The sequence below is a fragment of the Epinephelus fuscoguttatus genome, linkage group LG1, assembly GCF_011397635.1.
Source record: "Epinephelus fuscoguttatus linkage group LG1, E.fuscoguttatus.final_Chr_v1".
Taxonomy (NCBI): domain Eukaryota; kingdom Metazoa; phylum Chordata; class Actinopteri; order Perciformes; family Serranidae; genus Epinephelus; species Epinephelus fuscoguttatus.
Window position 1 is genome coordinate 28,413,162 of NC_064752.1, and position 138,788 is coordinate 28,551,949.

At 40.3% G+C, this 138,788-nt stretch overlaps 10 protein-coding genes and 1 long non-coding RNA gene across 15 annotated transcripts; 3 read left to right on the top strand and 8 right to left on the bottom strand.

Annotated features, from left to right (window-relative positions):
- Positions 1–4,731: 4,731 nt before the first annotated feature.
- Positions 4,732–9,700, bottom strand: ccdc174 (coiled-coil domain containing 174). The gene is made up of 11 exons (XM_049588111.1): positions 9,447–9,700; positions 9,127–9,237; positions 8,928–9,028; positions 8,780–8,838; positions 8,537–8,690; positions 8,186–8,281; positions 7,953–8,083; positions 7,752–7,846; positions 7,329–7,476; positions 7,082–7,234; positions 4,732–5,495 (listed from the first exon to the last, which is right to left on the bottom strand). The coding sequence occupies exons 1-11, from the start codon at positions 9,486–9,488 to the stop codon at positions 4,867–4,869; spliced, it is 1,719 nt and encodes a 572-aa protein (XP_049444068.1). The 5' UTR covers positions 9,489–9,700; the 3' UTR covers positions 4,732–4,866.
- Positions 9,701–11,493: 1,793 nt separating this feature from the next.
- ghrl (ghrelin/obestatin prepropeptide) lies at positions 11,494–14,545 on the top strand. The gene is made up of 4 exons (XM_049579274.1): positions 11,494–11,831; positions 13,103–13,168; positions 13,252–13,366; positions 13,484–14,545. Exons 1-4 carry the CDS (start codon positions 11,718–11,720, stop codon positions 13,495–13,497), a joined length of 309 nt encoding a protein of 102 aa, XP_049435231.1. The 5' UTR covers positions 11,494–11,717; the 3' UTR covers positions 13,498–14,545.
- Positions 14,546–16,742: 2,197 nt separating this feature from the next.
- tatdn2 (TatD DNase domain containing 2) lies at positions 16,743–23,936 on the bottom strand. 2 transcript variants are annotated; one of them, XM_049579218.1, is made up of 8 exons: positions 23,693–23,936; positions 20,947–21,258; positions 20,199–20,777; positions 18,895–19,908; positions 18,599–18,726; positions 17,436–17,619; positions 17,149–17,301; positions 16,743–17,054 (listed from the first exon to the last, which is right to left on the bottom strand). In XM_049579218.1, the coding sequence occupies exons 2-7, from the start codon at positions 21,244–21,246 to the stop codon at positions 17,161–17,163; spliced, it is 2,346 nt and encodes a 781-aa protein (XP_049435175.1). In that variant the 5' UTR covers positions 21,247–21,258; positions 23,693–23,936; the 3' UTR covers positions 16,743–17,054; positions 17,149–17,160. The 2 variants fall into 2 exon arrangements, with proteins under 2 accessions (XP_049435175.1, XP_049435165.1); XM_049579208.1 differs by having other exon boundaries at positions 16,744–17,301.
- A 5,316-nt stretch (positions 23,937–29,252) lies between these two features.
- Positions 29,253–34,268, bottom strand: vhl (von Hippel-Lindau tumor suppressor). 2 transcript variants are annotated; one of them, XM_049584392.1, is made up of 3 exons: positions 33,809–34,268; positions 31,878–32,000; positions 29,253–31,235 (listed from the first exon to the last, which is right to left on the bottom strand). In XM_049584392.1, exons 1-3 carry the CDS (start codon positions 33,993–33,995, stop codon positions 31,042–31,044), a joined length of 504 nt encoding a protein of 167 aa, XP_049440349.1. In that variant the 5' UTR covers positions 33,996–34,268; the 3' UTR covers positions 29,253–31,041. The 2 variants fall into 2 exon arrangements, with proteins under 2 accessions (XP_049440349.1, XP_049440340.1); XM_049584383.1 differs by having other exon boundaries at positions 29,253–31,269.
- A 2,734-nt stretch (positions 34,269–37,002) lies between these two features.
- Positions 37,003–40,034, top strand: LOC125889563 (vasopressin V2 receptor-like). Its single transcript, XM_049577658.1, has 3 exons — positions 37,003–37,076; positions 37,266–38,139; positions 38,632–40,034. Exons 2-3 carry the CDS (start codon positions 37,296–37,298, stop codon positions 38,838–38,840), a joined length of 1,053 nt encoding a protein of 350 aa, XP_049433615.1. The 5' UTR covers positions 37,003–37,076; positions 37,266–37,295; the 3' UTR covers positions 38,841–40,034.
- Positions 40,035–42,301: 2,267 nt separating this feature from the next.
- On the bottom strand, positions 42,302–63,435 carry crbn (cereblon). Its single transcript, XM_049579241.1, has 11 exons — positions 63,304–63,435; positions 62,900–63,012; positions 62,550–62,752; positions 61,819–61,968; positions 59,244–59,406; positions 57,940–58,002; positions 57,746–57,830; positions 57,489–57,604; positions 55,872–55,936; positions 48,637–48,768; positions 42,302–47,734 (listed from the first exon to the last, which is right to left on the bottom strand). The coding sequence occupies exons 1-11, from the start codon at positions 63,374–63,376 to the stop codon at positions 47,551–47,553; spliced, it is 1,347 nt and encodes a 448-aa protein (XP_049435198.1). The 5' UTR covers positions 63,377–63,435; the 3' UTR covers positions 42,302–47,550.
- Positions 63,436–65,160: 1,725 nt separating this feature from the next.
- Positions 65,161–67,200, bottom strand: LOC125894590 (uncharacterized). Its single transcript, XR_007450080.1, has 4 exons — positions 67,143–67,200; positions 67,017–67,042; positions 66,346–66,368; positions 65,161–65,491 (listed from the first exon to the last, which is right to left on the bottom strand). It is a non-coding gene; the product is annotated as an uncharacterized LOC125894590 (long non-coding RNA).
- Positions 67,201–69,111: 1,911 nt separating this feature from the next.
- pa2g4a (proliferation-associated 2G4, a) lies at positions 69,112–79,868 on the bottom strand. The gene is made up of 13 exons (XM_049582818.1): positions 79,683–79,868; positions 77,905–78,033; positions 77,520–77,625; positions 76,661–76,730; positions 76,469–76,561; positions 76,136–76,199; positions 73,741–73,819; positions 73,318–73,396; positions 71,245–71,378; positions 71,016–71,110; positions 70,793–70,920; positions 70,639–70,692; positions 69,112–70,546 (listed from the first exon to the last, which is right to left on the bottom strand). The coding sequence occupies exons 1-13, from the start codon at positions 79,762–79,764 to the stop codon at positions 70,484–70,486; spliced, it is 1,176 nt and encodes a 391-aa protein (XP_049438775.1). The 5' UTR covers positions 79,765–79,868; the 3' UTR covers positions 69,112–70,483.
- Positions 79,869–82,360: 2,492 nt separating this feature from the next.
- erbb3a (erb-b2 receptor tyrosine kinase 3a) lies at positions 82,361–109,022 on the bottom strand. 2 transcript variants are annotated; one of them, XM_049573829.1, is made up of 29 exons: positions 108,637–109,022; positions 99,222–99,373; positions 98,354–98,540; positions 97,899–98,024; positions 96,582–96,647; positions 95,969–96,087; positions 95,487–95,628; positions 94,932–95,045; positions 94,231–94,348; positions 94,017–94,090; positions 93,845–93,935; positions 93,651–93,668; positions 91,388–91,605; positions 91,159–91,291; positions 90,919–91,012; positions 88,302–88,456; positions 88,155–88,211; positions 87,917–88,058; positions 87,716–87,835; positions 87,515–87,613; positions 86,874–87,059; positions 86,610–86,765; positions 86,381–86,456; positions 86,098–86,244; positions 85,660–85,757; positions 84,799–84,990; positions 84,628–84,693; positions 83,733–83,994; positions 82,361–83,520 (listed from the first exon to the last, which is right to left on the bottom strand). In XM_049573829.1, the coding sequence occupies exons 1-29, from the start codon at positions 108,731–108,733 to the stop codon at positions 82,745–82,747; spliced, it is 4,281 nt and encodes a 1,426-aa protein (XP_049429786.1). In that variant the 5' UTR covers positions 108,734–109,022; the 3' UTR covers positions 82,361–82,744. The 2 variants fall into 2 exon arrangements, with proteins under 2 accessions (XP_049429786.1, XP_049429794.1); XM_049573837.1 differs by lacking the exon at positions 93,651–93,668.
- Positions 109,023–117,713: 8,691 nt separating this feature from the next.
- On the bottom strand, positions 117,714–123,904 carry LOC125893105 (ADP-ribosylation factor 3). 2 transcript variants are annotated; one of them, XM_049583610.1, is made up of 5 exons: positions 123,806–123,904; positions 121,817–122,069; positions 121,601–121,711; positions 121,382–121,506; positions 117,714–118,353 (listed from the first exon to the last, which is right to left on the bottom strand). In XM_049583610.1, exons 2-5 carry the CDS (start codon positions 121,962–121,964, stop codon positions 118,192–118,194), a joined length of 546 nt encoding a protein of 181 aa, XP_049439567.1. In that variant the 5' UTR covers positions 121,965–122,069; positions 123,806–123,904; the 3' UTR covers positions 117,714–118,191. The 2 variants fall into 2 exon arrangements, with proteins under 2 accessions (XP_049439567.1, XP_049439573.1); XM_049583616.1 differs by having other exon boundaries at positions 123,734–123,866.
- A 7,566-nt stretch (positions 123,905–131,470) lies between these two features.
- Positions 131,471–137,365, top strand: fkbp11 (FKBP prolyl isomerase 11). The gene is made up of 6 exons (XM_049588240.1): positions 131,471–131,901; positions 132,014–132,076; positions 134,617–134,704; positions 134,848–134,881; positions 135,045–135,115; positions 137,115–137,365. Exons 1-6 carry the CDS (start codon positions 131,770–131,772, stop codon positions 137,321–137,323), a joined length of 597 nt encoding a protein of 198 aa, XP_049444197.1. The 5' UTR covers positions 131,471–131,769; the 3' UTR covers positions 137,324–137,365.
- The last annotated feature ends 1,423 nt before the right edge of the window (positions 137,366–138,788 follow it).

The following is a 138,788-nucleotide window of genomic DNA, read 5'->3' on the forward strand; positions in this document are numbered from 1 at the left end:
ATGTATAATGTTGACCATTTTCACCATTTTAGCTTAGCATTTAGCACTGCAATTTTTTGACCCTTTAACACAAACTTTATAAAAGAAGTGGGCATAGCCTCCGTGTCTGAAAAGCGAGGCCAATGTGGAAGTACCTTAAACCTGCATTCTTTAGCCAGAAGAAGCCAGCTGGGGGCGACTCCACTGGTTTCCAGCTTATACTGTATAAAAGAAGTGGCCGTAGCCACTTTGACCTCACCCGCTGGTTTGTGGACTACCATTTTGAAGCCTTGAGTTTGATGTTTTGGCCGTCGCCATCTTGGATTTTTGGAACAAGAAGTGACCATATTTAGACAAGACGGTGAAGCTTACCCTAACTTGAGAGTCCAGCTTGGTAGCACAGTAAATTTACAGCTAGGGTTCACTGTGATGATGCCAATTCCAATTTTTGCTGACAAAAACCAGGCTGACTTAAAACCATTAAAACAAAAAGGTTGCAAAAAAGTCTGATTGCTAAAATTACCTTACTTCTCACTTAATTTATTACCTGAAGTAGTAGACAGTAAAGCAGGGTATACTTTAGGGCATGGCTACCTTGTGATTGACAAGTCGCTACCATAACGTGCTCTGGGGTTCTCAGTCAGATCCACCCTCTCGTCCAAATATGGTGACTTTGGCTCCAAAAAAAATCCAACATGGTGAAAGATAAAATGTCTGGCTCGAGGCTTTAAAATGGCAGTCCACAAACCAATGGGTGACATCACAGTGGCTATGTCCACTTCTTTTAATACAGTCTGTGGTCCTGACATATTCATGAATGTGTGTGACATTTAACCCAAAACCACAAATGTCAACCTCATGGTGCTGCTATAGGAACAGTTAAGAAATTACCAAAGTCATACGAAGTTGTCCTCTCAAAAAGATAAATAAATGGAAGACCTAACCACCTCTGTGTGCTCTTATTGATGCTGAATTATTTTGTTGTAAACCTCACTAAACATGGCTTTTTTTTTATCATTATGAATATTTCAGTCTGTGCTGCATTATGTATGCATGTAGGAGCATCTTCAAATCCCTGTTCGACTGTCACTTACAGAGATCTTGTCACTGTATCAGCATCATCTCACCTCCTAGGCAGCAAATTTACCCAGGCAGCAAATTGGCTTCAACAAATCAAACAAACACGTGTCAGTTCACAGATAGAAATACTGTATGAACACACACACAGACTCACCAGGGGGACAGTGCTGAAGCTGTCTGAGTGTGTACTTCCCACTCTGCTTGGACCAGTCCAACTTGAGCCTGCAGGAACAAACAGGGGGAAAAAACACAGTATGTAAGGTCACAGTGGGGTCAACAATCCACCACACCAGGAAGAGAACCACCTCCTCATACAAGGGATCCACACAGGGCCAAACTACCTCTTCAGGGGAGGCAGAGATCAAGCCAAATATCTAATTAGGAGGGTAATAGGGGGATATGGTCTCTGATCTGTGGTCAAGTTTTAGTTCCAGCTCTTATGAATCAAACTACTGTCAAATATCTTCTCCAGAGTGTTTCCCCCTTGTTTTCCAATGTGTTTCAGGTCCAACATGGTTCCTGTGGACCAAAGCAGGGGCGGACCTTGGAGTCTTACAATTAATGCAAAGTAACATGATTCACCTGTAGAGAAGTTATCCTCTGTAATTTCAGACTACATGTCTGAATTTTACTTATTGGTGTAATTCACTAGATCCCAACCTTCCCAACTAGAGGTCGCCAGAGTTTTACTTCATTCATTCTATATTTCACTCATTTCTATGAATAATAAAATAATTGTTATTTTTAAAGTTACGATTGTTCAAGATATAAACTAAAAAAATCTCACAGGATAAGGCGACAGTAAAGACAGTAAAGGCAAACTACTGAAACATAATTCCAGTTAGCTAGCACACATGAAGGGAGAGACAGAACACAGGGAGAAAATGCGGAAACATACATGATGGTAAACAAAACATTGTCAAACATTGGCACATATTTAAGCTACAAGACGGCAGTAGCTCAGTCCACAGGGACTTGGGTTGGGTCACCGGCTCAAGTCCCCCGTCTGGACCAAATATGGAGTGTGAACAGGGAGCTTGAGAGGTGCCAGTTGGCCTCCTGGGCACCCTGAGCAGGGTACAAAAGACCCAACTGGTCGCGGCGCCGATCCATGGTTAGCCCCCTTGCTCTTACATCTCTTCATTTAATGCATGTTGTCTTCTTCTTCTTCATGTTTGTCTTATTTGTGTTCATCTTCAACTTCTTTGTCTTCTTCGTCCTCTTTTTCGTGTTCGTCTTCTTTGTCTTTGTCTTCTTCTCATTCTTCTTCGTGTTCGTCTTCTTCATGTTTGTCTTCTTCTTTGTCTCATTCGTCTTTGTCTTATTCTTCTTCATCGTCGTCTTTTTCAGTTACAGAAAATACATTTGTTGAAGGTTGTCCACAGAAGATTATTCAAGACTTAGTGTCATTACAAAAATTCCATGACTTTTCCAAAACTTTCAAGAATATTATGAATTCCATGACATTCCCAGGCTTTCCATGACCGTGGGAACCCTGTGTATTAAAAAAGTATGCAACTAAAACCAAAGAGCTAGAACAATGGCCGAGCCTCAGGGAGAAGGAAACACTGACTTTGTCATAAAAGAAGCCTTTTAAGTAAACAAAACTATCAGTGAACATAATACACACTAAGAATTGTATTTGAAGTTCCTACAAGTATCGAGACAACTCACCTCTGGTGCAATATTTACAGGAAATAATCAAAATTCATTCAAATAGCTTGTTGTACACAAACATCCTGCAGTTATTGTGTTCACTGTTTGGGTTAATTGTACAGTTCATCTGTTGCTCTGTACGGATATTGTTAAGCTTTAAATAAAATATGAATTATATATGAAATGTGTCACTTAATCAGGGGCCATTAGTTACTTGATGGATACGGGGTCCTATAATGAAAAAGGTTGAGAACCACTGGTGTAATTGATGCTGCTATAAGGCACAATATGTTCTGCCAGTAGGAGCTCCTTTTCTGTCAGCATTAATTAAAACCTGTGACATTCAGAATCACATCGCATAGTTAAAGGCATTTCTAAAGTCACTCTAATTGCTATGATATGCTATGAGGTTACACTGGTAACAGTACAGGACTATGAGAAGTTATTAAATCATCTTCCTCTGTTATATATTCCCTCTGCACATTACACACAGTGCTCTTTACAGAGACACTCACCAGCCGCATGGTAATATATCACCACAGAAGACCTTGGCCTTTGAGTTTGTGGCATGTTGCTGAGGATAAATGTGTTCCTCTCCAGCATTAATTATCCCTCTTACATTGTTTAATTGCCACTTTGATTACACTGTGAGGAGCATGTTAGAAGGATCTGAAATCATTTGAACTGTATTAAAAATATCCATCTCTTAGGAACTGAAATTGTTTCAGTTTGAGACTCACCAGCTTGCGTGTACACAGGGAATGGAACTGGTACAGATGTGTCGAAGGACAGAGGGGAGGTGATGGAGAACACTGGGATGTGTCCAGGTGAGCATCATGGAGCAGCAGTGAAGATGTTTAGCTCAGGTTACAGATGGCTTTAAATTTCAGCAGTACAGCGAAACTCTCTTGTACTCATTAAACAGAAAAAAGACATTTCTGAAAATAAATGCAGACACTCACAACTTTACCTGCTCCTTTTCTCAGCTGCCACTTAAACACAGTTTGAGAAATGAGAAGTGATACAGATTTGTCCACAAAAGTGGGAAAATCACTAAAGCATGTTATTCAAACACTGGTACACTGGATTATTTAGAGCAAAAACAATTTGTCAGAAGAAAAATAATAAGCATGTTTTTGGACAGTCAGTAAATGGTTTCACTTAGTTCTTCTGCAAAAATGCCAAACATCCCAGCTTTCTCAGTTGTGAAGATTTGATGCATTTCTTAATCTAATGTGATAAAAACTGAACATCATTTGCTTCTGGACTGATGTTTGGACAAATGCAAACATTTGAAGACATCATCTTGGACTCTGGAAAACTGTGAGGAACATTTCTTACTATTTTATGACATTTTACAGACAAAATAATAACTCATTTAATGGAGAAAACAATCAACAGAATAATCAATAATGAAATTAACTGCAGCTCTAACATGATGTCTTCAACAGTCAAGACAGGTTACTGCAGTACACAACCAGTCTGGTCACTTGCAGATATTTTGTCAACATGGAAGTATACAGTACCATCTAGTGGACATTTTCATACTGCAGTGCAACATCCAAACAGGTATAACCATCTCATTTAATGCCCTCATGCTAATACACAAATGTTTCATGAGGCGGATGCTTTAAATGTAATATTTAACACTTTTAAACTAAAATTAAAGGTCCAGTGTGTAGGATTTACTGGCATCTGAGGTTGCAGCTGCGGTGGCTGATGCAAAAACACTCATGGCCCTGTCTTGAGCATGTGATTTGGTTTGTCCATTCTGGGATGCGGTAGAAACAACATGATGTACTCTGTGGAGGAGGACTCGCTCCATATGCAGATATAAACAGCTCAGTATAAGGTCACATAAACACAACACGTCTTAGTTTGAGGTGATTATGAACAAATTAAAACATAGTTATGACTAGTATATTCAATTCCTGCCAATATATCCCCCTAAATCCTACACACTGAACCTTTCACAGTGTTTTTCATGATGAAAAAAAAAAAGGTCAGAACAATGTCATATTAAATTCCTGATATTTATTAAATTCTAAAACTGTTCTGTTGTTTCTGTAATTTTCTCAACAAAAAAAAGAAACATCCGTATTTACACTCTTCAAATGAACCAAATACACAGTTTAGGTGATATTTTAGAGATCAGCTAGTGTTCCTGTAGAAGGACAGCATGTCGTCCAGACTCTGTTCAGGCTGCTGGGCCTGGCTGGGGTCTACAGACTGGGGGGTCTGCTGAGGCTGAGACTGGCTCTGCAGCTGAGGTGGATGCTGAGGTGGATACTGGGAAGGATACTGGGGTGGGTACTGGGGAGGATACTGGGGTGGGTACTGGGGAGGATACTGAGGTGGGTACTGTGGGGGAAATGGAGGACGCAAGTGAGGTGGTCCAGCAAACTGAGGAGGAGGAAATGGAGGATAAAATGGAGGAGGGGCATACTGGGGGTTAAAAGGAGGAGCAGACACGGGCGCTGAATCTGCTGGGTGATCTAAAGGTGATGACTGCGATGAGGCCTGTGGTTGTGAAGGAGGTGGAGGATTTTGTTGAGGTTGGGGAGGTGGAGGAGCAGTCTTAGGTTGAGATTGTGGCTCCTCTTTGCTCTCAGAGATTCCTCCTGGGCCTTTGGTCCACTTGAAGGACATCTCAGATTTACTCTGAAAGTTAGTCTTCCCTGGCCTTTGACTCTTCTCCTTAGTAAAGTAGGCAGAGGGAGGTGCAAATTCTGAATCTCGCTCATCACGAAGCCGAGTTTTCCACTCACTAAACATAAACTCTGCAAAAAACAGTAAGGTGGTGGTGTTAAGGAAGTCAAATGTTTGACAGCTTACAGAAAGAGTAACATCAGTCTGAAAAATTCTTAATCACACGTACAAGTATCTATAGCATACACAACTCATAATTCATTTTGAATTTGTCTCATCTGCAACATATTCTATTACAGATATCTAAACAGCTTGCAACAAGAGGCACACAAAAAGGGCAGAGAGAGATTATGATCTATTCCTCTAACTATACAACCCATAACTTTACATTACACCTGAAAATCTATTAGATGTTAACTTAAAGAGAGTGAAGAATTACTGCAAAATGATGCATGGCACCTAAACAGCACTACAGCCTGTAGCAGAGAGGGATCTGATTTTGTATGTGACATCAAGCAGGTTTCTAGTTAAGTTGTCTCGCAAAGCCAGACCTATTGCACGCTGTACCAGCTTGAGATAGCCAGCACGAGAGAAAGGTCTGGCTGAACCCATTAACTCTGCACTTAGGGAAGAAAACGCCTGAGGTTCACTTTATTTCTTTAAATCAATCACAACTGTCTGGGGCAGCACTCAGCCAAGGATGCAGTGATAGTGCTCCTGTAAAATAGTGTCAGGAGGGAACTTGTTTTGGTGGAACATGTGCACGTGGGTAGGTGAGTCCTGGCATTTAAATGGCTAAAAGGCCTTTACACAACACATTTTTTGCATGTGATTACCAAGGTCAATTCTTCTTAGCTCTCACACCATGAATACAGTTCACACCATGAATACAGTTATCAACCAATCACGTGTGAAACGTACGTCACATCACAGCGTCTCTGGTGGTCCTCTTGTGGAGGACCTGTTGCAAATTTGCTTTGATGTGAGTATGAATGGTTTTGGTGTAAAATACGACTTCACATTTCATGTTGTTTGTTCATCACACCTCTAGTGTGAAAAGGTGCCTGCAAAAGATATATGCCACATAAAAAAAATAAAAATTAAAGAAGGTTGTAGCCATAGGGTGTATAATATAATGGATGGCGCTACGACTTCACCCACTGGATTGTGGATTCCATCTGAAATAGGCAGCCAATGACAGGCTTATACCCACAGTTTACATCCTGTGAGTCAGACTACTATCAAAGTAATACAATTCATACTACACTTAAAATCCCTTTCATAAGAAAATCTTGTCAGCTTTCCAAAGACACTAGTAAAAGGACACTTGAAAGTACTTTAGGTGCTTTACTTCATTTGTGCAATAGATCTTTTTTACAGCAGACATTTTGATGTGTTATTGTAGGAAAGGTACAGATGTTACTCATAACATTATGATAAATCTCTTCAGTTCATTTGTCCCAGTAGGCCCTGACAGACTGACAGTGAGCCAGCATGCAAAATGACAGCACGCTGAAAATTAATTATTGTTTAATTTTCTGTTGTCTATTTCACTCAAATAGACTTCTGCTTTCCCATCCTGGAAAACAGCAGATAAGTACATGTCCTACTTGTACTGGATACTCACTCATTTTCTTCCAACATGCTTTCATCGTAGTCAGGCTGTAAGAAGATAACTTTTAAATGTTTATGTGGACCTTTCAGTAATAAGGCTTACCTTTGCCTCTGTCCCATTCTCTGACATGAGGAACTCCTGGTCTGGTGTCCTTCCTTTCCTGGATCTCCACTACCACCTTCTTCAGTGTGCTGACCTCCGGGGAGTCCTCTGGCGGAGGTGGGGGTCCTATTAATTCACTTTCATCCTCCTCCCCTGGACAAACAATTCACAACAGTCCCTTATTAACATTCATTTGATTATTGAATCAATAAATTGCTGTTGTTGAGAGGTGGTTGTGGATTCCAACCTTTGTTCTCCTCCTCTTTCTGCTCCTCCTCAGTGCCATCAAGCTTGGCCTTTTTCATCTTCCTCTGCCTCACCTTGGCCAGTCGGGCCTGCAGGATGGCCTGCCTCTTTTCCTTCAGCTGTTCTCTTTTAGTGCGCTGATCTGTGGTCTGAAGGACAGGACAGATGTAAAATAAAAAACAAAAACTGAGCAAAAACTGAAAGTGCATTAATCATTGGGTAAGACTCAACTTAAATCTTATTCATCTAATACATCAAGTGCACAAGGACTTGTAGAAAGAAAAACCCCGGATATGGTAGTGGATGTGTTTTTAATGTACATACATAGGTATGACTATAGTGTGGAGTGACTGTTAATCAAGGAAACTTTAAACGACACTCAAGAAAATATTTCTGTACATCCTTCCTGTGATCAGCAGCTCACCTGGTCTCTGAGCATGTCCAGTGTTTCTCTCTGCTTTCTGCGCTGCTCTTCATCTTGAGCGAACGCAAAGTAACCCACACCGAGATCCCGAGCCTCTGTGATGAACACGCACACAATATGCATTTTACAGCACAACACTAACAAACCAATACCCTTCATTTCACGTGTGCAGAAACGTTGTAGAGATGTTTTAACAGTAACCTTGTCCCCTGATATCCTCATAGTGGATGGGTCCCACAGGCCTCTTCATAGCCTCCTCTTCCTCCCTTTCCCACTCCTGCCTCTGCAGCTCTCGACGCATGTCCTCGGAGAGTAAGTCGGCTGAGGGTTTCCTACATGGAATAGTCATATCCAAAAAAGTTGCAGTTCCCACCATGAACATACAGAAACCATCACTTGCTCCTTGATATAGTTTTTATTTGTAGAATATTCACCCTTTTCCTTTAAGGTCTAGGTCCATTTTCTGAAAACCTGGCAGGTCTTTCTTCATGCATCTGCGAGATCGGCCTAAAGAGTCCACATAATCCACCCTACAGACAAACAACACAGCAGAACAACATTTCACAAATGGGTTTTGTTTGTTTAATACTTCAATTTGAACTGTTGTTATTATACACAGTGCTTTTGAAGATGGTAGTGGTGGAGGTATTGGGCTAAAATAAATTACTGGGATTAGTCACTGTTTCTTATTTATTTAGTAAATGCATGTATTTTTTAACCAACATACTAACTAAACTGCATATTTCCTGAATCAAATCCTTCAAAATGAATCAATCAGATTTTACCATTCTTCATCTGGGGTTTGAGGAGGAGGGACAGGAGACAAGTTGTCTCTTTCCTCATCATCTTGTTCTCTTTCCTTTTGTGCAAGTGTTTCTCTCTTCTTGTCAATGATCTTCTGGGTGAAATCGACCAGGAACAGCCCCTCTGCCTCTTCATCTGAGGTATTACAGGACAAGTTTAATTCAAAGTGATTACATTTTCACACACAACTGAATGTCGAAAGATAAAATTTACACTCCACCGACCTGGAAAGTCTCCTTTTGTCATTTGCTCGTAGAGTTTGGCTTTTTCTTCCAACTTGCGCCTATTGTAAGACGATAAGTGAGGAGTCAGAGGTTTTGTTCTCCATTGTATTATGTCATTATACCCCCTGTGTAATGTGTTAAAACTGACCTTGATGTATCCAGGTTGACCTGCTCCTCAGCCAGCTGCTCTGCATCTTTCTCAGCTCTTGCTGAAACACCAGCATTTTGTTTGCTCCAGACATTAGGTTTCTACACAGCAGCATGAAGACACCCTGGTTAGTGATCTCACTCTGTAGTTACACAAGCAGGTACAAATAAGCCCCCCAACATAACACATATTACTGTACCTTGACTTTGGATTTTGATGCAACTCCAGCAGCACCAGCATTTTCATGCCCAAGTTTATCCTGCTTGAACTGCTCCTGCTTTCGGTACAGTTCAGCTTTAAGATCCACCAGCTGTAAGAAACATGTTAGAGAAACAGAGGTAAAGAATGAACTACAAAAAAATATTTTGGCTACTAAAATAACTGTGTATATGCTCCCAATGTATCCTGACAGCAAGTTAGCTAACGCTAGCTAGCTGTTGTTAGCACTTAATTAAACGTCTCACGGCCACATAGGGTGTCAATAAAATGTGTGTAAAGCTGCTTCTCAGTGTAACTCACCGATGAAGCGGTCACATCGAAGGGTTTCTTCTTTTTATCCATGTTTACCACTTCTTTTCCATAGTATCCAGGCTTCTGCTGTAGTGTTGGCGGTGCCTGTCTTCTTCGTTGGTGGATCTCTTGCTAATAGAATGTCGCTTTACCGCCGACTAGTGGCGCTTTGATTGCTACTCTGTTGCTAGGGCAACAGCTTTGCCTCTGTCAGTTACTCATATGAGGGGAAGAAGTGATGCAAAAAGGGGGAGGCATGTCAATAATTTTTTAATTACTGGGGAGGGATTTGTATTTTTATTTTGGCTTAGGGGAGAGCATACAAATTTAAATTATTTTGCATTTATTTTGCTGTCAATATTTAAAGAAAACATGTTTTCCAAACCCGAGTTTGGAAGGTATATATAACATTTCAGTCACAAGTTAGGAGCTGAAATCGTAAAACTGCATTTCATGGGTTGCAGGCCTATTGTGGCTTTAAAGATATTTTAACTGATAAAAAAAAGAAAAAGAAAAAAGAGAGAATTGGTTATATTCCAAGGCACAGAGCAGGTTGAAAAGGGAGTCATAGATAATTGCAAGAGAGTAGGCTACTCCTTTATTTTATAACCCATCTGTAAATCAAGTTAATTAAAGTCTTGTTTCCAAATATAAATAAGGATATAAGCATCAGAAACAATACATTATAGCCTATAATGAGGTAAATATCATGCAAACTGCAAACACTTCTTTGGCCTAAACAGACCTTTTTTACAGCAGACATTCTGACATATCATGGTAGGAAAATCATAGATGAAATTGACAACATTAACCATGTTTAGTTTAGTTCCATTACATGCCCCAGTAAGCTATTCCACTGAGCCAGCATGCCAGGACCTCCTCTAAGTGAAATGCAGTCATCATTAATGTTATTAAATACACCTATACTGCTCCTATCATGACAAGTTAAATTGTTTGCTGTGCAAAATGTGTATTGTGATTATTTGGTTACAAGAAGCCTTAAAGTTCCATGAAGACATACCTTTGTTATTACCACAGACATAAAGTTATGTGTATTCACACTTTATGGCTGTTTGATCCAGATAAAAGCAGCTGTAGACATAAATAAACTGAGCGACACAGCTTTAACAGGCTGCACACTGTCCTGCAGACAGCAGTCAGTTTCTGGCAGAGGATCACTTTTTGGCACGACAGCCTAATGTCCTCACAGTGGATCACCCAGCATTAATCTCCTCAGAGTGTTTTCTTAGTCTGTCTTCCACTCCTGCCTCTGCAACTCTTAATACAAATGTTAAATTCTCTCCAGCAGAGGTGCAGCTCTGTGCATTAGGAAGAAGTTACGTAAGTTCTAAAATCTTTTTCATAAAAACACAATATACACCGTTAAAGATTTTCTCTTGTTTCCGAGTAACTGTATCACACTCCTCACAGCCTGTTGTAGTTCTGCTTTAGTTACACTCATAAGCCTGTAATTTAAAATCCATCTGATTTAACTGTGTGAGCTTTTCATCTTCCAGATTGACACAGACAACCCATTAAGGTTTTTGTACTTTAAGATTCTACAAGGCCCATTTAATGAAGTTATAAAACATCACAACTTCACAGATATGACAAATTCTGAAAAATTACTTACAAAGGGCTTTTATTCCCAGAATGCTCTTTTGGTTTGGTTTTGAAAGTTGGTAGCATGATCTGTTGAAAGGTTTCACCACATAATCTTATCAAATATACATGACAACAGATTTCTCAATTTGATGCACTGAAGACACATTAAAAAGGTTCTCAGTGTGATTGTTACCTGTGTTGATATAAAGCTCTTCTTGAGTAAACACTATTTGTAATCATTTCCATGTGTATTGCATTTGTCCCAGTGATGATAGCTCAATATTGGCATGTTTCTGTGGGCACACCTAATAGAATTAATCAGCCCCATTTATCTGTATCTCTATGACAGCGACAATATTACCTACATCACCCTAGCGAACAGATAAGATGATGAACAGGTCTATCAGGCTATAACAGAGAAATGCCCACTTTGTTATCAATTTAAACATTTGAACAGTCCAATGCTACCAAGATATGAAGCACAAATACCTGTTGCTATTATATCTAATGAATTTAAAACCAACATGAAAGCAGATCAATGGTATAAAAAGGTGTGAAGACATTAGGTCCCAAACATTTTGAGGGAAAGAGAACTAAAGTCGTTGTCTGTATCACATTAAGATTAGCAGATTTACACATCAGATTGCTTCATCATATTGAGATTTTTATTCCATCATGTTTTTAAAAAGAAGTACTTGTTTGCTGTTCTTCCTGTTGTGTTCTCTGACCTTGTGGTGTAAGTCAACCAGCGCGGGCTCCAGCTTCCTCAGCCCTTCACAAAAACCTCAGGTAAGATGCTTTTTTTCTGACAGCCGTTAAAGATATTTGGATTAATTCTTTGCCTGGTTATGTGCATATTGAAAAAATAATGTAAACCAAGAAAAGTTAATTCTCCCTTTATCTAAACCTGTAGATGTAAATGTGCATCTGTTTTGCCACTCAGAAAAACTAACAAAGCAGTTTCCTTTACACGGTTATGTAAAGTATATTTACTCAAGTGCAGTTCTTAAGTACAAATTCAAGGTACTTGTACTTTGAGCATTTCCCTTTTATGCAACTTTATACTTCACATCTACTACTTCTCACAGGCAAATGTACTTTTTACTGCACTACATTTGTCTGACAGATTTAGTTGCCTTTAAGATTACCATTTTTATACCTTTCCTACCCAGTGTTCCTTTATTGATGAGAAAATTCTCCTCCTTCTTAAACTAAATAAACTCTTTAAAATCCCTCTTGGATCAGCTGGAAAAGACATCGTCACAAAGCTGAAAACTGGGCTGCTTTTCCGACACCATAAAAAGCCGACTCTCTAGAGATATGTAGTTCATAGGGAAGCGACACTATGAACATATAATGATCTTATAGAATATGACTCATTGCTCCATATTTAACTACCCAAAATAAATACATTGCAGCTAACACATCTATTCTTACACACTTCTTTGTCTATTTTCTTATAATATCTCTATGCAAATATAAAGTATATGAGCAACTGTAAGTAACACATCCTATTTTCCCCCCGAGGATCAAAAGTATACTTCTTCGACCTTCTTCCACCACCGCCTTTACACCCTGCTGTTCTTAACATGACGTCATCATGACTTTCAGCATAACGTAGTGTTTGTTTTCCTTGTGTTGTCAAATCATGTATCAATATTTTACAAGTAATCTCTCTCTGTCTCGATCCTTGGAAGACAAGGTTTTCTAAACTCCTGCAATCCCACTGAGCACCATGTTCAATATCTAAATTTAAGCAGTGTTAGTTATGATGGTTGTGCTGATGATGGCCCTGTGTGGATCCCCTTTGGCATCTGAATGTAAGTGGTCAGTCTGCAGACATTTTTCCAATCGTCATGGAAATTTCAAAAATTGACAGATCACAAGAGATGAATTACGGGCTGTGTGGATACTGCGATCATAGTTAGCACAGCAGTGACTTCATATATCCGTACTTTATGTGGGTTGATCTCTTTGACTGCATTTGAACTTATATATACACTAATATATAACTGGACTGGTTACTATCGTAAGATTTCTCTGTTCTGGATCAACCACAGAACAAAGGGAAGCCTTCCAGAGTCGGCCGCCAAGTCATGGAGGAGCCTGAGGACAACCACATCACAGTGAGTGGAAATCACACTCATGACTCCACCACAGCAACAGAAATCATCTCTCTGACTTTATCATCTTCCTCTCCTCTAAGCAGATTAGTGCCCCCTTTGAAATCGGCTTCACCCTGAGAGAGGAGGACTTTGAGGAGTACGGTGCAGCGCTGCAGGAGATCATTCAGCGCCTGCTGGGAAACACAGAGCCTGCAGCAGGTGTGCCTAATTCCTCTGGTTTATACATTAACACATTTTTTTTCCTATGGTGAAATAACGTAACTTAGTGGGGGTTTTTTAGGTTATTTTTAAAGATAATGTTTCATCTTGTTTCAGAGAGACCATCATAACTATGAAGATCATGGACAAGAAGTTCAAATTTGCCATCTCAGTGCCTTCCTGTTTGAACTTTATTAGATAGTGATCATTAACCAGTTCACCTGTAGACATGCTAATCTCATTTATTTTAAAGCATAATGTATTTCTTTTAGCTCTAACATTGCTATTTGAATAGTCTGTACCACTAAATCTTAGAGAAATGTCGGATGTAAGAGTCATTACAAGTCGGCTGTCACCACATGACCTTAATATGGAGCCTAGCTGGTGAAAATATGGTTGAAAATTGAGTTTAACAAAACATAAATGGGGATAGAAGATGACTGTGGTTATATATGGAGCCTGAGTTATTAACCTACTGTTCTTAAAAGGGAACATCACCTACATTATTTTCATGGCCTAGGAAAGTTCAATCAATATTGAACATGAGTTATTGTCTCTCAGAGCCAGAAACCAGAGAGGTAAGTCTCAAACTTGTGATGTCATTAAGTATAAAGTCTGGAGCAGCTCCACAGATAATGAATGAAAGACTGATTTTATGGCCCACAGAATATTTCTTTCCTTTTTTTATACCTATATGAGCTTTATTCTATTGTAGTGTCTCAGTAATCAAATGTACCCATATCCTCAGAACATTCCTCTGAGTGGTCTCACTGTTATCTAAAACATCTTTTGCAATTCATTGTTGATGGAGTAGCTCCAGACTTAATATTACACATCACAAATCTGAGTTTTAGCACTCTGGATTTTAGATTTGGGAGAGAGCTGATCATGTTTACTTATATTACTGGATTGTCTTAAACCACAAGAATATGTATATGTATTTTGAAAACAGGCGTAGTTTCCCTTTAAGGTTAATATTGAACCTCCTCTCTCAAAAGGGTAAAACTGTAGTCACATGAACGCCTCTCGTCAAATGACACTCAGAAGTCTGACAGTTTTAATCTGTTCGTTTTTAAAACTGTCAGCAGATGAGTCACTTATATGCGTACCTGTGTAATGATCTAATGTTATTCGGCAGTAAACAGCTATTCTCTATTGTTCTTATTCATATTCGTAGACCCACACGTTTGTAGAAATAAAGCATCAACTAATCTTCTCTGTCATTGTCTCATCTTTATTAAGTATTAAAAAAGAAAAAATGAAGGTCAGATTTGTGGGTGAAATTGAGGAATAGACAAGGGGTGGGGAAATTGGCAGGGCTATGTTATTTCCTCCTTTAATTAGTGTTGTGATACACCTCCGTATTCTGCTTACCAATGAAAAAAAAAATAGTGTGAACACTTTGCAGTTGTATTCCTCCACCAACTGGTCAAATTGCAGTTTACACTCATGTCAGGTCCAGACTCGTATAATATATGAAGTAATTACTTTAATAAAAGGTATTATGTGTATTGTTTGGTGAAATGGATGTTATCACTATACTGACATGTCTGATTCCAATGAATAATTTCCAGAGAAACATGCTGTCTTCGTTTAGAGTTATGGCGCTGAATAATGGTGAACTAGAATTACTGTATGTGTTTGTGTATGAATTCTTGTGATTTGGCCAAAGACGTGTAGAAGATTATCCCTTGACCCTACTTGACCTTTGACCCACAACCACCAAACTCTAATCAGTTTATCGTTGAGTACAGGACAGTTTTGCTGGACTGGCATAAATCCCCTCGAGCCATTTCTGAAATATCAAGTTCGCAAGAATGCGAATGACACGGACAACCTGAAATAATAATGACACCAAGTGTTTTTGCAGAACATTGTGATGTCACAATAGCCAATCAGAGCAAAAAACAAGGTGACGTATTCACTGCACTAAGCCCCATTTGTTTGCCGAACAGTGGGGCTAACTGACATATTATGCTTTTGCCGCATCCCGTTGGCAAAACAGCAAAGACGTCCTTCCTGGAAACAAAGGCTTCTAGGGCAGCCTTCTGTTCCTCTCTCAAGGAAAAAGATAAGTTTAGTTGGCTTAGCATTTCTTCCAAAGCGAAACTGAATGGATGCGATCCTTCGGCAGCTGCCATCTTGGCTGTTTACTTTGACGCCTACAGCGCAGCACTATCTTCATCATGTTACGCCTGCCCAGAGCCCGCCTCTGTCAGATAGACTAACAAAAAAAAAAAAAAAATCATGTTTTATGTTACAATAAAGATTTAGGCAAAAATTGTCCCTAACCCTAAGTTAATGGTTTCAGTTCACGTTTTGTTTTTAAGTTGTTTTTTAATTTTGGTCATTGTAAAATTGATCTTAAATATTATTCCCAGTGGCATTTAAAAGTCTTAGAGCTACTGTAGGAACCACTAAATTAGCATATGAATTCTTGACCTTCATGCCAAATTTGAAGAAATTCCCTCAACTTGTTTCTGGGATATCGCGTTAACAAGAATGGGACGTACGGACAACCCGAAAACATAATGCTCCAGTCTCAGCACTCGCCAGCGTTGAGGCTTAAAATCTGCAGGGACCACTCATTCACATCCTAAATAATTTGCACCACTGCGTAGAAATGGACGTGAAAATACAAATAACTCTGCCCATAACAAAAGGTCCAGTCTCGAATTTTGCTTAGTGCTGGTTTGACAGCTTCTAAGTTTTTTAGGGTCACTAACTTCATACAAGCCTAAATGTCTTTGTTCTATTCAAATTACCCACTCCCAGAACAAGGTTGAAAACTTCCTGTTCAATCTGAAGAACTGGGTCAAACACAGCAAAGCACACACTGCTCTAGTGCTCGTGCGAGTCCTGCTTTCCACCTTGTAGCTTTCAATAAACACAGAAACGCAACTGTGGACATGATGTGCTCTGACCTACATTCTGGAGAGAATCTGAAACTCCTGGAAATGAGGCTGTCATTAGGAACTTGGCTGAGAGGGAAATGTATGTATCTTAACACATCCCTCTTGTCAAACTTTGATATACAAGAGACACATCTATTCAGCTACCATTAATCTTGGCCTTGGCTGGGATTGTTGGGAGACCAGGAAATGTAACAAGTGGGCCAGGCTGATGATTCACAAAACAAAAAGCACTCAAGCAAACGTGTGTGACAAACATGGTGTTATCAAAGAAAGCTAATGGACTACTCTGGCAGCCACTTTGTTTCTTCAATCAGCTTTGCTCATTTACTCTGTATTACAGACAACATTTTACTCTATTTTTCATCATAATATGCTCTTATGTGCACTGATGAACAAAAACAAAACCATACCTGTAGAAGAAAAAAGTAGGATTAAAGATTTTTAATACATCTCCACTGTGTTAAACCAAACTAAATTCCACAGTGGCTGGACAAGACGGACATCCAAACAAATTATAACAAACAAGGGATGTCAAATTATGTCAACACAGCAAAAACAACAAGAACTTAAAACCAAAAATGCTCAGGAATTAATTTCTTTGATGAACAATGAAATGAAATATGATCAGATAAACAATAATGCAGAGTATCTCTATCAGACGGGCCATTTTACTTTCGGTCATTGCTTTATTTTGCCTTTTATTTCTGAGTCTTTCAGATAAAACAAGACCACTCCTCCATATTCCTACAGCTCTACATGGAGGACTGATAAATCTAAAACAAAAAGCCACATAAAATGTTAAAGTCACAAACCAGCTCCAAAACCTTTGATTCTGTCACCTCTTTTTTTTTTGCGATTTTTACCCACCATCTCTGAAGATCATATACCGTAGAGTTGACTGGTGTTGTTTCGGATGGCGGTGAGCACTGTGGCCATGTCTTTCCCCTTCAGCAGGCTCAGCTCACGCAGCGTGTGGATGCCCATTCCAGGGTGTGAAAACTGGCAGACATCTTTCTTCACCTGAGTGAGACACACTTATCATGAGCATGTATCAACTGTAAGTACAATACACTTAGCTGTGTAATTTGTTATACTTAAAGTTATTCATGAGATTAGAGCAGTGCTCGTGTTCTTAGGCCTCAATTTAAACGTACCTGTCTTGGCAGGAAATATGGTGCATCTGTCTCCAACACAATGCGATCGAGAGGGATGCGGCGGACAGCATCTCGGGCCTCGGTGGCCTTGTGGTAGGTGATGAGGGCTGTGAAACCCACATACAAGTTGGGGAACTCTGTCAGGAAGGGCTCAATCACTGGATAACTGTTTGTGAAACAGTGCCTGGAAACCATATGCGTATAAAGAAAGAATACACACAGATTAAATGCAATTAACTCTTTGAAACTCCTTAAAGTTATATTCTTCAATATTTTTAGATTAGTTGATTTGGCCACAATGAGAAAACATAAAATAATCCACTGACAAATATTTTTTTGATGACTGAACGATCGTGGTCAGCGCTAACCACAGAGACATTTTGTTTTCTGTGAAACTGCTTCAGTGTGTAATAGCCTCCCATATTTCGGCAGTTGAAAGGGATATTTTGGATTTTTTGATGTGGGGTTGTATGAGGTACTTACCCATAGTCAGTGTTTTATCCACAGTAAATCATGCCCCCAGTTTGAGAAACAGGCAAAAGTATGCAATTTACTGCTGGGGACGAGGGCAGCAGCCAAACATACTCTAACTGAAGGTGTACATCCATATAACCTCTCTTCATAGCCACCAGCCTCTTTTGACAAAAACAGTCATTTCACCTTGCAGAACACAATAACACAAACAAATTAACCGATCGACGCAGCTGAAGACCATCAATCTTGTGTTCTCCGGGGTAAAATTATTGTTTTTGTCAAAAGGAGTCCGGTGGCTTTAAAGAGACCATATATAACAGCTTCAGTTCCCTGTCGGAAGGGGCTGTCTGACGGCAAGGTAAAGCTGTGAAAATATTCTAAATATAGCATGCACATAGGCTGATATTGATTCTGTCAATCCCTCATGCATAAATAGGCAATCTGAATTAAGTGAAGGAACAGTGAACTCTTCCACCAACAATGAAAACTACTATACAGAAAGATAATTACTGAATCTGAATATATTAGACAGCTACTGCAGAAAAACACCAACCTTCAACAGCATCAAAAATGGGTTTGATTTCATAAGTATCTTAAGGATTATAAACCAGTCAGAAGGGAGGTAACATTTCCTTGTGTTAATATTTCATAGTGATGTAAAATGAGAATAATCATTCATAGGATCACACCTGTGAATTTTGTAATCCCTTGGGATACACTTCTTCATGATTTCTAGCAGGTCATCATCTGCATCCCTACAGTGGATCACCAGAGGCTTCTTCATGCCCACAGCCAAACGCAGCTGACGCTCCAACACCTTCAAGCAGGGAAAAAAATGCAGACCACACCATACATTATTATTTTACAATATTATCACTCCACTCCATGCGATATATTTAACAATAAAGGCCTCTCTAGTTTAAGATATACAGTTACTGGACTACAAAGTTACAGCTGACGCAGACCACATCGACGTAGACCGTACCTCTTTTTGCTTGGGGGTGTCAGTGGAGTTTTTGTGGGAGTAGTCCAGGCCAATCTCGCCAAATGCCACAGCTTTTGGATGCTGCATGGCCATCAGTATATTGCGTTCATGGACACTTGTGTAGTACTTGGCAAAGTGGGGGTGGCAGCCAAATGCCCCCCACACCATGTCTTCAGCCAGCAAACCTTCCCACAGGGCCTCCTTCATCATGAGCCTCGGGTTGCAAAAGTTGGCGATACAGCCTCTGAACTCTGGAGGGAAGCTGCTTTGGTACTTCCTTTGAAAGCTTTTGAACGTCCCGCAGAAGCCAAGCTTGCCATAGAGCATGTCTATGTGGCAGTGGGAGTCTATGAAGCCAACCTGACTGTCCTGTTTGGGATAACTGGTCCACATAGGCTCTGCCCCCTGGGATAATCTTCTTTTAGGAGTGCCACCGTGAGTAAAGGGGTGGGAGGGGTGACGCATGGAGGAGACAACATCTGACCGCCTGCTTGATGTTCTGGAGTTCATGTGAGGGTTCAGTGCTTTTCTGTTTGAGTGTAGTGGCAGAGCAAAGGGATCCGTTAAATGCGCCCTAATGTTGGGCGAGTGGAAACTTCCAGTCTCAGCCCTGGATGCCTTTGAAGGGGCCGTGTTTGATGGGTGGGGTTGCTTGGCTGAGACAAAAACTGTCCTCTGTGGCAGTGAGAAAGACATCTCCAGGTCCTCAGCAGCTGCCTGGGCAGACCCAGTGGTTTCAGTAGTGTATAAAAAGGTAGAAGAGGAAGTTGTAGCTTCCTGCGTACTCACTGAAGGACTCCTCCATTGTTGGCTGTCAAAAGAGCCACTCTGAGGAGTCATGAAACAAGATGGAGACTCTGGGATATACTCCAGTTCAGGGAAAGACAAGTCACAGTCCTTGGCTTCTGGTCCATTTTCTGTAGCAAATAACTTGTCTTGAGAGGTTGTTTCTACAAACACGGGGTCTGGAGCTATAAAACTCTTGGGCGAATCTTCTCCTTTTAGCACAACACACTGAAAAAAAAAAAAGATAAACATATAGTAAAAAAATATAAAAATAACATCTCCCAGTAGCTTTTGATACTCAGTGGCTTGATGATTATTTTATGGTCTCAATTAGGGCTGCACAATTTAAAAAAAAATCATATCATCATTTTTTTGTATTTTTTTTCCCCAGTAAAAACGAAATGCAGAAATTACAATTTCTACGAAAATTGTAACTCGGCAACTAAAACATTTGAAATTATATATAAGTAAACAAGCCTACAAGAAAAGATAAGCTTTTTGGGGGTTAGTTAACTTACTCTTCTGTCTGTTTTGAGCCTCGAGTCCTCAACTTGGCCTTCAGTGTCCTCAAACATCTGGAGGGAGGACTGCTGGTCTTCCCGAATAGTGCTGTTGTCCCAGTGTTCTTCCCGGGCAGTGCTGTTGTCCCACCGTTCCTCCTGGACTGTGCTGTTGTCCCACTGTTCCTCCTGGACAGTGCGGTTGTCCCACTGTCCTTCCTGGACCATGCGGTTGTCCCACTGTCCTTCCTGAACTGTGCTGTTGTCCCACTGTTCTTCCTGGGCAGTGCTGTTATCTTCAGATTTATTCTCAGGTTTGATTGAGGAACATTTGAAATTTGTGACCGCTCTGTCAAGTGCCACTGGACTAGGTGCTTCAGTCCTCACTGGTGAAGACAAAGACAGGCTAGTCCTGTGGATATCTGTAGTGCTTGTGCTACCAATGGCTGCGATCAGTGCCCTCCTGCAGATAGCCTTTGATACCTCTTCAGGTGTCCTCTCTTTTTTTTTCATGCCGAAAGTTTGAGGTGAAGGTGAGGACACTTGCTGGCTCTCTGTAGATTCCAGCTGCCTGGGTGATTCGTCCATATGTTTCTCCTGATAGTTATGGTGCAAACAGACAAATAAATCAGCTTTTTTTTTTAAACAAGAACTTAACATAATGAATGAAATAGCACATTTGAGACTCTAACTTTCATTTAAAAAAGGAACATTATATTTAGACCATTAAAAGATGGGTAGAGCAAGACTTATAGTAAAGACTTACTTCTGAAGTCTTGAAATGTTCATTATTTCTCCTGGAAAGCTTTCTCAGCTTACGTTTGCCTGAAGAGGGCATGCTTTCACCGAGTTCCACTGCTTTTCTCTTGGGAGTGTCCAGACTCAGTGCTCCAAGACCGTCAGGTCCTGGAGAGTCACTGAGAGGCACAGAATCTGAATCTTCATATGGCGACATATTCCAGCGAGAGGATGTGCCTGACCCAGCATCCCTCTCCTGAGGATGTGCAGGTGGGGTAGCTGCAGTTCGTATCCACTTAAACACAAACTTCTTTCTGTTGCTGTCCATGTCGGAAGATTTCTAATCCAATGCACAGGTAGAGAAGGAATGATCTGTTTGAGTGACCATCTAGTACATCATGCGGGCAACAAAGTGAAAACATGAAGGCATCACTGTTCGAAAAGTCAAGTAAATACAAGAGTATTCATTTTTCCTACAATAAGAAGATATGCCAATGTCTTGTGATCAATTTAACAATGGCCATGCTCATTAAATAAACCATGTAGCGTGCTGTGTGAAAAATACATTTCTCCCTGTAAGTTATTTTTCTAATTCTTGAATTAAATATTTTCTTGTGAAAATCTGCTAAAAACAGACATTGTAAAACTGGCTTTAACTGACTGGGATTATTTTTTATTATTTTATTTATCTGGTTTTCATTTTTACCATATACTTTTATTATCATCTCTCATGTCCTTTAATAAAGCATTTTTTCACTATGTCTATAAAAGTGCTATTCAAATAAAGTTAATGTCATTATTATATCCATGAGGGTGTATCAGTTTTTTAGGATGCTGGGAGAGGTGGTTTTTGTTTCAGGTGAGGAGGCCTCAAGGCTGGGCTACCACCTCGGCAAAGCAAGTGACTGAGCTAGGGACGGCTTTGTCTGGTAAAATATATCACTAGAGCACAATATCAGCTGCCTTGATTTTTCGTTATAACCTGATCTTGAGACCCTGCCTTGAAGAGGAGCCTTGTGTCAAATTATAGTTTCCAGATATACATAATATGACTAAAAGATCATGCTTATCCTTGCCCCAAGCAAGATAATCTGGCCAGGGTGGCCTACCTCCACTTCAAATAAAGTACTACAGCAGCCAGTACAGAATGCTGCGGCTTGTATTTTTACTGGGAGAAATCCTAGGTCACATATCACTCTAATTCTCGCCTCCCCCACTGGTTGCCAGTTTACTTCTGAATTGGTTTTAGAATTCTTTTAATAACTTTTAAAGCTCAACAGGGTTTTGCCCTCAGTTATATAGCTGAGCTTCTTACTGCCTATGATCCTAGTTGTGACATGAGATCCTCAAGCCTACCCTCATTAGTCATCCCTAGATCAAGTCTGGTAACTAAAGGCAAATGGGCTTTTGCCATCAGGGCCCCGAAGATCTGGAATTCTCTGCTTGAGGGGATTAGGCTGGCTAACACATAATTGCTTAAAACAGTTTTTTAAAAGGAAAGCTTTCCCTTTTAATGACTACTTGTATCTTTTGTGTTTTATCTCCTTTGTTCTGTGATTGCCACACTATGTACACACACTATTTTCCCGACCTCTTACATCAATATTGTATTGTTTTGTTGTCTCATTTTTATGCACTTTGTAACCTTGTTTAGATAAGTGCTATACAAATAAATATAATTATCATTATTATTAATCAATTTATGGTATTTGGCCCCGGTAGAATGTTGGGTGGCCAGCCAACCATTTTCTAATTCACAATGACAATAAACTGAATTATTTTTTATTTTTTGTGCTGTGAGTGTAATTGAGGTGCCAGAGTACATAAAAAAATAAAATAGAGGTTGTTTATTTAAGAAAAGTGCCTGGATTACTAAATCCTAAAAACGCCCCTGCGCACACCTGACCTATGCTGGGCTGCTGCAACTACATTTGCCTCATGTCAAAGATGAGTGTGGGCAGCAAGCACAGGTTTTATAGTAGGTACTGAAAAATATTATAAATGTTTGTTTATTAACAGGCCTCTGACATCCTATTACTTTGCAAAAGGGCCCCCTGGGCAAGGCAAGTTTAGTATATACATGTATGTACTACAAGAAACCCTCAACACTGTGCCATGCGTAGCAGCAGCCATTCTTCTTCATTGGTCTTCGATCTATTAACATTACCACCTTCAGAGGTGCATGCCGCCACCCACTGTACCAGAGTTTGTTACACCATGATTTTAACCAACAAAAACAAACAAAACCATTAAAATACACATTTTAAAAGAAGTTTTAAAAACTTTTTTTATAAACTCGTGAAATACCAATACTTAAACTCCTAAAACTTCCCTTTAAATGATCTGGCTGTGCCACACATTACAACCACCACTTTATGACATAGCTAACAAGTTAGCTAACATAAACCTGTAGCTGTGTCAGATGAATTTTAGGTGCTAATGTTTTTGCCGAGTTTAACAGTAACAAAAGTGGTTTGGTTATTGTGCAGCTTTATATTATAGTCAAACCTGACCGCGGTAGAGAAGACGCCAAAACTTCGAGTTAGCTAGCACACTCACTTTAGCCAATTAACAGTTAGATAACTAGCATTTACAGTTAGCTAACTGTTTTCACTCGCTGAATTCAAACTGCGGCTCAAATGCGCACAAAAGCCACTGCCATTTTTGTTATGATCTTACACTTCTTTATCATACATATAGGCAGTTAGCTACACTGCTAGCTAAATTCATTTAATGAGGTTAAGGTTAAGTTGAAAAGTTGCTAGGTAAATTACCTTCTCAGGCTCGGCAAAGTAGAAATGGCAGGGACAGAGCAGGAAGTCAAAATAAGATGTCACTTTATCCGCCACTCGGTAGCTTAACGTTACACGTTTTCTTGCCGACTTTTGTGAGCAAAAACAAAATATGACAACGTTTCATTGACATATTGGATTGAATTAAAAAGTTGTGTTTAAATGAACCGCTCGATGGTGTCAAAGTTCTGTTTGGCGCCGTTTGTCGGCCATAACGTTTAACGAGAACAAGCGACCGCATTTGCGTACATCTCGCGAGATCAGTGAGATTTGACCAATGAGCGGGAAGCACCATGACAACAGGTGGGTGTCTCTGCTGGGAAGTTTAGGTGCTCAGAATAGTGTCTGCAGACATCCATGCCCACTTAAGGTTCGACAAGGCAGATGTATTCATTTATATAGCAATTTATTCAATGTTTTTCATACATTTAACCTTCAACAGGAAAAAATAATTCAAATAGTGAATAAATTAAAATATATTGTGCAGCCCATACAGATTTTGAGACAATCCTGATTATAAAAAAAAATCAAAATAAAGACATTAAGCCTGCTTTTAAAGGTAAGTAATAAAGTATTTAATGCTGAACAGTTATAGTAGGCTATAGCCAACAAAAGAGGTGTACTCAACACAAAGTAGTAATTATATGCTGCTAAACATGCCTCAACTCAACCTCCTCCCTACTTCACCCCAATGTATTGACAAAAATATAATAAAAAATAAATAAATGTAACAAGTTGCCATTATTATCATTATTAGTCTGACAGTGTACTGCAGTTCTGCATGAGGTTTTTGTCGCCGTGCCCCAGTACAACAGTACAACAGCTCACAGGCATATTTAACTAACATTAATGCCTTTACAACATTATATAGGTGTGTCAGATACCACCCCATGTGAAGTCTGAGTAAAGTGTCAGTCGTTTATGTTGCGCTGCATGTGTAGCTTATATAGACAGCAGTAGCTTTCATTTATTGCATATGCTATATAGCTCTAGCCTACTTGCTTATGATAAATACTATAATAGAGTAGGAAATTTGTTTTTAAATTGTGAAATCTTTTCTGGAGGGAGACCCCTAGACCTGACGGCAGATTTGGTCCCCCCAGTGTTGACTCCATGGCTATGGCCTTGGCTCAGTACATTTAAATTTCCTTAATAGATATGCACAAATTGTATTAAAACAGTGATCATCATGCCCCTGTGCCAAAACCTGCACTTTATTTTAGCATAGTTTTTTTTTTTTTTTAATTTAACAAACAATATTCAGGTGAAGTAATTAAACACACTACCTGAAGCTGAAACATTATTCCAGTCACAGCAGTTTTTTTATGCCCAAGTTTAATACTTAAAATTAACAGCATTTCCACTGAAAGGCAAATAATTCTTCAGGTGAATAGGGCATCTTAACAGCTTTAAAAGTGTGGACACACTCTGGTAAAATGATAGAGGATTAACTATATCTTCTGAGTGAAATCATATAGTTGGAAGTGAGTTCAACCAATTATAACAGTTACAGTTACGAAACTCCTAAACAGTAACACATTTTGTTAGACTTTGGGTAATCCCAGAGACGTCTTGTAGGCACCAATGCCGTATCCTTTACCTGTTAGGGAGGAATGGAAATGCATCAGTAATGTAAACTGACATCAGTATGTTAGCTCATATAAATATTTAGGTTTCTGTCTTGATGAATGTATGACTTATGAGGTCTCGTTTGGGCTTCTTGTTCACTTGTCTGCTGAGAGAGCTTTAGGATCAATTATTTTACATATACCCAACTCTATGATGCATGTGTCTCCCTATACTGAATCATGTTGCAGGGTTATGGGGCTTAAAATAATCTAAACCTGCTTAAACTTTACAGAATAGAGCTGTACAATGTTTTCTGTGGGTTCGTAGATTTGCTCCTATTCCAGCAGTTCAAGGAGACATGGGCTGGGTACAATTATGTGTGATGTTGCTTTGCTCTATTTTCTTCCTTCTAAATATGCATGTTTGACTCTGGTCCTGGCTTGTTTTGTTTTTCTGGTGTCCTATAAGCCCGTGTAGGCTGGGAATAACTGTTACCTGGACACATTAATAAAAAAAATCATTCATCTGTTTAGTTATTCTAAAATACAAGATACCTTCTTAGAAATGCTGCTTGTGTCAGGCATTTAGAAGTGTTTACATTCCATCTATGAAATACAGATAATATTGATTATCGGTTCACTAAATCCACTTTAATATAATACACCAACATAAAACATAAAAGTTTGACCTGCTGCACACAAACATTCACCAAAGACAATAAAAGCTACTTGGTTGTCTTTGAATAAAAACTGTAAAGGTGTGAGCAGTGGGAAGTCTGAACAGCGGGATTAGTAAAGAAAGATTTATAGGGATGTTGCATGTGCATGTAAATGTCACACCAAGCTGATACTTCATGTATAGGTGACATCTGGATCAGTGCTCACATGCTGGGGCCTTCTTTTCGATGACCCAGTAGCAGAAGCCCCTCCTGGCACGGTCATTGAACTCATTCCTGAACTGGGGCATGTTTTGAGGTGACGTCTTTGGTGTGTTTTGATGCACACCTACAGAAAAAAAGATATTTAAATTAAAAGTGAAACATCAGGGAAACAATTAATAAAAAGAATGATATTTAAAGGTCCAGTGTGTAGGATTTAGGGTATATATTGGCAGAAATGGAATATAATGTAAAATGTTTTCTTAAAGTGTATAATCAACTGAAATAAGAATTGTGTTTTCATTATAGAATGAGCCATTTATATCCACATATGGAGCAGATCCTCATCCACATAGATTGCCATGTTGCGCCCCCCCTGTCAGTAGCCCAGAATAAACAAACCGAACACTAATTCTAAATAGGGCCATTGGTGTTTTCGGCCATCATAGTTAGTAGCCCTTTTGTGATGAGCAGAGTCGAAAAACACAGATTGTTTAACCTGAAGCTACTTTATTCAGTGTTTATGATAGTTTAAATCACTGGGTCCATTTGTTTTGGAGAGGAGGAGACCTCTGCCTCTCTGAACATCTGGATCTTAAATTATCAGAGAAAAAAGGTGAGCACAGATTAACAGGTGCTGGGCTAGCAGCCATCTCTGGCATGCCAAACAGCATCGGAGAAGCACTGATTTTTAATGTGAAACTGCTTTATTCTGTATTTTTACCAGTTTAAATCCACCGGCCCATTTGTTTAAGAGAGAAAGAGATAATTCAGCTCCCAGTAAAAACCTTCTCAACAACGAATACTAATGGAATTGTAACCCGGAGAAGGTTCAGCGGGATGCAATCTGCAATCCTCGCTGCTGGATGCCACTAAATCTCTTTAAATCTTGCACACTGTTCCTTAAAACAGCTGTCCTTAACGTGAGACCTACTGTATGCTTGCACCATGGAGGGAACAGGATCATTAACTGCAGTTTCTTCCAGTGTAAGATGAGGTAACAGGCTGCTGCTGGCAGTAGTATTCAGGGCGCCTTCATGTGATTCACACACTAGGACATGTAATAAAGCCAAATTAGGCACATTTTCCTTTGTAAAATACACAAGGAGTCTCTGCTCCTTCTGTACTGTGCAAAGTGCTCTCCTTATTACTTTCCATGGTCATTTTTACAAACCTGTGTCCTTCAACAAGGCAGCTGGGACTGATGCAAAATAAACTGGAACCTAGGTGGGAATAACTGTGCATAGTATCACAAGAATACAAAGTAGATGTATGCTTTTGTTTTTAATCATTCTGTTAGTAGAGGGTGTTTTGTTTCTGTTGTTCTTACCATTGTTTTCATTTTGCTCCAGTGGTCTGTCTGGAGATGTGGGAACACAACTGGGTGACTCCTTGTCCAAAATGTCATGCTGGTGAAGAAAATTGAAGGATGATGAATATTAGTTACCATCTATTCCCGCTATCCAACAAAGTGACGTCACGCACAACACTGCTGCAAAACAAATACTGCACATGTGTGAGAGACACAGAGAGAGCTCTCGACAGTGATCAAGGTACTTACTTCTCTCTCCTGAAACGGCTCGAGTCCCATGATTTTTTCTTTTCCCCTGCCTGCATGTTCCTGATATAACCGCGGCCAGCTCACCACCACTCACACACACACAAAGATGGGTTGTGTTACTTTGTTGCTTAGCAACATGTTTGGCAACAGTACCCCCGCTGTGCTAAACTGGAGCAGGTTATAATTCCAGATTTTGACATGTGACTTGGACTGGACATCCTCGTGTGAGTCTGTGAGTTTATACAGTCAGGTTAAACAAGTGTCAGTTGTGTGAAGTTATTCAGCTCTTACCAGACTTGATATATTGCAGGTGAAACCTTTTTCCACCACTGACATAATTAAGAATAATGACATTTCATTAAAGGAACACTTAACCTCAAAATAAGAAATACCTAATTTCCCTCTTGTCTGTAGTGCTATTTATCAGTCTGAATTGTTTTGGTGTGAGTTGCCAAGTGTTGGAAATAGTGGCTGTAGAGATGTCTGCCTTCTCTCGAATATAATGGAACTAGATGGCACTCGGCCTGTGGTGCTCAAAGTGCAAAAAACAAATAAATACATACATAAAAATAAAAATAAATAAATTAAAAACATCTGATAAACTCAACAACATCTCTTTCCAGAAATCATGACCCGATTACTCAAGATAATCCACAGACCTTGTTGTGAGCAGTTTCATGTCGAACTATTTCCTTTATCGAACTACCCCGTCAACTGAATCACCACGCAGAAGGAAGCGTGCATCTACTGCCAGCTCACCTAGCACCACTGAGCTAGCTAACGTCACAGCTCAGCCAAGGAGGAAGCCATTGTTTATATCTTGGGCTTTCACGAGTCTCTCATCCATCACTTCCTTCTGTGTGGTGATACAGTTGGTGGATGCAGTTCCATAGAAAGAAAAGTTCCTACATGAAACTGCTCACAACAAGGTCTGTGGATTATCTTGTGTGACTGGGTCATGATTTCTGGAAAGAGACATCGTTGTTGAGTTTTTCAAATGTATTTTTTGGCGCTTTGAGCACCACAAGCTGAGTGCCATCTAGTTCCATTATATTGGAGAGAAGGCAGACATCTCTACAGCTGATATCTCCAACACTCTGCAGCTCACACCAAAACAATCTAGACTGATAAACAGCACTACAGGTAAGAGGAAAAATATGTATTTTTGATTCTGGAGTGAACTGTTCCTTTAAAATCAGTTTATGCTTGACAGCACTGAATATTCCTACATCATAAATCAGCAGTCCCATTCATTAAATACACTTGTAAACTGTACAATTGTAATTAATAGTGTCTTGTATGTTGTCAAAAAGACACTATTGGATATGTACTTTGTATTCAACACGCAAAATAAGTGGTTTTGTAATTTCGTCAGACTTGCAAAATAAACAGCAGCAAATTTTTACAGCTTTTCAATATTCACCCCTGTATGCTCTGAATAATGAGTTCTCAATTTATGATTTCTGTATTTGTGACCTCGTGTTATAGATTAATAGTTCATAATCAATCGCTGAGGAATTAACTGAAATAGTAACTTTCAGTGAGTACGAAATATATATTTTATTTATGTATCACACAAATAAACAATGACAGTTGATACAGTAGCGATGTATGAATTCAAAACATAATGACAGAATTACAAAGTAGGCAAAACAAAAGTATTAACTCTTCAGTCACAGTGTTTCACAGCCTGGTCTTAAACAATGTTAAGACAATGTTAATCATTTTGTTTTCTCTGTAAGAGATCAGCTGCAAGACATTTTAGAAGAGACTCTGCCCATTTATTTACCAGAATAGGCCAACTTGGAAAATATACCCATAATCACTCTGTCTTTGTCCAGATTTGAAGTTTGAAAGCAAAAGCTTTATGATGATTGCTGAACACTTCAGTCTTGGTTCAATCTCAGAACAATCGGCTGTTATCTCAGGATGGCGAAGGCGTTACCCGCCCCTCTTACTCTGCCTCTGACTGGCTTATCCTGATAATCTTACCCTCACCCAAACCAATGTCACCCCTCATGTTTAAACCTAACCAACAAAAGCAATAAGTACTAGCCAGAGGAAGACTAAGTCAGGTCATGACTTTGCCTTCCTTGGAGAAAAAAATTGACCAATGGAGCAAGAGCCAATATTTTGGGGATCCCAGTGTAGTCAGTAGATATCCAGGCTAAGACTTCCTCTGCTGTGCGCTGGTCAGCACATGGAGGCAGTCTGCCTAAAGTTTCTGGCAGCAATCTATTAATTTAACCCCAACCATGATTTTTCTCCAAACATTACACAAGAAATCCCCTTCTGACAGAAAGCCCCTGAGGAAATCTCCCAACAGCATCTGATCATTGTTTATAGTTGGGTTAGGAACTTTAGACAGGTCCAGACAACATTTCGGCTAATGTCTATATAAACAGACATTTGCATGTGATCACGATCATCATCAGACGATTGTCGATGGATTCCAAAATTGCAGCCAATGTGTTCTGCCTCTTTTGTTCTCCACACAAACAGTTAACCTGCATGCAACCAAAGCTGCTCAAATGTGATTGGTCAATACTACCTGCACTACAAACAGAAACCACAACGCTTCTGACACCAAGATCTTGTCCTACTGCCTACAACTCTGCACACATATGCAGATATCTGTTTATGAAGATTAGTCTTGGTTAAACTGTTGAGTTTAACAGATAGTATAACAGAGATGTGCAGTAAACTGGATAGTTAAGATCGCCTTACCTCAGGAACTCCCGATAACAATATTAACAACGTATACAGTGTCTCTCTTTCTTTCTAATGTAACTATACACATTTTATTTAGTGTCCTTTATAAATTGTGAAATTTAGGACATAAGATCAGCTTTAATACCGTATGCTTGACAAAACATTCTTAAACTGTAAATTCTGTCTTGAAAAAATAATCAAAGTGTGCTTTTTTATGACAGAACTTGGTTATATGGCAAAATAAAGCATAAAGTAGCAGAATCAGATAGACATCACAGGCTAAAATGTCCCCATTTCTCTAGTGGCCTTTTAGGATTAAATATTAAAATCTTTAAATACCATTTTAGAGGACAAACAATGCTATTTGAATGAAGATGCTGCCACCACATATTTTTCTGCTGAGGAAGACCTTTGCCAAAGCCAGACAGTGAATATAAAGGCAGAAGATCAAACTCTTCTGCAGCAAAGTCTTTACAACAGCTGTTGATTCATCACAGAAGTGACTCCAATGTTTTATCTCATATTGCATGAATTCTGGCTTCTTTGCTTTCTAATAGTGTGCAATACCATATTGCCGCCCATACGCGACCATTGTCCATCCAGTTACGCGCCTCATTCCTCCTGGCTTTGGATCCTCTCAAGCAGATGCTGCTCCACTCGCTGGTTCATGCGTCGGAGATCTTTCGCTACACTGGGCTGATCTTCCAGTTCCTCGTGGAGACACCATGCTATTTCCAGTCTCCTGTAGTCTTCTGCTCGAACCAGACGCCGAATCACTTGGAGAGCGCGATCCTTGAGGCTGTAAACTGTAAACCAAACGAGTGTTTTCACGTGGAGAAACTGTTGAGAAGAGACAGTCTTTCTCAAATTACAACAACAAATTGATGCCTGTGTAAATATAGATCTGTCTTACTGCTGCATTTACAAATATTTCTGATGTTAAAAAAATATTCAATTGAATATAAAATTATTAATAATGTAGTCCCTGAATTAAAACACCAGTCAATCAATGTTTTTTGGCATTAAAAGCTTTATTAAACTAGAAAATCACTGCACGGGGACTCTCAGTGAAAACCTCTCGCAGCAAGATCTGTAGATTATCGCTGTAATCGCTGCATGTCTCTGAAAATGACTTCTGAAGGATTTTTTGGTTTGATTTTCAAATGTAACTTTGCAAAGCTTTGAGCACCACAAGCCAAATGTCATTCACCCACACTTTTTCTGCAGTGTGGTAGAAGCATGCGTAAAAGAGACCTATAAACCCTGCTTTATTGACTTTTTACCAACTAGAATTTACTGTCAGGCTAAGCGTGCTCAGAACACAGTCAACAGTGAAATGGGCTTCTTACACGGTGCATAATGAATGAACTCTTGATTGTATGTCTGTGAGTAATAATGAATTAAATATGATGATAATGGCTAATATTTTAAGTCGTAGATAATCTCACCTGGTAGAGTGATATCAGCAAATGTGGCATTTCCACCCTCTACTGGTTTAGGAACAAACAGTTCTTTGCTGTTCACCTTCAGAGGCTCATCAGTCTCTGCATCTCTGAACATCCATGGGTGACCTGGGAACACCACAAATCAAAAACATTATCTAAAATAAAGTGATACCATTGTTGCACAGGCAACTAAACTGCAAATCACAGCAAGCCTTGAACTAAATGTCATCACTTCCTGTTGGTTGGTCCACTGACTCTAAATGGTGACCAACTTTGTGGTTCATAATGCTTTTATTGGAGATGCACCATTCCACAATCAGAAGATGTCCCTATGTCTCAGTGAAATCACAGTGGCTGCCGTCACAGCATCCTGGATGGAAGTCTGAGTAGCTGCTCCTCTGCTGTCTCTGTTGTTCATCTTAGCAAGAAACTTTTTCATATCTGCTGCTTTTGCTTTTTAGCCGATACCAACAGCGTGCTGCATCTGGATGTTACTGGATGTCTTCTCCTTATGGGAATTGTGCAACAGAGGAAAGTAACGAAATATATTTACTCAAGAACTGTACTTAAAGGGGAGCTAAAGCCCTGATCACATAGAAAGTGTTTTAGCAGCTGAAGGTGCCTTTTTGTAACTACTTTTAATGAAAATTAAGCTTTTTGTTCCCGGCTTATGCGTTGTGACACGCCTCAAGTTTCCACACTCTAGGCGCCTGGTGTTTTTGCAGCAGCACTCTGAATTCCTTGAATTGAAAAAACTTAGCAGAAAAACGCCTAACGTCAACTCTTTTTTCGTATAATATGGAGCGTGGACTAGTAGCTCCTACTGGGCACTACCAAGGTGCCCTTGAGCAAGGCACCAAACCCCCAACTGCTAGGGGCGCCTGTCCAGGGCAAACTAGTGGTAGCAGTTGCTGGATACCTAGAGCAATACAGCCTGACAATAGACAGCAGGATGTCAAATTGCCCACTAGTCATCCCCAAATATGCCTGGAAATGGCCATCATTAGTAACTAGCTACTAATTACTGTGAAAAAAACAAACAAACAAACAAACAAACAAACAAAAATGGTAGACTGATTACACGGGAAGGTGTAGAGACGTGATGGGATGCTGACCTGGCAACAATATAAACATATTTTTTTACTCGTGACATTCAATTTTCAAAAAAAAAAGGCAGTGCGGTCACGGTGTGACTTGCCTTTTGCAACCTGCAAAAAGTTTTCTGTGTGATCGGGGGCCTAAAGCCATTTCAAAATTCATAAATCTCATTCCTATGGTCTAGGACAGTCCAAAAATATTAGTGAACATGGGCAACTCTTCCAAATGCTAAAACTAGAATGCTTAAACTTTAATTTGTGATATCATAGGGTATAAGGTCTCGAGCTGCTCCGCCAATAATGACTTGGGGAACAAGTTATAGATGACACTGACAGCAGCCAGGGGAATGTTCTGAGTATATGGATACATTTTCTGTGTCACAACTGAGAACACTAGGGTAGAATAAAACTTGTGTCAGAAAGAAAACAGACATTCTGTGGATCCACAAAATCAGTCTCCCATTAATTGTCTATGGAGCAGCTCCAGACCTATACCCCGTGACATCACAAGACTTCCTTCTCTGGCTGCTGGCTTTGAGAGAGAGTAGCTCATGTTAGGTCACTCAAATATGTTATCATACTGGAATTCTTGATTTAGGTGGTGTTCCCATTTAAGTACATTTTTTAGGTACTTTTCCTAAGTTAATGCTACTCAGTTCAGAGAGAACACTTAGTTTTTACTCCACTACATTTATTTGACAACTTTAGTTACTCAGTTTAAGAGTGAAGGAAGTGATCTGAGTACTTCTTCCACCACTGTAAACGTGACACAAAGCAGGTACACTCGCTCAACACATCATGCACGAGCTTCCTGTAACATTGGCAAAGCTGCCTTACCGACGAAAGTGTCGATATGTCGTCCCGTTCCTGGCTGTAAATCCACGTATGCTCGGGGTTCACCACGGTAATCTATCCATAGTGGTCGCACGACACGGGGACTGAGGTTACGAAACACAGCTTGAATGGGTATTCGACTGTTGAGGGAGCGAACCAGAGGAAGAGGCTGCTCTCCTTCCTGAGGCATTGGTGCTGCAAGCTAATTACTGTTAGCGCACTGGGATTAGCCGTTTAGCTAACGCTAGCTAACAGCAAGCTAGCGAGATATTAATGTTAAGTTGCCTGCTGTCGACACGCGGACATCGTAGAATCAATTATCAGTGCTTCACTTAGTCTGTCTAATTATATTATATCGTTATAAAAAGGACTACGAGTAAGTATTAAAGTCAGAGTGCCGCGGGAAGATCATCTGCTGTCACTTCTCAGTCGCAACTACTTTGTTTACATTCTTACTTCCGGTTAAAAGTCCTGGGACGTCAAACTATTCTGCGCTGTGATTGGTCGAGGGGGATGACGACACCTCGGGCCCACAGAGGACGTGTTTCATGTTATCCTGTTTTGACTAACAGACTGAGAAGCAAGAAAAGTAATTACAACGGTTTATTAATATAGATACATTACAAAATAAATATATAATAATATATGAGCTCTTGACAAACAAACAAAGAGCAGGTTTTGCAGCAAGACATTTAATATCACTGGATGACAGCGGTCCTACAATTAATTAGCCTAAGTGTTGTATGATGTAAGGTAGCCGTACTCTATTGGAGTTTTTCCATTTTTTGCTACTTAATACTTTTACTCCACTAGTCCATATTTCAGAAGCATATACTCAGTGGAGGATTGTAACAAAGGAGCCTACTGTAGGTCTACTTAAATACAATTTGGACACACTTTTACTTTATTTAAGTATTTCTATTTTATGCAACTCTGATTCCACTCCACTACATTTGAGAGACAAATTTTGAACTCTTCACTCTTCAACAGTCACCTGACAGCTTTTGGTAGTATTTTTTTTATATATATAAAGTTGTATACTTGTATAGGTATATGAATCTAAAATTGACTCCACATTGACCAACTACAACTGTAGTAAAGATTCCTATTTTCTTTATCTTGACACCTCTTTTCCTCACTTAGCTCACTTCTTTTACATCACTTCCCTTCCATGCCTCTCCTCAGTACCAATTAGTTCCTTTTACTTTTTGTTCACTCATTAACCTCACTGAGTTTATCTTCTCAGTCCTGTTTAAACCTTGAACACCATCTCACTTATTCTTTCTTCACTGTCACATTGGGTAGCAGTGCTGGTAAGCAGTTTATTTATCTTTAGTTTATATGTTACTAGTTTAATTTAGAGCATTATTTATCCTTATTAAGATGGACATTTAATTTGACTGAAGTTTTAATCTTGTATTTGTTTCTTGCAGATACAAACCCATGTGTGTTTGCTCTCCTCTTTGTTTAACTGCAATTTGAGTTTTGGAAAAAAGCCTTTATGTGCAAAGAGTTTCAGTGACTGATACATTGTGACTAACAACATTAAAATACTCTTGTGTTTGTTGGTCATAAAAACAGAATAATATAATTTTCTATCATAATAAAACACTGTGACCCATTCTGCATAATGAGTACTTTTTCTTTTGATGCTTTGAGTATATTTTGATGCTGACACTTTTGTGCTTTTACTTCAGCCACACTTTGAATTCAGGACCTTTACTTGCAATGAAGTATTTTCAGGCTGTATTTACTTCTTAAAGAGTATAAACACTTCTCCCAGTCCTGCATATACTGCATTTTCACTCCTGTAGAAGCGAAAATTGGTGCCTGGAAGTGGGCCAGATGGCTCCCGACCTCGTCTTCTACTTCCCCTTGCAGATCGTTCTCTGAGTTGACTTAGTATCTTAGGTTCAGTTGGCTGACACTTAGAGAAACACTGGAGTCAAATAGAATCTGGTGCAATCGAGTTTAATGTGTTCACAGGCTTCAACACATACAACTCATTGAGTCAGGCTCCGGAGCAAGACTGAAGTTTCACTTTCTGCGCTCTCCCTTTTATGCTGGTGAAGAGTCGAGAGAATCTCCACCCTTTTCCTTTAATCCATCCTACCTGCATTCGAATCTATTGGTGGCAGGTCTTTTTCTTTTTAGCCCTTTTCCATCTGGTCCAAATCTATTGGTGGCAGGCCCCTTGGGCCCTTATCCACACGACCTAATGGTGAAATCCCTGGGCCTGGAAATCCCCAAATTCTCCCACCATTAGATTTGAGCCTGGTTTCACTTTATTTTTTAAAAACATATGAAACCTGGGGATTTTCTCTATACAGTCCTCTGTGCCTTCATGCAATGTGTCTTAGAGTGTGCGTCATGCAATACAAACGTTAAAGTGTGTGTGTGTGTTATTATTAAACAGTACATGGTATATGTGTGCTCTTCAATGTGAACCTTGTGTTATGAATAACAGTGTTTTATCACACATAGATGCATAACAAGCAGTTTTATAGGAACTTATACATAAAACATTGTTATATGAACTTTTACTCTTAATAAACTTATGCAGTATAACACCTTTACCTGATTAAAGATTAAATCTTACACTACACTCCACTACATTTACTTCTCTACAGTCAATGATTGTACATATGATTTGGATTTTTAAATATGAATGAAAATAAGATTAATCTCAACAGTACATAAAGTGTTTAAAATGTCTCCACCTCTTTCAGCTACAACATTAAAATGCTGCTTACACATGTATGCATCCCTAATATTAACCCAATATACTAATACAATGTGTAAGAATAAACCACTGACTCATTGAGTACTTTTACATTTGTATCTTTTGCTGATAACACCTCTGTTCTTTTTATGTTCACCACTGATAGGACAAGTGATTATATTCTTATTGTATTTAACTGTATCAAGCAAACGTGGCTATAAGTAACGGTATATGGAATCACCTCAGCGTCTATCAATTAGCTGTTCCGGAGCTTTCAGTCACCTCTATAAGAACTCTTATGAGCACAAACACAATGAGCACAATTACAGGCTTTAATATCATTATTTTTTCCACCTGTGAAGAATAATAAGACTTATTTGCCTGGTAATCACAGTGCTGTACGAGTCTGAGCTCCACCCAGTTTCATCCTCACATAAAACACAAGGGCACAGCTGTGTACGACCTCCTCCTCCCAGGAGATTATTCCCAACCTGATCTCCACAGCAGCACCAATTCACCTCCGGCAATATTTGAAAAACATCTAAAAAGGTAGGTAGAAATACTTGCTTTTACAAACCTTGCTGGCTACTGTACTAGCAAACTAAACTTTTCTTTAGAATAAAAAGTGTTAAAATTCACAGTTATTATGTGAGAGACACTGCTACATTTTTCAGAATAATTTGTTGTTGGAAAAAAATACGATTCAACTGCACTATCTGTTCTTTTATTCCCCAACAGCCTGTTTCTCGGCCAGTTGACCCAAACACAATGTGTGTTAACGACAGTAACTCATTGGTGGATGCGGAGGATGTGTCGAGGGATGAGAGTCTGGCCAAGCTGGAGATCGCGCTGCTCAGTGCCATCTTCATCAGCGCTGCCATCCTCAACACCTCCCTGCTGCTCGTCCTCTGGAGACAGCGCAAACAGATGTCCAGGATGCGCGTCTTCGTCTTCCACTTGTGCCTGGCGGATCTGGTGGTCGCCTTCTTCCAGGTGTGTCCGCAGCTCATGTGGGACATCACAGACAGATTCGTGGGACCGGACCTGGTGTGCCGCCTGGTGAAGTACCTCCAAGTTCTCGGCATGTTCTCATCCACATACATGATCGTGGTGATGACAGTGGACAGGTACCAAGCTGTCTGCAACCCGATGGTGAAGTTCCAGCGGACGAGCACAAGGCTCAACATCCCCGTGTGCGTGGCGTGGGGGATTTCTCTGTTGGGCAGCTTGCCACAGATTTTTATTTTCTCACAGGTTGAGGTGGCGCCAGGTGTGTTTGACTGCTGGGCCAACTTTATCCAACCGTGGGGGCTGCAGACCTACGTCACCTGGACCACTCTGGTCATTTTTGTTTTACCCGTCATTGTGGTTGCTTTTTGTCAAATGCGCATTTGCCGAGCCATCCAGATCAACCTGTACCAGAAGACCAAACAGCAGAGCAACGCTGGTCTCCCTGTGCCATCCAGAGCCAGCGGTGTGGCCGGGATGTCCAAAGCCAGGGTGAAGACGCTGAAGATGACGGTGGTTATCGTGTTGGCATATATCGTCTGCTGGGCGCCCTTCTTCACTGTCCAGCTTTGGTCCGCCTGGGACACAAACGCGCCAAAAGAAAGTAAGTAGTTCAGTATTTTTGACTGATGCTTATAACTATTTTTATTATTGTGCATCTAATTTGGATTTCCTTTCTAAATACGTGATCAGTAAGTACATAAAGCCCTGAGAAGTGCGCATTTACGCACAAAGCCAGATGATAGTCAGAGGTGGCAAAGGACACTTCTTTGCAAACACAGAAGGGCGTAGGTTTTGTTTTAACATTTTAATATTATTTTTATTGTTTGTTTGCTAAGTTGTTTATTTGTGTTGATTTCTCCTTGTTCTTGTTAGAATAAATTAGTTTTTTACGCACCCACCTGTGCCTTATCTGCATCACTTTATAGTGTAAATGTCTTTATTATTGTCAGAAAAATCACGTTCATGCTTTCATATTCTTATTTGAGGGACACAAATGCACATGTTCCAAATATTGATGGGGATGTGTCCCTGTGCCCCTGCAATCTACACCTATGCAAACACATGACGCTTTGCTCTTCTCCTGTCTTTCCAGCTGCGACCTTCACCATCCTGATGTTGCTGGCCAGTCTGAACAGCTGCGCAAATCCCTGCATCTACCTCCTGTTCAGCGGCCAGTTTCCCAAGAGGCTGGTGACGCTCCTGTGCCGTCGGCTGTCTGACGGGAAGGATTCAATCCACGAAGAGGCAACGCTGGTCAGCACTTTGTACATGAGCTTCAAAAATGTCTCTGAGTCCAAATGAGGGCAACGCCTCACAATGTGGAAACGTGAAAAGGCTGTGGGTGCGCCTGGCGCAGCAGCCTGTGAGCGCTCTGTGCATGTGAACGACTGTTTGTTCTGAACAGGAGACATGGAGATAAGACGTACTGTAACATGTGAAAATATGGTATGCCATGGAAGCGTTAAAAGAAATCCTGACATGGGTGAACATGAGGCAGAGCTGCGCTCCAGATGTTATCAGATGTTGACGGATGACAGACGCAGGTGGTGCTTTGTTGGACTGTAGGGCCAGTGCTTTTTGGGAAAGAGAAGAATCAGTGTATGGACTCTGTACAGAACTGATCATGTTATGACTGTGACAGCTTTGATGATACATAAAAAAAAATATTTCATTTAATGAGCCTAGAAGCTGCTGCCTTCAAGAACACTTTTCAGACAGATTCATGGATTGAAAATCATGCTATTGAGGATGAAGAGGAACATAAGAACCCACAATACAACTGCAGCTGCATAGTAGATTTGAGGTGGGACAAAGGGGACATGTCCCCCTGCAACAGAACCTGTTGATTTGTTGTACTTTTATTTCTAACAAAATTAATTTACACCATGAACTGATGCAGAAAATGAACAAACTGGGGCAGAAAATCACTAGAATGCAACAAATTCAGTGTTTGGTGCTCAAAATTTTCTGATGGACGACCCCAAAACACCCTCTCACAAATGGGTCCTCCAAATGTTGAAATAAAACCTGCCCCCTAGTGCAGTTGTATTGCTATTTTGTGAAGCGGAAAACTGCAAAATTCACAAAAATATTCAACAATATTATACTACAATCCCTTGAGTTGAGCTCAGAGATCTTACATGATGATATATATACTATTTTCCAAAGAGTAAGCTATCACATGGAGCAAAGGCAAGAACAATTGTGTTTTCATGAAGATACAAACACGTTGTTTAAATCATGAAATGCAATTTGTGCCTGCCTCCAAAAATCAAAACAAATCAAAAACTGTTGTAACATAAATGTATAAAAGATTGTGAAACAAATCTGTCACGTCTATAAATGTTCTGTGTGGTGAATAACTGTTGTAAAATCACACACTGACTGTGTTTGTAAAATATTGTTCAGGCTGTAACCAACTACAGACAACTCATGTATAATAAAGTCATATTCTCACAACTGTTTTGACTTTTTGCTTGTGTGCAAGTACACATCATGTACAATATGTATTTTAAAATCCACTTTAAACAAAATCAGAGCATTATTACAATCAAAAGAGAACATTAAATTAAAAGGGAGTTTGCAGGGAGCCACTTGAGATTAACTTGACCCATTTAGATGAATCCTCACTTACACAAGTGTCACAATATCTTTTTTTGCAAAAATACTCTGTTACAAATGTATGCATCCATACACTGAAAATGATACTAAAGTAAAAGTATATCAGAATAATCAGGAAAGAAAGGTACCTTAGTAATAAAAATGCTCAGTAGAGAAAAATTTGATTAAATAAATAAAATTATCTATCTATCTATCTATCTATCTATCTATCTATCTATCTATCTATCTATCTATAACTGCAGTGGAGTAAAAAGCAGTGACGTACACATACCTCACATTTGTACTCACACAATAAGCCATTATTTCCTTTCACCAATAGAAACCAACTGCCCCATCATTAGATCAGACTGACTGCAGGTCATTAGTGTCCATTGCCTGAGAGCTATTATTTGTGTGGCAGTGCAATCTGTTAAAAGGTTTTTGTCACTGTCTCTGTAGCATTCTTACTGTCATGTGTCACCGGACTTGTTTTCTGAAAGGATTCTGCAGCATCTTTATGATTATCAGTGACAACATGGAACTGAGTTGCTTGAGGACACGTCAGGGACGAGGTTTGCCAATGAGAGGGCTTTAATCAATATTCTCCTGTTAAAGAGAAAACTACATTACCCATCATTTGGTCTCACTGCCAACATCATGGTGAATGGACTTGCATTTGTATAGTCCCTTTCTAGCCCTCCATTCACTCAGTGAGCTTTCACACTACATCTCACATTCACCCTTCACACGCACATTCATATACCGGTGGCCAAGGCCACCATACAAGGTGCCATCTGCTACTCAATCAAACATTCCCAGTGTTGTATTGACACAATACAATTTGAATTATGCTGTCATCACAAGCAAGGATACCTCTACATGCAGACTGGAGCCGCCATGAATAAAACTCCTGATATTTAATAAATAATGTGCTCTCCTGAGCCAGAGCTGTCCAACTCACTGCCATCATGTGCCTCCTGTTGCAGTATCACTGAAGTGCTGTACTCTTATAATAAAATGAAGTCATGCTCTAGCAAAGACACTTCTTACAGTAAGTGTAAGGAAATACAGTATGAGAACTTTATAACCATTGAGAGCTACTCCATGTCTGATGATCTGAGTGGTTTAACATGGCTGTGGTAAAAATGTCGGATAAGAACCATACAGGTGGAATGCATGTTGTTTTGACAATATATCAATTATATGTTTATAATTAGGACCATAGTTAAAGGTCCTCATTATAACATAGCATAACAAAAGAAGACTTTATGGCAGAGCAGATGGGTTGCATTAGACTGCAAAGTAGATGGAGTTATATTAAAGGTATGCGCTACAAGTCACTCCACTTATCAAACAGAAATCACTGGATGCAGCTTGCGACGTGAACATTGCGACGTGCTGCTTTTCTGTGATTTCTAGTGACAACACAAGAAAAGCACTTTGAGGCGCTCACCTTGGGCTCTGGGAAATTGTATTGAGCATCATTTTCCTGACAGAATGCATCAAAAACACATTACAGAAACAGCTCCTTCCTAAAGCAAGGAAGTTTCCTAAAGAGAAGCAGGGAGACAGAACAACTGCTAAAGCCACAAAATAAGTCAGGAGTATTTTAGGGATGAGGCTGAAGTGGTGGTGAGGTACGAGGAGTCACATGTTGCATGTCCTAATGGTGCCCAGATCATTATTACTACTAACGCTCCTCTCTGAGGGACCCTCACGTGGACGACATGGCTCCTCTCCCACTCAGACTCATTAGATCCTCACTGTGCTGGCATACAAATGATCCTCGGTCCACGTGTATCTGCACGTTGGAATAATACACTGCTAACTAAAGAAATTAATAAACTCATTATATGCAGAAACATGAAAGTACACACACACACACACACACACACACACACACACACAGAGCGAGGACACATGTCCATCTGACTGTAGACGTGAAGATTCATTAACTTTGGCAGGACATCATACGGCCTTCTACCTGTTTGTTTGGGCTCAATTCATCATCTCAGCAGGGTCTGTGGCTTTACACACCCACACATCCACACACATACAGACACACAAACACACGTGTTGTCTTAACTGTCAAACTGATGCCTCCCGATCATCTTCCTGCTTTGGATTTCCTGGTGAAACGCGGAAATGAGGAAACAGTCACATGATAACTGCATGTTTATTTGACTCTGTGGTACACCAATTGTCATGGAAAAAAAGCAAAAGCCTTCTTTGGAAACAGGCCATTGATTTGTTCATTGAAGCATCCATTTTATTGTCGAGGGTGAAAAAAAAAAGAGTCTGACAGCCTGGCGAACACTGAATCAGTGATATGACAGATAATTTTAAGGATCTTAGATATGACCTGTTTTCTTCCCTGGGTGAAAACCTTTCCTTTATCAAACAAAGTGATATGAAACTCTTGAAGGGTCTGACAGAGAATTCTAAATAAGATTTAAAATGAGAATGTAGTTAAAAAAAATAAATTAAAAAAAGGGCACATTTTTGAGAAACTTTACCTTTTCTGATTCTTAAAGGGGAACTCCACTGATTTTACACATTAACGTCTGTTAACAAGTCTTGCGGACCATAACTGCAAGTGTGAAACTAGAATTACCAACTCAAGGGTTGTATGGCAGTCAAGTTGCTGTTACAGTTTATATGCATGCTTTACACTGATTATAGTCACTAATTCAGTATCTGTCCAAATGTCTCTGCTTCTGTTTCTGAGTTAAGGTGATGAGTAATGGCCAGAAAAGAGTTTTTGCAGAACATAATGATGTCAGAGTAAAGACGACCCTTGAGGTTTTGGATATAAAATGTCATCACTTAATTATTTTCTTCTATTAAATGCGTGAAACTGAATTGAATAATTGATGAATTCTTGAGTTATAGCAAAAACCATGTTCTGTCCAAGTAGATATTACTGCCAAATTTGGAGAAGTTCCCTCAAGGCGTTCTTGAGTTATTGCCTTCAGGAGAATGAGATACACGTATGTACAGGCGACCACGGCTATCGCTGGTGCAGAGGCATAAAAAGATCTTAGGGTGTGGAGTTCTATAAAGTGAGCTTACCAGACCTCTGTAGCCTGCACCTCATCTCTGCTTGAGGCTAGCAGCTTGAGGCAACATTAGCCGCTACTAACATAACACACCTGAATCTCAGACCAAATTGTCAGCGATTGAGTTGCATTGTGGGTAATCTAGGTAGCAGGTTTTCACAAGAAAGACGATTGCATCGACTGAAAAGGACAATATCTTTACTTGTGCTGCATCGATTTTCACTTTTAAAAATGTTAAAGGTATACTACGCAAGATAGTCGACTACTTTTGTAAACACACTGGCTAGAGAAAGTAAAAGCCGACCCCAGATTGACTTTTGTTTGGCATTTCACCTCGCTATATACGTTGTTGTGCGATGGTGCTTTGTCTCTTGGATGCCTGCTGCTTACGATCTGGCATCTGGTTGCTACTTCTTTCTAAAGCCCCGACCTCACCTGAGCACTGTGGAGGTACACACCCATAAACATCCTGGACAAAGAAAATAATAAAAGCCAGGCAGAGGGCAGAGTCTCTGCAGAAAAATGCGCCCCCACACATTTCTACTGGTTGATGATTGAGAGGGATTACTTCTCTATGAGTCTATACACTGTTTTAGGGAAATCCTACATAACATATCTTTAACTGTCCATCTTGAGTCCAACAGTGCTATAGGAACGCAATGTTAAATCTGTGGAGTTCTCCTTTAAGGGAAGACTAAAAGAATATTAAAAGATTCATTCAAACAAACTCTGCATGAAACCACAAAGTCAAGTTATTCTCCCACTGACTGTCGACACAACTCAGAACTGTACGTCCATTAAGACATCATGCTCAGGATGTAAAAACAAGATGTACTTAAATTGAAAGCCATCGCCCTTTAAAGAGTAGTTATGACATTTTGATAATTATGCCAACTTGCTTTAAAGGGGAACACCACCTACATTAAGAATTCCAATATGTCATTTCCATGGCCTGGGAAAGATCAATCGATATTTGTGAACATGAGCTGCTCTCGCTCAAAGCCAGAAATATCAGAAGTCTCAAACTTGTGATGTCATTAAGTATGAAGTCTGGAGCTGCTCCACAGACAGTAAGTACATTGAGATTCACTATATTGCAATATCCAATTTCTGCCCTTATTCCAAAACAGACAATGTTCGCTCTAACGGCTAATGAAAATGAATATTCCACTAATATTCCTGTTTACATGCAGCCTTGTAGACTCAAGATTAAGATGCTCTGTCATGTCATTGGTCATGTCAAAATATAGAAAAGTGGAACCCATGGAGCCTCTTGAGCCATTTGGCTTCTTTGCATCAACATTGGATTTTGAATTGGACTGGATTGTCGACCAGTGGTGGACTTGAGGGACTGTGTAACACCTTCTTCTTTCATTCCATCGGCAAACTTCTTCAAAAGATTGCAATGACAATATTGGCGAATACCCAAAAACCTATTGTTATCTAAGTCTTTCATAATATTTAAAGACAGGTGTGCTTCTCCTTACGATCAGAAACTTTCTGTCATGCATCTTCACCAAACAGCTTTTCAAACTGTTGGCAAGTTGTGTACAACACATCCATGACAATGCACAGAACTGACCGTACACAGGCAGCAAGGCTGTGTGTCACAAACCGTGGTTAAGACCCCAACTGAGATACATATTCTGAATGTGTTGTATACATGTTCAAAGAATGCTCCTTAAAGCCAAATAATATTGACATATCCCACTTGTCTTTTGAGAAGAATGCTTCATTTGGAATAAGGCCTTTTCAGAATATCCAAAAGAGAATATGCTGTTTGCATGAGCCCTATCAAATTCAGAATACTGTCATATTTGAGATAATAGGGGAATACTAGTGAGCATGTAAATGTATCCAATGAATGGGAGCCTGATTTTGTGGACCTGCAGAATCTTTGTTTTCATTTTTGTACCCAAACGAGCTTTACTGTATTGTTGTGTTCTAAGTACTGAATCAGAACATGTGCCCATATACTCAGAACATTCCCCAGACTGCTCTCAGTGTCACCTCGAACATATGTCCCAATATACTGTCCATGAAGCAGCTCCAGACTTTGCACTTGATTAAGTTTTAGTACTGTAGTTTTTGAATTTGGTAGAGTTGTTCATGATCACTAATATTTTTGGACTGTCTTAGACTTTAGGAACAACGTGAGTTTTTATTATTACTATTATCATTTTTGGGGCATTTTGCCTTCACTTGGACAGCAAAGGTGGGAGAGAGAATGGGGATGACATTCAGCAAAGGGCTGTGAGTCTGAATCGAACCCCGGTCACTGCAAAGGACCCAGCCCACATGAGGCAAACACTCCACCAGGTGAGCCAGAGGTCCTTTCACATGAGTGAATTTTGAAAATGGCTGTTGTTGTTCTTTAATGTTAACAACTATATGACAAAATCTGGATGCCAGTCTGTACAGAATATATGAAGCTACAGCAGCAGCTACCAGCACCTCCAAAGCTCACTGATGAACACGCAATATCTCATTGGCTCAATCTGTAAAAATAATAATAAATGAATAAATGAAGGGTAAAAAACTGGGATAAGTCAAGTCATCTCTGCATCCAGGAAACAGCCATAACCTCCGTGAAACCATAAACTGTCATTCTTACACTTCAGTTTATGAAACAAAAGAATAATGTGTTAATTAGTTAAACGTAGGGGTGCTGGTAGGTAAGTTATGTCAACTCTGGACAAAGCAAGGCAGCTGTTTGCCTGTGTTTCCAGTCTATATGCTTAGCTAAGTTAACCAGCTGCTGCTAGTAGTTTAGTATTTATACTACAGACATGGCAGTGGTATGAATCTTCTCCTGTAAATCTCTGCAAAAAAAGCAAAATTTCAATCTATTCCTTTATGAAATTATCCAAAAACATAAAATTTGACTGACCAACATCTTCACAATCTAGATGATTCCTTATTGTGATCAATGACTTTGTGACTGATGAAAGATCAATTCCTAACAACTCTTTGTGACATGAAGAGAAATGCGAAATAAGAGTCAGATTCTACCAGCAGCAGAACACCAGTTATATGTGACAACAAATGCTTTAACTGCCTCTTATTTACAGCTACATTTATACAAACGTGAGCCAGCACCTTGCAACAAAATCGCAAGAAGTAAAATCCCGAAAACTGCGACACTACAAACCAAAAAAAAAGAAAGAAAAAATCTAACTAAAAACTAAAAACAAATTTTAATTAAATCTTTATCTGTTCATCACTTTCACCATTTAAAGTCTTTCATTCACGCCTGTGGTTCACCGGTTCATCAAACTTATCAAAAGACACTGAGCTGGGGCGTAGGCACACCATTTTAACACGCCACACAACATGAACAAACTAAATGAAGACAGTAAATGCTCCTCTCACTCTCTGGGATAATTAGCTTTAACCTTTTTAAATAACAGTCCTCCGTTAGGCACTGAGACATCTCTAATTTCCACTTGCTTGTTTTTCTGAAGCACGTCGTCTGACAGGACAATGAGCCTCGGTCGAGAACAAAACAGACACTGATTATATCATGTATATTACACATTATTATTATCGTCACCTCAGTTTTTTGTTTATTGCATAAAAAACTGGTGTGATAATAAAAAGCACACATGGATGAGTCTGTTAAATTACTTTCCAATCTTCTTCTCCCATACAAAAATACATCCAATTTAATCCCAAGATTCAAAACATCCCCTTTAGTGACGGATCTACACGTCCAACATGAGTGCACTCTCGTTCCCTCCACTGACCTACAGCATCTTAACGACATGACTGATAATAAACATATCTGAGAAACCCACAAAGGATCTGAATGCAAGTTGAATTTATATGAACTGGTTGGTTTTACAACAGATTAAAGTAGGTGACTCTGCCTGCTTCTCAACTGCATGCAGTCAGACTCTCTGTCACACTGAGGAGAGGAGCTGAAGGGAAGCATTAAGCTTTTTGTGTCTGTGTGTGTCTGCAGGTACCAAGGAATCAGCTGGACAGGGGTGCGGATCAGCCTGCTGCATGCTAGGATGCTACAACGTGTCATGGACTCAATCTGTAAGATCTGTTGTTTCTCAATTTATGCCGATGCTCCGAGTCGTCGCCCTGCTGCCTTCACTTCTCAACAACCTTTAAGAACAATCAACACCTCCATCCTGCTGTATATGCTCTTTGAGTGCCATTTAAAGGCCGACTGACCTTTCCGCTAATATGATGGATTTACAGCCAAGGGTGACAGCTGGAGTGTGATGCGTTGATTACTAAATGTAATCGCAGCAAGAGAGTGCATGAAGATCCAGGCTTGGGGGGTTCGCAGGTTGCTGTTTTTTTTTGTTTTTTTTTTAACAATAAATGATGGTCTGACATCACAGGCAGAACAGGCGAGAGCCCTCTCTTCCCTCCTCCCCCTCGCCCCGGGGGATACGGGGGAGCATAGCTGAACGGGTCAGACCCCAGAAACGAGGTGGAGACAAGTCCTTCTTGGTGGCTGTGAACTTCCAACCCATGTGAGACCCGCAGGTTCGGCACTGAGCAATTGTCCAGGCGTACCTGAGAGCGAAGGGAGAGGACAACATTTTATTAAAGGAATATTTCATCCCCCAAATAACCATCTGTATATCAACTACTCATCCTGTTTAATACTGAATTTATGATCTTTTTTTGCATTCCTCTTGATGAATTAAAGACATAGAGGACCACGTTTAACAACAGCAAAACTGTGAAGCAAAACATCTGTTGACAAACTCTCACACAACTCATGCAGTATAATCCAAGTCTCATTTATCGAGACGTGTTTGAAACTTATCTCCACTCTCTTCAACTCCACTGACAAAAACAGTAATTTTACCTTGCTGAACACAGGTCTGTTGTTGGTCTACAGCTGCCTCCATCAGTCAGCTTGTGTTAATGTGTGACTTTGGTGAATCAGAACTAATCCTTTAAACACCAAATTCATACAGTGTTAGACCAGGAGCTCCCGTGTTCAGCAAGGTAACGTTAGAGTTTTTGTCAATGGAGTCTGGCTTCGAAGAGAGCAAAGATATGTTTCACTTTCAGTTTAGTTTTAAATAGTGCTGAGAATGCATATGTTTGTGAAGCACTGAGCAAATGACTGGATAAAAGAGACTTAAACTGCACCAGTTGTAACTCATGTAAACACGGACCCTTGTGACTTAAATTAATCAAGAATTTAATCTGTTTTTGAATTCTTAGCTCCTCATGGAGCGTTGAGCTCTTCTTCACAAATTCAATGTAACACAGGATGAGTAGCTGTCATACAAATGATCATTTCGGGGGTTTATATCTTGAAGACACCTAGTATAATGGGTTAGAGGCATGTCTCACATTTATGACAACACTGAGAGGCCCAGACGGCTCTGAGTCAATCTACTGTGTGTATCATGTGCTGTATCATTCACTTGTCTGAGGGAGGAGTGTGAGCTCAAAGTTACCCTGGAAACCAGCTGTGCAGTGTAGATGGCCTGCCGACCAGGTTGAGGTTGTTGGCTTTGTAGACAGTCAGGGTTTCATGGACGTAGCCATGAGGGTTGACGTATGCAGCCATGGGGCCATACAGAGACAAGCTGCAGGGAGAGCAGAGGAGAGGCAGAGGAAATGCGTCATCAGCAGCAGCGATTATGATCAAATGGTTCATCCAAATAACAAAACGTCAGAATTGTCCTTCTAAAGAAAGAATAAAACAGGAAGAGAACTGATTTGAAACTCAATACGAGATACAAACAGGGTCAAACTGTCTAAAAGGGGCTTAAATTTTTTTCCACCTGGACCCTTTTTTGTTGGACCCATGGTTTGGTATCTAAGGGGGCATTCACACCAGGATAGTCCGGGGGATTTGGTTGGCTTGGAGAGAATGCCAAAAAATTTCACACCTTCATTTGGTACGGTTCACTTTCACACAGCACTTTTTAAAGCAGACCAAACTACCTGGACAATTATCGAGCTACATTAGGGTCAAATGTTTTGTACTTGAAAAAATAAAATTTGAAACTGAAAATTCATGTGTTGATCTTGAATTTTGAAAAATACAACAATGTATTCAAAATAAAAAGTGTATGAAATGTTTTTTCAGGTTAAATATAATTTTGATTCACTTTGGTAATTCTTTTGAATGAATAATTTATTTTCACTTTTCACTTCCATATATATTTTAACATTTGAGGTCGATCGGGTCAATCTGCTGGAGCCCATACATCCAGCACACAGGCGAGAAATGTTAACTAAGCTTTGGGAAATCATAACAAATATTAAGGGGTCGTTTTTGTGACAACATACTTTTTTTTGGGATGTCTTTTAAGTGCCGAAATTGTCAGAGCTGGAAAGTGTGATTGTCCACAACTCCATCATCACGGCCCTGTTGATGCTTCGTCATCCAGTAAACGTGTCCCCTGGATGAAACCTTTGAGCTTGGGGAAAAGGAAACAATCCTAAAACACCTCCCTACTCACCTGACCTGGCTCCAGGTGATTTTTGTGGCACTAGGTGAGTAGGGAGGTGTTTTAGGATTGTTTCCTTTTCCCCAAGCTCAAAGGTTTCATCCAGGGGACACGTTTACTGGATGACGAAGCATCAACAGGGCCGTGATGATGGAGCTGTGAAAATGTATGTTGTCACAAAAAGGACCCCTTAATATTTGTTATGATTTCCCAAAGCTTAGTTAACATTTCTCACTTGTGTGCTGGATGTATGGGCTCCAGCAGATTGACCCGACCGACCGGACGCCATCATCGCAAACAAAGTGGATCAGCACTTAAAATGTGGCTGTTGATCTGCAAAATCTGGCATAATTTATCGCTCTTATACCGCAATTGGTGCTCAGTACTGTCTAAAACAGATTTCTAAATGGAAGTTTGTCACTGGCATCAATTTTTACACTGCCAGTCACATGAATATGGTGTATATAAGTGTTGAGTCAGAATTTTTTTAGTTCCTACGTTCCCTGAAGGCACTGTCACTCATGATTCTACACCCCTCTCAGTTGATGCCACGCCCCCCACACCACATCAGGGTCAAAAGTCTGAAACTCAAAAACCAGATTTGAAACTGAGGAAAAAAAAAAAAAAAAGATCTGAAAGTGAAAAAAAGATTTGAAAGTGAAAAAATAAGATCTGAATCTGAAAAGACAAAACATGCAACTGAAAAAAAACAAGAACTCAAATGTTAAAATATATATGGAAGTGAAAAGTGAAAATAAATTATTCATTCAAAAGAATTACCAAAGTGAATCAAAATTATATTTAACCTGAAAAAACATTTCATATACTTATTTTTATTTTGAATACATTGTTGTATTTTTCAAAATTCAAGATCAACACATGAATTTTCAGTTTCAAATTTTATTTTTTCAAGTACAAAACATTTGATCCTAATGTAGCTCCACAGCCAATGTCACGCGGTAACAACAGCTGCTCATTTGGGGGCAGTACTGCCCGAAACAACCACTGACCAGGAAGAAAGAAAGCATGAGGAAGAAAAAAACTCGGCTCATCAATTGGCCAGGACCGAAAATGGAAACCCATCCCTTTCAGCATGCTTGGTCACAACAAAAACACAAAACACCAAAATGCACTGCGCTCTATGTCGCTTCCTCTCTTTGGTTCGCTGGGTAGCCTGTTTGCATTTCCCACTGTAAGCGAACCGAGACCCCCAGCTTTCAAGCAGACCAGGGTTCGCTCATTTGGTCAGCACCAGAGTGTGAATGAGCGGTCACACCACTCCCAACAAACCGAACTATCCATGGAAGCAGACCAGGGTTCATTCAAAGCGGACAAAATAGCCACAGTGTGAATGTGTCCTGTCCTAAGAGACTAATGGGAGCAGCAACTTTAGAAATTGGTCCTGTATTGAGTGAGAGAGGTGTAGCTAGCAGCTGTGAAATAAGTTTCAATGTAACTGTGCGCACAGTCAGTTTACATCCCCTTTAAGTGCTTGTTTTCAATCACTGACAGGCTCAGATTATTGTTTTAATTGTCTGACAATTAGAGAGAGGATTTTTTTTTTTTTAAACTTTTTGAATAAGTGTAAGACCTTTTTTGTTTAGACCAGACTCCACTGAAATTAACAATACAGTAAACATCATTTTAATGTTTACAGAGCCAGCATATTTTCACATCTAACTGGGTGAATTAAGTGTTTATTTCAATCAAACCAGAGTTGTGATTGGTGGAACAGTGGAAAGTCGAACCAAGACGGATTTTTGCGAGTTTTGTTTGGTTTTTGAAATGTGTTTTACGGTGATGAAATGATTGTTTCTTTAACTGGAGTCTGGTTACTTTGGCGATAGCAACTTTGGGGCAGTTTCTGGTTGACTCTTTAACAAAAGGATCCTTTCCATAATATTGTCAGACACTTAGAATAATAATCTGAGCAAATAAGCCCTTTTAGTGGACGTAAATTGGCGGTGGTAAATGCCCTGAGTGGTTACATTGCAGCCTGTTTCTCAGCTGCTGGCTGCAGAGCTCTCGCCCAATACAGGAACTGTTTCATACATTACTGTTCCCATCAGTCACTCAGACACAAATACATGGGAAAGTAGGTCCCAGGTTGAAAACTAACCCAACAGTGAGTCCATCACAACAAACTCACATCAAACTCAAATCCAGAAACCTTAAAGATACCACGTACTGCGCATCAAGGTGGATTCTCTGCACAAAATGTGTATAATGTAAACTAAGTGTAAAAAATGTTCTAACAGTACAGTGATGGCCACTCTGGATGGGAACTCTATATTTCAGAAAGAGTGTAGAATTTATTGAAAATCAGCACAGTGTGGAAATGCTTTTTGAGGTGGTGAGCTTGTTGAGGGGTCTCTGATTCACCATATTTTTTTTTATTTAGTTTTAAACAACTTGAGGCTCCACACATCATAGCGTAATTTCATCAGCAGCTTGAAACGAGTCTGGTGCTTTCTTGGTGCGGCCATTATGGAAATACAATACAGAATATACAAAGCTACGACCTGAGGATGGAAAATGTTGTTTCCAATCTTCAGTTCTACAAGATAATTATTTTTCTCCACAGGTCCTTGCAGACAATAAAAGAGAGAGACACATTTTGAGGCAATTTATCAAGTAGAAATTTACTGTACTCCTGTTCTGCTTTAGCTCTCTGATTGAAAATGCATTACGTATGTAGCGTTGTTAGCTGAGGAAGTGTGTAACCTTAAAAAAAAAACCATATTAAAACACATCTTTCATTTGCCATTTATCTGGATGAGCACTTTTCTTATAAACGCAGAGTGAGGATCTGGACAGTTACATTTGTGTTAGAGGCTCTGTGTGTGACTTCTGGAAAAATACATTAGCCATCACACATCATAGTTAGTTATAAAAGTACATTACATAACAGTGTGTGTGTGTGCTTTCAGACTGCGAGTCTGCAGACGAAGTGCAGGGATATTAGGTCCATGATGTAACCTCAGATTTTATGCAACTTCTACGCAGACATATAAATCAGTGTCGACTTTGACGTGTTAATAATTGCAGTGATTACAGAGATGACGGTGAATACAAAAGAAAAAAGAAGAAGAAAGAAAAAACAATCATGAACAGGAGCAGACTGGTTCCTGGTAAAGTATTCCCATCAGACTGTTTTAATGCGTTTTTTATATTAAGTCCAAATGCTGCAGGAGAGGCCTCAATGAAAAGAAAAACTAAAAAGTAAAAGGCAGCCTAAAATGTAATATTACTGTTTTTCAGTATATTAAAAAGATGAGCAGCCTCTTCATGGCATTAACTGTAAAAGTAGGACCAACAAATAGCGGAATTTGTGCATCTAGATGTTTACAAATCCAGGAATCGTCACCTTAACGTGGTAGCACAGTTTGCACGTCCCTGTGACCCTGGGACCTGTGTTGTCCAAGGCAAATAGCTTCTGGTAGGGTCTACCAAAGCAAAGTGTCCCCAGGGGAGGGGGCAGACTGAGAGTGATTCAAGTAATCCTGATGAGACAGCATAAAAGGAACTCCAGTACCTCACATGGTATGGGGAAACTAGGGCCCCCTTCTGGAGCTGGACCTGAAGGTGGGGTGTGTGTGGGTGTGGGGGTACTCATGAGCCCAAGGCCAAGTGCTGCTGACTGGTGTTTGTGCTTATGCACCAAACAGCAGTTCAGTTTCTGGGGGGTGTCCTGGAAAGGGTACTAACTGAAGACTCTATAGTTCTGCTGGGAGACTTCAACGCTTACATAGGTGAAAATGTAGAAACCTGGAGGGAGGATGATTGGGAGAAACGGCCTGCCTGATCTGAACCTGAAGGGTGTTCTGTTATTTGACTTCTGTGCTTGTCATGGATTGGCCATTGAGTGGTTCTTAAGTGTACCTAGTACCAGAACACCCAAGGCCAACGATCGATGATCAACTTTGTGGTCGTACTATCAAATCTACAACTGTATGTCTTAAACACTCAGGTAGAGAGAGAGGCAGAGCTGTCAACTGATCACCACCTGGTAGGGAGGTGGATCAGATGGTAGGAGAGGCTGCCAGACAGACCTGGCAAACCCCTATGTGCGGTAAGGGTAAGCTGAGAATGTCTGGCTGACGCCCCTGTCCACGGGATCTTCGACTCCCACCTCTGGGAGAATTTCTTGTCCTTCCCAGGTGAGGTTGGGGACATGGAATTCGAGTGAGCCATGTTCAAAACCTACATTGAAGAGATGGCTGCTAAAAGTTGTACTCTGAAGGTCGTTGGTGCCTGTCGTGGCGGCAACCTAAGAATCCACTGGTGGAGATCAGTGGTTATGGAAGCTTTTTTGGGCTTCATTGGCCCAGGGCTCTCCTGAAGCAGCAGATGGGTATTGGCTGACCAGAAGGGCTGCAGCTGTGAGCTGTGCCAAATCAAAAACCAGGGTGTGGGAGAAGTTCAAGGAAGCTACAGAGAGGGACTTTCTGTTGGCCTCAAGGAAGTTCTGGCAAACAATTAGACGCCTTAAGAAAGAAAGCAGGGATAGCTGAGGAGGAGAACAACTGACCCAGATTGAGCGGTGGAAAGAACACTATGAGTAACTCCTGAACTTGGCCATCATGTCCTTTGTGTAGGAGGCAGAGTCTGAAGACTCAGGGGAAGCATCATCCATATCCCTGGCAGTGGTTGTTGCAGTAGTAAAAAAGCCAGAAAAGCTCTCATTTTACCTGTTCATTTACCAGTTTATCTATGCTCTAACCCTCACCTATAGTAATGAGCCTTGGGTAGTGACCAAAAGAATGATCGCGGATACAACTGGCTGAAATGTGTTTCCTCCATAGGGTGGCTGGGTGAGAGACTGAGACATCCGGAGGAAGCTCGGAGTAGAGCCACTGGTCCTTCACATGTAAAGGGGCCAGTTGAGGTGGTTCAGGCATCTGATCAGGATGCCTCCTGTGCACCTCCTGTTAGAGGTTTTCCAGGCATGTCCAACTGGTAGCAGGCTCTGCAGGAGACCCAAAACATTCTGGAGAGATTATATATCTCATCTGGCCTGGGAATGCCTCTGGATCCCCTAAGGGGAGCTGGAAAGCTTTGTTTAGGAGAGGGATGTCTGGATTAACTTGCTCAGCCTGCTGCCCCCGTGACCCAAACCCCGCATAAGTAGGTGAAAGTGGATGGGTGTTTAAAAATTGTAATGCTCCATTAAAAAATATTTCATTGCTGGAAAGATGGTCTTTTCATAAAACTAGGCTGTCTTTGCAGTAGAGAGCTGTAAATGGTTTTAAAATTTGTGCTAAATGACCAAAGAAAGCAGAGGAAAAGACCTGCGGCATTTACTTTTGCTCAAGATGTAGAAAACCTACAACTACCAGAACGCAGTGTGCACACCAGACAATTAAATGTCCCAGCTGATGGGTGACATAATGCGAGCTTGGCCATTGCGACATAGGAAACAATACGGCAGCCAGCTGGTAACAAACAATCTCGAATTACAGTTAAACAGAGAGCTAAATCATGTTTCTGAAAACCTTTTAGCCAAAAAATAGGGAACACAGTAACAGAATTTTGGTTCATGTTTGATCAGTGCTGCCTGGTTTTACTGATTGATTTCAGTTTTTTCAGCCTCCCTATTTATAATACAGGTTCATGTCCTGTTAGCACATTTTCATATTACAGCCAAACAGTGCACTAAAATACGTTTCTGAGGACATTTTAGGGAAGATATAGGCAATACAGTGACATAAATCTTGGTTTTTATTTGATCAGCACTGCCTAATTTTACTGTTTGATCTGAGTTTGAGACAGAGAGAGGCAAAGGGGTGGGTCTCTCGCTCAATCCCCTCCCAGACTCTAGGACATACGAAAATGCGGATGTACAATCTGTAGTTTGAGCAAAGGCCCTGGAGCCAGTGAAAATTTGAGCAGATTTTTGCTGGGAGATGAGCAAAGAGATCTGGATGCTGGCAAGATGGAGTGAAGTTTACTACAATTCATTTACATATAATAGCCACACTGTTATGATACAAAGCTGGTTGAAAATCAGCAAAGTATCCCTTTAAATTATATTTTTACTCCTAAATCAAATGAGTTAAGACTATATGAAGCTTTCATGCATTTTAAGATCTTTGTTTTGGTTACCTGCCAGGCAGGTGAAGGAATTATATTCACAGTGATGAATTATCTCTTCTTAAAGTGTGTACAAACACTGAGATGAAAAGCATTTGTAATAACCAAGCTAAAACATGCACAAGCACTGATGTTCTCACCTGAAGATCTCATTTTTTGTGGTGATTTCTGTGTCCTGGCACTGCTTACAGCACAGTGATGTGCACTGCGGAGGAGAGACAATAAAGAGATAAAAGGACATACTAATTCTCAGTGCAAAGTGCTCTCACTGTTGAGGCCTTTATGCTTCCACATGAGCCACAAGCTGGGTGACACAGGTTCAGGTAGGCAGTGTGTGACCGAGACACTCTCTACATTCAGGAGGATTATCATCCTCAGTTAGACAGGAGGGAAAGAGCAGATAATAGGAGGGCACATTAAATAAGCACTTAACACATCTGGTAATAGCTGAACACTTTCTGGTGATGCAGCTGATTGTGTGTGTGTGCTCACCGAGGAACATACTTCTGTCGTTATAACATATACAAACAAAGCAGTGAGGTAAGCCAGGAGGACAGAGCCAAAACTGCTTTGCTTATATCAACATGTGGATGTTAGTGTAGGGGTGAAGCAGACAAGATAACGTAGAGAGCAGCTTCAACACCCTCTTGTCTGTGTCCAACCTCCCCCTCAGATCAAATATACTCTTTCAGACAATTCATGAACATCATCACTGAACACAACAATAAGCCTAAATATATCTATTACAAACAAATTTCTGCTGTGTGAATAAAAGATGCAAGCAAATATTCACCAAACATGCCTCTTACGGATCAAATGTGATAAACAGCTAATGGCTACTCTGTATTTACTACAGATCTCCCAAAATCCACTCTTACCAGGAATAAAATCAAACTGTCCATTGCTTACACTAAATTACACCAAACCAAAATATAAATGAAACACTTTTGTTTTTGCTTTTGCCGAATGATCCAAGACCTGTTTATGGACATAGACTACTTCTTTTTCTTTCTCAGATTCTGGTTACAAATTTGTTAAAATCAATGTTAATGAGCATTTTATAAACATAATCCAATCACCTGACAGATGTGGCATATCAAGATGCTGACTGAACAGCATGATTACAACACAGGTGTGCCTTAGGATGGTCACAATAGAAGGCCACTCTGTAAAGTGCCAAATTCACAGAAACAACATTGGAGACTTCTTATCATAGTAAAATGAACATTCAATTTATGGACAACAGCTCTGGTGGACACACCTGCAGTCGGCATACCAATGACACACTCTCTCAAAACTTGTGACATCTGTGGCATTGTGTTGTGTGATCAAACTGCACCTTTTAGAGTGGACAGGAACGCTTGTGTAGTAATGATGCTGTAACGCCTGCTGGGTGCAATTAAGCCTTTTGTACGCATAGAAAAAAAAGTAGATTTGTATTTCAGCTCGTAAAACATGGGAGCATAAACATAAGTGTTGCTTTCATATTTCTGTTCGAGTGTATTTCGTAACGGTTTTGTTGTGCAGGCCAACTTTGGGCTGAAATATTGCAGAAACAACACATCTATCAGCCCCTACAGGAATGATTAAATATACCAGAGAACATCAGAGGAGAAACAGACAAAGACTGTGCAGTGTGACGCAAGTAGAAACACCAGATCTGATGACGCCATGCGGGAGGTGACGGCTGTAGGGACAGAGGAGAAAGACTAAGGGGGTTGAGCAGGAATGAGGGGTTAGTGGTGACCTCAACTTACTCGGTCCATGATGTCCAGCTCACAGCGAAGTCTCTGGATGGCACTGCCAATCTTCAGCAGCTGGAGCCGCAGAGCGTCGTCTATGGGCAGACAGGCCGCCACTCTGTAGGAGAAATCTGACAGAAACCAGACAGAAGGGACAAGACAGGGATGAAAGGAAGGAAGGAAAGAAAGCACAAAGAACACAAACAAAGACGTACGTGTGCATGTGTGTACGCATCTGCTATCCATCTGTAACACACTGAACAGAGGCTGACCTACGGCGTTCGTAGGGAGAGAGTCGTCCTTCAGATTCTCGTCCCATTCATGGAGCTGTTTCTTCACTCTGTTCATGAGCGACTCCTGTGAGGTGACACACATGAAGCAGTGGAAACGTGGTTTACATTCAGTCTTACATGATGTTTATCTATGGAGGAAATACCAAGTGGTGTACCCGGGCTGCAGTACTCACAGAGTCGTAGAGAGCGTACACCCAGGGCGGCCATGGTGTCAGACTGGCACAGTGAAACTTCCTCTGTGATGAACAACAGACGCACCATTAACTAATTATATCTTCCTACAGTGATTACTCAAGTGCTCAGAGTTCTCTTCTCTTCGCACGTTACTATCAATAACACACACGTCATGGCCAAAAATATCTAGACACTGAAACAACATACTTACTGTTGAAATTTCCATGTAATTCAATATTAAATATCATTATATAATGCAGCATTAAGCTTCATAGTTGATAACCTTGTCTGATATAATGATGAACTAATGATGAACTGAATATATTCAGGTTTTAGACTGTTGGTCTGACAAAAACAGACATGTGAGGAGGTCACCTTGGGCCCTGGGTAACTAGGATGGACATTTTCTACTATTTTCTGATGTTTTATAGACCAAACAATTAATCATTTAATTGAGAAAATCAATAATGGAATTAATGCTTATAGTTGCATTCTTGCTTCTTTTGCTGTCTAGCATGTAAGGCACCTCGAACGTCTCCTTCAGTGAGACTTGATCAGACACAAAACAAACAGACTGGATTAGGAGAGAGGAAAAGAAAAACATTCAATTTCTTTGTCAGACACTATTAACAATCTGAGACTGTCGGTAGCAAAAAAATGCTCTTTTAGTGGACGTAAATTGACAGCGCTGTCATTTCACAGGACCAATTTCAAAATTGTTGTCTCCATTTTGTCACGTTCCCACAAAAACGTGGGAAACTAGGCTACAGGTTGAAAAATACCAAACCTTCCCCTTAAGTCCCCATAAAACACAAGTTAGAACTCCCAGTGAAATAAAATAATTGAGTGGTGTATGATTAGAGGGATTTAAATCCTTCGCATTTGATTGGACTGCTGGCTCCACACACACACCTCCCTCACTGTTAGATCAGGAGGATGAGGGAGAGATGAATCAATTACATTGTTTGGGAAATGAAAACAAAGGTTTTGCCTACTGATATCCAAACACACATCTCTTCCTTTTGCTCCTCATATTGCTCTGTTAGCTTCTACAACATACATATGGTGTGGGTTTATATGACTGATGCGGATAACTAGTTGCCCAAAGTCTACTTTGATTGTACGAACTTTTGTAAACCCCTTGAGAGCAGGATGAGTCATCAAACATTTAAAACACAAGGGACACAAGATTAAAACTGCGAAAATGTATCTTTCATTTCATGGAGACTTTAACAGCAAAGGCTGTCACATGTTACTGCTGCACATGTGAACTACATGTGCTGTGAGCGCTCATGTATCTGACCTGTTGGTAGTTATTCCACCAGTGTTGAGCCTGTTTGCAGCTTTGAGTCGGGGGTTTGGAGGAGGGGTGCATGTGGAGTCTGGAGAGGGGTGTGAGCTGCACGGCAGAGAGGGGATCTGGAAGGATGCGTTCTGGAAGGATCTGTACTTTGGCTTGTCTGATCCTGAGGGGATAAACAAAGGGAGACAATAACACAGGTCGTGAAAAAAACAGAGAGGCAAGGCGGGAAATGTGGAGGAGAGCAAGAGAAGCTGAGTGAAACTGAGTGGATGAATAACAGACTAAACAAATGGTGTGCTGGCTGAATGCTATCAGGTGTGTGACAGGATGTTTGTTAATCTGAGAGGATAATAAAAAAAGGTGCATTCTGTACATTTTCTCTGTCAGCAGTGAGAAATATTGGAGCCCCTGGAGCTCAGACCAACAAACATTCACTAAGCAACACCACATGAGCGGTAAAGAGCACCTTCAGGTGTAACCATGAATCAGAACACACACCAAAAATAGCATTCAATTCAATCCTGCCAAAAGACAATATGTTATGTTTAATATCTATCTATTTAATGCACAAACAGCAACAAAAATTCACAAAACAGCTGCCATAATATGGTGGCAGTGACGCTGAATTTCCAAATGTTTGTTTCAGCAATCCAAAAGACCTTACAGAGAGAAAGAGAAGTGTATCGAAATACACACACAGAAAACGCTCTATCAGTATTCAGTGCACATCACCAAAGACGGCATGACAGCGGATCCCACTTAAGCGGGCGCTAACTTCAATTCTCTGCTCGCTGGCATCACTTGCAGTACAACAAAAGGTCAACAGGATTATGGCAACCAATTTATGTACATTACACAACGGCGACTACAGAATGGCGGAAATAAGTCTTTATGAAGACCCAGTCTTATGGACGGTTAAACTCAATGACTTCCTGAACAGTGGAGGATGTAAGGAGGCATGAGCTCAAGTAGGGCGGCAGCAGTTACGGCACAAAGAATGCACTTTGCATTTTCTTGTTATCTACACCAATTATAAAAAATAAACTAGACCAGACGAGCCTTCGACGGAAAATGAACGCGACAAATGGTCTGAAATTATGGCCGGTTGTGTCAAATACGTGGACGAAGCTGGGGGAGAGCTCACATTATATAAGATACTGCACAGATACTGTAACACAATATACAGGCTCCATATAATGACATTGGAAATGTAAATTGGAAATGTAAATAGGATATAGGAACACAGTATATGGGAAGGTAGTTAGGTCAGACCACTTTCGATCCAGCCGGGTATTAACAGTCTTAAATACCGGTAGTAGGTTTGGTTTAGAAATTCCTTAAAGTCCAATGTTGTGTTTAGTGGGAGACCAGACCAAATACCAAACATATCTAAGTGTGTGTTTTGAGTAATGTTAAGACCCTAGTCAGAAACAAGGCCCCAGAACTGAAAGAATAGGTGAGTGTAACAGTGGAAATAACATCTTTAGAATGTATGTGCTAAGATAAGATATACAGATATAAAATAAGTGTAGGAAGGTTGTCGCACTGGGACCAGTTCTGTGCTTATATTAAAATAGAAAATAGGTCAGATATCAGTCTCCTGTGTGACTATGTGACACTATGTATGACATGTTTTCCCTCTGTTGTTGTTTTATTTTTTTATTTTTCTTCTGGATTTATTCATTTGTTCTCTTTTTTTTTAAACTGGATATATGAACTAAAGTCTGTCTCCATAATGTCAAAAATATGCCATGTGCTCTCGTACAGTGTAAAAAATAATACATGTATGTTATGTACCAAGCGTTTTAAAAAACTAATAATTAAAAATAAATAAATAAATAATCCAAACCCTCTCAAGAGTATGTAAAAGAAAACCATGTACGCATCATTTCACAACAAATACATCTTGAATAAATACTTGAAAGTGTATATTTACTGTAGTAACTCCATGAATACAAACATCATAAGTTGACTATGATGCTCTCAGTTTACCTTTGAAGCCAACTATGAATAGTTAGTCTGCCCTCTAGCTGTGAACTACTGGAGCATCACTCGACTGCAAGAAATGACTGGTCAAAAACTGATATCTGATGTGATGTCATTTTCAATATGCATCATGTACGATGTATATAAAGGCTGACACTTCATAGTTTGATTAAATGTTTTATATTGACTAAAAACATCTCAGGGAATTGAATATTTCCAATAAGTCATGCTTATACTCAAAGTTAATGTGAATAAAAATGAACACAGAGGCTGTTCAGCACACACTGCATGTAAGTGATCCACTGATCTGCAGTCCTCATCCAGAGTGCTGCTTGTTTTCTATCTTATCAGGTGGTTAAAACCAGATTATTACATTCATCTTACATTCCCATTTGAATCAGTCCCTGCCGAGATGATTACCATGAAACCCTGCAGGGCTCTGATTCCTGCACACAACCACGGGCTCACAGTGTGAGGACAACAACACAACATTTATGTCTTTATTCATAGAGTCCAGCCCTCATTCAAATGTGCACATGCATTTATCGCTGACCTTTGGTTTAATGATTTATGATGCAGTTAAACTTACCCGTCTGCTTGGGTTCTTATCTCATGGACCTTGAATCTCTGCCTCCCCACAGCTTTCACTTTGACAGTTTCAATTCCATATTCCTGCTCTTCTCTGTATGCATAGATTTCAGCTGTTGTCCCAAACTCTGCCTCTGGGTCACCTGTATCACTGTGGAAACATGCCAGATAACATCATTGCAATTAATTGCAAGTAATTCAAAAATGTATTTAAAGTTGTAATTCTGTGAGGCTGGGGGACTCACAGGAGACACAAAAGCAATGGTGCAAATTGAAGCAGCAGAGACATCCTGACTTTTAATCCCTTATTTGGGTCAAGCTCCAACAACACTGGCTCCTACGTTTCCCATCATCATGCAACTTAATGGCATTTTTTAAAAGAGCCTCAAACCAAGTCTAATGGATGCCCAGATCTTTCAAACTCAATGCACCCTGTTTGTAACACAGGCTTTCTGTTTTATACTGTATGTTAAGTCTCCTAGCTCAAGCCACGATAACCCGTGTGATGTAATCTGGATTATTTTCTCAGACTTGTGTCACTGTTGAGGATTTAAGGTTCTAACTGGAGCCACAAACCACCAGGACACAACTGCTGCAACTGTTTTTATAGGCTGACTCGAACTCATCATGGCTAGTAAAGCCTTTAACTCCTATACCAAACAAAGAAATACTCTCTCTGTCCAGTCTGTGATGATTGCCAGTGGCTACAGAGCCTTTTGCTTTGCTGCTGACCTGTGAGCGAGCACAGCAAAGGTGCGGTCCCTCTGGATGACGCTCCGCATCATGCTGACTTCCTGTGGCCTGAAGAGCTGCAGAGGCAGCGTCTGACCTGGCACCAGCATCACAGCTGTGTGTGGCAGCACAGGGATGGTCTGACAGCTGTCGTCATCGTGGACTGTGCGGCCGTGAAACTCTTCCATGTCTGCTCCCAGGTACTGCCAACAGAGGGGTCAGAGTCAACACAACACAGTAGCTGCAGAACACTAACTCTGCAGCAGCTCTCTGATGGAGTGACAAACACTAAGGAGGTAGGATTACACATGTGTGGTAGTAAACATGTAGAGAAGGAAAGCATCACTCACAGCATGTGATGTGGGCAGGCTGGGGTCAAAGGTGATAATGGTGGGCTTCTCTGCCTCCTCATTGTCTCGGTCCTCTGTCTCCATGTCATCTTCCTCCTCCTCTTCCTCATTGTCTGTCATGGCACAGCAGAGACACAAGCTCACAGTGAGGCCAGTTAGCTCTTTAAGTGTCTTTTAACCAACCTACAGGTGCAGCTTTATCATTCTAATGAGTCACCGTGATGGCAGAAATGAAATGAAAGTGAGAGCAGCTCTAATGTGTCAGTCAGGGTGTGATGTCTGACAGTGGCCTGTGGTGGAGAAATGTTAGCTAGCAGTTAGCTGTTAGCAGGGCGAAGAGATAAACGCAGTTCCGGTGAAACACCGAGCGGACCGACCGGCAGCTCGGTGAGTTTGACTGTTACCTGGTAAAAGCTGTAACTGGTTCCCCATGTTGTCGTTAATGTTGTCTTCACCTCCTCCCCTCTCGTCAGCCATATCCTTGTGTTTACAATACTAACTCTTCTTCTACGGCGTCTTCAGTGTGCAGCCTCCAGGAGGACTCCGAGCGCCCCCTGGCGATGCGTCACGATTTAACCTGGGTTAAATTATGCAGATTAAAATAATCCACTGACATGTCTGTAGTTCCCATTTTTTTCTGTCATGCTCTCATTTGAAAGCCCCAATTAAAAAAAGTCAACAGTTATATAAAAACATATTCATAATACCATCTCAACCTTCAGTCTGGTAACCAGTGCTCCTTTTATGACAAAATAACCATTCTCACGGAGACACCTGAATAATTTTAAAGACTAAATCCACAAAAATTGAAAGTCAACAAATATATTTACACAAGCACTGTGCTTTAAGTACGATTTTGAGATAGCTGTACTTCGCTTGAGTGTTTCAATTTATGTTTCTTCTCCTTCTGTGTCAACACATCGCATAGGAACATATTTTAGGGTACTTTTTATTCCACTACATTTATCTGAGAGCTACTAGTTAGAGCTACTTACTCTGCAGATTAAAGAGTTCATTCTGCCTGTATAATTGGTACCTTTACTTTTTCCTACTTTACGTTTATTTGCTGATAAAAGGAACATTTTTAATGCAGGACCTCAGAAAACACTGGCGAGATATTGTGTTTCTTTTTTATATCCTTTGTCCACTTTGCATCTTTGTTTACTCAAATTAAGTTCACGCAGCAGTTTGAGCCTTTGAGCCACACTAAGACGAATTTAACTGGATCCCATCTCTGCTCATCACACGCAGAGGTTGAGTTTATTCGTAAAACATTACCACAACAAAACTAGCCATGATGTTTCAGGTTTGGCATGACAAATCCAAACTATGGAAATAATTGAATAATTAAAAAAGAACCAGGTCAAGCTAAATTGGAAAGCAAGTAAACTGAAATTGACAAAAGATCAGCAAATTAATTGCTGTGCTCTTCTGCTTCACTTGAGCAGCAATCTACAGTTACAACCAAAGTTATCATAAACATCCAGAAGGACCCCGTTTCATTTTGAATAAGTAATTTTGCCTCTGATGGACAGTGATGTCAAATACTGAGATTCCCCCAATCCCAAATGGATCCCTTACAGACTCGTTGACTCAAGCCCTAAACCCTTACAGACCTAGGACCAATTCCATTTCTTCCCCTTGGGTTGCGCATAATCTATAAAGGCATCTATTTGGGATGGGGGGGGACTGTGTAATTTTAGATGTCAGCTGCAGGGTGGTGTTATCAGCATTTAGGAGTTCAAATATCTTCATGCCCATGTATAGATCTGCTTGTACATGTGCGTGATATGGGAAAATCGATCACCTGTAATACCAACATCTTATTTTGTCTTAAGTGCACAAACATGTTTCCAATGTAACCCTGTGCTGTCCAGTAATTATGTGGTACTGGTCTGATACCTGAGGACTAACTTCTTCAGTTATGCAAGTTATGTACCGACTTTCCAGATTTTGACACTTACTAATTTTAGAAGACCAGGGGTGACTGGATTATATTAAACCCAAATCACTTGCAGTCAGCAGCCATCTGTGGTCCAAATACAACCTTTGACAAGTAAATTTCCACATTCTCCATTTTAAGTTTGTCACACATTTGAAGTTACTATACACCCAAGTTACATGACTGACAAAAGCAGAGCTTTGATACACAGGACTGACATTGCTCCTGCCGTGATGTTCAATTAATGTTTAAGTAAATGTAAATACAGAACAATTTAATCCTATTATGGTGAAATTAATAAAGAAGCTGAAGCTTGTGGTAAATTTTTAACAGTGTTCATTTATTGTTCAATACACCACCACATCAGTTGTTGCTGAACAAAATGTATTATGGTCCATGAACAAGACAGCTGTAGTTCTGATGTTCAGAGTTGGTCCAGCATCTTTGCCTCTTCCCGTCAGACGTTCACAGCAGGCTCCATGAGATGCGCTGTCATCTGAAGTCAGGGCTTTAGGCCTTCGTTCCAGTGATGGAGGCTCCACTTCAGCCACATGCGTCAGTCATCTGGAGAGGCTCCGACAGGATCACAGCTGGCGGGGATGAGGGCTTACTTTGACCTCTGCCTCATCTTTCTCCTTTTACGCTTCAGCCTGTGATTTAAAAAAAAAAAAACCAAACACAACAGCTGTCAGGAAAATGTTCAGGAGTTTGCTGCTCAATAGCCCTTCAGCAGTACAGAAATCTGGACTGATCACAACCCCAACAAGTCGTTTTTTGGTCCATGAAGCATACATTTTTTGGCTTTTTAAATGCATTAGACCTTTTACCATCCCATGTTTCACCTTTAAAGGCAACATCAGAATTTGGAATCATATTAGAGACTCTGTATTTAAAAGGGAGTTAAACTGCAAAGACACTTCCTAAGCTTTAAGACAGACTCAATACTGATGAATGGTTGCATTTCAAAACTGCGGAGGAAACATGCTCAATATAATTTAATGAATTTCAGCCATTTTAAAATCATGGGTTGCAACCTGGAGCCATTATTCAAAAGATTTTAAGTTGTAAGTGATGTTCACATGGACAAATATTTAGAACATGAATCCATGGACATGTCTAGAGCAATGTGCACATTTGTGACAGGCTCCAGTCCTGCCTTTACTGCTGGACACACTTGAGTTGACTATGGATGAGCCTTTAAAAATGGACATCAGCGGGTATTCTATTCCAAAGTGGAAAAGACAAGTTCACACTAGACAGCAGACACAAATACTGGGTATAACCGTCATTTGATCAAGTGCTAGTGTTGAACTGGATTGGGATTTGAGTGCACTGTGATTAAATACATGATAGATTACAAATAATCTCAGGTAGCTCTGTCACTACTGAAGTGGTAAAATAGTTTTCCTGTTATGCACACTCAATTTTTCAACATCTATGTATCAAAATCCTTAAACGACTGGGAATTAGGAATTTGCGTAAAGGAAAGATCAATAAGGCTTACCTGCGCATACGCTTCTTCCTCCACTAGAAAAGAAGAGGGATATTTATTAGTGTACAGTAAATTCAGGTCAGTGGCACATGTGGGCCATCCCTCTTACTATGTGACAGCATGCTTGTTGTGAAGCAAAGAAAACTACACCACACTACACTGGTACTGAAGACAGTAAACAGTAATGTCTATCTCCCACCAGAACTAGACATTTAACCAATAAAGACAAATCCCAAGAGGTTCACCATTGCTAACATTAAGAGTATGAACCAGAGCGGGCCTTTCTGCAACATTAACACTTGCATTACATTCCCACTGTATGGTATAAAATGTCTGAGTTACTAGCACAGTAGGAGTTACTGGAGAATAAATACACTGAGAACTGTTTTCAGCAGCACAGACATTTAGCATTGTTAACATCTGAGCATGCAGCAAAGCGGCCCTCCTGCAACTTAACATTTACACCATTTCCTCTTGCACTGTCTTCAGGCGAGAGGTTTAGTTTACATTATTATCATAGTTATAGTGTGTGGAAAACAAACACATAGCTACAGAATCGTTTTCGTCCAACAAACAGGATAAAGCAGCGCTGCGGTTGCTATCCAGATGCTAGCTAGCAGCATTGACTGGAACAGGAAGAGAATATAAGACATTAAATTACTGACACAGGCTGGTCAACTCACCTTGGCTCTCATCGTGTGGAGAGATTCTGTGAAAACAACACAAATGAAATTATTAGTAACTGCGGATGATTTGTAAAACTTGAAGATTTATTTGGATTCAGTGAGCAGCGAAACAAACTCCCGTACCTCTGAGCGAGGAGAGCAACGGAAAGAGGATGTGACGAAGGTAGAGGGCGGAACTTATACAGGCGTTTACGTCACGTTCGAGCGCCAAGTTTTTTTTACTTTGCTCACTGGGAAATGTAGTCTTAATGGTCAGGACTGCGTTTTTCAGGCATGAAAGTTATCAAAGTGAGATATGGCGCTTTAAAACTTTCTCAAATGATTTATATCGAGAATGTAGAAAACATATTTGGCATTCATTAGGTACAGGATGGTGTGAAGAAACTGCTAAAGCGAAAAGTAGTGCAAAAAATAAATGTTATTATTATTATTATTATTATTATTATTATTATTATTATTATTATATATCTATTATTACAAGATTGAAAATGATTTCAAAGGGAGTGCCTTAACTGCAAGTTGAAATTAATAAAGGGAGGCAAAAAAAGTACAAAAATGAATCAAATTAAAAAAAGTAGTTAACATAAAATAAAATTAATTATTTACAAGGGCAAATGTATTTTTTCTTAGTTATCTGACATGATAGGAAAATGTTTTTTTAGGATCACATAATTGTGCTTTTCTTCCTTTAATCAGTTTTAAACACTTTATGTACAGTATAAATTAATTCAAGAAAAAATAAAAGTTGGGGGAGGATTTCAGGATTTTGATCTTATGTATAAAAAAATTGCCAAACACATGATTATATTACAACGGAGTTTGTCACTTTTGTTTTTCAAGGTTGTGCCAAATATTGTCTCTAGATTTCGAAGCTGGAAATGATGAGATATTTAGGTTCATGCATTTGTGAATGTCAAGCCAAAATATATGTATTACACTCCTTGGGAAAAATATATGGACTGTGAATTCAATATCACTTTCACAAAATCAATATTAAATTGTAGTTTTAGTAATTCTTTAGAAGGATGAATGCATAAATTCATCATTTTGAAATGTGTTTCATTTGTTTGGGAGGTAAAGGTAAAGTCAGATACATAGATCTTAGTTTATTAATTTCATTTTTATCAAATTTGTGTAAAACGTAATTTTTCTTTTATCTTCCAGAGAATCATTTTCAGCAAGACAGTTTCTTATTAAGTATTTATGGCATTTCTCGTCCAAAATAAGAATCCCTTGAATTGCTAGTGGGGCCAGTTGACGCTGTGATACTCTAAAACTGAGCCAGGCTTTCAGGGCTGCAAATAAAAACTAGCCTGAAAACAAAGAGACCTAATGAATGATTGTTTCAAAAGGTTGGCTTTTGTACATTGTACAGCCTACAACTGCAGCTCTAACCACTGAATTAACCTAAAAAATATAGAATTATCTTACAGACATCAATTACTTAAATGGCCATTTGGTTAATTTTATTTCCACATCATAACATAAAAAATAATTGTAATATTAATTTTAAAAGACAAGATTCATCCTTGACCTTGCAACTAGCACCTCAAGGTCTCCTTAGTCGTTTATCTGGAGATATCAATTAATGAAACAGTCTTCATTCACAAAGTCTAAAGCTCTAGTAACTACCTTGACATTAGAGTTTTTGTTAAAGCTCTATATCTATTTTTCTTCCAAACTGCAAAAACGACGTAAGCATGAAACCATCCTGCTTCTCAGCAGAGGGCGATACAGATAAAACCCTATTAAAAAGGTATTTGTAATTTAATAGTGTTATTAATACCTACCGTGATATGGTAAATTCGTTTGTAAATCAATCAAATTATCTTTTTTTTTTTTGTTAAATCCAGCCTATTGAAAAATATATCACCATGAAGAAGTTCAGGTCATTGTTTTCCAACAATTCCCAAATTGGCCTAATACACCCAGAGGTAACAAAGGACTAGCAAATTCCAGCTTTATCATGTCTCCTTCAACACTACCACAACCCCTGAATTTAAAACCTCACGATTGTAGAATCACAATAATCCTCTGCAGGCATCTCCAGTATTGAACTTTGAGAAAACGCCCAAAAGAAAACAAAGAGAAATGTATGAAAATGTTTTATTTCATTAGATGTAAAGTTCCATTGCCCACTGACTGAGCTACAAAGCAGGATTTTACTTTTCTCAACATGTTCAACTGTTGACAAATCTGACCCAACACTGACCCAGACTCAAAATAATCTCCGACTGGTCCAATTCCACTGAAGACACCCGTAAAACCTTTTGTTAAAGTGTGGTCAGCTTCAGTTTTCATGCTTCACCAGACCAATGATGTCATAAAGCAAGTAACAGGCGTCACTGATAGAAAAGTTCTTCAAAACTGGAACGTAGAGATTTTCCGTCGTTTCATAAAATTCAAGGGGAATGGCAGTAAATGTAGCGGTTTTGTTCCCAAAAGTCAAACTGATTACAACTGATTTTTGCTCGTATACTTGAAAATACTCCAGTCTTCTGCTCAGGTTATTGCTTTAAAGGAATCTAGTGTGGTTAAATCTGGCCTGTACGATGGAAGAGTAACCATAAACCCTCACTACATTAACTCTGATGCAAAAGCCTTCGTTCATATCACAATCCTTGTCATTACTTCACTGTCAATTTTGTTACCTTTTTTAGTTTGTCATTTCACAAGTGAGACAAATTTATAATTTAACCCTTTACTGCACAGTTAAGAAAAAATATGTATGATGACATGATTTTAAATGTTAAAGGTCCATTTTTTATAAAGCGCTGAATGAATAAACTCGTCTTCTCTCATCATTAAGACACGAAAGAGGTGACAAAGTGCTTGTAAACTTTTCAATAAAATATCTGAATATTCATTTTTACTACAAATTCTAATTTAGATATAAACAAGTTTAGATAACTTGTTGTAGCTTTGTTGCCAAAGGGAAACATCATGTGACTGCGCAGTCGGACCATCCTATTCAAACAGGAGAATCCATGAAGTGCTTAGAGAAAGAAACATTGAGTTCATGAATATGAGCCACGTTTCTGTTGATACTATCCAATATTTCTTCACCTGCAGCTGAATTACAAAAATACAGACTGATCCAATCCCAATAATGCCCACTGTAAGCTTCAGTTTTACTTGAAAAGGAAAAAAAACACAAACATTATGAGGACCAAAGGATTTGGCACTAGTCGCACGCGCACCATTTGGCAACAAGTCTTCTCAAAGATGTAAAACTACTTGCAAATATTCTTTATTTCCTACTGAAGTCAGGGAGGAAAGAGCAACATGGTACTTTTAATGAATGCAGTAAAGGGTTAAGCCTCCGTGTAGGATCCAAAAATCATTGGTTTAATTAGTGAAAACAGCTCTGTTAGATGTACACTGGGCAGAGAGTGTGGGGCAATTTGTCATGTGTTCTCTTGCTTCTCTTTGGGGTCTTGCATGTGTGGAAAGGCAGTGCTCGTTTATTCTGCAGCTTCTGTGTCCTCGGTCGGCTGTCCAGTTGCATTTTCTGCTGTCTTTGAGGCCTGTAGGATGTGAAAAAAGCAGGTTCAGATCAGTGAGGTAACAAGGAGGTGATGGGAGGACAGCATTTGGGTTTGTTAGAATCATAATTTACCTTCTTTTTCTTTTTCTTCTGTGTTTTACGGCTTGCAGAGCTTTGTAGTAAAGTCTGGGGGAGAGCAGAGATGTTTCAGTATAAAAGGGAACGAGATGTTCAATGGGTATGACAAAGACACTTGACACAGAGTGAAGTGAATTCATGATCTTACCCGTAGCTCTGCATCCTGAACTTCATGCTCTGACTTGTAGAGCTCTGGATCGAAGGGTCCATTGGTGATTCTGTGAGGCCCGTTGGCCATCAGCAGCACCGTGAACTTAAACTGAGCTACACACTCTCCTGAGGACAAAGACACAGGAGGAGGGGGGGCGTTGAATAAACAGGGAGAGCTGTTAAAAGCAAAAACGATATGAAGTGGAGAGGTAAACACTCACCCTCTTTCTCGTGTAGCACGCTGAAGGGCTGTACCAGTTCATGTTTGGCACACTCCACCAAACCCAGACGGGCTTTGGCCTCATCCTCAAACGCCCTGATGGAAAATGGATGGCAGTATTGGGTAACTGCTTGAGCCAGAGTTTATCAATATTCAACAATGTATTTAAAATTTCAGCAGGTAGCAGACTATGCATATTAGTTGTTCCACACAAATTGTGGTGTTCATACCGTAGAGTAAAGGGCATGGCATCAAAGCGTCGTTCCACTTCACTGAAGAATGTACGGGAAGTTTTCATCTTCAAGCCGTACTGCTTACTGGGGTCCCTCTTATAGATGGTGGTCCTCAGACCTCCATCTCTAGCCTGATTGAAAAAAAGATAGTTAAAAATGGCTTATTTCTGCTGCATGGTTTGGCTCGACTTGACTGACTTTCAGTACCAGTTTCTTTTCTCTATTTCCTTTACCATTCTGAATAGTACCCCCTCAGTGCACTGAATACTTTTTTTCAGCAACCAAAGAGAGGAATAACTGCACTTTGTAAATTGTGCAGGGTGGTGTGTGTGGTGTTCACCATTTGTTTGCAGGCTGCAATTTTCTAAAATCTTGGGGCGAATAAATGGAAAAAAAATGTGGTAGCTATTGACAGTAGCTAGACTATTTAAAAATGGTGGGATTATGCAGCATGTCCTGGGTAACACTAACAACAAGTTCTCTCTGACCACAATCAGTGGTTACCAGTAGAGCTCTGATTCTCCTCCTGAGCCTGAATGGACCTGACCCATCCCTGTCTAGCTCTGGCTGGGCCGGGCTGTAATTTTTCCATATTCCCTGGGGCTTGAATCTGACAGATGTCATTGACTATGGCTATGAGTTTTAATTGACACTAAACACACGAAGTGGCGCAGCTCTCCCTGCAAAAGCATAAAATGACAGACTCATGAATTAACAGATGGAAGAGAAGAAGTGGTGTGAGGAAACATGTCAGTCCCTGGCTTCTAATAAATGTTTCAATATATAAAAAAATATTATTGTTTCATATAATACATTTTTTTACAGCAGGAATTCAGGTGATCAATCAGGATCGGGCAGAAAACTGTTGCCTGTGGCTTGGACAGAAACCATGTAGGTTCATGTGGGGTTTGACCTGATTTTTTGGGCCCGATCGGAGTTCTGGTTTTTGGTGATTTAGCCCCACCTCCTAGCATTGGCTCAGCTAGGTTGGAACCTTGACCTAGGTGCTACCATTAAATGTAGGGATGCACCGAATATATTCGGCTGAATATTGCAAAAAAACACACACATTCGGTATTTGGTGGAATAAGTTAAAAGCAAGGCCGAATAATAGCGGCGTTTTGATAACACAATCAAACGGCGTGCCATGGCGGGCGGAATAAAATGTCGGTAGTGTGGCGATCTGTCCGTCACGGCACTCGCATTTGCGACTAAAAATAGTTTTGAGCGGGCAAAATAGGCTTAAATAGGCTTACTGGGCGACGGAGAAGTCGGTTCCAATAATATCCTCTTCTTGGTGTCACGACTGCCCAGAAGTACCTGAACAGCCGAGCCAGCCAAACACAGGTATGTGATGTGTCAGAGGAGAAACGAGCCTTTCACATTTCTCTCTTTCTGGCATTAACGGCCCACAAACCTCACCGCACTTTAGGGACTGTTCATTACTTATGAAGGGACTGTCAGGGGAGGAGGGTGGCTGGTTGATTTTTATTTTATTTATTTATTTTATTTTGACCCCCCCCCTATGTTAATCACTTATTGATGCTGTTTTTGAAGTATGAATAAGTCAGTAAGTAATTTATTCCATTGAAATATCATTGATGTATTATAAAAAAGTGATTTATCTTTTCATAAATGACAAAAGGCACATCTGCCTCATTTTCGCTCTGGTATCGTGATACTACTCAGAACCATGATATTTTCATTGGTATTGCACAGTGGGTCCCAATTTTGGTACTGTGACAACACTAATCTGGAGGGGGTTCATCTGCAAAAACTAATGAAAAACTAAACAATGATATTCAGTATTCGGTACTCAGTATTCGGCCAAGTGTTTAATAATATTTGGCTTCGGCCGCAAATTTTCATTTCAGTGCATCCCTAATTAAATGTACCAGGTACTATCCACAACTTTTGCAGAAAACAGCAAACCACAAAAGAGCAAGTCGAGTTGAGTAGAGCTGTGCTGCACCATGTAGTGGAACTGTTTGTCTGTTCTTTACACAAACAAGTTTATTAGCTACACTTTTAGTAATGACAGCTAATGAATAAAGATGAGAGGACACTGACCTTCCCTTCTCCAGTGCTAATCAAGACATCCACAGCATAGACTTCATGTACCTCAAACTCTGCTTTCTCATGGTCCTTTCTGAAAATGAGAGTTGACAGCAGCCACTGAAAAAAAGTGACTTATTTTGCACTTGATTTGTCGATGCAATACATCAGTTCTTCTGATAAATCACAAATCTCACTGTGAACACCTCAATATGACTACTGGTGCTTTCATAATATATTTACGCAATAAGATTTTTGATACATAATCACCAGTAATGTGGCTATAATGACTAAGTGCGTAAAGACAAATAGAACAGCTAGAACAGGCTGATAAGTTCAGGAAATTACATCACACTTAGGATATAATGCTGACCTGAGACCCACAGATCGTCTCAGGTCCCTCCCCCCTCCTCCTGTGTAAAAAGTAACTAAAGGTACCTTTGCTGGTCTGTCGGGTTCTGAATGATGGTCTTCTCTCCATCTATGACATGCTGCTTTAGCTGATGAGACAGCATACCTTTAAAACACAGAGCAAGGCAGGAAAGGTGATATTAAGACAGGGAAAGTGAGCCTTTTTCACAAAAACATCCACTTCAATGTTATGAATCTGTAAAAATCATCGTCAACATAATATATATATATATATATATATATATATATATATATATATATATATATATATATATACATACACACACACACACACACACACACACACATACACAGTACAGGCCAAAAGTTTGGACACACCTTCTCATTCAATGCGTTTTCTTTATTTTCATGACTATTTACATTGTAGATTCTCACTGAAGGAATCAAAACTATGAATGAACACATGTGGAGTTATGTACTTAACAAAAAAAGGTGAAATAACTGAAAACATGTTTTATATTCTAGTTTCTTCAAAATAGCCACCCTTTGCTCTGATTACTGCTTTGCACACTCTTGGCATTCTCTCCATGAGCTTCAAGAGGTAGTCACCTGAAATGGTTTCCACTTCACAGGTGTGCCTTATCAGGGTTAATTAGTGGAATTTCTTGCTTTATCAATGGGGTTGGGACCATCAGTTGTGTTGTGCAGAAGTCAGGTTAATACACAGCCGACAGCCCTATTGGACAACTGTTAAAATTCATATTATGGCAAGAACCAATCAGCTAACTAAAGAAAAATCAGTGGCCATCATTACTTTAAGAAATGAAGGTCAGTCAGTCCGGAAAATTGCAAAAACTTTAAATGTGTCCCCAAGTGGAGTCGCAAAAACCAACAAGCGCTACAACGAAACTGGCACACATGAGGACCGAGCCAGGAAAGGAAGACCAAGAGTCACCTCTGCTTCTGAGGATAAGTTCATCCGAGTCACCAGCCTCAGAAATCGCAAGTTAACAGCAGCTCAGATCAGAGACCAGATGAATGCCACACAGAGTTCTAGCAGCAGACCCATCTCTAGAACAACTGTTAAGAGGAGACTGCGAATCAGGCCTTCATGGTCAAATAGCTGCTAGGAAACCACTGCTAAGGAGAGGCAACAAGCAGAAGAGATTTGTTTGGGCCAAGAAACACAAGGAATGGACATTAGACCAGTGGAAATCTGTGCTTTGGTCTGATGAGTCCAAATTTGAGATCTTTGGTTCCAACCGCCATGTCTTTGTGAGGCAGAAAAGGTGAGCGGATGGATTCCACATGCCTGGTTCCCACTGTGAAGCATGGAGGAGGAGGTGTGATGGTGTGGGGGTGTTTTGCTGGTGACACTGTTGGGGATTTATTCAAAATTGAAGGCACACTGAACCAGCATGGCTACCACAGCATCCTGCAGCGACATGCCATCCCATCCGGTTTGCGTTTAGTTGGACGATCATTTATTTTTCAACAGGACAATGACCCCAAACACACCTCCAGGCTGTGTAAGGGCTATTTGACCAAGAAGGAGAGTGATGGAGTGCTGCGGCAGATGACCTGGCCTCCACAGTCACTGGACCTGAACCCAATCGAGATGGTTTGGGGTGAGCTGGACCGCAGAGTGAAGGCAAAGGGGCCAACAAGTGCTAAACACCTCTGGGAACTCCTTCAAGACTGTTGGAAAACCATTTCAGGTGAACTACCTCTTGAAGCTCATGGAGAGAATGCCAAGAGTGTGCAAAGCAGTAATCAGAGCAAAGGGTGGCTATTTTGAAGAAACTAGAATATAAAACATGTTTTCAGTTATTTCACCTTTTTTTCTTAAGTACATAACTCCACATGTGTTCATTCATAGTTTTGATGCCTTCAGTGAGAATCTACAATGTAAATAGTCATGAAAATAAAGAAAACGCATTGAATGTTTGGGTCTCATCAGCCTTGATGCGTCAAGCCAAAATGGTATGGTTAGGTTTACATAGCTTTTGTGATTTTTTCCGTCTTGTGTGTGCACCCCTTTCCCATTGCCAATGCTTCCTCTGCTGATTGATAATGATCTGCTCTAATAAGTCGCCATATATGACTCCCAATCTGTTTTCTGCTGCTTTGACCGTACTACTCGTATTACTTTCAGTAACAGTTCAACCTCACCGTCAGTCAAGAGAAATCCAAGGTCTCACTTTCCACTATTTTCGTAGTATTTTCTGATACTAAGCAACCAACCACAGAGTAAACAATCTGCTTCCTGTTTACACTGGCACACATGTGACTAGTGTACATAAATGGTAGCTTAATATGCGTTTTAAGACGTGTTGATGGAAGACATTTTTTTCTGAAACCATGATAAAACGTTTGTGTGTGGAAATAATTTTCATTTTAAAATGAAAACACATTAGTATGGATGTGGCATCAGAAGCACAAACTTTGACCAGACACTCACCCTCAATTGGTGAGCATTTGAACGACTGAGCAATCTTGTTCCAGGCTTCTGTCACTTGGGTGTTCTGAGAAACAGAAAAATGCATTTCTTTACTTTCACATGCCAAATACAGTTTTGCACTCACCGGCCAATTAAAATGAGGGAAGAGCAGCAGAGAAAAAACTGTTGGAGGAGATGCAGTAAATTTCACACACTTACACAAGCCAGTTTTAATGCTTAAGAATCATTTTAAGGGCCATCTAAATCTAGTATTGAGCCAGAGCCAGCTATGGTAAAGAAAGTAACTCAGCATTATGGCTGACATAGAGGACAGTGAGGAAGTGGTTCCTGTACCTGGTTACCAGGTTTAACAAGGCGGAGAGCTGCTTCTGCACACAGATGGGCCGCTTTGATTACATCAGCTTTCCTTCCAGTGATAGGGTTCTCCTGCAGAAATAAGACACAGCGAGAAGAGGACTTAAATAAGTGCTCCAGCAAGAGGACACAAACTGAAGACTGAAGCAGCATTTTAAAAAAGGCCCTCACCTTACTGGCTCCCACCACAAAGCTATGGGCAACATTGGCGATGAAGCCGTCAACGTGAACTCCTAGATCTCTACACAAAGTCAGAGGAAAAGAAGAGATGAGAGTATGAAATAATGATAAAACAAATTAAACTGATCCTGTGTCAGATTCATTGCAAGTTTAACTGCCACCCATCTGTCAAGATTAATATAATGATACCAATCAATCAAATCAAGTCTGGAAGGGCAAAATGTCAACTATCTTCCACTTTGGAAAGTTAGACTAATAAAGACTAAAGAATAAAAGAAGGTCAGACAAAAAATAAAACAATTTAATCTGTTATGGCCATTAAACGGAAGATATACTCCAAGGTGAATTTATTTTTGGCTGTACATCAGCTGGAATACAGTGAAGGACTTATTGTGAATTCAAGGGGGCACCACTACTGGCTGTAATAAATTGAACAGACAGAAGGTTAGGCTATGAGTGCGTGAAACGTGAGAAACATACAAACCTAGTGTGAAACCACATCACCACAAAATACAATGAACATTTTTAAAATATCCCAAATTCACACGCAGCACAAAAGACGACAGAGGAACATACAGACAGAAACATACGTGGCAACACAACAACTAAGATGAGCTGACTTCCTGTTTCAAAGCACATTAGAAAAATGTGATAAGTATAATAACCTTACTTGTCGTTTGCCACACAGGACAGACAGGAAGACAAGACCTTACTGATGAAGCAGACAGTCAACAGCCAAGAAAAAAACCCTCACAGACAAGCCGAGATGTCACATAGAAAAAAGGGAGGACAACACTGAGACACTGAAGACACACGGGGGGGTGACATTATTACAAAGCGTGGTGCCTACATTTTGACCAGATCCCCATCTTTAAGTGTGTAGTCAGGGTCACTCTTCAGGGGAGAGAAGTGGCAAACACAGTTATTGACTGAGACGCTGGTGGGAAAGGCAATTCCTAGAAGAGGGAAAAGAAAACCACCAAGTCTTCATTTGGACATCATCCACAAGTTTAGCAAAAAAACTATACAAGGATGGAGGGAGTGACAGAGATCACCAAAAAATCATACACTGTCATACTCTACTGCCATATTTTGGAATCCCTGTCGTCATTAAAGCTATTGAAGGTTGTGTGGACAAACACACCAACAATTTGCATGACTGCATCTAGATTCTTCTTGAGGGGTTCACCTCAGATCACCCAAGTAACAACGACTCACTATCATCTTTGGCTCACCTTTCTTCATTTCCTTTTCCTTCTTGAAGACCTTTCCAGTCTCAGCCATGATGTAGGCATCTCCCTTCTCACAGAGGCTGAGCACTGACACCCCGGGCTTGGCTGTTTCCACAACCAGACGGAGAGCCTCTGGGTGACACAAACCACAAATGATTAACTGCAGTAGAACAATAAGCATGTAGAGCAGGTAGACAACATAATGTAGTATTAATATGTCAGAAACCAGAGATCACATTTGGCATTTTCTCTGACTGTTAACACTGAGTGAAATGAGCGCTAAATGCCAAACACATGACATGATAATATTTTTTCAGGGCTCACATCAACCAACCCTAGTTTAACACCATAAGCTGTCAGGGAACTGACTCAAAAATGGGTTTTTGATAGCTTGATTACGTCAATATTACTGAACTCAAGGTGATAGTGTGAAGGAACGGGTATTGTTTAAAAAAAATACCAGTACCCTTAAAGTGATTACGATACCATCTGAGAACTTCATTTGATACCTTTTTCTACTTCATTCGATAGCCATTGTATCAATGGCTATCGAATCAATCAAGGCATCTGGGTTGTAGCTGCTGCGGTAGTGGGCCAATCAGACCGTATTAAATTGAAGAGCGCTTACAATGATTGGCTGCAAGCAAAACCATACAAATAGCAATTGTTGTCTAGATCTTGGTACAAAAAGAAGTGCAGGTATCACTTGACGGGAGAAGTTTCAATGGTACTAGGTAATTTTGGTTTCTACTTTAAAAAGGTATTGAGTACTGATACTCAGTCCTCATAGTGTGTGAATTAAGGCAAGGTTTTAAACAGGGTTGGGTGGTATGACAACTAACAATATGGGATGATATAGATTTGTCAGTCATCCATGATTTTGCAGCACCATATCAGCCAACATTAATGCAAATCAAGAACTGCTTTATAATACATGTAAATGCCACTTTGATCAATGTAATGACATAACTTAATGTTGCAATTATTTAATACACTAGGTTTGCTAAAAACACATGTTACTGTCTGGTTATTTTATCTTGAAACAGTTCCTGAAAATGAAATTATAATATTATAATCCATAACCACTAAGACAGTGGATGTTTTTCCATATCTCCCACTCCTAATTTCAAATAATAAGTAATCCTTTATTTGCAATGAATTATCAAGTATTTATTATCTGTATTTTCGACACATTACCCAGAGAAGTCAAACTGTCTGGGAGTGAGAATGCACAGACAATGATGTCATACAAGCTGTGACTTAAATCTCATTTTGTGACATACCATACCATTTATAAATTTGACAAATAAACATCAAAAGTTTATAATAAACTAACAGAGTTTAGATATGTAAGGAGGAGAGCCGTGAACATGTAGCTAACATTAAAGTGGCTCCACATTGAGAGCTACCTGCTTATCTGTTAACGTCCACTTATCATGTTTAGCTGACTGTAACGTTAGTGGGCAACAGGCTGAGCTAGCATGTTAGCTAGCTAGCACCCCACGTTAGTTAATCAGACAGACAGCTCCCTCCCGTACAGCCCTAAAACGTCAACGTTCATCAGCAGTAACAGAGGAGCTAGCATTAGCTAACACCGGCCCCGCAGTGGCTGTTAGCTATGAAGCCAGTTAGTATAGCATATGTGTGCCTCGCATGTAAACCACATGGCTGCTGCAGCTGCTGCTGTGTGGGGGAACTAACGTTAGCTGGCTGCACGACAGGCCAGATAGAGCTGGTCATCTCACCGCGTCACCAACGGCTGCTCGTTTAAATTCACTTACGGTTGGCGATGTCACCACCCATCTTGTACTTGGTGACCACCAGGTCCTCGGCTATGGTCTGCTCTTGCTCCTCGTCGGACATCTTGGCAGTGAAGTTTCAGTCACTAGTTAGCCCTGAACAGCGACAGCTCCCCGCGGCTCAGCTCGGCTCTGACGGCCGCTGCTAACACCGGCCTCCCGCTGCCCTTCAAGTCCCTCCCACTTTACCGTGACGCCGACGACGTCACATCGACCCCGACCCGCCAAAACGCAGGGCTGTTCAGATGTTCCCTGAAATATCTTGTGGCAGTGGCTGCAGTATTGTGTCAAGTCGTTGTTTAACTATTACAATGTTGTTGTTTCAGTGTTTTATGTTTTTCTGTCATGTGCCCATATGAACATTTAAACAGGGATAATTAGGGATACACAATAATATCAGCATGTCATTGGTTTTGGCTGATATTGGCTGTAAAATGAAGTATTGAAATTAGCCAACCTGCTTTTTCTTAATTAGCACAATAAATGAATATTACAAAGATTGAAAAGAACTGTATTTCTTGTATGGCGGCATGGTGGTCCAGTGATTAGCCTTGTCACATCACAGCAAGTGGGTTCCTGGGTTTGAACCCCAGGGTGGGGGAGCCCTTCTGTGTGGAGTTTGCATGTTCTCCCCATATCAGCGTGAGTTTTCTCTGGGTACTCCAGCTTCCTCCTACAGTCCAAAGACATGCAGGTTAATTTGTGACTCTAAATTGGCTGTAGGTGTGAATGTGAGCATGAATGTGTTAGCCCTGTGATAGTCTGTCCAAGGTGCCAGCTGGGATAGGCTCCAGTCCCCCATGTGGCCCTTAACAGGATAAGCAGTTACGGAAAATGAATGAAATGGCTGTATTTCATGTCTCCATCTGCTAAGGGTATGTGTAATATAATGTTAATTCCACAACAGAACCACAACTTGATGACTAAAATTAAGTTGGGAAAAAATTGTATATATCGATATTGGTATTGGTCATCGGTCAAATCAGATGTTATTTATTGGCATATTGGATATAGGCAAAAAATCCAATATTGTGCATCCTTAGGAATAATTCCTCCTCTCGCTACTGGCCATTAAAGGCCCTGACACACCAAGCTGACAGTCAGCTGTAGGTCAATGCTGGGCCATCGGTGAGCATCTGTATTGTGGTGTGTCCCACACCGTTACCCCTTGTCAGCATCCATTGGCTTTTTTTGGCTGATTCAGCATGTTGAATCAGTGACAGCAGAGCCCATCTGAGAGTGAGATCACTCTGATAGGCAGTTCAACTCAGTTCAGAGGTGAGGAGAGTAAACAAACAGCTAAAGGCGAGACAAAATCTTGTTAAAGTAAGATTTTTTTTCTTCAGCCATAGAGTTCTTTAGCAGAAACATTTCCTGATGGTTTGTGTTATTGTTCACTGGCACATGGTAAATGTTTTGTTCGTTCAGCACTGGATTGTGTTGTTAATGTGCTAACTGGCTGACTAGTGTCAAGGCGGTCTATTGGTTTCCCTTTTTGAATGACAGATATAGACTAACGCTGACTGCTGGTGTGGACAGTTATTTCCTCTCACACAGGCGCAGTACATACCTGCTGGTTTGCTGTCGGCTGTAGTCTTTGCGGTATGTGCAACTTTTTTTTACCAAGACACAGGCAGCGTGAGGCAAAGTAAAGTTTGGCCTTCAGTGCTGCTAGTTCTCTGAAGTTGGTTTGGTGTGTCTGGGCCAAGACATCTACTGTTAATGCACTTACCTTGTAAGTGGTGGGGGGAAAAATCCACAAAAATACATTTAAAAGTTTATCTGAAGCGTATTTAATGATAACCCATGCCAGACCCACGGATGGCGACTGTTCAGTCCGATGGAATTGCTCACCTGACACATATGCCAAATAAAGTTTCTAGCTTCCAGGTTTACTTCCATGATAATCAGCCAAAAATGACACAGAAATAAACAGCTCTTATGGCCACAGGGGATTTTTTTTTTTTTTTTGCTGTAAATCCTACAAGTGGCCACAGGAAAAAAAAATAGAAGCAAGGCTGAGCAAAACATCGGCCATTTGAGCATTTCAATGATGGTAACATAGTCTATTAACTCTAAATTAGCATATCAACATTATTAATATTACTAGGTGGGTATAATAGAGCCACATGCAGCTCATTAGCTGCACGTTGTCTACCTCTGCCCCAGACAGTGTTTTCCTGTTGAGCTGCAGTGGAGGGACAGGATTAGATTTCTGTCTTCATCAGAGCACTTGCCTGGTTTTTTGAACCAAACTTTAACCTTTTTTTTTTTTACCTATCTGCTATAAACCTTAATATGTGAAAGTAAAGATAAACTGGAGGAACCTCACAGGAAACCACAGAATCATGTATTGCATTATTTTGGGATACCACCAGTGACAAAGCAAACATGATCCACCTGAAAACCCCATTAGATCCAAAAAGATAGCCTACTCCTTGAGGCTGTATTGTATTGCTGACCAGGCAAAGTTTGCAACTCCCTGGGAACCATTAAGCTTGACATGCCCAAAAAAACCCTGGTTCACTGTGTGTCAGAAGGTGAATTTACAGAATTTGTTTAGGAATGTTCACCACTAATTCACAATATATTTATTGCCTTTACAATTTATACATTGCAACTTGATAAGTGAGTTCAAATAAAAAGTTGGTGTCTCACAATAGCTATTCAAAATATTTTATTGAGTAGAAAATTTGTTTCATATATCATCAATAAAAAGAGGTCTCAGAACATAATAGTCTAAACTCCAAACAAACACATTTGTTCTTAAAGAAAGCTTTGTTCATTTCAAAATGTAAACAGAAAAATATATCTTGTAATCTGATCGTTTTTGTTAGTGTTCTCAGTGCTATTATTTCTGGAAATGCCCAAAATCATAGGCCTGCATAAGACATAACAAGCGCCTGTAACAGACGACAAAGCTGTAAAAGTCACATGTTGGGTTTTTTGAAACTGTGTCATTGGCTACATTATAAACATGGCTTTTGATTGCATTTCCTGCTTTGGGTCCTTCATGAATACGTCTCAGAGGTTTAAAATGTTCTTCATGTGGGCACTGCTTTGGGCTTCAGGAACATCCTGCTGTGCCAGTAGTCTGGATTGTCAAAAGATCTGTCGCCAGCTGGAGGCTCCCCGACGCCGACTCCCGCTCGTACTTTTACATAGGGCTCAAACCCAGATCGATGTGCATCTGTGGCCCCGACCGCTCCCTCCCCCTCCCTCTTCAAGTTCTGGTACACCACAGCATCTCTTGGCTGCTGGGCAGCAAAGGAGTCCATGTCCTCATACTCATATGCCTCACCCTCATCCCTTCCCTCTATCTTCAGCTCCTTCTTGTCTCGAAGAGCTTGACGCAGCTTTGGCTGTCTGTTTGTGTAATGATAGTTACTGTCCTCCACATATTCATCCTCCTCTTCCTCATCGTCATCCTCCACCTCTCTGCCCATCCTTGCTGGTGTTGGAGGAGGAGGAGGGTCAGGCACTGGAGGGCTGTCATCTCTGTCGCTACCCCTGATGTCCATGTATTCATACTGAACTTCATTAGACCCCTGCTGCTCTGAATCGGAGTTGTAATTGCTCCTCCTGACCTCCACAGATGGGATGGTGTCAACTGAGCATGCCGTGGCTTGAGATGATACAGAGGCGGTGCGCGTCTTGTTGGGCTTTAGCCAGTGGCTGCTGTGTCTTGGTGAGACAGGTGTTACACACAACTGCCGGTTCATATACTCGTATTCTTCTTCATCTGGGTTGTCAAGGAGGCCCGATGAATGAGACTTGTTGATCCTGCCAGGAGTGGCTCGAGATGAGGAAAGGAGGGTATCTGAAGAAAAAGAAAAACAGATTAAGTGAGGTTTACATTAGAATAATTCGTTATGTAGGAGAAAGTAAAGAAAATAGTATTAACCTGGCAGCTTTGTATTAAAAATGGTGGTTATGACACAACAACATTAACCCAGACACCTAGACCTATTTTCCAGGAAACATCTTGACGTTATCATTTCAATAGGCTAAAATTATGCATGATGCTCTCACCTCTCTCTGGGCTGTCTCCAGGAAGCACGTATCCATTCTGGTCCTCTTCCTCCATCTCTGGTGATGGAGTCTCTGTTGGCCCGCCGGACAAGCTGTCCCTCTGCGACATGTAAGCGCTGTCCTCACGTTGACGTCGTCTCTTCAGACTCCCTGCCAGAGAAAAGTCCTCGCTCATCTCCAGCTCCACTGCCGTGCCGCAGCCCTCTGAGCTCTCAGACACAGTGCGGGCTGAGTTCAGTCGAGAGCGCGACTGCCACACGGCCTGCACAAGACAACACAAACAGACCTGCATTAGTAAAATGGCAAGAGGAGGAATGTGCAGTAGGACAATGTTGATGATATCTTTAAAGGTCCCATGTTGTAAGAAGTTAGATGTCGCGGTGAAATGTAAGGTGTGCTGATGGATTCACGTTGTCAACTTGTACAGCTTAACAGTCTACCTTAAAGTCGGCAGTCGGTCCAGTGAATTATTATTCTCAGACTACAGCTGCTGTGAGAGGCAGCAAAACATAATTCCATTTTATAGATACAGTCTACTAATAAAACTCTCCATGGTATGAACAGTGGTTACATGAGCTTCAAAACAAGCCATAACTCGTACCAGATCTGTTCCATTGGTGCCATTCACAATTTTTACCGAACTTAACTGTACTGTACCATACTGCTCGATGGAAACGGGGCTTGTGAAAAAATAATGTGGTTTTTGAAGATTAAATCATGTAAATATGTTCTGGTAGAAACCCAAAATACAAGCATGGACCTAGAAAATGAGCATAATATGGGACCTTTAAATAGTTTGACTTCATTATGCTCAGTTATAGACACTAAATGTACACATAAAAACACAAAATAGTTTATATACAAAGCGGCTTACACCAAAGCCTGTTTTAGCTACCTGTGCTGGGTTGTCAAAACCTGGGGTCATGGGCAGGTATCCAGCCACATTTGGAGTAACAATCACCTTTACAAGAAAAGACAGGGGTGAGATTTAGATCCAGGAGGTGACAGAAAAGACACTTCAAGATATAAACTGGCCATAACATTGATAGGAAGAGGTGTCTCTTACTCTGGGAGTGTCCAATCTGGAGAGGCGAGTGAGGCTCTTGGACTGAGACAGGTAGTTGGGGCCTGGGGTCATGCCATCCATCACATCCTCCCCCTGGTCCTCCAGCTCAATGTCTAGGTCATCCAGGTCGTCCAAGTCTGCACTCCGCTGGACGAGTTCATCTGGGGCTGAGTCAGGTTGTGTGCATTCCTCCTGGTGGACAGAGGTGAGACATAAATTAGCATATTGCATGTATGCTTTTACTGAAGTGACACAATGTTCAGAAATGTTCTGGCCACAGTTTTAAAAAAGTGCTACACTGCAAAAACTCAAAATCTTACCAAGAATATTTGTCTTATTTCTAGTCAAAATGTCTCATTTCTAGTCAACAAAAACTCATTACACTTAAAATAAGACTCATCACCTAAAAAGTTACTTGTTTTTAGGCAATTTTGACTTGTTTCAAGTAAATTTTCACTTGAAATAAGTAGAAAAATCTGTCAGTGGAGCAAGGTTTTTTTTCTTATTACAAGCAAAAAAAACTTGGTCCACTGACTTGGTCCACTGACAGATTTTCACTTGAAATAAGTAGAAAAATCTGTCAGTGGAGCAAGGTTTTTTTTCTTATTACAAGCAAAAAAAACTTGGTCCACTGACAGATTTTTCTACTTATTTCAAGTGAAAATTTACTTGAAACAAGTGAAAATTGCCTAAAAACAAGTAACTTTTTAGGTGATGAGTCTCATTTTAAGTGTAATAAGATTTTTTTTGACTAGAAATGAGACATTTTGACTAGAAATAAGACAAATATTCTTGGTAAGATTTTGAGTTTTTGCAGTGTACAAAAACTGGGTGGCTACAGATAAACACAGCCTTTCTTACTTTGATGACAAGATAGCGAGGTGGGTCTCTGGCCATTCTGGTAAATTCATTCGCCAGCTCTTTGAAAGTTGGACGGACATTCTCATCAATCATCCAGCCTGGAAATAAAAAATAAGAGCCATAGTTTCACAGCAATCTCTATGGAACTATTGCAAAATAGCGAGCATCTAAAATCGATTAAACTGTAGTTAAATACAAACAAAACATAGAGTCTGCACATCTCTGAGGGGCATGAATGCCTCTACAAAATTTCATGGCAAGAATTCCATCCAATAGTTGTTAATTTCAGTCCGAATCAAAGTAGTGGATCTACCGACAGACCACCCATAGAGTCTGCTGCTAGCATGGCTACGAGACTACGAAACATGTGTTAGCATTCCTGCTGTTATGTTGTAGTGCAGACCAGATGTAAAAGAAGGATAGAAGACAGGCACTCACACTTGACCATCACCATGTAGACATCGATGGTGCAAATTTGAGGCTGGGACAGACGCTCTCCCTTTTCCAGCAGATCAGGAACGTCCTGTGGGCGCATTGTAGTATATGGCTCTGCCCCATAGGACATCATCTCCCATACTGTCACACCTGAATGAGGGTGACAGATTTAGTGTGGCATGAAACAGCACGACTGGTGCAGATGAAACATCCACATCTCCACTACTGTTTTCATAAACACTCACTGTTACCCAAACTGGGACTTGTAAGCTGGTTTAAAACTTACCGTAACTCCAGACATCACTCTGATGTGTGTATCTGCGAAACAAGATGCTCTCTAAGGCCATCCATTTGACTGGTGTCTAAAGACATAAACAGAGAATGTCTCTATTAATTACTTAAGTGAAATGTCAGCAAACAGCAGCAGTGAGCAAAACAACTTCAGGTCAAAGGCCTTCTCAATGAACTTTGATCACATTAACTGAGTATCGTATCTTTTCTGCAGTGCTACAGACCTTGACCTCATTGTGAAAATACTTCTTGTCATCAGGGTAAAGTAGGTCTGCAATGCCGTAGTCTGAGATCTGGGCGGTGTAATTATTCTTCAGGAGCACATTTCTGGCAGCCAGGTTTCTGTGGACCAACCTGTTCTCCTCCAGGTAATACATACCCTGATGAGAAAGGACAACAATGCCTTTAAGTGCCTGTGATATCACTGTAATAGACTAAACAGTGCTAAAAAAAAATAGCCAACACACACTCAAATGTTGGTCCTTTACCTTTGCGATCTGAACACACCAGTTGAGCAGCCTCTGTGGGCTGAGTTTGTTCTTGCAGTTCCTGACGTGCTCCAGCAGGGAGCCCTGGCTAATGAGCTGGGTGACGATCTGCAGGTTGGCACCAGGACAGATACCTAGGGTCCTGACGACGTTAATGTGGTCCAGGCTTCCTATCAGCATCATGTGCTGCAGTGAACAATTACAGTAAATCATTATGGATTTGTAAAATAAATGTCAACATTTAATTTGGGTTTTAAAGGTGTAGTGTGATTTAGTGGCATCTAGTGGTGAGGTTGCAGATTGCAGCCAACTGAAACTTATCATGTGTGCCATGTGGCCGACTTGTCAATACAAATGACCCTATCTTGAGTTCGCTATATTGCAAATGACTAATCCCAATATTGCCAATAAATTAGCAACGTTGTGAAATGAGTACTTGAAACATACTTTGCATTTAGGTTAGCAGCAGAGAAATGCTGCAGGATTGATTTGAGAAGTTTCGTCAGTTAAGTTTTTGCATGACTCTGGGCACTACTATGAGTCCAAGGTGACTCCACAAAAGAGCAAGCCATAAATCTTAGGCCTTTCAAGCCTAGCATCAGTGAGTATTTGACACACAAAAGATCTTCACGTTTTCTTACATCAGTCGGCTCATAGAAGGTCTGCCTGCCGGTGCGATCATGAATCGTCTTTATGGCCACAGGAAGCTTCACTGTATCGCCCTCAGGGATCCAAATGCCCTGAGAGGCAAGAAATACAGATTAATAAATTAATAACTTCATAACTTAATATCAAATGTGCCAGAAGAGGATTGCAGAAACAATGGCTAGAATCACCATTACCTTATGGACTGATCCAAACACTCCGTTACCCAGCAGCTTGATCTTACGCAGCTCTGAGGGCTTCAGGATCCGAGCATGGACTTTAGATCCCTTCTCTCCAGGTTCCAGGGGCTCAAAACTCTATAGACACAGAGATCATGTGTTAAAACCAACTTTAACTGAAGCACAACAGCATTGAGAAGACTTAAGGCTCTGACTGACCCCTCCGCTCTCCATGTATCTCCTCATGGCCCGCTTGCGACGAATTGCGAGTCCTCGGCGGTACAGAACAGTCAACACGAACACAGAGAATGAAAGGAAGAGAAGGGCAATCACTCCCAGTACAATGGCTGTGGTCGCTTGTCTGATGACAGATGAAGGAAGGAAAAAGAGATTATTTGATGATAAATCAAAATGTCTCAACTATTTAAAATGTGTCAGATTGAGAGGAGCAACTTACCCAGAGATGGCGAACTGGGTTGATCCCACACAGTCTCTAATGCCTGGGCCGTAGCACCTAAACACAAAACAGTCAGGAAGTTAATTTGAAATAAACACAAACATACATTTAAATACACAGAGAGAAAGAGCTTTACTCATCACTAACCCTTGGGTGCAGTTGATGTGGCACGGTTCACAGCGGCCTTGTTTGTTGGGGTATTTAAAGATGACTTCCTCCCCTCCCATCAAGCCCTCGGGACATGAGGAGACACAGTGTGGACCGTCCCGCAGGCTGGCACATGCTACACACTGATCTGCTCCCTTCAAAGACAAAGGGCAAAAGAGAGAATTTTAGTAAATGTGGTGCACTCTGAGTCTGTTCATTTTATAAAAAGGAAATCTGGAAATATATGAAACAGCTAAAATGAACAGAGTGTGTCCTAAGACAATAAGGGCATGGATAGATATCACAGCTGCCCTTAGCCTGATTCACAGGATGTAGACTGTGGGGATAAGCATGGATTGATTACTGAACATGCCTACTGGGCAATAGGGCCAGGGGCCCAAAATGTCAGGACCCCCCTAACCTTCACCTGTAAAATGTCACTTAATTTAACACATGCTGACCAGGAAGAGACCCAAAATGACCCCAAAGAGACACAAAATAACCACAACGAGGCCCAAAATGACCACAGAGGGACACAAAATGATCATGAATGAACAGAAAAAGAGACAAAATGACCACAACAAGACCCAAAATGACAATGAATGAACACAAAGAGACACAAAATGACCACGAATGAAAACAGAGACACAAAATGACCACGAGATGCAAAATGACCACAAAGAGATACAAAATGTCCAAAGGAGACACAAAATGACCCCAAAGAGATACAAAAGGACCACTGAGAGAAACAAAATGACCACAAATGAACAGAAAGAGACACAAAATGACCACAACGAGGCGCAAAATGACCACAGAGGTACACAAAATGTCCATGAATGACCACAAAGAGACACAAAATCAATCAATCAACATTTATTTCCATAGCCCTTTACAAAACCCAAAGGCACCCAAAGTGCTTAACAACAGTGTCAAATAACAATGAAAGGAATAATAATAATAATGATAAGAAGAAGAAATTTTATTTGTTGTTCACCTTACAGATAAAATCAATAGCAAAAATAGACATAAAATACAATAGCACAAGAGATACATATAAAAATACAAAGAGAATACAATGTGACTAAATGAATAGATAAGGAGGATAAGACAGGTGGGGACAGAGTGTTATAGGGAGTAGGAAATTTTAAAAAGGTGTATTTTGAGGTGGGACTTGAAGGTGTCAATAGAGTCCAGAATGCGGACACGTAGTGGGAATGAGTTCCAGAGTCTAGGTGCTGAGCAGCTAAAAGCCTGAGCACCCATTGAACCGAGTGTGAATGGAGGTGTAGAAAGCAGAGCAGCAGATGAGGAATGGTAGGTCTTCAGCTTAGATTTAAAAAGGCCGAGATCAGCTAGTGGTGCGAATGTCGGGGGGAGCTTGTTCCACAATCTTGGAGTAGCAACACCGAAAGAACGGTCACCCTATTGTTTGTTTCTCGACCTTGGGACTTCTAACAGAAGCTGACCAGATGAATGCAGGGCCCTGCCACTTTCGCAGATAGTAAAAATCTCTGACAAGTAGAGAGGAGCCAGGCCGTAAATTGCATTAAAAACAAACAACAGACATTTAAAATCTATCCTAAAACAAACTGGAAGCCAGTGGAGTGACGACAGCACAGGTGTGATGTGTTCACGTCTGTCAAGATGACCACAATGAGACACAAAATGACCCCTAAGAGGTACAAAATGACGCCAAAGAGACGCAAAATGACCACAACAAGACGCAAAATGACCCCAAAGAGATGCAAAATGACCCCAAAGAGGTACAAAATGACGCCAAAGAGATGCAAAATGACCACAACAAGACGCAAAATGCCTCCAAAGAAATGCAAAATGACCACAACAAGACGCAAAATGATCACAGCAAAACGCAAAATGACCCCAAAGAGATGCAAAATTACCTCAGAGACACAAAATGACCACAAAGGAGATACAAAGTGACCCCAAAGAGACTCAAAGTGACCCCAAAGAGACACAAAATGACCACAAATGAGACACAAAATGACCAAAGGAGACACAGAATGACCCCAAATAGATGCAAAGTGACCACAAAGTGACCCCCTCCCAATAAAAAAAACCCAATTGACCTTCTTTTTTTTAGGAATATTTCTTCCTTTTTTTTTTAAAAAAAAAAATAATAATAGTACAGCTTAAGATAGGCAGGAAATGTGGGAAAGACACACAGCAAAGGGCCACGGATTGTAGGTGAAACCAAGCTACTGTAAAGGCCTCAGCCGATATGGGGCACACACTCTACCTGGTGAGCTAGAGGTCACCCTGATCTAGTGAGACTAAGCTTCCCTTTATAATCAATAGTAGACTCAAACACTTTAACCTCAGCTGCCACCACTATTGTTTTTGCTTGTTTTGTCACTGTGATTTTCATTACACTTTGTGACTAAAAACACAATGAATATTTGAACACAAAACAGATGGAGGGACAGATTAGTAGGCTGGTGAAATCAAAGCAGACAGAAGTGGTTTAAAGTCAGTGGTGACATATAGTATGGAGGTCACTAGGGGGCAGCAACACACATTCTTGAGTCTTGAGAACTTGTTCTGCGAGTATTGCTGTGAAGCTTTTCAGCCTGTTGTTCAACATCGGTTAGTCACATACCGGGCCTGTGCACGTCTGCTTCCCCTCCTGGACCTTACACTCAGGGTGGCATGGCATACACTCCCCTGATCGAGTAGCAAACTCCCGCCTCTCCCTGCGTTCACAGCAAAAAGTCAATCACTCTCTATCTTTCAGCAGACTGCAGATAAGATTGAAACACTTGGGATAGCTACAGCAAACATTACTCACATGAAGACAAACATTGTGAATATTATTATTAGATTTTCTGTAGAGACTCACCCAGTTAGGAACATGCAGTCTGGCACGCACGTTCCTCCCCTGCTGTATTTCTTACAGGACACACACTGGTTTGGCCCTGGCCCCCAGCAGCCGTCAGAGGAGCACAGGGGGTCGCACACATGGCCGTCATTAACTGCAAACACAACAGAATAAAAAACCCCAAACTGTATCATCATCACAAACATTGTCAGGGGAGCTGCTGATCCACAAATGATCCACCCCCACTCACCACACTGATTTCTTGGCCTGTTCTCCCTGACATCAATGTGCTTCTGGCGTCGCTGCGGGCGAGAGCCGCTGGTCAAGATTCGCGTCCAGTTGACGGTGTCATGGTAGCAGAGCTTCTTGTTTCCTGTGATGTAGACGCCGCCGTCGTTTATGTTTCGCAGCGAGCGTAACCCCAGGGAGGTCAGAGAGCGGATCTTCATCACCAGAAGAGAGTAGCCCCTGAAACAATAGACAGTGAAGAAATTTTGTGTAAGAAAATAATAAAAGAAAATAACTGTGATTAAAATGCAATGGAAGCAAAGAAGGTGCATTATAAGTTAAATTTTATGGGCAACTGAGTATTTGTGAGAATTTGTGAGGTTTGAATTCCTCAGAGGGTAGTTTAAAGGTCCAGTGTGTAGAACTTAGAAGGATATACTGGCAGAAATGGAATATAATAAGTATGTTTTTTTATTATTATTATTGTAAATAGGTTTTTTTTGGGTTGCTGTTTTGTGGTTAAGAGCTGTTTATATCTACATTAAATCACCAGGTTTGTATGTTTTAGAGAGAAGCAGACCTCTGAAGCTAACTTAGCTCTCAGTAAAAACCTCCTTAAAGCAACCCTTACCTTTCTGGAAATTTTACACTTTTCTTTGTTTAGGTTAAAATGCTATTTATACGCTGATGGCACACTAAAATGTAAGTGAATTCCACCAGAGATGAAAACTCATCATTATACCATTCTCATATGGTTCTAAGAAAACTCCGACCAATCATTGCATTCAGACCGAATGTTACTTTTCTCCGTAACAAATGCGGACCACCGCTTCCACCTCCAGCTGCTCCAACAGGGAAATCAGTTGGCAAAAGAAAGAAACGATGCAACAAGAAGTAAATTCATCAGTGCAATACAGTCGCGAGTTTCTAACAGACATTAGAAACTGCTGCAGAGATCTAACGCTACAACCAAGAGAGCTCAGGATGTGTAGCAAGCTTGGCCTGCTACATCGAGCTAGCCCTGAGATGACCGCTCACTGGACACGAAAATGGATTACATCCGACTATGGAGATCCACTCACCAAGGAGTGAGGGACTGCTGCATCCTTGTGTTCACTGAGACATGGATGAATGGTAACATATCAGACTCCGGGGTTGAGCTAACGGGGCTAACACTACACAGAGCAGACAGGACGGCAGCATCATCTGGTAAGCTCCGTGGTGTATACACAAACAATTCATGGTGCTGTGATGTGAAGAGGAGCTCCCAGTTGTGCTATCAGGATGTGGAGTTTTTGACTGTGAAATGTCAACCCTTTTCATCTTACTATTGTACTATATGTTCTTTCTTATATGTTGCACAAATATGTTTTGTTTCTGTTTGCTTGGGGTATGCAAAATGTCATTTCGTTTTTGTGCTGGTTCAGTTCAGTTCATAACATTATGACAACACAGCATCCAGTTGCTAATGGCTAACGTTAGCCTACTGTAGCGTAGCCTCTGAAACATAAACATTATCTTCCTTGTGCTTTTCCACTCACTAGTAACGTTAACGCTACTATCTAACGTTAGCACTGTAACCTTATTCTAAAACTCATCAGTCATCACTGACTCCGGTTGAGTTTTAAAACACCGGGGTTGCGTTTGACTGTCTTTGTTGTAACATTACACTCGCTCTCCTCTTCCGTGTATCTAACATTACCTTGCCAACGCCTACGTCTATAATGAGGACGTAATGCAATCTAATTTGAGAAAGCTGATTTTTTGACTTGACTTGAATTCAGTGGACACATCTGAATTTGTGAACCATAAAAAAAAAACACAATACCTCTGATATCAGAGGTAAGTTCACAACTACCTGCTGAAAATGTCAAAGAGGAATCCAAACCACATAAATTCATGTAAATGTTTGTCAGGGTAAAATATTTCAAGTCTGCAATATAAACTCTGTGGTATTTAAATTTCAGCATTGCGCAAATAGTAAGAAGAGATTGAATTTTGCAGGCATTTAGTTGGCCAGAGTTCTTGAGGCATTTCTTTGCTTCCATTAAATAAAACCGGCCTCAGATTCTAAAATTTTGCAGCAAAATACCTTCAATTTTCATCAGAGAGAGCATGCAGGAAAACCATGTGAACCTATTTAAGACTTGTGCCCACCACCACCTCAATCACACAATCCCAACACTGACTATGACCTGTAATAATAATAATAATAACATCTAAACCAAGAAAGATGATTTTACACCAAGGCGGATACAGGTGGGCATGTGAAACATTTACTGTACCTTTTAGAGCTCACTCCTCTACATGGCGTAAAAATGAGATATAACAAGGGAACAAAAAGATATGAGACAATCAGATTAATGCCACTGAAGATTTAGTCTGCAGTGCAGTTAAAGACACAACAACGTAACCTCAGCGAACTGGAAAAACAAAAACAACGTTAGAACAAAGAGAGAGAAAAGCAATGATCGCTCACTTGTAAAGTGTTCTGCCCTGAATTGTTTGGAGGTTGGAGAAGACTGACAGGTTGGACATGTTTTCAGGCCACGACTGGATACTGAGGATGTCTGAAAATAAGGACATTGTGTTCAGAAGCCTTAACCAGTCTGCAAACACTGACGTTATAATAAAAACAAAAGTACACTCACCTGTAATCTCCCTCACAGTGTTGAAGATTTTCAGTTTCTCTGGATCGAGGGCTGGTACGCCGTTGTATTCATCACTTTGAACAGAGAAAAATAAATAATAAATAAGCATTCGTTGCAAAAAGCATCCACAAAGCACAGATTGATATATTAAGCTTTAAGTGAATACAGTTAAACTCTGCTGTTTCAAAACCAATGATAACTAGTGTAAGTTTACCCTTTGATCCCGGTCACCAGGAAGTGCAGACTGCCCTGGATCTTAGTGCAGTTTATGAAACTGTCGATGTTCAGAGCGTCGACAGTTTGTCTGGTTGGACCTCCTGTGCCGTAGCAAGCTGGGAGGAAGATGAAGAAGAGGAGAAATACAGGTTTTAACACATATGAAGTCAGTTAGAATCAACCAGCAGTGCTGGAAAGTGTCTGAGTACGTTTACTTAAGTAGTTTCAATTTTGAGATATTTGATAAATGTGATTTTATGCTACTTCATTCTACAATTGTTCCACATTTTATGGGGAAATGTTAGACTTTTTACTTGAGTACATTTATTTGACAGTTATAGTCCCTTTAAAGATTAAGATTTTACACCAAAAATATGTGATCAACAAACAAAATCTGACACTTTTTGTAAATTTGATGATCCAGATAGTAAAAATCTCAACCAGCTAACAAAATGAAATGAAATAAAATAAAATAAAATTAAGTTAAATTAAATTAGAATAAAAATAAAATAAGATTTAAATAAAACATGAACTTATGTGAGAACTACTCATTATATGAACTATTCTAACATTGTAAACGATACTTCTTAAACCTTTGCTGACCACAGTGGGACACTTAAAGCTGAGCTCATCTCTCAGTTACATAAAACAAACTGTCTTCACTGAATTGCTGAGGAGTTGCTGAATTGTATTTAATACTTTTGGGACAGAGGCCTCCGCATGGTTCACATCTTTTCACTCCGTTTCTATCCACGTCCGTCTTGTCAGACGGACAGCCGCTCACACATGAGCTGCCATCCACCACAAAGTTAGCTGTAAAACAGAAACAAAAAATGTCTCAAACTGTAAAAAATTATGAAGCTGTTGAACTGTCTCAGACAACACTAACCAAAAATATACACGTAAAGGTGAAGATACAAGAAGTATTTTACACAAGTGTAGCAGCTGACATAAACATAAACACTGCATTGGTTGCAAGAAATGTGACTTAATGCCTGTAACTGATAACCATAATGTCATAGAATCACTTTATTTATTTATTTATTTATTTAGTCATTTATTTCCCAGTCTTGGTGTGTCCCCCATGGAGCTGGTGTGATGCAGATTTTGCATACTGTGTAATAGATAAATATTTGACACCCCAATAAAAACATGCAACGGCATGATACTTTAGGGAGAACAGTATAACTGTATATATACTGTGAGTTCGTGTGAGTGTGTGGGTCTACTGCGACAGCATGCATGGGGACTCACTGGGGCATTGGACCACACAGATGGAGCCATACTGGTACTTGGCGTTGGGGTTGGGCTCCAGTTTGAATGTGTGCTTGTTGTAGATGAGGGTCTGGGGACACAGAGGCACACAGGCGCCCGAGTTGTTGAAGTTCCTACAAGCCTGCAAAACATCATATACACACACAGCAAAGTCAGGAACACAGCTTTTAGATATGTTCTGATATGTCCATGATGGTCCTTTTTCACAGCAGACATTTTGCCATGTCACAGCAGGAAAAGGAAAGGTGTTTCTAATCATTTTAATGATGGCTCTGTTGTATTCAGATGTCCCAGTATGTCATGACAGTAAGACAGTGAGCCTGCACACACAATGCCAGGACGCTGAAACTGAAGCAGCTAAATGGAATCCAGCCATCATTAATTTCATTATTTACACCTGTGTTTCTCCACATGTCAAAATATCTTCTGTGTTAAAGGGCCTTTTGAAGGTGCAGACTCACAAAGCAGTCTGTATCCAGCGGTCCAGTGCAGCCTCCGGCACACTCAATGTGACAACACTCGCTCGGGTTTCTACCAAAGCATCGGCCATTACACTGAGGAGCGCACACAGTCTTCGTCACTGAAAAAGAGTCGAGAGTTTGTTTATTTGTTGATCTATTGCAGCAGTGATTCCAAACTTTTTAAAACCAAGATACCTGTGATTTTACCCTCCATGCTAAAAATCACACCGTGGATATCTGTATTTTATATGACCCAGTAAATCAAATAAGATCGATGTACAATATGTGACATATATGAAGCAACATTAATATTAAGAGAAAATCTGAAATCTAAGCTATGTTGTTGCATGGATTTGTATGTTACTATGACAACAGATTAGTTTTAGGATTTTTAATATAGTGATGTCAATGTTTATTCCTTATGTCTTCTGTACTTCTTAAATGTTCCCTCACTTTTTCATGTGGTGAAGTATTATTGGAAAAGTTCAATTGAAAATGGAGATCTACAAATCTTGCTGCACCCTTAGCTCATCTTTAGGGCACCCCGAGGCCACAACACCCACCATAACTGACTTGATGCATGGACAATAAATTTGACGCTGATGTCACTCACAGATCTGGCACGTATCATTTCCTGGACCCCAACACGGAACGTCTCCACATGCTTCGTTACAAGGCTCTAAGATATAAAGTGATTATCAGTACATGCATTTTTACATCTGAAAGCAGACTAAAGAAAACATCTGACATTAAAGGAATACTTCAGCCCTGAAAATAACCATTTGAATATCAACTCCTCACCCTGTGTTGAGTTGATTTTGTGAAGAAAACTTTGTTTTTCTCGCATGCCACCGATGAACAAAGAATCCAAAAACAGAGAAAATTCTTGATGAATTGGATTAAAAAGGGTCTGTGTTTAACAAAAGAAAACAAAACATCCGTTCACAAACTCTAACACAACTCGTGCAGAACAATCCAAGTCTCATTTATCCAGTCGTATGCTCAGTAACTCCCAAACACATGCATTTTTGCTAAAACCTTACTGTTTAGTTAGTCTTAGTTTAGGTTAGTCTTCGGAGTTTTGTAGGCTATATATGGTACTGTATATTACGTGCACTTTTTCTTCTTAAATCTAGGCAACGTGTTAGTAATCACATTAATGTCTGAGCCCCTATTCTCAAGCTTTCAATGTCTTTTCGGTGTATCTCTTGGATGAGTGCTGCTTACAATCTGGCATCTGGTTGCTACCTTTATATAAAGCCCTGACCTCACCTGAGCGCTGTGGGGGTACGCACCTGTAAACGTCCAGAACACAGACAATAAGAAAATACAGGCAGAGGGCAGAGTATCTGCAGAAAAATACACCACCACACACTAAGAGTCGGCTACAAGTGATGACTGAGAGGGATTACTTCTGTATGAGTGTATACATTGTTTGTTTTTTTAAATAAAATCCTACATAGTTTAATTAAAGCACTTCCAGTCTCATGCATGGACAAGAAGCGTACCTGGGCAAGCACATGTGTTTGAATGACATTCAATGGAATGCAGAGTTCAAATACATGCACTTGCCCAGGTACGCTACTCATCTGTGGAAGTGTTCTAGTAGTATACTTATAGCAAAAATGCATGTGTTTGGGAAGTATTGAGCAAATGAGGCTTGGCTTATACTGCACGAGTTGTGTGAGAGTTTGTAAGCTGCTTTTTTGATATAGTGTTGCTGTGGTTAAACATGGACCCCTATGAATTTTCTCAGTTTTTTGGATTCTTCATTCACCATGGAGACATACCGGGAAAAGAAAGTTTTCCTCATGAATTCAGCATAACAAGGGGTGAGTTACTGATATATTAACGATCATGTTGTGGATGAAGTGTTCCTTTAAAAATGAAAGGTAAGTGATGCTGTGTAATTATCATCCTGTCCACTCACTCTTGGGCCCATTTTCCTCGATCATTATATGAGCTGCTCCATCCCTCACTATGTCCTGCCAGTTCACCTGCGGGGCGTAGCTCAGGTATTTATTCTGGATGATCTTGACTCCTCCCTCCAGTATCTCTGTGGATGGAACACAAACATTTAAATGGAAAAGACAATTAGCAAACAAGCCCGGACTGGCCCATGACTCATCCTATCGAACTCTGCCATTCACTTTTTACTACGGCTCATACAACCTCTGCATATGTGCAGGAGCTCATGTTACAGCGGCAGTTGAGACATTCCAGGGACTTCACATCAATGTGACGACACACACCGCTGCCCACAGGTGTGGCTGCACTGTGTGGGTGTGAGAGCTCCAACAGTAACCGCGTGTCACATCTGCTCTGTCTGCTTTATCAGCTCAAGCCTCCCACACTAACACACTAACCGAGCGACTTCCTGTGTACCTGTGAGGTGTGTCAGGCCCAGTTCTTGCAGGCCGAGCAGCCCGCCCTTCTGGTAGTTGACCATCACAGCCAACGCGTACTTTTCCTCATACAGTGTGGTGCCTCTGATGACACGCAGGTGGTCCAGAGGCATGCGGCTGAACTCGTTGACGGCAAACAGGATGTAGCCCGTTACCTCTCTGATGGACTGCAGGGTTAAAAGATAATGAGAAAGAGAGAAAGAGACATGAAATAAACTACAGGTGTTTAAAAAACAACTACTGACTTCCCTCTGGTTTTGTTAGTCATAGTGACTGTTATCAGAGTCACAACCTGGCAGCAGGTGTGTTTTGCTTGTGTTGTTAGTCACCATGACTGTAGCACAGTGAGTGATTTAGCGAAGGGGACATAAATGAGCTCATTCTGCCTTTGAGACAGACATCCATTATAGACAGTGATAAACAACTCATATGAAGGATTGTTTTTGGCATCAGGTTAATCCGTATCCTTGTCTCGACCGGTTACCATGCAGTTTTTCTCAGTGACACATACACTGTGAAAGTCACACCAGTAATCTACTCTCTATGTATCTATTTCACCTTTATTTTACAGGGAAGTCCCGCTGAAGAAAACAAATTCTTTTACGAGAGAGACCTGGCTAAGGCAGCAGCCAAAACCATAACATATACAGTAAAAGTACATCAACACATCAGCGTAAAAGCAACTATTTCACACATCAATGGACATTAAGGTTTCTAATTTTTGATCTTTTTGCAGATTATTCCATGTCCAATGTGCATAGTAGGAAAAAAGCAGTTCTCCCAGAGCTATTAAAACCTGAGGTGCATTATAGACATGTTGCGATGTCTTCGTGTGCTCAAAGCCTCACCCGCAGGAAGGAGAAGTCTCTGGTGTGGTCCATCATGGTAATCTCAAGGTTGCCCATCACAATCTCACAGCCGGTGTACATATCCTTCATCAGGTTGTACTGGATATCTGCATTTCCCGTCGTGCTCAGAACATTCTGGGTGCCGGAACAAACTGGAAAAGTCAAGAATTTGCTCTTGTTAGTTCTCATGAAAATACCAACAGTGAATTGATTATCTTCAGTGTTGTCTGTGGAGCAAAAGCCTTGTATTGCTTACACCTTCACTTTGGTCCAAACAGTATTAAGAACACATACATGAGCCACACTGTTACACTGGATCACATGTTCCTTCATCATCATAAATATTGGCACAGTGTTTTTTTTAAATAATGGACATAGTTACTGTGACGTCACCCATCTGTTTGCAGATTCCTGTTCTGAAGCTTTAAGTTCGGGATTTTGGCCGTCGCCAACTTAGATTTTTGGAGCCAGAAGTGATCATATTTAGGCAAGAGGCTGGAGCTGCAGAGGAGCGAGGGATGGATCTGACTCATAGACTGTGTTGATGCCACGCAAACAGCCTGTCACTCAAAGTGGCCGCGCCCTTAATTAGAACTTTAAGACTTTCAGCTTTGATAAAATGTAAACCGGTGAGGAGGAGGCAAGGACAATATTAGCTTTAGAGTATGAAACCAGTCTTTGTAGAGGGTTATAAACATGTTTATTTCTGCTATAAAGTTGGGCATTTTAACATGGTGGTCTGTGGGGACTGACTCACTTCTGGAGCCAGCCTCAAGTGGCCATTAGAAGAACTGCAGTTCTTGGTACTTCAGAGTTGGCTTCATTTTTAGTCTTGAAGGTTTCCACTTGGTTTTTTTTGTTTTTTGTTTTTATTTTTTTGTTCTTTTTTTAAATTGTTCCCAAGCACATGGCCCTGCTGCTTCACTGGCACTACAACTGTGTATTAATCCACAGCTAAAAATAGTCCCCAACAAATACAGCGTTTTCTTCATGTTTTAGTAATGTTTGATAAAAACTACGGTGCCCAGGAGGTAAAGGAAATTATGTCACATTTTTCATGAAGATGAAAGCGAGCCGAAGTGAAAAAGGGAGTTCTGGGTTTTGATCCAGCAGTAAGAAAACCATTTTTAAAATCAGGATCAGAAATACGTGATTGATCCCCAGAGGGAAATTGGGTCATCTTACAGTTGCTTTTATATATATACATAGAAAAATTATATATATAAAAATAGGAAAAATAATAAGTATGTAAAAATATTTGTATTTCCCCCAATACACAACTACAGTGTAAATAAAAAATAAAAATGCTGAGAAATGGGATCTGCAAGTGCGTTAGCTATAAATACAAGAATAGAATTAATAAAAATTAAATAAGGACATTCGTTGAAACAACAAGCAAACAAACAAAAACTATAACAGCCTGGGAACAAGTGGAACACATGCGTCATGTCTAGATACGGACTGTATTTAGTCTTTTCATGAGATTTGGTGTCTGTAAGAAGAATACAGAATAACAACAGCTCAGCCCTTTAACAAACATTATTTCACTCATTGATTTTAACAGACAATTTCCCATCAGTCTTCAGGAGTATACTAGTTTATATATCTTTGCCCAGTGGTAATGAAGAGGATTAGTACCACCAAAGTCAAAAAGAAGCTGATGTTCACACAGTGGCATCACAATACAATAAAACTATGCACATTCTGTTAAATCATTTATGAGGACAGAGCGTAAGTTCTTATAAAGACTGTTTTATGCCACTTACAACAAACCACCGAGTTCTGCTCGCACAATATCAATGAATGTACTGTAACAGAGGGAAACAAGCCGATGATTGTACACAGGGTATGTCCGTCTTTGAGACAAACATACGAGGCCTTGTTTATGGTCTGTGGGAGTTCAGCCATTCAGCGTCACTTGAGGGCTGCTTTGCTATTCAAATGTCAGAGAGGAGAGAGGCAGCAGAGAGAAAATGGAGGGACAGAGAGGACAGAGACTGTTGAACTCAGTGTCAATACTTTGCCTAAAAATACAAACATACTTGTGTAATGAACACACTGTGACAAAGACAACATGTCCGCATAGTTTTTCGCCTTCTGTGTTTTCAATGGTCTCTTCAATGGCTTCTGCAAACAATATTTTAAGAAATGGTGCACTTCCAATTGTGACATATTGGGGAGGATATGTTTTAAGACGACAACGACCTCCTGCACAAAGCAAGATCCACAAGGTTTTCTCTGTTTGGTGTGGAGGAGCTTGACTTGCTTGCACCCGTCCAACACCTGTGGGATGAATTAGACACCCGACTGCAGGCTCAACATTAGTCTCTGACCTCATTAATGCTCTTGTGGCTGCATGAGAGCAAATCACTGCAACCAGCTTCATAATCTTGTGGAAAGCCTTCTCAGAAAAGCAGAGGCTTTTACAGCAGGACATGAATCCCTAACGTTCAACAATCATAAATCATCCAGGTGTAACATTTGAACATCCAGATACTTTGTAAATTTGCACATACAAAGACATTACTCATGTCTCATGCACAAGATTTTGTGCCTCTAACATGGAGGTGTAAGGAATTTTGTTTGTAGTGCTCACAGCATTTGGGAAAGAAAACTCAACAGCAACAGTGTCAGCAGTTTTCATTCAGGGGTTATTTCTTCTTTATTACGCAGCTTTGTTGAATGCTTCATTCAGATTGGTCATTTACAGCATTTTATGGGCTGTTGTTTGACTGTTCATTGCTGTTATAAATGACAGAGCTTTGCTGTGGACACAGTCCTGATCAAAGACGCCTCATGGAAGCAATAAAATCATTTTTAAATCAAAAAAATAATTCTTAAATCAATCTTTTGTGTCGAATTATTGATTTCTTTCATAATCAGTCATGTGATAAAGGGCATAAAGTACAGCGAGTGTGTCATTACTGTGAAATAAAGCCTTCCAGGTGTCCTGCGTCAGGGGTTTATTTCACAATGATGACCCACTCGCTCTACACTATCCCTTACTTAGAGTGTTTGAAGGCAGTGGACTTAATAGGAAACTTTTAGATGTGCTTTTAATTCTTTAAGCACCACACAAAAACCCATTCACCTTTATTTCACTGGGGTGGTGACATTTTTTAAATCTCAAAGACTACTGAAACTAAAACTATCTGCATGGCACCACCAGAGGCAACAATGATTTCCCTTTCCTTTGGGTGGACTGACCCTTTAACCTCAGCCTAAGCCACAGACTAGACCAAGCATAATCATGAACCAGTCAACTCTCGTTGGCTTGTTGCTGGTTTTGTTGTACCCAGTAAGGATCTGAGGAATGTTTTTGTTAAACCACACTCACACACATGAAGCGTGCTTGACAAACACATTCCTTCTACTGACATCGAGTCAAAATATAGAGCCCAGTAGAACAACAGGATCAACAAGGGCATGAAAGGGCTAATGATTATTAACCTCACAAGGCCCAGCAGGGGAGTCAAAGCTCAGTGTGTGTGTGTGTGTGTGTGTGTGTAGGAGAGATGAACGCACGTCCTACGTACATAAAGTCCTGATAAGAGTCACTTTATTGTATTTCTGAGAACACCAGGCTAACAAGGACTGGCTGTGTACCATATCATATTGTGTTAAAGGATCTGTTCCATAAAATAAAAAACAAACACATACACCCTCCTGCATGATATTTTTTGTTTCATCCTGTGTGGAAAGTCCTGCTGACACTTCAATACAACAGAGGTGAAAGGAATTTTGTTTATGATACTCAAGGCTTTCTTTACAGAAATAACGTCTTACTCATATAGTGACGTCTGTGGATTATTAACAATAACCAGGACATTAGTTCCTGGGAAGACACATTGCTTTTGCTTCTTTTGATATCAGTTTTCAGTTTGTCAAGCAACACAAACACAATTCACACTATAGTTTACTGGAGCATGTGTCCAGGTTTTGTGTCAGTGTGGCTATCAGGAAGGGGAAGTTATGTTTTTGTTGTGATTTTGTCGGGTAAATTAACCTTTTAAAAGGGATTCCTACTGATTTTTTAACAATCATCATCAGTTTTCTCATCAAGGGGAGTTCTGCTCAGCCTGAGAAAGCAGTTGACAATGTCTGTTTGTTTTCTTGAGGGGACTTTTTACAGCCTGTGTCATTTGGGTAATCCAGATTTACTGAGATTTACATCTTTAATAGAAAGTGTTTCAAACTGGGGGCATGGAGTTTAAAGAAAGATGTGAGTTTTTACAGGCAGACGGGGTCTAATTTTGTGTTCAAATAAAAAGAATGTAAAGAACAGGGAAAGTTCCAGTTATCCCAATGTGGGAGCTTTAATACATAATTCCAAGATGGCTGCCGATTACTCGTCTTCATACCACATAATATTCTTAATTAGTTATTTTAATTTATTAAATAGTGGTGGTAATGTGTTGCCAAGTGAAACCTGATAAAAAAAACAGTGTAAAGCTCCTTTCAAATTAGTTGAATCAACAGGTGGAACAGTATCTAAACCACAGATATGTTACATAATGTATGTTATTATGTAGCAGGCATGATGAAACTTTACATTTCTTTGCCTTTAAACAATGTTGTGATTAGCGTGTGGTTACATTTAGGCACAAAAACAGTTGTTTATGGTTAGGAAAAATTCATGTTTGGCTTAAATTACCCAATTTTGGTGCCACAATTCCGGCTAGTAACACAGCAACGTCTTAGTAAAAAACAACTGCTTTTCATGCGGTGTCTCAGGTGGACACACAGCAGCAGGTTGCTAAAATACACTCATGTTTGGTGGCTAAAAAGCTGCTTGAAAAACAGCAAAAAACAACCAGTGTTGTTGTTTGTTGGTCACCAACAGCCATCCCACCCAGGTGTCACACCATCTACCCTCTCCTCCACCCACTGATGACAAAATAAGCTCATACATCACTGTAGAAATGTTGATATGTTTCATATGAAATTGAATTTGTAATGTATCTGTGGTTTGCAGAAACATACAATGCCAACATTGCAGATCAGAATTTAGTCATCTCTAAATGATGAGCTGATTTCTTTCTGATGAGACAAAGACAAGACTATTGTGAGCGGCATTTTTCCCTCTGTGAAAGGCCTTTGATACAGTATCTCACATAAGTGAGTACACCTCTCCCATTTTTGCAAATATTTCATTATATCTTGTCATGGGACAACACTATAGAGATGTCACTTTGATATAACTTAAAGTAGTCAGTGTACAGCTTGTATAGTAGTATAGATTTACCTTCCTCTGAAAATTACTCAAAACATAGCCATCAACATCTAAACAGCTGGCAACATAAGTGAGTACACCCCACAGTGAACATGTCCAAATTGTGCCTAAAGTGTCAATATTTTGTGTGCCAACCATTATTATCTAGCACTGCCTTAACCCTTTTGGGCATGGAATTCACCAGAGCTCACAGGTTGCTTCAGGAATCCTCTCCCACTCCTCCATGATGACATCATGGAGCAAATGGATGTGAAGACACCTTGTGCTCCTCCACCTTCAGCTTGAGGATGGCCCACAGGTGCACAGGTGAGTTTAGGGCCGGATACATACTTGGCCAGTCCATCACCTTTACCTTCATCTTCCTCAGCAAGGCAGTTGTCATCTTCTAGGTGTGTTTTGGGTCATTATCATGTTGGAAAACTGCATTGCGGCTCAGTTTCTGAGGTGGGGCGATAACGCTCTGCTTGGAATTCATGTTTCCCTAAATGAACAGAGGTCCCCAGAGCCGGCAGCACTCATGCAGCCCCAAACCATGATGCTGCCACCACTATACTTGACTGTAGACAAGGGACAGTTGTCTTGGTGCTCTTTCAGCATGTGTGGCACCTTGGTGAAGAGCACCAAGACAACTGTCCTTTGTCTACAGTCAAGTATAGTGGTGGCAGCACTCATACAGCCCCAAACCATGATGCTGCCACTGGCTTCTGCTGCATCCAGTTTGACCACATCTTTTTCTTGCAGGTCCATCAAGTTAAATCTCTGGAGCCCACCTTAATGACATGTCTTAACATTTAGCAGGGTCCATATATTAGATTTCCCAGTTTGCTTCATGTCAGGGTTATCATATTGATATGGAGTGACTAATTTGCTTTCAGGAACATTTGCTCCTTAAAGTGCAATTGAATTGAAATGATGTCAGTTTATGAGCTGTTCAAGGATGACGCTCTTTATCTACTCCACCTTAGTTAAGCTATTGGTGGATGACTTGTTGTTGACTCTATACTGTTTGAATTGCCTATTGGGAAATACTTGAGAACATCTGCGCACGTATGTTCGGGAACTTTCCACACGCCACAGTATGTACATTATGCATTCAGCTCAAGCACAGGCCACTCTTGAGGGGGACGAACCGGTTTGCACACATGCATTACAGTATGTGACAAAGTGGTATGTCAACCATACAGACAATGCACAGGCTGCAGCTGTAGATGCTAAAAATCTCAACAAGCTGAGTGGGTTTATTCTGTCAAAGGAGGACTTTCAGTGTTGGCAGATGGATGATGGAGAAAAGCACACACACATTAACACACACACACACACACACACACACACACGCACACACACACACACACACACAATGGGCCTATTTGAAAGAGTGCAAAACAAGTGTCACAGTGCATCACGACATGCGGCCAAGCCTCTATCTGTCTGCACTGACACTTTACTCCCTGTGTGTCTCCTCACTCTTCACAGACTGCAGCATGTCCGCCTCCCTTATTCCATCACCAACTATCATATACAGCAAATGAACTGAAATCAGAACGGTCTCATTGTCCTCAGCACTAAAGTGTAACCTAACACATGACGAAAACATTACACAGATCAGGTTTGGCTGTTTTTTTTTTTTTTTTTTTTTTTTTCCATTCGTCTGCTACCAGGGTTTCAAAAAGGAGAGAGAAAGAAAAGAAAGGAGGGAGGAGGAGATAAACAAGCTCAATAAAGCGGTTGAGACGATGACTGAAGTAAACAGAAACTTGGCACAGGATGTGCCAGAGATTACTGCATACCTCACAAGTGAGTGCACGCACACGCGCATACTCGCAAGCACAAAGACAGACACCTGATCACATGAACTATTTCATTTCATGGTGCATTCACAGGTTCACAGCCAGAGGTTGTGTATAAATGAACTCTATTCTTTGTTAGTCAACATGCAGAACTTTAGTGAGCAGGCTGAGGCCAACTTAGAGTCGCCTAATATCATGCTTTGGCAACAGGAGCGGCAGCATATTTGCTTTTTGACGCATTGATTATGTGGATGTCACACCTGTTAAAGTACAGAAGCAATTTAAAGAGGGAACACCTACTGTTGTTTTATTAAAAGATATGAATTCATGTTTCACTCTGAGGTGTTCACACTTACAAGCTGAGCCCCCTGTGACGCATCACACACGTTACACTGACATATGCACTGTTTTCTCATGAGGATTTCTGTGGAATAAGAATTCACTTCCTGCTGCCACTACAAATGTATTTAAAAATCAGAGTGCTGCAAGCTGGCAATACTTGTCTTTATTCACAACCTGAGATATGTGTCCCTCTCGTGCTTCATAAGCATTTTTTCTAATCATGCATCCTGCAGAAAAGTGCAACAAGAATCTAAAATGACAACAGGATTTTAAGTTTAATGTTAAAAAGACACCTGAATGACCCCAATCGCACGACACAACTATGTTATCATTATCTACGGGTCAGTTAAGCTCTTTTATTACGACTGATACGTTCATGCAAAGGTTGGTGCACAGGTCCACCGTTCTACATCTGCATAACAACATGGCAACCTCTTTTATAATTGCCTGGTTACTGCACAACAAAATCCTACTCGACAACTCACTTAAAAAGCAGGTGATGAGAGTAAATGCTGCTTTGACGTGGAAATATACTTTTGAAATTCTTGTAGATGTCTACAGTTTATTTCAAGGGACTTGACCAGTAACTCTGAACAAATGTTTCATTCTCAAGGTCTGCATCAATGCTCCTCTTCAATATAAAGAATGCCACATGGTTTAGTTTGCATTGTACTTTGTTACAGAGTTAAGGAAGTGTTTACAGCATTAGTTACACTGCAGAATCTCTTCCAAACAATCAAATGTTCCTTCTCATGTGATCAAACTGTTTCATAATTTCAGTGTTAGGTTCAGGTGCCAGAGGCTGTGTCACCTGAGCATCAGCTGCCCAAAGATTGATGATCTTGTGTTCACGTTGTTTTTCTAAGTCTCAAATCAACACTTGGTTCACCTGCAGCCAGGTGACGGCAACAACAGCATGAGGTCAAAGTTCACAGAGTCTTGCTGAGATTCAAATCACAACACCTCTCTCTGCCTCAGACATGTCACCGAGTGGTGGGAAGTAACTGAGTACAATTACTCAGAGTCAGAGGCATAGATTTCAGGTGAGGTCACAGGTGACATGTCCCTCTCAGGGTTTAGCACATGTGTATTTGTCACCCCCTAAAAAACATTAAGGTAGCAGAGGACTTTTAGTGTGACAAAATTAAATATGTTTTAACCATAAATTTATGCAGAAAAAAACACAAATGGGTGCATAAAAAATAACCAGAATGCAGTAAATGAAGTGTTTTTCGCTCAAAATTTCCTGGAGGTGGACTCCAAACCCTTCATTTTATATGTGTCTCCCCAAATGTTGAAACTAAATCTAGGCCTTCGGTCAGACAATTTTTAATTTTTTTTTTTTTAACTTAGGGTTAGGGTTAGGGTATGAGAGAAAAGTACTGTACTTTTTACTTCACTACATTTACTGGAGTCACAGAAAGCAACTAGAGCTTCAAGAGAAAATTAATCTGCAACTGTTTTGATGCTTAATATATTTTTCTTTTATAAAAACACAAAACATCACCAATTTGAAGCCTTTACCTTCATCTCCCCAGTAATTTTACCACTTAAAGCAGAACTTTTACTTTAATTACAGTATTTTTCCATTGTGGTAGGCCTATTGCTACATTTAATGAACTAATACATCTGAATACCTCTCCCACCTCTGGTCACACTGAGTAAACACAGATTTAGACATATCAGAGGTTAGGTATTTTCCATTTTAGGGTAAAGATCTTCTGGACTGTGGCTGTCAGTCAACAGGCGCTGTAAGGTTGGGCTCCTCTGTCGTAAAGCCTTGAAACAATTGAGACAAACATGATAAAGCACACACAGAGTCCCAGAGTCGTGGGAGAGGTGCAGGTGACTCACAGCAAACTAGTTCTACGTGTGCGGAACAGGTTCTCATGTCTGCGGTTTGTGAGGGAGGACAGGTGTTTTCATCAGAGCGACGAGAGTAGTGAGCAGCTCTGATCCGTGTGTTCAGAGGGATTTGTTGGACATATTCCGTGCGCGTGTGCGTGCGTGTGTGTGTGTGTGTGTGTGTGTGTGTGTGTGTGTGTGAGCCCACCTCCTTCTGTCTGCGCACTGCACAGTTGGAGAGCACACGGCAGCAGCAGGACGCACAGCACCTGCTGCACCTTCCTCTTGACGGCGGTCATCCTCATTGTAATTCCCGTGCCGGTGACGTTTTAAACAAACATTCCCGTCATATTAATAAAATGAAGTTTGTCCTTTTCTCATCAAAAATCGTCCTCGGTCGATTCAATCCAAAATAGAGTCCATTAGAAACAGTAGTTGGATTAATTCAGATTGTTCCTTCGTTTTCTTCTAATATTCAAATGAAGAAGTTAATCCGCCCAGTAGCGAAAACCTGTTTGTGTTTTCTCTGTTTGACTTTTAACTGAGCCGTAACTTTACAAGCCGCCCGCTCCGGCCCGTGTGACAGGAATCACTACAGCTCAGTGATTGGAGAGCAACGCGCAGCCAATCAGAGGCGGGAGCGTCTGTTTCTCTGGCACTGATTTATCTGGGAGGGCCCTGCCTGCAGCCACAGGACCTGCAAAACGTGGTAGCCCGATGCAGTCCTTGTAAACACCTTACAGGATGCAGCAGCACACATTGTAAGTTTTATTTCCCCGTATCCAGATAGGAAACATGAGGATCTGACAGGATGCACATGGACAGATGCATCCACGGTCAGCAGGAGTCACCACAGACTTCAAAAAATGCTCAACCCTCGATGATTTAGGTTTATTATGAATAGTTCTGTGTGCAAATAGTTTTGAAGAACTCATTTTCTGAAATGCAGATATGAATAATTCTTTAAAGGGACAGTTCGCCCCCAAATCAAATACACATATCTCTCCTCTTACCTGCAGTGCTGATTATCAGTCTAGATTGTTTTGGTGAGTTGTTGAGTGTTGATGATATCAGCCATAGAGATGTCTGCCTTCTCGCAAATGTAGTAGAACTAGATGGCACTTGGCTTGTGGTGCTCAAAGTGCCAAAAAATACATTTGAAAAACTCAACAGCAATGTCTCTTTGCAGAAATCATGACCTGGTTACTCAAGATAATCCACAGACCTTGTTGTGAGCAGTTTCATGAGGGAACTATTTCCTTTCTCCTGAACTACACCCAGTGCTGGACCTAGCACAATTGGTGCCCTGGGCAAATTTCCCCTGGTGAGCTATAGCTAACACTACAGTTAAGCCAAAGGGGATGCCATTAGTGTTTACATCTCGCACTGTGACAAGCACGAGCCTCTTGTCCATGAGTAGATGCACACTTTCTTCTGCATGGTGATACAGCTGGTAGGTGAGACGGAAAATAGTTTCTGCATAAAACTGCTCACAAAAAGGGCACAACATTGCTGTTGTGTTGCTTTTTTTTTTTTTTTTTTTTTTTGCACTTTGAGCACCACAAGCCAGGCGCCATCTAGTTCCATTATATTCAAGAGAAGGCAGACATCTCTATGGCTGATATCTCCAACAATCTGTTACTCACACCAAAACAATCGACAATGAAAATTAGCTCTACAGGTAAGAGGAAAAAGATGAATGTTTGATTTTGAATGATGAATCCTCTCTTTAAGTGTGCACAAATGGCCAAATAGTTTGAATATGGAAGACTTTGGATGTCATAGTGCACAGTGGGTTGCAGCAAGTCATTCATGTAGCATTTTTCAAAGCTAAAATGCTTCTTGATAAAAAGCACTGAATATTAAAAGTGACTAAAAAGAGATTAAGGAGCAAAAAATAAAATAAAACAGAAGTCTTTATGACATGATACTCAAGAAAAAAACGCAGGTGCTCTTGAAGGCAAGGGTCAGCACATGGGAAGGAAGAAATTAACTGAAGGGACTCAGGCGTGGGGCGGGAACAAATGCATTTGAATTAAGTTACAAAGCCTTTATTCCAAAACATGGCTGCTTACATTAAAACACCAACCGATTTCAACCAAAAGGTCTTCGTCAGGGTGCAAAAGGGTGTCAAGCAAAACCTTTTTATAAGCTTGGTAGAGGGTGTCACAATCCTGATTAATAAGTGAGCACAGGTGGGTGACAGCAGTGGATTACAATGAGAAACCATTCTGAAGGTGACGCGGCTCCACAAGTGAAAAAGAAAGAAGCAACAAGAAGAAAAAAAATCATGTTACAATACATATTAAGAAACATCAGTTAAAGTCCAACCTCGTGGTGGAATAATGAGGGGTAAACTATTCCAAAGTTTAGAGGCAAAGACATCAAATCCTTTCTCTTACCTTATTTTAAGTGGAGATCTGGGAAGATGCAGAAAAAAAAATATAAAGAGGAGAAAGATAATTTAATTTTACATGTTCCAAATATACAAAGTTTAAGACATATGGGGGATGTGGACTGAGCACGTGGGACGACATGCAACAAAGTTCCCAAGTCACAATCAAACCAGGGACTTTGTGTTAACGTGGCACCTTGGGGATGATCAAAAATATTCATGTACTATCATGTGTGTGATTTTTGGTAACACCATGTGAGGCTGAGTGAGCTTATCTACATGTCAGACCACTGCTCTCAACAACTGCACTGACTCTCAGACTTCATGTGCAGAATATTCTGCACAGCAGGGTGAACCTGTGCAGGCTGACACACTTACTCTTACATTTGTCTTACATTTGATGAACACTGGAGTGAATGTGTCCTTCTAACGCTTCACATTTTTGTGCTCACTCACTGTGAAAAAGCAAGTACAGATTAGAGGTATCATTACGGTCAAGACAGGTGAGTCACTTCCTCTTCCCACGTCATAACCTTTAACAAAGGATGAATGAAAGGATCTTTTTCATTGCCCTGAAAAATATCTATCATTGATCTCTAAAAACAACCGTAACTCCCTATATAAATCAAATCTCCTCCTGCTCCTCTGTATGTGTCACTCTGTCATGGTCTTCAGCAACACTTCTTACACCTGTTGTCTTAACAGTCAAGCTTTGACCCCTCCACTCCTTTAAGCAGGTGTCCTGGAAATGTATGATTATTTTATTGCTGTATCACTGAGTCGCTGCGTGATTTCACTCATGCACTTTGGACTGATTTGTGCGTCAGTTACTTGTTTGACACATTAGAATTACTGAAGACCAAGTCAAGGTGTACAGCAGGAAGTGTTTTTTCTTGAAGGCAGACTTACTAGCCTACAGGTTGGGTCAGAATAACTTATCTCTTATCATCACTTTAGTTTGTCACTCAAGCTCCACACAAACATCGTCTGCCTGTAAGAGAGTGGGCGAGCCAGCTGAACTGCTCCGAAGAAACTGGCCCAGCCTGCACCTCCAGTCTCTCTGTCTCCCTCTCACACACAAACAAACAATACAAACATGCTGTTTTTCCATCTTAACAGGTTTAATTACATACAATTATACATCTGACAAGAAAACATCTCCAGTTTGCAAGAAAGAGTCGTTGTCGTCATCGTCTTCATTTCCAGCCTGAGTCACTTGAAATGCAAAGAAGGGGGGTCTCAAACAAATGGTTAATATTTCACCACCACCAGGAAGTCATTCTCAAAAGTATTTCCTCACAGAAACAGACTGCTGAGGATCAGGAGAAGTTCAGGGAAACACAAAATAGATTGTAACATCACAAGTTGCCGTGGCAGGAGAACAGCAGCAGAGTCTCATCTGCACTTTGATTCTCAATAACAAAGCAGCACAGGGCACAGATAACACACACACGCACACACACACACACACACACACACACACACACACACATGTACACATATAGAGTGGCATGTTCAGCATTTTTAATAAATGTTTCTGTTGTGTGTCTTAAAAATGTTCAGCTACAACCAACGGGAACTAAACATCAGGAAAGTCTATTTGATCCAAATGTAATGTGTGTAAGCTGCGCTCCAAACGTGTGTGTGTGTGTGTGTGTGTGTGTGTGTTTTACTACTTCATCATAATTTCAGCAAACTAAAGAAGAATTATATATTCAAACACTGAATATACAGAGCTACAGAATAATAGATTTTGTTGTAAAATAAAAATAGACAAAAAAATGCACCACATATACATGACCATGTTCAAGATATAGACATTCTGAGGTCACAACCAGACCAGTAATTTCTTTTTGATTTTAATATATTTCCACATTATCTGTTATCACTTTAATTTTTTTTTTTTTTTGAAATGCTGTTTAATCTAATAACAGACATTTCATGTTGGTCTAGAAGGTGTTTTCTGGGAGTATTGCTGTCTGCCAGGAATAAATTCTGGTGGGCAAAATTGTCATTCATTATTTTTCTTGGACTAAAAATTGCCAACTTTAAAGGAAGACTTCATCCACAAAATGACCAGTTGTATATCAGTTACTTGTGCCATATTACCTTGAATTCATGAAGACAACATTTTCTCGCTGCCTCCCCAGAAAACTACAAACACAGGGGTGTAAGTATAGACAGTGCACAGGCAGTGTGGTTGCACCAGGGCCCATGGGACATGGGGGCCCGTACGAGAGCAGGGCCTCCAACAGCGTGTTGGCTAGAGAACAGGTTATTGTGATTGACTCAAATTGCCACCTCAGAAACAGACCCATGTTCAAAGAAAAACTCACGTTAAATTTAACAAAAGTGGGGCCAGCTGCTACAGATGTGGTCGTAAACGCAAACCCATCTCTGTCATGGTTTCTCTTTTCATTTGGTAAAAGAGTTAGTAGCAATCCATTCAACAATAAAAGTATGTTTACTTTACATAACTTATAAAATCACAAATAAAGTATAAAGAAATATATTCAATTTAATGAATACTTTCATTTGGTATTTTTGCCATGTACAGATTTGCAGATGATTGCTGGGTAATATGTGTGTTAATACTGTCCAATGTCAAGTCGCAGCTAGTTTAGATGCAAAATCTTGCACGAGGTCCCCTCATGATAACATGCACTAGGGCCTGTCCTAACTACAACACACCACTGTGCAAACATATTGAGTAACTTATTGATTGGAGACCATGTTTGACATCAAAACATCCATTTACAAACTCTTACACAAATAAAGCAGCAAAATCCAAGTCTCACTGATACTCAATATTCTAAATACATCCCAGACACATGCATTTTCACCAAAAAAACCCAAGTATTTAAAACTGAAATAGGAGTAAAACTTATCTATACTCTCTTCAAAGCCAGCAAAATACATGTGTTTTCAAAGTACTGAGCATACCACTGGATAAAATGAGACTTGGATTATACTGCATGAGTTGTGTGAGAGTTTATAAGCAGATGTTTTGATATAGTTTTGCTGTTGTTAAATGTGGTTCAGAATCAAACAATAAATCAATATGTTCAGTGTAGAGGCATGCAAGAAAAACACATTCTCATGAATTTAAGGTAACACAACATGACTAACAACTGATACACAAATGGTCATTTTGTGGGTGAAGTGTTCCTGTAAGTGACACAGTGAGTCTGAAAAACACTGGTATTTCCCTTTCAACCACTGAGTTTTGTTGACATTGGCTTCACTTCCTCATTGATTTTGGGTCCAACAGACCCCACTTCTGCATATGTATAAATAATAATGACTTTAAATCTAAGAGTTTTCTTTTCCTTTAAATACATGTCCGTTTTAGAGCTGTCACATGTCAAAAAAGTACCTTAAAAATCAATCATAACATATAGAGCAGACACAAATCTTATTATTTTTGTTTTACAGTTTAAGTCTCTGGGAAAATGAAGAGTCAACGTTATAAATAAACATACATGTTTTAAATGTGTTTAAGAGGGCAAAACAGAACTTTTTTTTTTTGAAATGCTGTTTAATCTAATAACAGACGTTTCATGTTGGTCTAGAAGGTGTTTTCTGGGAGTATTGCTGTCTGCCAGGAATAAATTCTGGTGGGCAAAATTGTCATTCATTATTTTTCTTGGACTAAAAATTGCCAACTTTAAAGGAAGACTTCATCCACAAAATGACCAGTTGTATATCAGTTACTTGTGCCATATTACCTTGAATTCATGAAGACAACATTTTCTCGCTGCCTCCCCAGAAAACTACAAACACAGGGGTGTAAGTATAGACAGTGCACAGGCAGTGTGGTTGCACCAGGGCCCATGGGACATGGGGGCCCGTACGAGAGCAGGGCCTCCGACAGCGTGTTGGCTAGAGAACAGGTTATTGTGATTGACTCAAATTGCCACCTCAGAAACAGACCCATGTTCAAAGAAAAACTCACGTTAAATTTAACAAAAGTGGGGCCAGCTGCTACAGATATGGTCGTAAACGCAAACCCATCTCTGTCATGGTTTCTCTTTTCATTTGGTAAAAGAGTTAGTAGCAATCCATTCAACAATAAAAGTATGTTTACTTTACATAACTTATAAAATCACAAATAAAGTATAAAGAAATATATTCAATTTAATGAATACTTTCATTTGGTATTTTTGCCATGTACAGATTTGCAGATGATTGCTGGGTAATATGTGTGTTAATACTGTCCAATGTCAAGTCGCAGCTAGTTTAGATGCAAAATCTTGCACGAGGTCCCCTCATGATAACATGCACTAGGGCCTGTCCTAACTACAACACACCACTGTGCAAACATATTGAGTAACTTATTGATTGGGGACCATGTTTGACATCAAAACATCCATTTACAAACTCTTACACAAATAAAGCAGCAAAATCCAAGTCTCACTGATACTCAATATTCTAAATACATCCCAGACACATGCATTTTCACCAAAAAAACCCAAGTATTTAAAACTGAAATAGGAGTAAAACTTATCTATACTCTCTTCAAAGCCAGCAAAATACATGTGTTTTCAAAGTACTGAGCATACCACTGGATAAAATGAGACTTGGATTATACTGCATGAGTTGTGTGAGAGTTTATAAGCAGATGTTTTGATATAGTTTTGCTGTTGTTAAATGTGGTTCAGAATCAAACAATAAATCAATATGTTCAGTGTAGAGGCATGCAAGAAAAACACATTCTCATGAATTTAAGGTAACACAACATGACTAACAACTGATACACAAATGGTCATTTTGTGGGTGAAGTGTTCCTGTGAGTGACACAGTGAGTCTGAAAAACACTGGTATTTCCCTTTCAACCACTGAGTTTTGTTGACATTGGCTTCACTTCCTCATTGATTTTGGGTCCAACAGACCCCACTTCTGCATATGTATAAATAATAATGACTTTAAATCTAAGAGTTTTCTTTTCCTTTAAATACATGTCCGTTTTAGGGCCGTCACATGTCAAAAAAGTACCTTAAAAATCAATCATAACATATAGAGCAGACACAAATCTTATTATTTTTGTTTTACAGTTTAAGTCTCTGGGAAAATGAAGAGTCAACGTTATAAATAAACATATATGTTTTAAATGTGTTTAAGAGGGCAAAACAGAACAAACAGAAGTAAAAAGTCACTACATGTAACTTTGATTTATATAATGCAGCTCTTTATGCTTTGAACAGCACTGATGAAGTGTTACTCAAGAGTGCCATCCTGTGGTTAAAGCTTGTCACAGCAAGATCTCCTGTGCCTTTTCATTTACTTGTAAACATGGATATAACTAACGAAGTGTGAATATGTTATTAATGAAATCCATCAGTGACACTCACTCACAGCTGATGAGACAGGTCATACAGAAAATGAGTTTATTTGTAATACAGCAGAATTTTGTTTGTTTGTCTTACATCACATACAGATGTCTCCTTGCATTCAGCATTGAAACATGATCTTCACCGTTTTTAAATCTACTTGTGTAACTATAACGGTACAGAATGAATCATTGGAAGGGTTTTTTTTTTTTATAATTTTTGTTTTTTTTTTGTTTGCACTGATTATCATTGTTTCACAGACACAGTCTACATCAAAGTTTCTTTACACCCCAAAAGAAAACTAAAGAAATCTACCACCAAATGTGAATCGAGTAAACTGGCGAAACAAAAGGACAAAACTTTTGCCTGATCACCTTGAACTGTGGTGCAAAACCCGCCTCTCAAGGGCATAGAGAAATAAATCTGTAAATCATTCTTCATAGATAAATATATATGACTCAAAATCAGAACCGGACTAGCTGAGAAATCAATTAGAAGTTATCACTAAATATATAAGGCCACAAAACCCAAATGATCAAACTGATGATTGAATACAGCTGCTGAATATGAACGATGCACTCATACCTCGGTGGAGTGGATTTACAGCATGTTGTACTGTCACTGGTGTATGAGTAGTTGTACCCATGTATGGCACACAAGAAGTTGTTCTACTGACAGAAGTCTGTGGGTTCTGCTGGTATCAGTGGTGACGCAGGAACTGATGTGCTGATGAGTGAACTGATCTGCTTACCCTGCTTCCTTTCACATAATTATCACCGAAATAAAGGAATATGCATGTCAAATAAATATTACAGCCATTTATAGATTCATCAACAATATTCACATTCAGTAACACAGAGTTATCATCCCCCGATATGCAAGTCTGAGACGAAAACACAAGGAGCAAAGAGCAACCTGAAGCAGTTTGAGTACTCACACATGAAGGCAGAAACGCAGCAGCTGTGCAGGTCATGTGTGTCGTGTTTTATATTCTGCTTTCACATTAAAAAGACCATAAAGCTGACTACACTGTGTTTAGCGCACGTTGACGACTAAATGCAGAAATGGGTGGTTTGGTTAGTTTCTGCATCCTACTGTAAAAACAGCACCAGAACACGACGATCAGAGAAAATCTACAAACAGCGTCAACATCCATGCAGCTCCGAGGATGGAAAGGTAGGCAACAATGTCAGCGAGAACTACTGGGATGCATGCAGCTCGGCGGTCAGGGACGTGTTGTGCGTTTTAAAATATTTAAAAAGGGCGGCTTCGACGCTTTGGGTCGCCACATGGGGAGTAGAAACACGCCACGGATATCAAAAGATTTTCAAAATGAGGCAGTAAGAGGACACGTGACAGGAGGAACTCCTGCTCTGTTGTCTTTTTCATGATTAATACTGACTGGGCCGCTTGCACCAACACACACAGGATGTGTGCACGCTCACACACACTTTATCTGAGTACCAAAGTGCCTCAGCATTGCTCACAAATTAATAGGTAGAATTAAGATGACATGAAACTGCCAGCTGTGATTGTTCTCAAACATGGCTCTGTTAGGAAAAAAGAAAATGAAAAACAGGAAGTGCAATGGACACAGAACAGTTCTTTGTTTGGATGACTGACAGCTGAAAGACATACATAAACAAAAAGTCCTATCTGACTCATTGCTGACTCAGTGGAGTCACACGTGACTTGGTACAGCACCTAGAGACAAACATACAGTACATTGCACCTAAGGACAAGAGGTGGACACAGGAAAAGCAAGTGTCTGCTGTGATTGCTTACGGTTAATGTGCATTTGTGTGTGTGTGTGTGTGTGTGTTTGGTTAAATATGAAGTACATGAGAATCTGATTTTAATAAGCACTGAAAACTATTAAGAATCTCAACAGACTGAAAATAAAAGCCTAAAATCCTCCCCAAACCCAGAATCTTGCTTTTCACCTATCGATCAAAACCCCTGTACCTAACTCATGCCCCCCATTCCCAAAACAAATAAAAACTTGGACGGGTGCTGGCTGCTTGTTCCAGTTTTCTTCTTATTTCTTGTTCTTCAGTTGATTGGCCAGCCAATCAAGACCCTCATAGAGGCCGTCGCCACTGGTGGCGCAGGTGGCCTGGATGTACCAGTTACGGTGACGCAGGGAGTGTAAGCCCAGCTTGTCTGTGATCTCTGCAGCGTTCATGGCGTTTGGTAAGTCCTGTCAAAGAGGCGAGAGTTCAGTGAGGAGAGAGTGAAGAGTCAAGGGTAAGTGATCAGGCTTTAGTGTGACCCTGATAGTGTCAAAAATATCAATTTATCAATCCATATCTTTTCTGCATATTTGTAATGGTTTCAGTACTCATTTGCTGCAGTATTGACACACTGGTACCAGCTGCGCTTTCTCACTTTCTCTTAAGCGGGATTTAGGCTTCTGCATCGAATCAACGCTGTACCCTGACCCACAGCGTGACGTGCACCTCCTCAAAAATGTAAATACATGTCGCGGTGACGCAGACCTCCGGCTATTTTTGTAAGCTGAAACCATTTCCCTCAGTGGAAACGAAGCTTTTATTTCACAGATAAGAAACAATAAATTGTGAAGACAATAAAGCCTTTACAAAATAGCCTTTTATGCCTTGTGTCAGATTTATCCTGGCTTCATATGAGCACAGGAAATATCCACTTGTCGTTAGGCTAATTTATACAGTGTAAAATGACATAGGCTTGTGCTAATAACATTAGCATGTTGCATTTGTTTGGAAAACGGGTTTAGCATAAGACAGTTTTTTTGTCAGCGAACCTTGTGAGCTGTAATGGAGCCAAATTTTGTAACGTTACCTTTGTTAAATGTTGCTGTTGTCCTCCCTGGCTTCATATGAGCAGCAGGAAAGTCCACTAGCAGCTGGGCTAATTTATACAATGGAAAATGCCATAGGCTTGTGCTCAAACCATTAGCATGTTGCATTTGTGGGGAAAATGTGTCCAGCAAAAGACAAGTGTTTGTCTGTGAATGCTGTGAGTTATAGTGAAGTTGATTTGTGTACTTGTCTTTGAAATTGTCTCTATTAAGCCAGGTTTAATGTGTGTTTTGAATCAACTAAACTTGACAGCACTTCACAGAAACCCCGCCGCTGACTAGTGTTTTGAAGGTGTAACTGCAGAGTGACACAGACACACCATTGCACAAGTATAAATGCTCACAACAGTGTACGCCACATGCATAGGCTCTGGATAGAGCTAACGCACAAGTCAGTGCTTTTCTTTTTCATGTATGATAGTAAATTAAGTATTGTTGGATTTTTGATTGTTGGTCGGACAAAACAAGCAGTTTGTAGTTGTCACCTTGAGCTCTGAGTAGAGATGAAACAGTTTTGCAGTTTTGTTAAAATGTGCTGAAAAGTACTGATACACGCAATGAAATCATTTCACCAAGTTTTATATTAAAAAACAACATATAAAATTAGCAGCACATTTTGTTTGCATCAACATTAAAATATAGCTAGTACCTCATGTACACCTTAATCTGCCTCAGATCTGCCTTAATATTAAAGCCTGTCTTTCAAATGCTTGCTGGAGTGTCTGTGTCACTGTAGATGAGGACAGGGGACCAGCAGCATCACTCTACACCCACTCAGTAAACAAGGGAGCAGCAAAACAAACCCACGTTGCATGTTGTGTCTGGGTTTGAGACTGATGCAGGACAGTACTGTGAGTATTTAATCACACAGTAATCAAACTTGGTTTTATATTATAATTTAAATTTGACATTGTAATACTAACGGTGGGCGGCACGGTGGTGTGGTGGTTAGCACTCTCGCCTCACAGCAAGAGGGTTGCCGGTTCGATCCCGGGCGTGGGAGCCCTTCTGTGTGGAGTTTGCATGTTCTCCCCGTGTCAGCGTGGGTTCTCTCCGGGCACTCCGGCTTCCTCCCACAGTCCAAAGACATGCAGATTGGGGACTAGGTTAATTGGTAACTCTAAATTGTCCGTAGGTGTGAATGTGAGTGTGAATGGTTGTTTGTCTCTATGTGTCAGCCCTGCGATAGTCTGGCAACCTGTCCAGGGTGTACCCCGCCTCTCGCCCGATGTAGCTGGGATAGGCTCCAGCCCCCCCGCGACCCTCAAGAGGATGAAGCGGTTAGAAGATGAATGAATGAATGAATACTAACGGTCTGGAAATTTATTGTGAAACCAGTAATCATTTCATTCAGAGCTCTGTGTCATCGAGGGGGCCATTTTTCATTATTTTCTGACGTTTTATAGACCAGCACTTACTCAATGAATCCAAATGTAATAGGCAGATTAACAGAGTGGTGCAGGGACCTTTTTAGTAGGCCGACATGGAAGTTATCATCACCCTGGTTCCCTTAAAAAGAGCTAATGGGATTTTTTGATTGGATTTTGGATTATTGCAAAAAAGTTCATAACACTTAGATGTTTTGTACATAAGGTTAATCTTCACAAATGAACACCATTTTATGCTTTCTGAAGCGTAAATGCAGTCTGCTAACTTTGGGTTACAAACGAACTGCACCGCAGTCACATGACTTCATCGTTGCCACCACAACAAGGCTGTAGTTGTGTCGACAATATTGTTAGCAACCACCTTTTTCAAGACACTTTCAAAACTGTAGAACAAACATGAAAATCAGGCATCTAACCAAAAAACATTCAAAAAACTAACTGAAATCTCGACAGACTGCAGACTTTGTAATGTGCTTGCAGTCATACAGTGGAAAATTTAAAAGTAAACTTCAAAGTAATACCTCTATATTTTGGGAATGAGACCTATTTGCATTCTCGTCAGGAATTTGGTGATAAAATTGATACCACACTCAAGTCTGTGCAGTGAACACAAGGCTACAGCCAGCAGGCAGTTTACTTACTGCATCTTAGCATAAAGACTGGAAATAGCTAGTGTGGCTCTGTTCAAAGGTAATAATGTCTGACTACCAGCTCCTCTAAAGCTTAATAATTAACATGTTGTATCTTATTTGTTTAATACATACAAAAATGTACAAAGAATTGTAAGCCAGAGCAGGTTTTCATCATTTACCCGCAGTATTTCTCAAGTTAATATCAGCTTTGGATTTAGGTTACAAATAATTACATCAGCCTGAAGAAGAATTTTATCTATGAGATACTAAGTGGTGCATTGATCCTCCAGTACAACCCTATTGTGCACTGATTTATTTGCAGTGTGTATAAAATGTGTGTATATATGCAGAACAGTTAGGGTGTCTTACCTGTTTGTTTGCAAACACAAGGAGGACAGCATCTCTCAGTTCATCCTCAGCCAGCATCCTCATCAGCTCCTCTCGTGCTTCGTTCACACGCTCTCTGTCGTTACTGTCCACCACAAAGATTAGACCTGAAACAGTGAGAGAGACAAACAAAATCCTTTTTTTTCTGAAGGAGAAGAAGAGGAAAGTCGCTGGTGTAACCCTATGATTAGCTCTTCTCACCCTGTGTGTTCTGAAAGTAGTGTCTCCAGAGGGGGCGGATCTTGTCCTGCCCACCCACATCCCACACAGTGAAGCTGATGTTCTTGTATTCAACTGTCTCCACGTTAAACCCTGAAAATAAGTGCATACAACATGTAAAGCAAACATAATAGTGCTCTAGTCATTAGTGTGCAGGAAAATACTTTAATATTATTTGGTCTGTGCACCTTCACCTACCAATGGTTGGGATAGTGGTGACTATTTCCCCCAGTTTGAGCTTGTAGAGGATTGTTGTTTTTCCTGCAGCATCCAGCCCCACCATCAAGATCCTCATCTCCTTCTTCCCTATGAGGCTCTTCAGCAAATTCCCAAAAATGTTCCCCATGATTCAGATGAAGTTCTTAAACTTCAGCGTGCAGCTACAATCCTGATTACAGATGCCTTGCTGCCAAGTTTCACTCGTCCAGCAGCAATAGATTACGAAGGAGGGCTGAAAGGAAACACAGCAAATGACCATTTAGTAATACTGTTGTGTGTGTGTAAACATCCAGTGATGGATGCAACAAACATGCTGGCATAAAGAGAGGATTATTAATAAGCTAAAGTGTCTGTGAGGCCTTTGTTAAATTACAATGAAGGGAACGCTCCATCCAACCTTCCTTTACTTTTCTGAAAAGACTGCACCACCATGCCAGACACTCTCACTTCTACATGCACAACCCAAGACAGGTGCAAGCTATGCTAATTGCCCACAGTCATCATCACAGAGAGGGTGAAGGAGATGCATGTTAGTGCCATGACTGCAGGCTGCAGTACAATCTGTTCAGACCCTTTTCGCTTGGTTTTTTTTTTCTCCTTCAAATGTTATCCTGCAACAACGCCAAGCCCTCAGAGCACATGAAAAATGTCCTACATTACCAGGCCTGGCTCAAACATATCCAATCACAAACCTGGACTAAAAGAGGCAGAGAAGAGCACATTTTCACAAGTCGGCAGTCTAGTTGTGCCGTGTTTTGCAGATATAGTTGTCAGTAGAGCACGGGAGCAAAAATACTATTGCAGTGTCCAAAAATACTCTCTTAAAGTGAAACTGCACACAACGGTCCACTTGCTATCTTATCTATCCTTTCAACCACATTTTACTAGCCTTATGATCAGGTGGATTTCATTTCAGCTAAGTTGTTTCATTAATTGTCATCATTTGAAGTGCTGAAAAGCTTCAGAGGTCAGAAACCAGGTTGGTATTACACATTTATATTTCTTTTCAACACATTGAATGTTTCCAATAGAACAAAATGTACCTGTAAAGAATGCAAAGTGATGTGTTCAAGGTGATGTGTTATGTCCCCAATCAATGTCTTCTTCATGCACTAACACATCTTTGGACATTGTGGTACATTGTGGGGTATGTCAAATGTAGTGATTGCACATACTCTGAATTATAAAGTGTGCACTTGCTATATTTCAGTGTAGAATAGAGACATATATGCTCATCATGTGCATTGGCATCATCATCATATGACACTATTGGTGGATTGAGTGGACTAATAGACTCAACTAAAGTGAAAAATAGAAGATGATATTTAAATAAATAAAGTCGTCAGTAGATATGAGGCTAGCTGCAGCCCTGTCCATGGTGCTGAAGAGGATCAGCACACTTGTCACAGCCTGACCCCATCTCCTGTCCTCCCACAGAGGGCTGTACAGGTTTAAATATGAGCTCTTACAATAGTGATTTAAGCTATGTGGGAGCAGGGCCACGATATGCCGGCCTGATAACGTTAATTCAACTCCGGGTGACTCAGGTTACGTTAGCCGGGAATGCTATGTAACGTTAACGTTACGGCTATCCTGCCGATATTAGCCGTTAACATCGGCCCCGGACATCTTAACGCGTTAACTAAAGAGACACACTTAATTTCAGCGACCGAGCTTCACCATTTCCTCGTTATGTTACCGGTTTTCAACTCGTTTATCGAGCTAGTTTAGCTCTAATCGACGAGACGTAACGTTAGCTTGCGTATTTGCCGTCCCGATCCACCCCATTCATCCATCCGCTTATCACCTCAGCGGGCATCCTGCTGCCAGCGAGCCGCCCGCCCGCCGCACAACACCGAGGCTACACAACCGAAACAGGTCGGCCATCACACACACCTTTATTTAATCACCCGCCGGGACCTGCGTGTACACAGTCGGGTTGGTGTTGGTGCCAGTATCCTCACTTACCTCCGCCGAGTAGTCCTCTACTAAATGTCTAACGGTATTTTTCGGGGGACAACTCAGCAGTAAACGAGATCTCGCGAGACCTGAGGTTCAAATCAAACTGGAATGTTGTTGACAGTGGTTTTCAAAGGACGTCTGAACAACTACAGGTTTTGTATCATCAAACTGTTAACAATTTGGGATATTTGTATCAGTTTGGGAGCACTGTCACCTCAATCCTGATTTCCTAAAAATATTTTAATATATAACAAACAGTGTCGCAGTAAAATGGGCTCTGCATAGGTGAAGGACTTTGGTCTGTCTTGTTTTTACAAGGCTACTGGTTATGATTTAATTACACGTCTGTGTGTCTACAGATCCAAGACTCAAATACTCCTTCAGACATGCATTTTACTGATTAGTTATGGACACACAATACAAAATATCAGGATTTAGGCACCTGAATGTGTTGTCATAATCACTGTTTTAACCTTTAAAGGGCCCACACACCCACCACAGTGATCTCACTTATTCAGTCTCAGTAGCCCTCCTCTCAGGGCTGTATGCATACATGTTAACTGACATTTCCCTCACTCTTCTGTTAGCTTTGTTGGGCAGGATGACTGACACCTTTATGTTCATTTTCTTTAAAGGTCCAGTGTGTAGAATTTAGTAGGATATATTGGCAGAAATTAAATATAATAAGGAAGTTTTCTTTGGTGTATAATCACCTCAAAATAAGACTTGCTTTGTGTTTGTTACCTTAGAATCAGCCATTTTTATCTACATATGGAGCGGGTCCTCGTCCATGGAGATCGCTATGTTGCTACAGTAACCCTGAACGGACAAACCAAATACTGGCTCTAGATTGGGCCACTGTTGCAGTCGCATTTTACATCAGCCATCAAAGGTAGCAGCCCTTTCCCAACGAAAGCGTCAGAAAAACAGATTTTTTAAATGTGAAACTGCTTTATTAAGTGTTTTTACTGGTTTAAATCCCCAGGTCCGTTTGTTTTAGAGAGGAAGAGACCTCTGCAGATAATTTGGCTCCTGGTAAAACCCCCCTGAACAATGAACACTGAAGGAATTTTAACAAGCAGAAGTTTCAGCTGGTTGCAATCTGCAGTAATCACCACTAGATGCCACAAAATCCCTCTAAATCTTACACACCGTTCATTTAAGAAGGGGCAATGCACATTAAAGCTGCAGTAGGTAGAAAGTCTGAAAACGGTTGATTTTTGAGTCTCATCTGAGTTAGGTTTCTCCCTCTCCGCGGAGAGCCCTTGGCTCTGCTCCCACGGCCGACCCTCACGCCCTCTGGCCGGGCCGGCCCCACCTCACCCTTCCCCTCCCTCCGGGGCTCCGGAGAACCGAGTTCTGTCTTCCTTTTTTTGGGTTGTTTAGTCATGCTGCTAAATGCTGGAATAGCTATTTTACCTGGTGCACTGTTCGCCATTGCCGCTTGCGCTCCCCTTCTGCCGGTGGCATGGGAACGCGCATATGCAGTAGAACAGCCAATCGGAACACAGTGGTCTGAGCTGACCTTTGATTGGTTGATGCACATCGGCACGATACTGATTCTTTAGAGGCTGAACACAGAGCCATGGTGAGGTGCAGAAACCTATTGTTTGTCTCAGACCACTTGATTTACATTATGCTTAGAGGATATTATAAAATTTTTACTCAATTATACCAAAACAATGTTGCCTACTGGAGCTTTAATTAACATATGTTCCAGATTTACCCATACAAGCTAACTTTTATCTGCAGTCCCTGGCAGGTTGATGGTATATAAAAAAACAAAAAAAACAAAACAAAGAAAAACATACAATAGCGCATAAGCACAGACAATTAGTAAAACAATGACATGATCTCTACCCCAGATGATCTGTCTTATTGGTGCATGGAGTCCAATGACCTTATATGATATGCAGTAAAGCTCTGCTCACCTACCACCTGAGCAATCAACCAGCGATCAACCACGAACACCTGTGTGAGTCCACAGGGCCATGAAATCTCTATAGGAAAACTTTGCTTTTGTTTACACAGGAAAAACTGTGTTTAATCTTTCCAGATAGCACACCTCCTATCAGTGACTTAAGAGCGTTTGTTTGCAATTATTTGAATTAACACATTTACATTTGAGGTCATTAAAAGGCATTTTAGGTCAGATGTCTCCCTCTGCTTTGGGCCTGTGTCGCCACACTGTACACAGCAGAGTAACAACCAGGGCCAGATTAACAGCTAATGTTTACTGTGCGCTAGAATAACTTGAAAAGACTTTGAAGATGCTTTTAAAAGACTACAGTCAAATGATCTATCACATCTGAGACAAACTGAGTTTTTAGTCACACACTATAAGATTTTGCAAAGAATGGGGATCTTGTAGGGTCACCATTTGCACGACTACAGCTAGATTCCTTTTGAAATTATTTTCCATCCTGTTTGTGGTGGAAAATATTACACTAAACTCCCTTCATGAAATATGACATATCAATTATTCGTTATGTGCTGGCAAAAAAAAAAACACATAACCCTGTAAACACAAGAAAAAAGGTGTCATATCAACAAAAATCGATTCAGAAATTAAGATTTCTCACCAGAATAAGTGCTGGTTGATGGATCAGGTACCAATTAAATAAACAACGACTCTTGTTCACTCCACAACTTTCTCCGGACTTGTGCAGGTTCTAGCCTGCCATGTCCCCCTCCATGTTCACTGTCCACCCAGTTTGCTGCTCCTTGTTTGGTGCTGGAGAGAGCACAGCAATTGGTTCATGACAGCGTTCATTCATTTGGTTGGAACGTCAGATGAGAAAGAGACTGACTCAAAACAGCTTGGACTGAGGTTTATAACCACCTTACACCAAACGATCAAGATAACTGAAGCCGCACCAACTGAGGTTAAACTCTCATTATTTTATTTCAACACTGGAAATTTGTCTGCGACAGTGAAGTTGCTTGAAAAGTTGTTTGGTTGAAGGCCGGCATTAGAGGGCCCTGTGGTCTGGTCATAGCAGGATTACTGCAGTTGGAATTTATGGTAACAATGGACACCCCTGAGGGTCCGGGGCAGCTGCCTGGTAATCCAGCCTTGATCACAACAGATAAATCATGGACATGCTGATGCACCTTAATCCTTAAAGATTCCATACTAGACTATAAATTCTTCAAATGTGCTACCTCATAAGTTATTATATTGAAAACCAACAGTATGCGACACGGTGGTGCAGTGGTTAGCATTGTCATCTCACAGCAAGAGACTTCTCCCCTCTATGCTTCAAGTGCAAAATAGAGACAGGTAGTCTCACCCACTGCCTATGGTCTTGCCGGAAGATACAGGCGTTTTAAGGAAATAAACAGGAAATTAATAAAATATTGGCCATTAATCTAAGAAATGATCCAAAATACCTGCTACTTGGTATATTAAATGGTTTTATTATGAATACGTTTATAGGTAAACTCTATAAACTACTAACACTCTGTGCAAGACAGTGTGCACTTCTGAAGTGGATATCAGACAGAATTCCAACTAAAACACAAGATCATAAGGTCATATTGGAATTTATTTCTTTGGATTATTTGATATGTATCACTTGAAAGATGATGTGTTTCATAGAACACTGGAGCCTTTTATGTCCTTTATTGGAGTGGATATTTCAACTATTCTTATAAGATGGTTTATGTAGTGGGGGACTAACTAATGTATCTTTCCTTTTTTATAGTGTGTAATTCCTGAGTCTCTTCCCTTTATAGATGTTTGATCTGTGAGCTGAGATGTGTTGTTTTGTTTTCCCCCTAAAAAAATCAATAAACACATTTTTTAAAAAAATGATCCTCCATGACATTATTCAACACTGTAAACCAGCTCAGGAGGTGACCAAAAGCTAAATGCATGCTTCACTGAATTTTAATGCCTTGTATGCTCAGTAACATCAGGTTTAGCAATGATTTGTTAACTGGAAATAAACAGACAAGAAGTCATTTGGAGGAAGAAATAAATGTAATTGCTACTGAGCCCAACATCCTGTTATATAAAGTTCCTGTTGTATGTGTGAAGATTTCAGGAAATGGTGACTTGGTCTTCAGCATTGCATAACGCTTGTGCAATAGTTTCATCCACAGATGGGGAACAAAGTTAAGTCTCTAAATGGAGGTCCTTGAAATGTTCATGAGATTATTAGTACAGTATTAAGTATAAATGGTGGAGACTCTTTTGTCTGGTTTATGTTATCGCTGTGTGATATGACTCATAATGACAGATCAGATCATGATGACATGTTTTTACCAGCCACAGGAAACCTATCACTCACAGGTGGCCTACATGAATCTGAAAGCAAAGAGCATTTTGATGAAGTTGTTGCATGTGGTCAAACCAGGTATTTAAAAATGAACACTATGGTTTTAGCAGCATGTAATCTACTTCTGTGATCTGAGGGAGGAAGAAGGTCTTATCTGTAGTTTGCACACTTAGATGAGTCATTAATTTCTATTTCAGTGCTGCACTGTGACAGCGTTTTAACGTACTTGATCATACTGCTTTACAGGCAATCATGAAGTTTATACTGACCACACATTTACAGTGCTTTGACACACTGTGACATCCAAGGTTGCTCACCGGGTCTCGGTGTTCGGACATGAACAAGCAGCACAGTGATTGAGCCTGCCAGCAGCATGGCATCACACCCAGTACATTTATCACTGTTTGTTTTAGTTAGCACCATCTGACAGAGCTTATTACCAAACTAACTTCACTGCATGAGAAACTATTCTTCGTCTAATACATTAGCATGTGGCACAAACACTGCAGCCTGTGCCAGTGATACTTCCACGACATCCTGCTGCCAAACAGAGGACTTGAGACAGTTGGTGGTTCGAATGTTTGTAGTTCTGCAGGTCACTGTTTCACATAAAGCAAGGGGAAGTGGGAGTAGTGTATCTGATGACAACGACAGTCTGAAGAGGTGAAATGAGTCCTTGATCGAAAATGCCATCTTCCTCTTTAATGCAACAGATTTGGGATCACCCTGTCTATCAGCTTGGAATGTATGACTCACTGAGTTTGAGATTTAAGTAGGTGACAGAGGCAGAGTGACACATTATTATGTTGCATATTATGGTCCAAATAGTACAGGACTGAAGGAGATGGAAAATAAAAGAGGAAACTCCACATTTGTTTCTCTTGAAGCTGTCATAACTCGCAATAAATAAATTTATTTCTGTCTTCTGATATAAATTCAAATGTAATGTAGCCTACAAATCCAAAAAAATCTGGTAGATATGAGATGAACATTTTCCTGGGTTGTAGCTGATGTTACTTGTAGTTCAGAAATGTCAAGATCAAGGTCAAGGTCAAGGTCAAGGTCAAATTTATTTGTATAGCACATTTAAAACGATTGGAGTTGACCAAAGTGCTTCACAAGCATAAAAGAAACTAACAAAATACAGACACACAGGGCAAACAAACCAAAACAATATGTGGAGTCAAGATGTCAAAGATCAGCTCACATTAAAAGACACAGAAAAAAGGTATGTCTTAAAGATAAATGTGATACATAAATGTGCGTACATAGTGTTGTTACATTTCCAAACTTCTGTCGAGCAAGCTATATTTTTGTTTCTGATCACAGCTATGCTTCTAACATGACTCAGTGACATTTCATGACCCTGCTAACAAGTCACCGAGCGTTTCTGCTTGATAGGATCCGTGACAGCGCTCGCATGTTACACTGAAACTAAAAATAAGTGATGAAAGTGAGTCATAGGTGAAGAAAATTTGTCTCGATGTCACTGGCAGTTTTGAGGACATGTCATTTTAAAATGTGATACATAGACTCTGTATGTGACGGTACAATGTGAGCTTTGTTTTACATATTTAGAATCACTCTCAAGTAGATTTTCAAGCAGTTATATGATTATAAAAGCCCTGACAATATATTTTCTCAGTCTGACTCTCACTCTGAGCAGTGTGGCCCTACATGAGCACAGAACAGCTTTGGTTGTTAATTATTTTGGCCTTGCTTTTGTTAACAGTTTGAAGCCAGCTCATTTAGGGAAAGATGTAATACACCGCCTGGCATGCACCAATCACTGTTTAGCAACATGTGACAGTTGTGGGGCTGTTTGCTTACGCTGCCTGATCACTGTAAATCAACTCTGATGAAGTGGGCCAGCTGACTCTCTGAGTGCTAAATTCTGGGTAAATAATAAGTAATGTGTTTTTGTTTTTTTTCTAAACTTGAAGCTATTGTTGTTTATTTATCCACAAATACTTAATGTTACAGAGAAATACTTTTTTGAAAAAAGGTTTTCATGGGCTTTAATAAATGTTGAACATCACCTCCGGGTTAAAACTGCCTGTTATATCATCTTCATTCATTTCATTTTCAGTTATATGTAATCAGATTACAAAATATATGAATTTTAAACAGTGACATTACTGAGAACAAATATGTAACTAAATTGTGGTTACAAAGGAGTTACATCTGAATATTATATTATATTACATTATATTATATTATATTATATTATATTATATTATTTTATTGTAATTGTAAGCTAAGGCTTCAGCCTACACCTTTTCGGTCCTGTTTTGTTTGGTTTTATAATGCTGGAAAAAAGCATTTACTTAATGTTTATTTATTTGAATTTATATAATGACATGTCGGGTATTTCTTGTCTTTTTTTTAAAAGATATTTTAATATATTGTATCTATTATATTGTAATTCTTGATTGTTTGTTTTGCGTGGTATGCTATGGACCTCTCTCCGTGTTTTTAATAAAGTCATTCTTCTTCTTCTTCTTCTTCTTCTTCTTCTTCTTATTATTATTGTCAATCTACCAGTACATTTGTGTTTTATAAGTTGGAAAATGACCAAACTGAACTAAACCAAACTAAAATATTATATTATATTATATTATTATATTATATTATATTATATTCAGCAAACAGTTTATATATAGAATATAACATAATGCCTTCTTTTGGCATAGCCGGACATTTTTCAGCTTTATTACCCAGTTTAAAACATTTGTTGTATAAGTAATTGGGTTAAAAAAAAATCAATTGTAGTAAGTAACATTACTTTGATAAAGTAATTAAAGTAGTTACATTACTAATTACATTTTCCACAGGGTAACTAGTTATCTGTATCCTATTACATTTCAAAAGTAACCTTCCAACACTGTTCATTTTCCAAAGAAATGTTAATTAATTAAATTTAATGATAAATCTTATGATCATGCTAAGGTACATTTAACATACAAAAAAAATCGAATTTGGCCAAGTCTTTGACCCATTTTAAAGATTATATTTATTTATTATTTATTCATTAATTTTTATTATTTCAATGCAGTCTCTAGAATGTGCAAATAAAAGTTGTTCTACCATTCATCATTATAATCAATTATTTGCTCCACTACATAATTTTTTGACTTCCCTCATGCCCTTTCTCATGTCCTTACTAATTATTTTTAGTCTGTCATTTGTCTTTTAGGGCGACATGTGAAGTCTTGGAAGTCTGACTTTGTGCAAATTATATTCTTTAAACAAACAAAAACTATCATGTTGACATGTCTGCAGTCACAGTGTGTGAGTGAGGCCCCAGCAGCGACGTGGCGTGTGTGCAGCAGCAGCAGTGGGGTGTCTGCTCCTCCTGCCAGTCCCGAGCACGGAGCAGCAGGGCCGGCCACACGCTGCACAGCACCGCCCCCCAGCGCCTCTGCAGAGCCCCGCTTCCGCCTCTGAGCCCCGGCAGCAGCAGCCTGATGGGATGCTGGCGGAATGTTTGAGGCGGGCTCTTCAGGGAGACCCAGGTGTCGGGACAACGTCCACGGGCCGCTAGTCCTTATCTCTACACTGTTAGAACACATCAGCATTACTCGCTGCTGAGCCATTTTGGTCGCAGGGGCAGACCGTGCAGCTCTCTGTGTGTGAGTGGAAGAAAGAAGAAGAAGAAGAAGAAGGAGCCTACGCGGAAGTTGTCGGATGGCAGCTGTTGTTTTCCAGAAGTTGACAATGAAGAACAGCTTTTTGTTGCTGCTGCTGTTCGCAGCTTTCACTTGTGGACTCGCACAGGGAGCAGACGATGAAGCGGAGGAGCTGCAGGTGGAAACCCTGGTGAGTGTGTGTTTGTATGAGACACAGTCATACTGCAGCAACACTGATATATTACACCCACTGATCAAATCATACATGCAACAGTATTAACACTTCACTTCTCTGACCCAAGGTGAAACCAGAAACTTGCTCTGTACTTTCCAGCATGGGAGACACGCTGCAAATCCACTACACGGTAAGACACAGAGAGACACTGGAGCTGATGAAACAATCCGCTATGTTTTACAATAACATGAAGGCACACCGGCCCAGCTGCTGCTGACGAAAGCAGTTGTTGTCTATGTGGCACCGTCTGCATGAACCATGTGCACACCGCTGTGATTGAGCCTATGAGAGGGAATAACAAACACAGGTCTGCGGCCAGCAGCTGGTACACACGGCTCTGTTACTGCACATGGGGCGGATTGTGGTTCATTGTCTTCCAGTGGGGTTTATTTGGCTTTATCTCGTGCGCTTTATCTCGCCTCCGCTTTTACTATGGAGGGATGGGGCGGTGCAACACGTCAGCAATAAACCCCAACCACTTCACCCATGCATGCATGCATACTACTGGAGGCTCGCTGGTCTCAGCCCTCACACATGTTGATATGTAGGAATTTAAAAACTCACAGATCCATAACAACCTTTAAAAAATAGATGCTTACCTCTGTGACTCAAATGTAATGGTAATACATGAGAGGAACACAACAGGGCTGATATACAACGTACAGTATGAACAAAAGAACATAATAGTGTAATATTATAATCATTTAAAAAAAGATAAATATGCCTTATGTTCTGATCATTATTTATTCAGGTACCTATTAGTTGTTACCTTGAGAAGAATTACTCTTCATATTAGAATAGTATTATGATGGATTTAATGATATTTTAAACTGTATATTTCTAGTTACATTTTTGGTCCATATGTAAAAGCACTGAAAATTAGCAATAGCTATAAACTTTCTGTGCAATAAATCAGTCCCATACTCTGTGTTTGAATTATGTTAAATTGCATTGTCCATATAAAATAAAATAAAATAAAATGAAATAAAATCTAATACAAGTTAAAGACTTTCAGTTTTATAAGAATTTACCATACAGTACGGTTTGAAGTGACCAAAGTCTATTCATACATATGAGGCACCTGTAGCTGAAAACACACAGCATGTTTTAGCTGGAACCGTCTGTGCATTTTAAATAATATATTGGATAAGTGATTTGTGTCTCCACTGCACCTGTCGCTGATAAGGGACCAATTAACAGCCCGATTAGGCTCAAAGCGCTTTCTAATTGATAACTTACTTCAATTTTTAATGTAATTTAATTTAATGATTGGGCTCGTTGTTGAGACAAATGACTCAGGCGAGGCAAACTATTACTGCTGAATGAAAGAATATATAGAAACTGCCAGATAATGGAAAGACACTTTAATGAACAAATGAAAATGACAGCTTTAAAGTGGATGAAGTTTTGAGCATTAAAGAGCAGCAGAACTACACTGTATGATCACTCATAGCAACTGATAGAAGAAATACAGTGTTATTTTCTACTGGTGTTAAACTCGTCAAGAGCAGGGCCCTTCATATCATAAATGTTTGTAATTTTTAATCTAAAAGTCATAAATGGTTGTCAGTTTACTCATACCTATTTAATTAAATGTATCCTTTTTTGTCAATTCACACATCGGCAGTTGAAATGCAGCTTCCACATATCCCTCTTTTAATTTAGCACACATGTGCAGTTAGGTGGGATAAATAGTACAGCACCCATGGAGCAGTTTGGGGCTTTGGTGCTCTGCTTGTAGTCCCTCTCAGCTGCCAGTCCACATCCCATACTTGGTCCATACGGGGACTTAACCTGGCGAGGAGGTCCCTGTGGACAGAGCTACTGCGGCCCCTACCTAGACCTTCCTGTTACTTTTACTCTCTAACTTTATAGGAATTGTTAAAATGCTTACTTGCTTTAATCCTAAGAGATGTAGCAGTGGTTAGCAGCCAGTTTTCTTAGGCTAGCACAAAGACTGGAAACAGGGGGAAACAGGTAGATTGGTTTTATCCAAAAGTTAAAAAAATCCGCCTGTCAGCACCTCTAAAGGTCGTGTGTTTAATCTGTACCAAAAAATCTGTACAGTACTGGTTGTCAGACTTTGTTCATATAGTGTGGACGGAGCCAGACTAGCTGTTTTCTCCTGTTTTCAGTGTTTATGCTAAGCTAAGCTAACTGGCTGCAGGCATTAGCTTCACTGCACAGACACAAGAATGGTAACTATTGGCAAGAAAGCAAATTTACCACAATGTCAAACTGCTCCTTAGATATGCACTACAAGTGTATTTTTAAGTTGATCAGATAGGCTAATTTATAGGTTGTCTACAACGTAAAATGGCTGCACTTAGAGCTTTTCTGGTCAGAGCATTTTTTACACGTCACGTTCATCGATTCACACAAACACTGGAGGTCAAGGCTACCATACATGGTGCCACCTGCTACTCAGTAACTATTCACACATTCAGTATCTTGCCCAAGGACCCAAGGAGCCGGGAATCGAACTACTGATCCTCTGATTAGTGGATGACCTGCTTTGACTCTGAGCAACAGCTGCGCTTGTCTAAAGTGTTCACATATTGTATCTTCAAGGATATGAAAATACATCAAACCACAGTATTTTTAGCTTTAAAGTTTGCACATATGCCTCACCTAGCACTCCTGCCTCACATTGTGTGTTTCACTGTCCAGGGTAAACTGATGGACGGAAAGGTGATCGACTCATCACTATCTATGGACCCTCTCGTGGTGGAGCTGGGGAAGAGGACGGTAATCGCCGGTAAATGATCAGTAAATCATCCCGTGTTGCTCAATCAGTGACACTTTGTTTCGCCAACATTTGAGAGATAAGTACAGCGTGTTGTGCGCCGGGGAACAAGCTCACTTTGCTGACTGACATTCTCTGTGTGATTTTCTTATCAGGTCTGGAACAAAGCTTGGTTGGCGTGTGTGAAGGGTAAGAGAAAAGTGAAGGTCTACTGGAAAGAAAGAGCGTAGATTTACTTTGCAATAGCTGCATGCAGTCATTTCAAAACGTACCACAGTTAATAGTTATGTGATACAATCTGAGGAATGCTTCCTTGGTAACTGTGTTTTACATTTCTATGTTTCTCATTCAGGCAAAAAATCAAAGCCACTATTCCAGCTCACCTTGCATATGGAAAGAAAGGTTACCCTCCTACGATTCCAGGTACTGAACTCATGCACACACATCAATGCATGCAGACACATGAGCACAGGGTGGAGTTATAATGTTAAAACACACAGCAATGTTAATAAGAATCACATACAAAATCAACAGTACAGGATGTGTTTGCAGAACGTCAGTGTTTGCACTTCACTGAGCAACTGCACAACTATCCTGTACATCACCACATTCACACTGAACATTTGTTTAAAGTTCCCCTCCACTCAAAAATATGTTTTCTTATGTGTATGTCCCCTAAAATGTCTGACCTTGACTTTACTATCTTGTGTCTGTGCAAAGTTTGTCACTAGAGAGGTATTTTCAGAGGTGTGTTCTTCTACTGAAAGGGGCAATGTCTGTGGACCTCCCTAAAATAAGAGATTCAAATGAATGCCAGGCAAACTTGATTAGGTTCATCACCAATACGAAAGTCAAGTGCCCTCTGATATGGGAAATGACAAGGAACTTTGACACAACAGCAGCAAACGAACCTGAAACCACCACTGCAGAGCTTATCAGTACAGAGAGTGACAGTTTGCAATAGCATAGTGAAAGTTCTGACAGCAAACAGTGTGCATTTTTTGGATGTTTACTAGACCCTGAAGCTTCCTTCTACTATCTAGCAACCACTGCCAGTTAGCCCACAAGCTAACAAGTTAACAAACATGAATAAAAGATGGAGAAAGCTGTAAGTGAAAGGGTAGATCTGCTTCCAGACCTTCTTCAGAGTTTCTTTATAACTATTATGTGGGAAAGCGGTGTCCAACAACATATCAGTCTCAGTATAAATTGTGTCTGGAGAGGGACTTTAAGCACATAGCTGGTGATGTTCTGTGGTTTTCTTATTGTCAGCAAATCTTATGAAAAGACAGAAACTAACAAGATGTTAGTCTAAGACAGCAGGACACTGCAGTTTTAGCAAACACACCTTAAACAGGAGTTAATAGTGCATTTGTTGGGGACTATTTTCACCTGTGGATTGATACACACTAGTTAGTATTTCCAGCAGCAGGATGTATGAGGCAATGACTCAAAATAAACTACAGTGCCCAAGTTTATCATAATGAAGGAATGTGTCACCCAGTGCAGCAGTGTGGCTCAATGATCTGTTTTAAATGTGTATCTGACACAGAAGAAGAGGAAGGCATAGCAGGCTTATAATATATGTTAGTATGATTAATTCATTGTTGGTTAAGATCTTTTTATGGGATTTGTTGATGAGAATTATATTCTTTAAATTTGTTAGTGAGTGTTTTTATCTTTCTTATATGAAATATTCTATTTCATAACGTCATTTATTATTTTTTCAAAACATATTTTTAATAAACTTATTTTACAAAACAGGAAAAAAGAAAGCAATGATTATACACAGACATTATACAGCAACACCAATTACAGACAGCCAAGCAAAACAAAAAGAGACAAAATACACTAAGCCTGACACACTTTACACTTCAATATTGCACCAAGCTATAATTCTGCATCCTTTTCCCAGGCCAGTTCTGTCAGCTCAGACTCCTCTGAGATTTCATGGTGCCCAGGTATTCAAAGAGGAGGTTCCAGATCCGGTAGAATAAAAAGGATTATCCTTTCAGGCTGTGGAGAAAGCTTCAAACAGGATGCTACCTGTTACAATATGCAGCCACTGATTTAGAGTGGGAGCTTTATCAGTGAGCCACACAACAAGGAGACATTTCTGAGGAGAGTGTAGCAGAATATGCAAAAGGTGTTTATGACAGGACACCAGGTGGCTTAGCGGGTAGAACAGGCATCCAACATGCGTGCATACCATCATCTCTGTCCCTTCCCCCCTCATACCGAGACTGTCCTGTCTAATTAATTGGCGTTTTCATCAGGAGGACTTAATTAAAAAAAAAAAAAAACAATTACTGTATCCTTCTAGTCTCCTGAATTGTCACCATTCTTGGGTGAAAAATTAAAGGGGAAACTTGATCAGCACCTGATGTGACAAAACACTAAACCTGATCTCGATCTGTTTTAGGTGATGCTGCCCTTGAGTTCGAGGTGGAGGTGGTTTCTCTGACGCAGCAGACACCGTGGCAGAAAATGGTCAATGACGTGCTCCCCCTCGTGTGTTTGGCACTGGTGCCCACTTTGCTCGGCTTGGTGGGACTTTACCTCTACAGAAAGGCCAATGCTGAGAAGCCCGGCAAAAAGAAGGCAAAGGATAAGAAGGCCAAGAAGAAATAAGGACATGGCACAGAACTATTTAAATAAAATTTTTAAATTGTATTTTGTGTCCTTTCTGTTTATTTACATGCTTTTAGCCACCCCCATGATAGTGCTGCCACAACTGTAATAAATAAATAAGTCATCCCAGAACCAGAGATATTAGATTGTAAATGTGTAACAAGACAGTTTAAGCCACACTGTATGCTACAGAATCAGAGATTTACAAACTGGCTTTGCTCCTTTAGATGTGGCTCTATTAAAAAAAATCTTTCCATGACAATAAATCCTTTACCAGCACAAGCAGCGTTAAAAGAAACATTTAGTTATGGGACATTGTGTTAAAGTGCAAGGACACTGTTAGAACAGCCTGCAGAGCGCCTCACACCCATTTTCTTTAGGTGTTTTGTGTGTGACTATTAATAGCAGCTTGTGCAGACCTGCTTCTTTATAACCAGGTACAGGGTAGACCATTAACAAAGGGCTCCACTGAGTAATAGCATTATGTAGAAACATGACTAATTACCAAAGAGGTTACGTGTTGCTAAGAGATATTCTTTTGAAATTATGGGAGCACCATCTGAGGGATTTAAAAACGTCTTTCTGAGTAAGACCAGGAGACACTGCAACACCAACACAGTAAGCTAACTAGAGATAATGCTCACTCTCAGATAAAATATTACATCTGCTTATCTGCATCTCCTGCAGCTTTTCATTTTCTACGTCAGTGGAAAAAAGGTTACTCAAAAGCAATCTGATGATCTCCTGTGGCTTTATTGCAACTCCACAGAGCCTTTTGAATCTGATGCAACAGGTGTGAAAGCTTGACCCACCACTGGATCCACAGTGCATCTCCTTGATGGTCCAGCCAATGAGGAGAGGAAGGAATCGGAGGGATTAAATGAAACCTCTCCTCTTAAAAGTCCCTCTGCTTTGATGTCATCATGAGCACTGCTGTTTCTGATTGACTTTACTGTCACATCTTCCAAACAGATAATCTTTGATATAGCAGTGGTCTCCCAACGAATGTAGATTCAAACACAGTACAAAGTATTTGTGGTTAAAGACACAGGAAACAGCACATACACAAACCGTTCACAGTTACTCAGCACCAACTGTGTGTATGTGCCTGTGAGGGTGGGGGGTGGGAGGTTTAAAAAAAATGTTGCAAAGGGCCCCTTTTAGGGACCCCTATGACAGATAAAACACTATAGTATATATATAACCCTATAATATAGTGTCCTCTAGAGTGGCTTACCAGTGGAAATAAATGATGAAATTGCCTCTAGAATGGCCTGAAATTAAATAAAACACAACTCAGTGCCTTACAGGCTGCCCTACTTGCCAGAGGCAAGCCTCCAGAAACAGTGCTGGGTTTTGAAGCCAATTTTACATCATGGCCAATAGTGGAATAACACGGTCCAGGTCCACCACGTGATGCTATGGGGCCCAAAAAGACTTTCCTAAGAGTACTATTCGGACGTGA

Bases quoted from the DNA above. Each gene is read 5' to 3' on its own strand.
- pa2g4a (XM_049582818.1), bottom strand. From the start codon at position 79,764: ATGTCCGACGAGGAGCAAGAGCAGACCATAGCCGAGGACCTGGTGGTC. The intron at 76,562-76,660 runs GTGAGGGCCTTT...TTATTTCTGCAG, and splicing joins TTGTGGTGGGAGCCAGTAAG to GAGAACCCTATCACTGGAAG. The intron at 73,820-76,135 runs GTGAGTGTCTGG...TGTGTTTTAAAG, and splicing joins CAAATGCTCACCAATTGAGG to GTATGCTGTCTCATCAGCTA.
- ghrl (XM_049579274.1), top strand. From the start codon at position 11,718: ATGTTTTTAAAAAGAAGTACTTGTTTGCTGTTCTTCCTGTTGTGTTCT. The intron at 11,832-13,102 runs GTAAGATGCTTT...GATCAACCACAG, and splicing joins GCCCTTCACAAAAACCTCAG to AACAAAGGGAAGCCTTCCAG. The intron at 13,169-13,251 runs GTGAGTGGAAAT...TCCTCTAAGCAG, and splicing joins CTGAGGACAACCACATCACA to ATTAGTGCCCCCTTTGAAAT.
- vhl (XM_049584383.1), bottom strand. From the start codon at position 33,995: ATGCCTCAGGAAGGAGAGCAGCCTCTTCCTCTGGTTCGCTCCCTCAAC. The intron at 32,001-33,808 runs GTAAGGCAGCTT...TGGTGTTCCCAG, and splicing joins ACATATCGACACTTTCGTCG to GTCACCCATGGATGTTCAGA. The intron at 31,270-31,877 runs GTGAGATTATCT...TCTTCTCAACAG, and splicing joins TGCTGATATCACTCTACCAG to TTTCTCCACGTGAAAACACT.
- tatdn2 (XM_049579218.1), bottom strand. From the start codon at position 21,246: ATGGACAGCAACAGAAAGAAGTTTGTGTTTAAGTGGATACGAACTGCA. The intron at 18,727-18,894 runs GTACGGTCTACG...CCCTGCTTGAAG, and splicing joins ACACCCCCAAGCAAAAAGAG to GTGTTGGAGCGTCAGCTGCG. The intron at 17,302-17,435 runs GTACGTTTAAAT...TGTCTCACTCAG, and splicing joins CATATTTCCTGCCAAGACAG to GTGAAGAAAGATGTCTGCCA.
- LOC125889563 (XM_049577658.1), top strand. From the start codon at position 37,296: ATGTGTGTTAACGACAGTAACTCATTGGTGGATGCGGAGGATGTGTCG. The intron at 38,140-38,631 runs GTAAGTAGTTCA...CTGTCTTTCCAG, and splicing joins CACAAACGCGCCAAAAGAAA to CTGCGACCTTCACCATCCTG.
- ccdc174 (XM_049588111.1), bottom strand. From the start codon at position 9,488: ATGGATAAAAAGAAGAAACCCTTCGATGTGACCGCTTCATCG. The intron at 8,282-8,536 runs GTAAAATCTGAT...GTTTGTCTGTAG, and splicing joins CAAACCCCAGATGAAGAATG to GGTGGATTATGTGGACTCTT. The intron at 8,084-8,185 runs GTGAATATTCTA...TATTCCATGTAG, and splicing joins CTAGACCTTAAAGGAAAAGG to GAAACCCTCAGCCGACTTAC.
- LOC125893105 (XM_049583610.1), bottom strand. From the start codon at position 121,964: ATGGGGAACATTTTTGGGAATTTGCTGAAGAGCCTCATAGGGAAGAAG. The intron at 121,712-121,816 runs GTAGGTGAAGGT...ACTTATTTTCAG, and splicing joins CACCACTATCCCAACCATTG to GGTTTAACGTGGAGACAGTT. The intron at 121,507-121,600 runs GTGAGAAGAGCT...TCACTGTTTCAG, and splicing joins CTACTTTCAGAACACACAGG to GTCTAATCTTTGTGGTGGAC.
- fkbp11 (XM_049588240.1), top strand. From the start codon at position 131,770: ATGGCAGCTGTTGTTTTCCAGAAGTTGACAATGAAGAACAGCTTTTTG. The intron at 134,705-134,847 runs GTAAATGATCAG...TTTTCTTATCAG, and splicing joins GAAGAGGACGGTAATCGCCG to GTCTGGAACAAAGCTTGGTT. The intron at 134,882-135,044 runs GTAAGAGAAAAG...TTTCTCATTCAG, and splicing joins TTGGTTGGCGTGTGTGAAGG to GCAAAAAATCAAAGCCACTA.
- erbb3a (XM_049573829.1), bottom strand. From the start codon at position 108,733: ATGAGGATGACCGCCGTCAAGAGGAAGGTGCAGCAGGTGCTGTGCGTC. The intron at 99,374-108,636 runs GTGGGCTCACAC...TGACTTTTCCAG, and splicing joins CAGTGCGCAGACAGAAGGAG to TTTGTTCCGGCACCCAGAAT. The intron at 83,995-84,627 runs GTAGCTAAAACA...TGTCTTGTGCAG, and splicing joins GTTTTGACAACCCAGCACAG to GCCGTGTGGCAGTCGCGCTC.
- crbn (XM_049579241.1), bottom strand. From the start codon at position 63,376: ATGGCTGACGAGAGGGGAGGAGGTGAAGACAACATTAACGACAACATG. The intron at 58,003-59,243 runs GTCAGATACATG...TGTTCATCACAG, and splicing joins GGTGGAATAACTACCAACAG to AGGAAGTTTCACTGTGCCAG. The intron at 57,831-57,939 runs GTGAGTACTGCA...GTCACCTCACAG, and splicing joins TGTACGCTCTCTACGACTCT to GAGTCGCTCATGAACAGAGT.